This window comes from Podarcis raffonei, chromosome 6 (genome assembly GCF_027172205.1).
Source record: "Podarcis raffonei isolate rPodRaf1 chromosome 6, rPodRaf1.pri, whole genome shotgun sequence".
NCBI lineage: Eukaryota > Metazoa > Chordata > Lepidosauria > Squamata > Lacertidae > Podarcis > Podarcis raffonei.
In genome coordinates, this window is record NC_070607.1 from 22,676,170 (window position 1) to 22,820,348 (window position 144,179).

At 42.4% G+C, this 144,179-nt stretch overlaps 2 long non-coding RNA genes across 4 annotated transcripts; both read left to right on the forward strand.

Moving 5' to 3' along the window:
• Positions 1–724: 724 nt before the first annotated feature.
• LOC128415418 (uncharacterized) lies at positions 725–6,575 on the forward strand. Its single transcript, XR_008330950.1, has 3 exons — positions 725–967; positions 3,375–3,558; positions 5,562–6,575. It is a non-coding gene; the product is annotated as an uncharacterized LOC128415418 (long non-coding RNA).
• Positions 6,576–25,268: 18,693 nt separating this feature from the next.
• On the forward strand, positions 25,269–69,940 carry LOC128415419 (uncharacterized). 3 transcript variants are annotated; one of them, XR_008330951.1, is made up of 4 exons: positions 25,269–25,345; positions 32,143–32,196; positions 55,275–55,393; positions 69,616–69,940. It is a non-coding gene; the product is annotated as an uncharacterized LOC128415419 (long non-coding RNA). The 3 variants fall into 3 exon arrangements; XR_008330952.1 differs by lacking the exon at positions 69,616–69,940 and adding an exon at positions 61,464–61,582; XR_008330953.1 differs by lacking the exon at positions 25,269–25,345 and adding an exon at positions 25,364–25,526.
• Positions 69,941–144,179: the final 74,239 nt, after the last annotated feature.

Sequence of the window (144,179 nt, forward strand, 5' to 3'; positions counted from 1 at the left end):
AATGCTCGGTTAGACAATGTGATTGGCTAGAGCTGGATTAGTGGGGCCAGAAGAAGTGGTGCTGATTGGGTGCTGGTCATCAGAGGAGTGTTGGAGTTGGCTAGTTGATTGGAATGAATTAGAGTTGTTGGTTCTTGGTATCTATGGAGTCAGCCAGAAGAAGATGACAGCAGAATACCAGAAGGAAGATTTCCAGGCCAGGACAGGAAGGCAAACTTGCACTGCAGTGGGCCAGCAAAGGGTTGGAACAAGGGGCTTCCAGCATAGTTCTCAGTTATAGTGTTGATGAACCTTAACTGAGACAGAGAGAATAAAAAGGGCAATTTGGTTAAAGGGTTTTAATTAACTGCTTCATTAAAGCTCCTTTACTATAATAGTATATGCAGATGTTGATGTGTTTTAGTCTTGTTTACTGTTAATATTAATTATGTTTTTTGCTGTTTTTATTGCCAATTTCAAAATATATTTTAAACCACCTAAACAGTTTACTACCATCAAGCAGTATATAAATTTTGTTAAATAATAAACAAACAAACACTTATATAGCTGACAGTGACAGTCACAAGTTGATGAGGTGCACACTCATTTAAGGATATATTGCTATTTTAAAGTAGCCAGATAAGCTTACACACTTAATTATCTTGTCATAAATAAATGTAAGCCATTGTTAGATATAATATATGTATCTGACTGACTTTGTACCACTTCTATACCCCACAGTTACCGGGATATTGGAAAGTTAGTGTTTTAAAAGGAAAAAGTGAGATTTAAAGATGGCCATGACATGGGTTTAGGAAAAGCATTGGCGTGGAAGTTGGATTTTCTTATTATAGATACTGTAAGTAAATACCTCCCTTACCTTCACATTAGCAGAATAAATATTTGATTGTATATTTCAGGCTACAGCGATACATTCACACAGCTGCAAAGCAAATACAACTCAGGATCTGGGAGGAATCAAGCTCTAGTGAGTAACTCTATAAAGAAGAGGTAGCCATTGAGAGGTATTGCTCTCTCAGTGTTGTTGAACTACAACTCCCACTGCCCCTGGCCATTAGCCATGCTGACTGGGGCTGATGGGAGTTGGAGTCCAACAACGTCTTGGGGACACCATGTTGACTATACCTGCTATAATATATTTACCAGAATATGTAACTGAAGTTATTATCTGTGCACCATGATGGAGCTAGGGGGCAATATGAAATTATTATCCACAATCATAAGTAGGCCTTGTGTATACAAAATGGCTGCTGTCACTGAGATTCTCAGCAGTGTGGTGCAAATATACTCCCAGTCAGAGCCTCTGAGTAGTACCAATCTGAAAGAGAGTGCTGCATTTATTCCTTACCTGCTGCCCCCTGCCTGTCAAACAGCTGATGTGCTCAGTAGGTGCTCCAGGCAAGGCTTAGCTATGTAGCTTTGAACCAAGGCCATTGGCTGTAGAAGGAGTAAGACGTCCTATCAAGCAGTAAACCAATCATTTGAGAATGCACTGCACTACCTTTTAATGTAATGAAGCACCATATAACTCTTTCAAAATCTGCTTTGTAGTTGATTCGAGTGCTTCACCCCCCCTCCTCATTAAGGCTATCAGTGCGATTTTCTGGGTTTTCCATCAAAACTGCCGAATATGCTTTTAGAAGTATTTGCCTTTCAGAGCCTCACAGGCAAAAACTTCAAGGCGAACTTTAAAAAACCTGATCATAGCAGCAGATGAAGCGATGCAGAAAAGCCCTGGAGCAATCTGCAGGGTTTTGCTGTCAGCAACCTGAGAGAGTGTCAGCAGTGTCCGAGGGGACTTCTAACAAAGCTTTAGTCAAGTTCATGCAGGCTCAAATGGAGGAGCTCCCACTGTAGGAGGAAAGGGTTACTTAGGATAGATGAATTCCCTCGTCAGATCCGGAGTTGAAATGTCAGGTCCAACTAGGTTCCATCTGCAGGCTTTTTTATTCTGCCTTAATCATTAGGAGCACACAAAGCACAACAAGCTGGCTTGCAGGGCTTCCAAGTGTCTAAAGGGCAAATATGAGCAATGCAAAAAAGAAAAAGAGAGAAATCCCCCAAGGGAAATAATTTAAAATGTATTTGCTTTGTAGTTGGCTTAGGCTGCTGTACCATGCATGCATTGGATTGAACAGACATTAAGGAGATTGTGAGGCCGCTGCTGAAAGTATCTCCCTCCTCCCCCAGTAATATCTACCGCATTTTTCGCTCTATAGGACGCACTTTTTCCCCTCCGAAAATGAAGGGGAAATGTGTGTGCGTCCTATGGAGCGAATGCAGGCTTCAGGCAGCTATCCACAAGCCTTCGGAGCGCGGCAGGAGGTCCCGCCGGGCTCCAAAGGCTTGCGAATAGCAGCCTGCAGCCTGAAGCCCGGGGAGCGCAGCGCCAACTCCCACTGCACACCCCGGGCTTCAGGCAGCTATCCGCAAGCCTCTGGAGCCCAGCGGGAGTTCCCGCCGGGCTCAGAAGGCTTGCGGATAGCAGCAAGCTCCGGGAGCAAAGGCGAGGTTGCGTGGAACCTCGCCGCCGCTCCCGGACCCATTCTGGGGGCTAGGGTCGGGGGAAGCTCGGGCTTCCCCCGCCCCAGCCCCGTGGCTAAAAACGAAGCCAAGACAGTGAGTAGGATCCATCCCGCTTGCTGTCTTGGCTTCTGCCAAAGCCGCACGCAGCCTCTCCCGGCTGGAGAGGTTGCGTGCGGCTAAAGAAGAAGCCAAGACAGCCAGCGGGATGGATCTTGCTCGCTGTCTTGGCTTCTTTGCTCTTTGGGGCTGGGGAGGGGAATAATTTTTTTTCTTTATCCCCCCCCCAATACTAGGTGCGCCCTATGGTCCGGTGCTCCCTATGGAGCGAAAAATATGATAATAGAGGGAAATATTGGATACTGTTGCACATGGTAGCCAATGGAGTGGAACTGAGTCAGATTACTTGATACTGGAGGGGCTGGGAGGGAAGAGGAGAAGATATGAAGCTGCTGCTTTTGGTGCAAACCAGTGTTTCCCAGACTTGGGTCTCCAGCTGTTTTTGGACTACAATTCCCATCATCCCTGACCACTGGTCTTGCTTAAGTAGGGATGATGGGAGTTGTAGTCAAAAAAAAGCTGGAGACCCAAGTTTGGGAAACACTGGTGTTTGACCAAAACACCTTGTTTCAGCCTTACTTGGAAGAGGGTTTTAATGAAACAAATGCTCTCTCCCCCCCCCCAATTGCAGATTTCACTATTGGCTAAGCCATGTTACGTTTGAGGTCTTGAATCCCCAATGAACCTGTGCTAATTCTCATGATGAAAAAATGTTTCCAGCAAGCACTGTTGCCTTGTCAACAGTAAACGTTCTAAGTAATTGGAACTTTTTGTTTATTGATTTTATTCAGTACACTCAAGGACATAAGATCAGACCTGCCAGAGCATACCCAAGGCCCATCAGATTTAGCATTTGAACCTTGCAATAGCCAAGCAGATGCCTATCAGCAGCTCAACAGCAGAAATGAATGCAACAGCACCCTTCGTGCTTGAAATCCCCAGGAATTGGTATTCAGAGGCATGTGGATGTTGGAAGTAATACAGTGGTACCTTGGGTTAAGTACTTAATTCGTTCCAGAGGTCCGTTCTTAACCTGAAACTGTTCTTAACCTGAGGTACCACTTTAGCTAATGGGGCCTCCTGCTGCTGCTGTACCACCAGAGCACGATTTCTGTTCTCATCCTGAAGCAAAGTTCTTAACCCGAGGTACTATTTCTGGGTTAGCGGAGTCTGTAACCTGAAGCGTATGTAGCCCAAAGCGTATGTAACCCGAGGTACCACTGTACAGCCATCATGACTGTAAGCCATTGCTGGCCCTTTCCTCCTAATTTGTCTAATTCCCTCCAAAAGCCATTCAGTTTGGTGGTCATCCTTACATCTTGTGGGAATGAATTTTATAGTTCAGCTATAAAATTGAAGAAGCACTTTCTTTTGCCTTTCCTGAATCTTCCAACATTCAGATTCATTGGATAAGCCTAGATTCTAGTATTTTGAGAAGGAGGAAAGCATTTATTTATCCGCTTTCAGAGTTACTTTATACAGCTCTACTTTCATCCTCTTCCTTGCCTTTTTAGAAACTGAAACACCCTATACATCTGAATTAGAAATCCTCAAATGTTTCTGGCCAGTCTTTGTAGGAAAGGTTCTCCAGACACATAATACTGTTGATTGCCCATTTCAGTCAATTCCATCCTCCCCATGTATATGGTGTGTCTTGAGCACGTGTGGCAAGCCCTACAATCAGTTTTAAGAAGGGCATTGCAATGCTGAGGTCGGGGCTAAGGATGGATAAATCTGTCCATTTTTGGCTTCCCTCCATTTCTCACTTTTCTAGTCTTCTGTTTGTTCCATTTTTAGATCGTGTAGTAGAATTGTTTAATAACTTTCAAAGTCTCCGTAAAAATTCACATACATGTTTGTTTGCATTTCTCCAAACATGCATTTTCACAAACAATTTCCCCTAATATAATGGATTTGTGTGCATTATTTTCACTATGCATATTTTGTGCACACTGTCTCCTAACATATGCTTTTCCTACACTTTTTTTTGCCGGAGAACTACATTGCAAAATTCATGCAAAGTGCAAATTTCAAATAATACCTGAATTTTCAGTTCACATACTCAGTAAAGAACTAAGTATGTCTGCATTAAAGTGAAGTAAGCAAATCTCTCCCGCATCCTTACTCTGAGCTTTGCCCAATCATCTGCTTTTTACTAATGCAAATGTTCGTTCTACTACAGGCTTATAAATACCACTTACACAGTTTTATTTTTTATTTTTGTTGTTGCAGGTAAGTGCTTCATTCTTGAAGAAGTCACAGCATCAAAAGAAACACCCACATTATTAGCATTATTAACTATGGCAATTAGCAGAATTTAGCCAATTAAGGTTCATGCACTTTCCTGGGGTAAATGAGCCTCGCCATGTGGTAGATAGCATGCTCACAAAACGTCTATAATTGTCTTTTGAGATTTCAGTGCATATTGTCCATTAGAAGGTGCTTTTAGTGTTTGTTTGTTTTTAGTATTGAAGGTCAGGCCAAGGGCTGCCAATGGGATCAATAGGTTGCTTACTTGTTTAACATCACTCCAAAATTTGCATTTGTTGCTGACAGACAGCCCTTCCTTACATGATCAGAAAACCAAGAAGAATCTCACTTCATAGTGAACTGAGCACAGCTGAGGTTTCTAGCGAAAATGCAGAATTGTTTTGGAAGAGAATTTCAACATAATAACACAAGAGATGGAAAATTGTTGCCATGCATGTAATTTAAACAAGTTGGCAAAAGGAGCAGGGGCTCACTTAATGCTTTCTTAGATTTAAATCTGCTGTCCTGAACAATTTTAAACAATGTAAATCAATGGCTTGTGATCCAAGTAAACTCTTTTAACAAAGGATTCCATTAACACTGTTCCCACTGAAAGAACATGGCACCACTAAATCAGTTCATAAGTATCAATGCCAATAAGTAATATTTTGTTTCAGCACATCCCATTTTTAATTAGTGTATTTTAATAAATGTATGCCATTTTCCAGAGCAGGTACTGAAGCTCTGGAAGAATGTCAAAAAGCGTTGAAGAAAGCCTCCTCAGGGCCTGTTCCTGCAAGAGTTTTCTGTCCTCCCACCCACAGGGGGAGCTGCCATCAACTGTCCTGTGGGATGGATTCCAGCAGAAAATGGGAGGCAAGAAGAGACCACCTCAAAGTCTGCACTACTGGGACTATCCCTTCCCCACCAGAGAGTTATTATTCCACCAACTGCCTTGTGTAAAGGATCCTGGTGGCTTTATTTATTTGGGAAGAGTTTAGAAAATGTGGTTTAGTGTTTCTTGTAAGGTACCATGGAGCTATTTGTATCCTGAAAGGCAGGTTAAAAAGAAGTTTAAGGAATAAATAATAAAATAAGCACGGTCCTGAAACTGCTCGCAGTTTTTCACAAATGCTTTTGGCAACACCGATACCTCAGTGCCTTCAAGTTATTAAAATACACTCATAAAAATATTGATACTCACGAACTGATCTACGGCAATTTAGTGGTGCTATGCTCCTTCTTTTTGACAATTTCCCAGCATTTCACATCTATTCGGGTGCAGAGGTCCCTTCCTGAATTAGGCAATTCATCTTACTGCTATATGTAGGTTATATATTTTGTCTGATTTTAGCAGCAGCCCTTATAAGCATGTATAGTGGAATGAAATGAATTATTTTAAATGATAAACATTATTTTAAAGGTATAAAAATGAAGTTCCATTTTTATAGGTTCTGAAGGAGGAGCAGAGGACTTTTTCCAGTTTGAAAGCTGTGTTCCCTCGTGGGGAATCAACCAGGGCCACAGGGCAGTGTTGGATCAGGCCACAGGCAAAAGTGGGTGGAATAACTGCAGACCCTCCAAGTGTCCCTGTTTTCCAAGGACATCCCCGGATTTACAGAAGGCACCCCTGTTTCTGATTTGATCCTGGAATGTTCCACTTTTCCTTAGGCCGTCCCTATTTTCATCGGATAAATGTTGGAGGGTATGGAGTTCTGCTACCCCTAATCCAAGAAGATAACTAACTATACAATCTTTAGAAGACATCTATAGTATAGTAAAGGTTTTTTTTTATGTTTAACATTTTTTAAAATGTTTTTATATAGGTTGGAAGCTGCCCAGAGTCAGATGGGTAGGGTATAAATTATAAAATGGTGATGATGGAATAGGATGTCTCTATTTTCATTAGAGAAATGTTGGAGGGTATGCAATTGCTATGATTCTTACCTTTGCACATTCCAGTCACAGACAAATCTTTGTGTGAGAGAGAGATGGTACAGAACCATCACCTCTCTTTTTTTCTGACGGCCATTTTGTGCTGGCACCCATGGCAGTTTTAGCACATTATGAATCCTGGCACCTCATCTTCTTACCATTTGTTTATCTCATACACCCCATACATGCAAACATCTCTCTATCTTTCAGGTCACTTTTCATCAAGCAACTGCACTCAAGGAGAGCATGGACAAATGTACAGCCTGGGAAGGGAGTGAGGTTTAGTGAGGGACCCGAGGGACAAACTGGGAGGTCTGAAGATCCACATTTCACCATGGGAGCTGAGGATCACTGCCCATGTCAGTACATTGTACAACGAAATTACTTCTAGGAAAAATGTCTTGTAATAATATTGGTAGATAGTTCCACACAGAAGGCATTTGAAAACTCATAATATGCACGTTCCATTTCTAATTTTGCTAGCCTTTTATTGTGTGTTCTATAGAATAGTTTTGAAATGTTCTAATTATGTGTTGAATATGTATATAATGGAAATGGGCTAATCAGAAGGCATGTTGGTTCCCACAATTTTATAAGGAAGGAATTCAAAATGGAGCCACAGATGTGCTAAAGGCTTAGCAGCGCTGATAATAATAAAAACCCATATTTATTCTTTGCAGAGACTTTGTGCTTAATTGCACTGACATGAGTTCATTAGAAATGATGTTTTAAATATTTCAACAGTTATGTAAATCTGAATGTTTATGATTTAACCTTGTCTCCTCAGAATTGTTCTTGACTTACTTTATCATTTATTAATTTTTTTGAAGTTAATCAAAAGCCAAAAAAGAATAAAGTGGATATTATGGGCATGAATGACCTGAACATGAATATTAGATTAGGGCATAACCCACCCGCTCTGATTTATGAGGCTATGATCCTAAGCATGTGAAGCTACTGAAAAATAAGCATGTATTCATCACTCCCTTTAGCAGTGAACTCAGGTGGAGAGAGGAAGGGTGGAAATGGTGCCAGCAAAAAGCAAGGGAAAGGAATCAGCTTGCCTGGGGGATCACCAAGGTTTGCAAAAGTACTGTCATAGGATTGAGGCGTTGATTTGTATGATGCCTATAGCTTCCAGCCAAGCCTGTGATTTAGTATCTGTAAAATTGTAGTGTGCAGTAAAAGGAGCTGCTGAAATGGTCAGATCACTTTCTTTGTTAAATTAATGGACCCAGCTGGGCCTGTTAAGCACCCTATTTACATGTCTAAAAGGTTGGCCGATGTCAGGGGGTGGGCAGAGGAGGAATGGTGGAGACTACCTCCCCATCCTGACCCTTCCAAGGAGGAGGAAGAGGAAGGCAGTATAGATTTACAACAGGGCTTTGAGGGAGGTCGCAGCTCAGAGGCAAATGAGGGGGAAAGCTGGGAAATCATGGAAGAGCCAGAGCGACACCTGACTGATACATTGTCATTAGAAAGCATTCCGGACCCTCCATCTCCCAGAACCTGGGGAGCATTAAAAGTAGGAGAGCAAAGAGCTTGAAGACAGAGGGCACGTAGCAGCACCCGTAGAGGAGACAAATGAGGAAGTGGGAGAGGCGGGGGGTGGGATTCACTTGGGACAACACCATTACCCAAGAGGCTGAGTTCTGTAGCCTCCCTCTGTAAATATTGAAATAAAAAAAGGACTGTAAGAAACTTTTGTCTTTTTAATTTCCTGGGCAACCAGATGGAAGCCTCTGACAGGATCCTGACAACCAACTGGTTGGTGGCTGCTGAGAACAACTGGCTGGTGACCACATCATCTTGTAGGTAGGTAGAGCTAGTCTTGGTTTTTAGTATGGGATGAAGCTGGAAGGGGACACCGAGGCTTGAATCCAAAGCAATTGAAGGACCACCCCATTAGAAACCTAATGGGAAGCAAAAGCTGTTGGAGTGTTAATGCTGTGAGCCCTTCCATCCTGTGCCGTGGTTGAACATATGTGTGCATAAAGCCCTATATCCAAATGACACCACAGTCTCCAATGACCTTCATTCCAAGAAAAGTGAACCCTGGGTAAGCGCTGGTACCCCTGGAGTCTCTTATGGCTTGGAGGTTGGGGTGCATACGACACTACATTAAAAAACAACACACACCTTAAAAATAAAAATAAAGAACAGCCCAATGAGGATAAAAAAAAGGAAAACTCTTGGCTATATCCAACGCTGCAGCTCCACTCACTCAGCAGACTTCTATGTGTACAACTTCCTTTCCCCTTCCTTCTCTCCTTTCCCCTCTAGCCCCCTACTGCACCCTCAAAACTAAGCCCTGGGGGACCCTCTAGAGAAGATTTTTGGGGTGTGAGGGGAGAAGAAGTCCCATTACACAAATAGAATTCTGCTTTTGCAGTGTTGGATACAACCCTTTGTGTTTGTGCTGAGCCTGGCTTCGGCTGGGGAGGGCGGGATATAAATAAAATTATTATTATTATTATTATTATTATTATTATTATTATTATTATGCTGGATAAGAGATCCCTCAGGCATTCCCTGTACCACTCCCGGTAACATTTGTAAACTTCCATTCATAGGATTAAGTTAGATTGTTTGTTTAGGTACCATGATAACTGACTACCCCATTTGGAAATGTGTCACTGACATGAGTGCAAAGTGGGGAGTGAGAGAAGGATGGAATGTTGTGTTACGAAAAAGGAGCAATGCTGCAGCGAGCTCCAGATGGCTGGAAAGCCAAACAGGATGTTGACGTTATGGGACTGTACCGTGGGAACAAAGGGACAGTCTATTCAGTGCACTGAGCACCGGATGTTAGCTCAGAGTGTCACATGACCCTGTACTGGAAGTACATGGGAGGAGTGTTTTCTCTCTCTGCTGTTGGTGATGAGAGAGTGCAGTCACGTTTTCTCTGTACTGCTGAAAGGACAGAAATAAAGGCATGTAAATACATTTCTGTCTGTCTCTCTCCCCTCCCTGGGAATGGGAGGGGTGAAGAGGTGTGTTCTTCTCATGTTGAGAAGGATCGCCGATTGAGATCTCGCCTGATCTTGCCGGGAGTCGCAGACAGGGAGGTCAACAAGGAATCAAGCCGAGGCACCTGGAGGGTGGCCAATTCCTCTGACTTATGGCTTGATTCAACATGTTGCTGTGTGTCTTATGTGTTGTATGCTGATTGGCTGAGGGTGGAATGTGACAGGTAGAACACCTGTTTCGTGTGTGTGTGTGCAATGTGACAGCTGGGTTCTGGAGGGTGATGCTATTTTCCCATGGTAAACCCTGCTCTATTTGACTCACAATAAAAGTTTATATATAATTCACTAACATAACAAAAAGTCATATAAACCATAGGTGAATAACAACATCTCTTAATAAATGTACAATAGAATGAAGCCATCCACTGATGATGAGGAAGATGACGATAATGATAAAAATAACAATATTGCCATCTTCGTTGGTGGATTGCATATTTATTAACAAGTGATGTTTTCTTTATACTATTATTTTCATTCTTATAAGTTAGATTCCCTGCCACCCTTCACAACACCACTCCAGGGTGGTTTACAACAATTTAAAAATGCAGTATCAAAAATAAGTAAAACAGGTCTAACCATACAAGAACATATTCGAGGTATCAGAGAAAAAAATACTGCATCTCTGAAACTAAATCTTGATATCAGGATTTCTTGAATGAAGCCAAGCTTCTGTCAATTGACCATACTGCAAAAGGGAGAATGTGTTTCAAAGCATGACCCAGCCATCATTCAATGGATGAAAAGACAGTACAGTTAAGGTTTAAAGAAAAAACACTTCTTAGGCCATGAATCTTCCCAGAACTACATTCCATCATCCTGACAAAAAGAAGGATCTGGCTTCCAATTTCAAAACATTCTGCTCTTTGTTATTTAACTTTAAAAAGGTAACGCAGCCCTGACAGTTAAGTCCAGTTGCAAACGACTCTGGGGTTGCGGCACTCATTTCACTTTACTGGCCGAGGGAGCGGGCGTTTGTCCGCAGACAGTTTTTCTGGGTCATGTGGCCAGCATGACTAAGCCGCTTCTTTCAAAACCAGAGCAGCGCACAGAAACGCCGTTTACCTTCCCGCCGGAGCGGTACCTATTTATCTACTTGCACTTTGCCGTGCTTTCGAACTGCTAGGTTGGCAGTAGCTGGGACTGAACAATGGGAGCTCACTCTATTGTGGGGATTCAAATCACTGACCTTCTGATCAGCAAGCCCTAGGTTCAGTGGTTTAGACCACAGCACCACTCACGCTTTACGTGAACCAAATTGTCATACTTTTTTCTTCCTATCACCTTGCCCACAGGGTATTTTACTGTAGCCACCATTACATCTGACTGCTGCTTTTATTCACTACAGTCAATGAGATGTTCTCCCCTGGCTTTAATGTCCTGGTGCAGACATAACATTGCTCAGTTGCTTAACCATCCATGGTTAAGGGATAGGGAGTATCCCATGGGGACAGAGCCTCCCTGGGAACACAAAATGGCCACTGAAGATGTGGCACGGAAATCGTGCAAGGAATAAATTGAGTGGGTATTTCTCGCTCTTTTTCAGTTTTGGAGCTAACTATGGTTACTATAGATAGCATCTTTAAAAGCAGAGACATCACCTTTTAAGATACTAGACAGCATCTTAAAAAGCAGAGATCACCTTGCCAACAAAGGTCCGTATAGTTAAAGCTATGGTTTTCCCAGTAGTGATGTATGGAAGTGAGAGCTGGACCATAAAGAAGGCTGATCGCCGAAGAATTGATGCTTTTGAATTATGGTGCTGGAAGAGACTCTTGAGAGTCCCATGGACTGCAAGAAGATCAAACCTCTCCATTCTTAAGGAAATCAGCTCTGGGTGCTCACTGGAAGGTCAGATCCTGAAGCTGAGGCTCCAATAATTTGGCCACCTCATGAGAAGAGAAGACTCCCTGGAAAAGACCCTGATGTTGGGAAAGATGGAGGGCACAAGGAGAAGGGGACGACAGAGGACCAGATGGTTGGACAGTGTTCGAAGCTACCAGCATGAGTTTAACCAAACTGTGGGAGGCAGTGGAAGACAAGAGTGCCTGGCGTGCTCTGGTCCATGGGGTCACGAAGTTGGACACGACTAAACGACTAAACAACAACAATGGTTACTATAACACGTGGGCCATTTAACCCCCAAGCAAGGCACAATAGGCAAACCCATTTCAAACCATGGTAGCAGCCTTTCATCTGATCCCAAGTACGCTTGGTGAAAACACAGTGGCACATGTAGTACTAACCCTAGTTTGTTTTGAAACTATTTTGAAATACCTGTGTGACATGATGGGGTGGGGAAACACGTAAGCTCACTGATACCCACAGTCTTATGCATGGTTATCTAAGAAGGAGACAAAAGTTTATGTGCCCACTATTAGGTCAAACGTATCGGCTGCCTCTGGCAGCTGATTTTATGTGTTGCTGTAGAACAGGATGTTGCTAGTTATTTAATTTATTGATTAAAAAGGGATGAGACATTTGTAAGATTTTCTGCCTCAGGTGCCAAAATAATATGCTCAGTCTTTAGTTCCATGCATTCTGATGGGGGAGGGGGTGTCATTTGCTCTTCTGCCTTAGGTGGCAAAATGTCTAGAGCCAGCCTTGCATGTCTGTAATAGTGCCATTTAAAAATCTCATCCCAGAGATGAACAACTGCAAACATAGTCCTTTCTTCATATTTAAATATACATATTTTATTTTTTTAAAAAAAATAAATTGATTTATTTGGATTAAAATTTTACAGTCACATGCTCAACATACAACATAAAAACAACATTCCAAGGAATCTCTTGGACTTCCTTCCTCCCGTTTGTGGGTCCTATTGTTAATCATTTCCTCCTGAATCTTTTATAATAATCCAAATCTTTAATCTCTCCATTGTATCCAAAATTCACCTTTAAACTACAAGTGATATTCCAATCCTACTAACCATTTTAACTGTTTACAATGGTCTTTAAGATAATTTATAAATTTTCCCCATTCCTTATTAAAATAAGGAATTCCTGATTTCTGATATTTTAAATGCCCCAGCTTCTCTCAAGATCCTTTTTAAACATTTAGTTTGACAGGTTTGAACCACAAAGAGCAGTTTCACAATATCTGAATAAGGTTGAAAAGATGTTGGGTTCCGAGTGACACATTAGTCAGAGAGGTGTGGACGTTTCATTCAGGAATTTGTAAAGGCTGAATCCCTGAAACATTCCTGGGGCATGCTCAGCTAGACTTGAAGAAGAAGAAGAAGAAGAAGAAGAAGAAGAAGAAGAAGAAGAAGAAGAAGAGGAGGAGGAGGAGTTTGGATTTGATATCCCGCTTTATCACTACCCTAAGGAGTCTCAAAGTGGCTAGCAATCTCCTTTTCCCTTCCTCCCCCACAACAAACACTCTGTGAGGTGAGTGGGGCTGAGAGACTTCAAAGAAGTGTGACTAGCCCAAGGTCACCCAGCAGCTGCATGTGGAGGAGCGGGGAAGCGAACCCGGTTCACCAGATTATGAGTCTACCGCTCTTAACCACTGCACCACACTGGCCCTCTGAAGTGAACGAGAGGCAGGTGGAAGGGATGGTGAGATAATGGCAGAGAGGAAAGGTCGCCACAGGACAGCCACCCTTCCCTACTAAAACAAACAAACATGGAGCAAAGTCAAGAAAGGTGATCTCCGATTAGCACAGAATATACCTTCTTTCTCTCTCTCTCTCTCTCTCTCTCTCTCTCTCTCTCTCTCTCTCTCTCTGACCCAACAAAGGGCACAGCTTTCTCAGACACCTCCATTCTAACTTTCCCTAGCTAAACCTTACCTTTTGGATTGCAACCAAGATTTAGTCGCTCACTTGCCTTGTTCATGTGCCAGTTTAAACCCTAGTTACACAAAACTATGGTTTAAATATGAACGTACAGTGTGCCAGGGTGTGGTACTGAAAGAGCAGGTGCTTCACTCCTCCCCTGTTTCTTCTGTCACTGCACTGCTAGGGACCAAACCATGGTCTGACACAGCATTAAGTCCAAACCAAGACTCGTTGTTCATTTCCCCACCCCCAAACAAACCATGAGCGATGAGCCAGTGCTCTAAGCTTGGTTACAGCTTGTAGTTTGTTGGTGACAGAAATAAGCCAGGGGCCAGAGTTAGGACATAATGCAGCAGCAGGAGCAGGGGAGGGGTGAAACATTCACAAATTAACAGTTAAACCATGGTTAACCATGGTATTTATGGTCAACCATGGTATTTATGGTCTAAAAAGACACATGACTGTATGAATCACCACAGAAAAATCCACAGGTGTTAGGAGCCCAGTTGGTAGGCTGGGTTGCCTGTAGATGTGGTGGCACAGATGACCCGTTTGCTCTCTTTGACATTAAGTTCTGCACCCCTTGCCCATTCTGGTACCTTAACGTGGCACTGAATTTAAATTAAGGTGCATATCTGACTGAGCATAGGCCACCTTACTTAAGAGGTCATTAGATGATTAGATGCATAATGCATGAAATGCATAATACATACAATCTAGTTGGGGCTGTATATATTAGACTTTAACTTATCACAAACCGCATTGAAAACTCTTTCAGAATTGAACAATTAATTTAATAACACATGAAGCTCCCTTATACTGAATCAAGAAAGGGATATAAAGGAGGTAGCACCAAAAGACCAGAGGGAACAGAAGAATAGGCAAAACCTCAGAAAGGTGCTGAAAGATATCTCTGTCCGTAACTATAGTCTAAGTGGGAGAAAAGTGCTCAGTGCATTTTGGTTGATCAAAACCTGCACCAGAGACACAAGATTCAGGTTTCTCCTAAGGTTGCAGGACTGTGCTTCCTGCTGTTCTCCAAGCCTCCATCAGGTCTTGGCTGAAGGTGAGGCCCGAATTGCACTATACACTTAAAGCAGCATCAAACAGTTATGGCTTCCCCCAAAGAATCCTGGGAACTATAGCTTGTTCAGGGTGCTGAAAGTTGTTGAGCAGACATAGGCAAACTCAGCCCTCCAGATGTTTTGGGACTACAACTCCCATCATCCCTAGCTAACAGGATCAGTGGTCAGGGATAATGGGAGCTGTAGTCCCTAAACATCCGGAGGGCCGAGTTTGCCTATGCCTGTTGTTGAGAAACCTCTATCCCCCCCCCCACTGAGCTAAAATTATTACAGTAGTTTAACAATCAATCCCTCTTTCCAGGGAACTCTCATCAGGGGTGTAGCATGGGGGATGCCAGCGAGCAACCCAGCCAGATGGGCAGGATATTATTATTATTATTATTATTATTATTATTATTATTATTATACACTTCAGTCTCTAATCCTCCTGACCCACAGAATCATGCAGCTCGTATGTGATCACAGGTTCTCATTAGGTAATATTGTATTGCATTATTAAGTTTTTCAAGTTTTTAACACTTGATTGTGAGCCACCCAGAGTGGCTGGGGAAACTCAGCCCGATGGGTGGGGGTATAAATAATAAATTATTATTATTATTATTATTATTATTATTATTATTATTATTATTATTAAAGTTTTATACTGGGCCAATATGTTCTAAGTTAAATCTTCCCTAAATATAATTTATTTAGGAGTGGAGAATGTATTTCAGCCAGAGGTCCAAATTCCCTTGTGGCCAGTATCCTAGAGAGAGGGGGCACATGTCAGTGGTCGGCAGGGCCAGAGGCAAAAAAGTAGGTGGAACCAATAGGTGTTGCTCTTACCTTTTTATAGTGGTCTACCTTCCACGGGTGGCACTGTGGGTTAAACCACAGAGCCTAGGACTTGCCGATCAGAAGGTCGGCAGTTCGAATCCCCGTGACGGGGTGAGCTCCCGTTGCTAGGTCCCTGCTCCTGCCAACCTAGCAGTTCAAAAGCACATCAAAGTGCAAGCAGATAAATAGGTACCACTCCGGCATGAAGGTAAACGGCGTTTCCGTGCGCTGCTCTGGTTTGCCAGAAGCGGCTTAGTCATGCTGGCCACATGACCTGGAAGCTGTACTCCGGCTCCCTTGGCCAATAAAGCGAGATGATCGCCGCAATCCCAAAGTCATCCGCGACTGGACCTAATGGTCAGGGGTCCCTTTACTTTTTATTACCTTCTGCCCACATGAAATTCAGAGGTTTCTGTGTGTGTGCACAGCTCTGTATATTCCATCCAGGAAAGCATTATCCCAAAGACATGTTCCAGCCAGATGAAAGCAGCTAAGAAGGGTGCAGAGCAGGATGAATAAGGGGTGTAGTCTGGAGAGGGGGCTTCACCTAGTCAGAGTCTCAAGCACCAAATACAGAGGTGTGTGGTTGTGTGGCTCATTGGTCCCCCATTCTGGAGTGTCCTGGATTCATTCCTTTATAGATGCTTTGTGTTGCCTTTGGATGTTTCAGCGAAGAACTGCCTCCATCGATTAATGCTTCTTTAATGTTCTGAGGGGATCTTAGCTTTTATTGGGAAACCACAACACAGAAGAAAACCTAATGGCTTCTTTTAGTGATGCCCATTTCTACTGGTTCTGAAGGACGAACTTAAGCGATGGGAGGAAGACATTTTGGCGGGGGTATATGCTAAAGAATATGATTACTTAATTAGCAGCATCTATTAACTCCGTGCTATATGTAAGCTGAAGTGGAGCTTAACAGCGGTGTTATTAATCATGTCTTAATGTAAAAGCGTAACGCACACGCTGCTTTGTAATGTTCTTTCCAAATAGTCCCTGTGGGAATCACAACTTTATTTCATTAAAATGCCTCCCTGCTGTTAATTGATCTTAGGAAAATGCGAACAAATTAACTATGCTTTGAGAGGCTCGGGTGTAAATTTTCTAAGCTCGCGCACTTCGGTGCTGCGGATTAAGAATGCTATGGATCACTCTTCCCCACTGCGATGAACAGCGGGCAATGCTCTGGCGTTGCTGACCTGGTTTAATTAATAACACTTGGGTAATACGTTTTGCGTGCCAAAGGTTAAAGAAAGGGAAAAGATTGTTTGCAAACCGTAGTGTTTTTCATGCCAGCTGGGACACAGTAGGAATTTGGGTCACGGGCAATTAATTGCAAGTTTTAATGACTCCTCTTGTGTGAAACAAATGCTATTCTTTAGCAGGGATGATTGATGAATATTAAGCTCAGTTGATTTTGGAAAGATTAAAGTGCTCAGTATTTTGTTTAAAAGTGCACAAAAGACCCAGGGTAGTAATATATATAATTTTCTCTCTATATTAACAAATATTATGGGGGGGACCATATATTTTCTCCCCTGCATGTGGTTTTCTGTGAATAAGTACATTAAAGAAAGCATCATCAATAAAAGGAGGAAAAAAGATTTGGTCGCATTAAGTAGTTATCGCTATCCTCAGGGAAGTGCATTTGCATAGTCTGAGAGTACACTTTTTAAACACCTTTTAAGACACCTCTAACTAGTATAATTATTGGTCAGTTGACACAAAGCTATAAAGTTCACCAATGTAACAAAGTAGTATCTAAATTTAAACCCATGCCCCTGATTCAACTATGCTGAGCCTGTTCCTCAGATACCGTAAATGAAAAACCACATGTGTGGGTCATCCTCAGCCCTGTCTGGCTGTTGGGGCTATGCATATAGAAACCCAGTTATAAAATTAATCATAGCTTCAACCAGCTTTTAGAGGAGAGAATGGGGAAGCAGCACTAATCGTTCCTCCCAATTCTTTCTGCCTCCAAGAAGTGGACTGATGCTATTTGCGTGGGGGGCCATGGCCTCGGGCACAAAATTCTGAGGTTGTGCAACTACGCACCCCCATGCAGGTGCCAGCTTCCATGGGGATGCCTGCCCCACCCCGGCAAAGGTGGCAGAACAGCCCAGACCCACGGTGAACAAGCACATACAGAGGTATGTGAGCAAAGAGCGGCCCCGGCACAGCATGGAACGGGTCTCCTCTTTGTGGGCATGGTGGGGGATTATGTCCACCAAGGGCTGTGCCAGCTGGCCAGGCTCCCCCCTGTGCAGGCAGGTGGTGTAACATGGCCCCACTTGGCTCTTGTGGTGGTGGAGCACTCCAGTCGTGTCAGCAGCTTGCCTGCCCTGGGCACCAGCAACCCATGCTACACTGCTGAACATACCCTCCAAAATTCCTCAGGTGAAAATAGGGACATTTCTCACCCCCTCCAACTAACCCTCCTTGACTCCCCATTTTTTGCTTCCCCCCTCCACAGAGCATCTCCTATCGAAAGAAGGGTAAGTGCCACGACCACTTCACCAATGGGACACGGCCTGAGAAAACCTCTTAATCCCAAACTTTTTCTATTTTATTCTTTGGTAGAAATACAAAAAAGAAAAACACACACCAAGAAATAAATTGTAGAAAAGGGCAAGATTAGACACAGATGAACAAAGTATTATTATTTTTCCCATAACCAAGTCCCCTTGCACTCTGCTACCCCTTTCTTCCTGCCCCTCAGAGCCAGCGTATCACATAGGGCTGGGTCTTGGTGGCAGGAACCTCTCTTCCTCCTTGCCCACTCTCCAGCAGCTGCTATGAACTGCCCAAGGGAGGAGGCCAGCAGCGGCAGCCATGGAGAGGCAATGGGATGCTTCCTCGCAGTCACAGCTGCCGCTCAGAACAAGCTCCTCCCCCTCCCCGAGGTTAGTAGTGGCAGCACTGGCAGGGGACATAGGGACATTTCGGGATCAAATCAGAAGCTGGGATAGCTTTCATAATTCCAGGACTGTTCCTGGAAAGTCGGGACACTTGGAGAGTATGCAAGTATCTTACTGAGGTTATAAGCATGCAGCTCTTTCTGTTTTTTGCCCTGGAATGGGCATTCTAGCTCTTACCATATGGATGCTAATATAAATCCCAAAAGTGAACAGAGACCATTTCATATAGATTAGATAATGTATCTTTCATTTTTCTCTAAATCTAATTAAATTTGTCAATTTCTTTTGTACATAACTGAATCATTTTTATTATTTTTAATTTTTTTGGAATCAAATATGACTCCTGTCCATACTTTCCCATTTACTAGTCATTTCAATCCTGGCAATCTTATGGCAATAAAAACTGCTACAAGTCTGTGTTTTTCTCCTATAAGCAATCCCTCATTCTAGTTAAGCAATGCTCAGTTGGGAGAGCATGAGACTCTTAATTTCAAAGTCCTGAGTTCAAGCCCCATGTTGGGCAAAAAGATTCTTGCATGGCAGGGGGTTGGACCAGATGACCTTCACAGTCCCTTCAACTCTCCAGTTCTATGATTCTATGAATGATAGCTCTGGATTTAACGGCATGTCATAACCCAAGGTTAGGTTAAACTACGGTGCTTCCTTCCAGAAGATCACAACCTTTACATGTAAGAAATACTTACATATGGGTGTATTAATCACAGAGCTGAAAGAAAAACCTGGGAAAGAAATGCACACACATTCAAATTCACAAACATTCAGCCACAGCATCTCTTTCTCTGAAATAGTCAATTGGAACTGAGTCTTGGCCTTGGTCCAGTGAAACCCAAATCCAACTGTGTGGCTCTAGGCATGTCAGATCAGAAAATGATACCTCCTTCCAATTGTGGCCTCCACCTTTCTAAATTAATTACTTATTACACATCTGTATCTAATCCATCACAAGACACCCCTAAAGACCACAGGGTTGAGTATATCAGCTTATTTAGATTTTTCTTTTTCTTTTTGAGAAGCTGACTGTGCTGTGCAGGTGGCAGGCAAACATTTGCATGGGATGTGCAGGTTGGAAGTGGTACCCTGCTTTCAGTTTAACAGCTAGACCGCTAGATGAAGCAGAGCTGGACAGCCTGTGGCTCTAGGGCCTTCAGCAACCATCAGCCTAATTTTCTGTAGCCTGCAGCTTAATTTCAAAAGCCTTCTACACGTGATCAGTTCAGACTTGAGGCAAGAGCAGCCTGTGCCTCCTATGGCAGGCTACTGGAAAGGGAAAGAGAGAAAAAGAGAAAGGTGGAGCTGATGGGAACCGTAATCTAACGTCATCTGAAAGGCCCTCTATGATTGCTTTACCTGGAATGAAAGCATACTCAAAAGGGTCTTCCATTTTTTGAGAGGCCTCTCAGGTCTGTTCTCACTTCCTGTGTGCTCTCAAAACTGCAGTCTGAAGCTCCACACCAGACTCACAGTTCTGGCTTTATCTTTCAATGCTTTGCAGAATTTTAAAGTCTGCTTTCCTTTCTGTCCATTGCTGACAAGCCTACTGCTGCAGGAGTTTCAGTGAAAAAAACAACAATCAATTATTAAGGCCATGGATAAAAGGGTTTTGCATGGTGACAGAACAAACAGATTGGAATAGTTTGCTTTAGACGGAGGGAGGAGAGGAGGAGGAGATGTGATCAAAGTGCACACAAAGCAGCAAATGACATTAAGAAGGTGGATCGGGAACTTTTGATATCGGGGAAAAGCCAACATTAAATAATGTCAAAAGTGTCAGATTCAAAACAGATGAAAGGACATTTTGATTTGAGCCTGTTGTGGCAGTCATCGCCATTGGCCATCCTTTCTGTTTCCCTGACTTCACAGAGCAGAGGGTAAGTCGCGTATTGTTATATGTGTTGTACCTTTTTCAAAAGGTGTTTCAATGGGAACATCACGAAGGCTGATCGTGTTTTGCTGTGGATCTGTCCGTGTCAGTTATGACTACCAATGAACTCATGGGATTTCTTCAGTAAACATGCCACGTGTTTTCACCCTGGTGATATTAACCGACCAATCAAAATTGGGGTAATAAAACCAACCAATACTTCCTCACCTTTACTCTTCTGAAGCCCGGCCCGGTCAGCTGTGTTGTGAGCTTTGCAGAGGGATGAAGAAATCATGCTCAGAGACTTGTTGAATCTGTAACCACTTTGGACTGGGATATGTGTGCTAGAGAATGGAGAACAGAGAATTATGTGGAGCGGTTCATGGGTCTGTTAAAAGAGAAGTATCAAATGCAGCATGAAATAACTCATTCCATCAGCTTGTGCAATGGAGCCGGCCCCTCCTGTCCCTGTGTATTCCCCTCTTCAAATCTGCTCTAGAGGACTGGAGCAGGGTGGGGGGAATGGACCCAGAACAGATTATGTGGGTGTGCATAGGGAGGAGAAGGGTAAAAATTGGGTGGATGATGCCCTAACAATCCAGTCTTCACAGACAGTGGCCTTATGAGGATGGTCACTGCAGTCATTCAAGTGGCTAAATTGGCATAGGGTTAGAGCTGCACACCTTCTGACTATTCATGTACGCGACGACAGCAACGAGGATACTACTGGCCCAGAGATGGAAAGAAGACAAGGTTCCAACCAGAGACGAATGGCTAATGAAGATGATGGACTATGCCGAAATGGTGAAATTGACTGCAAAAATCGGAGACCAGGAAGAGAAGAATTTTAAGCAGGAATGGGGAAAATTTATAATGTATTTAAGAGAACACTGTAAACAACTAAAAACTTTGGCAGGATTTGAGTCATGCTTGTAATGTATGAAAAACCATGGGAAAATGGATTACTTTTTCTTTCTTTTTTTACAAATTAGAGAAAATAAGATAAGCAGTTGGGGGGAAAAGATTGATAATGGTAACTATGGAAGGGCAGAGGGAGGTCAAAGGATTCGGAGAATCCTAAATGAAGAAGTGAATGGTGTGTTTGAATTTAAATTTGTTATGTAAAATTTACACACACACACACACACACACACACACACATATATATATATATATATATATATATATATATATATATATATATACATATGAGCTGCACACCTTCCCCCAAAACCCTTCGAAAACCCTTATTCTTAACTATTCTGGTTCCTGGCACTCAAAGCCCATTCCTGCAAACTGTTCATGCCCTTCAACATATGCAAGGCTGGGAGAGAGAAATGGTGGCTGCAACAGAACCCCCAGTTTGGCATTGGTTGAATCTCTATGCAAGTGCATGGCTTTCAGTCTTTGTGGTCCTCAACCATAAGATCTGCTGTTTCAAAATGGAGGAAGATAAGAACACGACCATATCTGGGGAGCAGGACAAGGACAAGTAGAGAGGTGGACACTGGGCTGCTTCAGCATCCAATGAATATCCAGAGTGACTCTCAAGATAGTGAGAAGAGGCCAAGAGAAGAAAAACCAACAACAAAAGTAAGTGTGCATAGATTTGCAGATGAATAAAGCCATTGAAATTTTTGGCTGGCTCATGCCTACAAGCAGTAGAAGACTCATGGCAAAGCTGGGAGCAGTGTCTGCATAGAACACCCACCACAGCTATTTCAGAGAAAACACAATAATTAATGTATAATGTCAATGTTACAAGTTTCTTGGGGGGAAATGATGGAAAGCAAAATTAATCTGCTTTCCATGGGCGGGGGGGGGGGGGAATAAACAGAAAGGGGGCAAGTTAGCTCTGTTAGTTTATATTTTCTTCTTTTTTTATAAAACTGCACAAAGTTTAAGGGATTTCTCTCTCTCTTAAAATTAAGTTTGCCATTCTGGGCATCTTCCTATCTGTGGCACATGCTGTTCCTTCTACGGAGAAGCTGGCTCTATAACTAAAAGAAGGAAGAAGGAAGCCAGGCGGGCAAGCCAAGAGCTTGCAAAGAGCTCTGGCACCTCCAGGCTTTCCACAGCACCGTTAATGTCTTGCTTTCCGCCCAAAAGTGCACTGTAGAGGAAATAAATGTGTAATTATATTTCCAAGACAATCCACTTGTAGGTGAATTTATTGGGTGCAATATAAATCAAAGTGAGCGTCTTTAACAAGCGTTTTCGTTACCGACTTGTGGCTAAAAGAGATAAACAAATATGCTAATGGCCCTTCTGAGGTGCATTTTGATCAAATGTTTCTGGAAGCAAAGCATGCGCTCCTCGGATATTGAGCGATCGGTCCCGTCCTCCCATGAGATGTGTGGCTGCTGCATTGAAAGGGGTTCAGGAGAAGGTCATCTTTTGCTATCCCCTGCAGCAAAGCTACTCTGGAAGGTTGTGGGACCATCCAGAAGGGAGGGGCTATAGGGAAAAGGAGGAACTGATTAAAATCACCCCTCCTTCCCTATGACAGGGGCCTCTGCAGGATTTCAGTTCCTTCTCTGAATGAAAGGAACACTGGATCCATCCCATTATCTGTAATAATAATAATAATAATAATAATAATAATAATAATAATTTTTTATTTATACCCCGCCCTCCCCAGCCAAGGCCGGGCTCAGAGCGGCTTACAAGCAATAATAAAAACAAGATGAATGATTACAACTTAAAAACAAAAATAAAATACAACATTAAAATAATCGAACATTAAAATATTAAAATGTAGCCTCATCGCAGGAGGAGAAGGAAAAGAAAAAAGAAAGAGAGGGAGGGAGGGAAAGAAAAAAGAAAGAGAGGGAGGGAGGGAATCAAATTGGCTCCAAGCCAAAGGCCAGGCGGAACAACTCTGTCTTACAGGCCCTGCGGAAAGAAATCAGATCCTGCAGGGCCCTGGTCTCATGAGGCAGAGCGTTCCACCAGGCTGGAGCCAGAGTTGAAAAGTCCCTGGCTCTGGTTGAAGCCAATCTAACTTCCTTATCTGTAGGAAGGTATTGTTAGCTATTTGTGAGGAACCTTGTCAGGGACACGTCCAGCAGAGAGGAATCTCCAGAGGAAGAGGAATTGGCTGCACCTGAGTCTCCACCTCCAGAGGAGGAGAAATTGGCTGCTGTCAGGTGTGCGTGCAGGAGCCAGGCCCTGTGACCAATAGGACTTTGCAGGACTGGGGCCTTCCTAAGTTTGTTCTGAAGAGGCAAGGCGTAGCCTCACAGGTGAGGCCGATTGGTAACTCACAGCACCTGGTGGCAAGAGCTGGGAAGGGATATAAGGTCAGCATTTCCCTTCAGTTCTTTGCCACAGCAACTTGTTTCCTGCCTTGCTGCGTTTGGCTTCTTGCTTCCTGATCCTTGAACCTCGGCTTCGTAACTCCTTGCTTCTTGATCCTCAGACCCTTGACTTCCTGACTCCTGGCTTCTGGACCCCCGTTCCTGCTCCCACCCCGCCATCTTGCCCCCGGTCCTGACGTCCCCTGTTGAGACTTTGATCGCCCGTGAACCGGACCGTGACATCTGCACCTGAGTCTCCAAGAAGTAGGAGGTGATCACACAATAGACGTTTGACGGTCTATTGACCCTGTGCCACCACTGTAATTGCGTTCTTCGCTGCTACCAACCCGTTTCTCACGGGTACACACGGAGTCCAGTCAGTTGGTAACATTAACAAATAATCAAGTTTTTTATAGGCATGAACAAGCTTATGGTTTCAGTTAATTTTTCTTGGCAGTTTCTTAATCTTAGTTCCTTAACTGTCTTATTTGTTCCTAACAACTTCAAACTGCTTATCCCAACTATCTATCTATCTGACTCCACCTAACCATTCCTCTCACTCTCTCATCACACAACTCGACCAACCCACAGACTATTCCTCCCTCCTCCTTCTTCAACTCCCAACTCTCAACTGACTCTCACACAACTCCCCCTCTAACCCTAACTCTTCCTATCAGTTTCCACTGGCCAATCACATCACACTCATTTTAACCCTTTCCTTATGACCCACCTAGGAGGCAAACGCCACATGGAGCAAGTGATTAGAGCAGAGGTGGGGGAAGATGTGGCGTATATCTGGCCTCGGGAGGGGTCAGAAGCCAGTCGAGTCAACTGACTGGCGGCAAAGGATGGGTTGTGGAAGCTTGCTGTAAGCCTGTTATTGAGAAATAAACCTCAGCTACTTAAACTGCCAGTGTTCCGTGTCTTGTTTTGGAGAAGTGCTAAACCTGACAAACATATATGCCTTACAGAAATAGTTTTCTGTTTACTTGTCAGGCTGGCAACAGGTGTTATTTGCAAACTCTTCCAGACAGCATCTGCAGGAAGTCCCCACACCTCTCAAGTTAACAGTCAAGGCAGAATGCACAGAATATAGCCAGCCAACCACAGGAGCCAACTCTTGGGGGCTGAGAGGACTTCAGCCCCCCAATAAAATATCTGAGGGGGCTGGGCTCCCCAAAGTTGGTGGGCATTGCTATTTAAATGGTGTGTGTGTGCACTGTGTCATGTGATCAATTATGTAGGGTGGGTCTTACCTGGCCCTACAGAGGGGATGTGGATGGCGCTGAGCTTATTGGGATTGCCAATCGGAAGGTCGGTGATTTGAATCCAAGTGATGGGGTGAGCTCCTGTTGCTCTGTCCCAACTCCTGCCAACCTAGCAGATCGAAAGCACGCCAGTGCAAGTAGATAATTAGGCACCGCTGCGGCGGGAAGGTCGTTCTGGTTTCCGTTATGGTGCTCCGTTGTGCCAGAAGCAGTTTAGTCATGCTGGCCACACGAGTCATGCTGGTCACATGACCCGGAAAGCTGTCTGTGGACAAATGCTGGCTCCCTTGGCCTGAAAGCAAGATGAGCACCGCAACCGCATAGTCACCTTTGACTGGACTTAACCGTCCAGAGGTCCTTTACCTTTTTTTTTTTTACCTGGGCCTCCCCAATATTTTATTCCTGTTGGCACCCCTGCAACCAACTCCTAACTGCCAACTGCCAACTGCCAACTGCCACCTCTTTTCCCTAATGTCATCTATTCTACAGATACTAACAGGTACGTGTAGTACTGTTGCTTACGTTTGCCCTCCCAGCATTCTACCTGGTTTCTTAGAGTATTTTTTATTCAGAAAATTTCTCAAAGTTCCTTCCTGCTCCCTCGAGATGTTTGTGCATATTGTATATGTAAGACAACCTACACTTGGGCTCCAATTCATCATTCGTGGCATTCATGTGATGTAGGTATAATTGGTTTAATTAAGGCTAATGATCATCTACCATTGCTGAATAGGAACCCCAGATGGTATATGCCATATGGCATGCCCACAGTGAGAGGTGTCTTCAGAAAAACACCAGAGCAGGGACAGAGTGGGTTGCCAGGGTGGGGGTGGGGGGAGGTGGTCAAACAAGCCAGAAAACAATTGTGGATTAAACTGGAAAATCCTCAATTCAGAGCAATTGTTGATTATCATAAAACTGGGATGCATGTTGGAAAATAAGACAGAAGCAACATTTGCTTTGTTTATTGCATTGCCATTAGTCTCCTATTTCTCGGCTTTCCCTGAATAGGTTGACAGGGCATTTGGAGCCCCATTCAGCAAGCAAAGCACTTTGCACAACATTAATTAGGATAATTTGACAGTAACCTATTTTTTTTTATATAATATTTTTATTAAGGAATTTTTTTTATAATCACAAAAACATAACATAACAATACAATAAACACAACAAATGCATAAACAAACAAAAACACAAACAAAAAACACAAGTACAATTTCGTTTCTTAATTTCTTTTACCTTACTTCCCCGACTTCCTCATGCCTCCCTTTTCTGTATTCCAAATTCTAATTATTCAGCAAATCTTCCCTTATTTTAGTTTAAATTTAATTTAATCTTCCTTATTCTCCTTGTCTTAACCATTACTAATAGTAACCATTTACTTTCTGGTCCAACATCATTCTAACTTTCATTAATTTTGTAGTATTTCTTTAAATAGTCCTTAAATTTTTTCCATTCTTCTTCCGCTGCTTCTCTTCCCTGGTTTCGGATTCTGCTCGTCATTTCTGCCAAGCCCATGTAGTCAATCACCTTCATCTGCCATTCTTCCAGAGTGGGTAGATCTTGTGTCTTCCAGTACTTCGCAATAAGTATTCTAGCTGCTGTTGTAGCATACATAAAAAAGGTTATATCCGTCTTTAACACCCCTTGGCCGACAATACCCAAGAGAAAGGCCTCTGGTTTCTTAGAGAAGGTATATTTAAATACCTTTTTCAGTTCATTATAGATCATTTCCCAGAATGCCTTAATCTTCGGGCACGTCCACCAAAGGTGAAAGAATGTACCTTCCTTTTCTTTACATTTCCAACATTTATTATCAGGCAAATGGTAAATCTTTGCAAGCTTGACTGGGGTTATGTACCACCTATAGATCATTTTCATAATATTTTCTCTTAAGGCATTACATGCCGTGAATTTCATCCCGGTGGTCCACAACTTTTCCCAATCAGCAAACAAGATGTTATGCCCAATGTCCTGAGCCCATTTAATCATACTTGATTTGACCGTTTCATCTTGTGTGTTCCATTTCAGCAGCAAGTTATACATTTTTGACAAGTTTCTAGTACTTGGTTCTAACAGTTCAGTCTCCAATTTTGATTTTTCCACCTGGAAGCCAATTTTACTGTCCATTTTAAACACTTCATTTATTTGATGATAATGCAACCAATCCCTCACCTTCCCTTTTAATTTCTCAAAACTCTGCAATCTCAGTCTGTCCCCTTCCTTTTCCAAAATTTCCCAGTATCTTGGCCATTTAGACTCCATATTTAACTTTTTGACTGCCTTAGCTTCCATTGGCGACAACCACCTTGGAGTTTTACTTTCCAGCAAATCTTTATATCTAATCCAGACATTTAATAGTGCTTTTCTGACAATATGGTTTTTGAAACCTTTATGTGCTTTAACCTTGTCATACCACAGATATGCATGCCACCCAAAAATATTATTAAAACCTTCCAAATCCAAAACATCTGTATTTTCAAGAAGTAGCCATTCTCTTAGCCAGCAGAAAGCTGCCGCTTCATAGTACAGTTTAAAGTCTGGCAGGGCAAACCCCCCTCTTTCCTTTGAATCCGTTAGTATCTTAAATTTAATTCTGGGCTTCTTGCCCTGCCAGACAAACTTGGATATGTCTTTTTGCCACTTCTTGAAACAATCCGTCTTATCCATTATTTGTAATGCTTGGTACAGAAACAACATTCTCGGCAATACATTCATTTTTATAACTGCAATACGACCTAACAAGGAAAGCTTCAAGTTTGACCAAATCTCCAAATCTTTTTTCACTTCTATCCAAGTTTTTTCATAATTATCTTTAAATAGATTCACATTCTTAGCTGTCATGTTTATTCCCAAATATTTCACTTTTTTAACCACAGTCAACCCTGTCTCATTCTGAAACCTTTCTTTTTCAAACTGTGTTAAATTTTTCTCCAAAACCTTAGTCTTTAACTTATTCAATTTAAATCCTGCCACTTGACCAAACTCTTGAATTATTTCCAAAACTCTTTTCGTGCTAGCTTCTGGCTCTTGTAATGTAAGTACTAGGTCATCTGCAAATGCTCTCAATTTATATTGTTTAGCTCCGACCTGAACCCCTTTAACCAACTGGTCCCTCCTAATCATATTAAGCAAAACCTCCAGGACCGATATAAAAAGTAGTGGGGAGATAGGGCACCCCTGACGTGTCCCTTTTTCAATCTTGAACTCTTCTGTAACCACATTATTTACAATTAATTTTGCTTTCTGTTCAGAGTATATTGCACCTATACCATTTTCAAACCCTTGGCCTACCCCCATCCCCCGGAGGTTCTTCAACATAAAACTCCAAGATATATTGTCAAAGGCTTTCTCGGCGTCCACAAATATCAAAACAGCCTTAGTGTTTATATTCACCTCCAACTTCTCCAAAATGTCAATTATATTCCTTACGTTATCCGACAAATGCCTTTTCGGGAGAAAGCCCGCTTGGTCCCCATGAATCTCCTCCATCAAAACTCTTTTCAATCTCTTTGCTAAAATATCAGCAAAGATTTTGTAATCCACATTTAATAACGAGATGGGTCGGTAGTTCTTAAGTTGGGTCTTTTCAGTCTCTGTCTTTGGTATAAGTGTGATGTAGGCCTCCCTCCACGTATCGGGTGCCCTTCTCCCCTCCATAATCTCGTTGCAGACTTCCTTCAAGGGTTGTATCAACCCTTCCTTCAAAACTTTGTAATATTTGGAAGTCAGTCCATCCGGTCCAGGAGATTTGCCCAACGTAATGTTTTGGATGGCACCTTCTATTTCTTGTGCTGATATCTCCTGATTCAAAATTATCTTACTTTCCTGCGAAATCTTTTTCAGCCCATTTTTCTCGAGGAATTGTTGTATATCCATTTCCTTCTGCGGCCCTTGTGTGTACAATTGTCTAAAGTAGCTCTGAAAACAGTTCCTAATCTCCGCAGGGTTAAATATGTTCTTTCCTTCCACTTCTAAGTTTGTTACCGTGTTGAGTTTTTGTCTCTTCTTTATTTGCCAAGCCAATAACTTGCCACATTTATCTTCAGATTCAAAAGTCTTTTGTCTCATTTGTTTAATTTTCCATTCTATTTCTTGGTTCATCAGTTCCATAAATTGTGTTTGGTATAATTTAATTTCTCTTAAAATCTCTTGCGATTTTGGCTTCAATCTTAGTTTCCTTTCCCCTTCTTTTATCTTTTCCAAGATTTTCTCTTTCCTCTCATTTTGCTTTCTTTTCTTTAATGTATTTTGTTGTATCAAAAACCCTCTCATCACGGCTTTGCTTGCGTCCCATACTATTCTTTTTTCTACTTTAGTCCTCAAATTAATTTCAAAATAATCTTTCAAGGTTTTTTGGGCCCTCTTACAGATCTCCTCATCTCTAAGTAAGGTGTCATTCATTCTCCATCTGAAGGAACCAGTTGTTGTTTGCTTCATTACCATCTTTACTGCGTTATGGTCGGAGAAAGTTTTTGGGCAGATTTCCACTTTCTTTATATTCGACGCCATACTGCTAGTCACCCAAATTTGGTCAATCCGTGTCCATGTCATTTTGGCTTCAGAAAAGAAGGTTCCCTCTCTTTCTAATGGGTGTTTTGTTCTCCAAATATCAATCAAGTCCATATTGTCAGTCATTTCAAAAAAAGTTTTTGGTAGTCTTCCGTCTTTTGTAACTACCTGTCTTTGTGCTTTGTCCATATTTGTTGAAACTACTCCATTCATGTCTCCCATCACAATTAAATTGTAATCCATGTAGTCCATCAAAGTCTCATGCAGCTTCTTAAAAAATTCAGCTTTCCCTTCATTTGGTGCATAGATTCCCACTATCAAAAACTTTTCTCCTTGAGATTGAATTTCAATTGCCAAACATCTTCCTTGATCATCTTTAAAAATTTGTTTCGGTTGCAAACTTTCCTTTGCGTAGATCACCACTCCTCTCTTTTTTACTCTATCTGAAGATATAAATTCTTGTCCCAATCTTTTATTTGTCAATAATTTTCTATGAGCTCTTGTCACATGGGTCTCTTGTAAGCAAATCAAGTCCAATTGGTCTTTCTTTAAAGCATGAAATATATTTTTTCTTTTTCTGGGAATATTTAATCCGTTACAATTCCAGGTTAGAAGTTGCAGAGCCATGATGGGACTATTTACTCTTTCCTCCTACAGCTCCCAATTGTTGTTCCTCCTTTGTCGGTGATTCCGTATCCGTATCTAATGGTACCTTACTTGAGGGATGCCCTTGTCCTGGAAACGCCTCTTTCTGTAGGTCTTCTTCGTGTTCTCCTAAAAACTTGTCTTTATCACTCACTGTCTTTATTCTTCTTTTCTTCCCCTTGTATTTAAAAGACAAGCCTTGCGGAAACTCCCACCTGAATGGTATGTAGTTCCTTTTCAGCAGTGTCACCAAGTCCTTGTAAAAACCTCTTGCATCCAAAATGCTTTTGGGAATATCTTTAAAAATCTCAATATGAAAATCTTCAATTTGAAGGGTTGTTTGGTAGTGCAGGTTCAGTATTTTATCTCTTTCCTCCTTTGATCTCAAAGTTATTAAGCAGTCTCTGGGTCTATTCTTCCTCTGCCTTGTTCCCAGTCTAAATGCACTCTCTATCTTGAATTCTTCCTTGTCCAGCTCCTGCTTCCAAAAGTCAGAGAATTCTTTTGTCAAGTAATCCACCAAGTTGTCTCCTTCCTTTTCCGGCACAAGTCTGATCCTTAGGTTCCTCTCCTTGCGTTGCATATCCTGCATAGAAAGTGCCAGTTCATACTCATCTAATTTCCTGTACACCGGTGGAAACTTTTCCTCAGCAGCCGTTGCAATTTCTTTAGCTTCCTCAGCTATCTTTCGTGTTGTAGATGAATCCTCCAGTAGTTTCCCAATTGCTTCTGCATTAGAGTTCACTTTATTCCCAAGGTCAGTTATACTTTTTGTATTTAAATCGATTTTCCCAGAGATTTCTTCAATTTTCTTATTTGTTTCAGCAAGTTGTACTTTAGTTTCTGCACCTTGCTTTTTTAGTTCCTCCAATGAGTCATTTATTTTCCCAAGTACTTTAGCAAATGCTTCTTCAGAAGACATAGTTTTCGCTTTAATCTTTGAGACAGCTGCAGTTCCAGAGGCTCCTGATACAGAGGCCCTTCTTTGCATAAAGGAATCTATTTTGTATTGTCTGCCAGATCTCAGAGTTGTTTCTTGTGAGTCCTCTTTCTCTTTACCATCTGCCATAACAAAATCTTTCACTCAAGGTCATTCCCACACTCTTAAGCTGTCAAACAAAAGTTCTCAAGTTTTAAATTCCACTTGTTGCTGGAACCATTCACAAGTCCTCTAGAGGGCGTAAAGCGAATTTTTTACCTTCAAGTCGGTCCCACACTTTCCAAAAAACAAACAAAAGCCCTCCAAGTCCCTTTCAAATATATGTATTTTCTTTTAAACGATCCAGATCAATAGTGTCCTGCATATAACTTTACAGTGCAACAAAGTAAAGTATTTCTGAGTTGAGAGTAGCCAAAGTCAATATTTCAGTTACTTTTTTACCTTCTTGTAGCGACAGTCCTTAGCCGGTTCCTTTACTCCGGCAGTCCGATCCCCAGGTTTAAGAGCAGCGGTAAACAGTTCAATTTCTTTTTAAGCAGGCAGAAAAAGTACTGTAAAATCTTCTTCCCCCCCCCTCCTGCCTTCGGGGAGGGAGCTCTTTGCTTTGGTGGTGGATTTCTTAAATCCCGCAACTTTCCTTTCAAAAGTTACAGCTTGAATGCCTTTTGCTTTGATCTTGCTACAGAGCGGAAAGCAGACTTCCTTTTTAGTGCTTGTCCGTCTCGGTGCCCAATTTCCTTAAATTTAGCGTCCGATTAAATTTTAAATTTCAATCCTACTCACGGAAAGTTGTTCTTATTAGTCCAAATTCACCGGAAGAAATCAGCGCTCTCCGCTAATGGCGACGCGGCTTCACTTCGCAGGCTGGGTGAAAGCGACTCTCAGCACCGCTCCACACACCCTCCGCTGTTCCGTAGCCTTTAAAAAGGCTATTTCACAACGTCGGGGGGGCGCAAAGGTGCCCGCCGAGTCTCCAGTTCACAGGCTACGCGCCTGTGATTTTTGAGGGTCCCCGCTCTGCCGTGGCTGCTGGACCCGAACCCACGAAGCAGATCTCTCCCGGGAGCTCCGGGAGAAATCCGCCATTAAGCGCTGGCGCTGACCGGAAGTCCAATTTGACAGTAACCTAGGACCAAAATCTCCTGTGACTGGGTAGCAAAAAAAAATTGACCAAAATATTTATATTTTAATCTACCCAGGTATAACAGAGGATCACATCAGCCTTTGCAGAATTGGAAGGATTTGAAGGGACTGTAAGTTAGCTGAAATGTTAGGTCTTCCACGTTGCAACCATGTAGAGTTTGCTATTGATGAGAGACTCTGAGTTTTACAACAGTGTTGGGAGGTAGGCAGGGTTGGAAGAGAATGGGCTAAGTATTCAGGGATAGGAGACAAATGAGTGCTGAAACTCCCACCCCCCATGTATTTAAGGCACCAGAGGATCCTGGGTTCAAACCTACAGACCTTACACCAATAGCAGTGTAGCAGAACTAAGCTGAAATAAGTTGCCATTTTTTTGAGAATCTATTTCCCGACACTGCAAAGTAAGAGAGGGAGAGGGGGGAGGGTCGATTAGGGCTAAAATTCAAGATGGAAAAGGATGCAGTCACTGGAGATACAGCAGCCAGGACAAACACTGTTATTAAATAGGGTTAAAAAGAAATAAAAATAAGATGACTATATGTGCAATTTAAGTGCTACAGTGAAGTATTTCTGTCTCGTTAAATAGCTATTTTTGATTTGAAAAACAAATTGAGACATAGAGTACTAGTTTTCTTGGACAAGATGTTTATATATTTGTTAAATTTATAACCTGACCTTCCCCATATTTAAAACATTTATAAACATTAAGAAGCTCTAACAACAGTTACATACTCTCAGAGTTGACAGTTTCAAGGCTCCCAGGAGCAATCTTTTTCAGCCATTGAAAGCATTGGCGAAAAGAGATGTTTTTAACTTCCTCCTGGCAAGGCATTCTGCAAATGAGAAACCACAACTGAGAAGGCCCTGTCACAGCTCAGCACCAACCAAAGTACACAGTGGTGGCAATGTAAACTACTATCTCAGGTCAAATTCATACTGTGCATGTTTTATTTGAGCCAAAATTTAGTAACGCTGTGCAGCATTAACTATATATTATCTGTTTCATCCCCAGATTTCAATGCATGTGAATGCTTTATTAGTTTTCTCTCACTTTTCTTTGTGGGAATACACAAATTATTCAATGTTGCTTGAATTGCAGCTGCCTGATAATTTATGAGCGCTTGGTTCAGAAACATCAATTTCTTCATTTTAGGAATTCTTAGGAAGAATTCTCTTGTCCAGGAGAGTGACTTGATCAATATTAATTGGCTCTGTGAACTGGTTTCTAGAAAGGAAATTCAACGTCCCAGTGGGATTGTGGCATTAATTTTCCCTGTGAAAACACACATTGGGTAATATTACTCTTATAAATTCCACACACACACTGTCAGACGTAGCATGGCCCAAAGAAAAGCTCTAGCACTGTCTTTTATGTCACTAATATTGTAGCGGACCAGGTTCCAATGAGCGGAGGTCAATACAGCATCTGTCTTTTTTTATCTTTCATACCTACTCATGCATACTGTGGAGCTATTTCAGGAATCTCTGGGGTATAGCATGAGCTGGGATTTAATGGCTTGGAACCTACCGTTTCAAGAGATATTTTGACAAGCTGCTAGCCTGTAGCACCTTATTCATCTCCCTCCCCCTCCGTCCTTCACAGAGGGGAACTAAATTGGCAGCAGATTTTACATGCCAACTTAACATCTCTCCTTTGTAGAGATCCTCCAATTGAAAACTGGTGATGTGCATAATTGAGCAACTGTAGACTTTGCAAAAGCCATTCTCCCCTTTTATTGTATTACAGACACCTGCAGTGCTTCCTAATATGAGCTTACAGAACTACAAACACACATGGAGAGACAGTGGAGAGGCAAGGAGGGACTTTGCTTCCTATAGGTAGCTAGATCTTCACTGTAGTGGTTAGAGCAACCTTTCTCAACCTGTGGGTCCCCAGATGTTGTTGAACTACAACTCCCATCACCCCTAGCTAGCAAGGCCAGAGCTCAGGGATGATGGGAGCTGTAGTCCAACAACATCTGGGGACCCACAGGTTGAGAACCACTGGGTTAGAGTTTCAGACTAGATCCTGGGAGACCAGGGTTCAAATCCCCACTCAGCCATGAAGCTCACCTGAGGCCAGTCACAGTCTCTCAGGATTGATGTGGGGTTAAGTTATGAGGGGGGAAACTATTTATGCCACCTCGAGCTCCTTAGAGAAAGAGGTGAGATATAAATGCAGCAAAGAAATAAAAGGGAAAAAAATCAAACTCCTATTTCCAACTAGATCCAACATTGCAGAAACAAAGCAGGAAAAACAGATTTCCTAAGAAAATCGAACTTTGCATATCCAGATTTAATGGTAACAATTCAGCTACATGCAAAGATTGGAAGCACATATTTTCACAAGAATTCCTACTGTATATAATTCTTTTTTTTCCTTTTTCTTTTTTGTCTCCTTGTTTACATCCAGAACAAAGTGGAGTTTGAAGATGGTGCATGGGAGGTGTTTTTGCTCTCGGAAAAATAGTTTATTTAAAACAAGACTAGTGGTTGCATACTGTACACAAACTATGTGTGATTTCAAAACATATTCTCGTGTTCTACTTCCTTGCCCCACCCTTCATCCCTGAGAGCCTTCACAAGGGAGCTACTTCCAGGAGAACTCTCTAAGGGGTGTCCTGGCCTTTGGGGTTAAGGTTTTAACAATTGGGGAAGGAGTTACTAGGTACTAATGTCATCAGCCCTGGGGCTATTTAGGGATGCTAACTTACTGGATATTTTTCCTGACCGATTGGTGAACCTTATGCTTAAATTTTGAGGTATGCTAAATATACTGTTAATTGTTGTTAGTGTCCTGTTGTATTGTGTGTCGTCATTGGTAGATAATTTATTTGCAATCAATGGAGACTTATAACATTTTATAACAATTAATATTAATAAAAATGCACATTAATACAAGTGAAACACAGAAATGTATTAATGCTATTTTCTTTAAACTCGGTTCTTCTTTCTCTGGAGGTTAAAGGAACACCAAAAGGCTATTCATAGAATTATAGAATTACAGAGCTGGAAGGGACTACAAGGGTCAGCTAGTCAAAGCTTATGCAATGTGCAGGGATGATCGCTGGGTGCAGAGTACACTCCCCACCCGCAGGCAGCCTCAGCTGCCTGCACGCGTGACCTTGGGGTGTGGGGCACATTCCCCCTCACAGATAAAGCCACAGCTGTCTGAACATCTTGCCCTCTGTCTAACCTTTTGCAGTCTCAGTAGTCTGCGGTGTCCTATCTGTAACCTTTGTCTCTGAGACCTTTGTCTCCTTCGTCATACACTGTGCAAGGGGAAAATGACGTGGTGGAAACAGGTGCCAAAATAGCTTTGTACCACCTCACGATCTCGGGACTGGAAGATGTGTAAAGGCCACAGCCCAAAATGTATCTGCCTGGGTTTGCATATTGTGTCAATAAAAGGAGCCTCCACAGAGCTGGCCGGCAGCTTGCTTGCAGCTCACCTGTGCGCAGCTCACCTGCATTATCAACTCCTGCCTCATGTCTTTCACTTCAGCAATGCAGGAATATTTTGCCCAACGTGGGGCTTGAACCCATGACCCTCAAATTAAGAGTCTCATGCTCTACCAACTGAGCTATTGCCAAATGATCATATGCAGTCTTATTAAACAAGCAGCATCAGGATATGATTTAGTAGCACTATGTGAGAGGGTTTACAACAGAGAACTATGCCATTGTTAATGCCCGCCCACTACCCCACATTCGTAGAAAGAAAGAGAGGTGGGGAAAGCCTCTCCTCCTCACAGAGGGGAGGTATTGTAAGAAGGAACTGTTCCCAAGGCAGCAGGGGGGCGTGTTCGGCCCCCTGTGTCTTCTCCTAGCTGCCACACTGCCCCCTTGGCTGGCCAGCCAATAGGGCTGGTCTGGGGGAGGGGCTTAGCCAGCTTTATTTTGTCCCATGGTAGTGGAGGAAAGATGCCATTGCTGCATTTGTTTGCAATTGATAACATGATGGGCACTATATTTTATGGATGTCTGTCTGTGTTCACCATCTCTCACACATTGCTCCTAAATGACTCAACCTCTGAGGCATAAAGGGTGATTCCAAGCTGGGAGCTGTCCAGCACCTTGGTGCTGAATTTTTTTAAAGGTGCTCTTTTAGTTTAAAGGTGGTCCAGATATGGACATCAAAAGCTGATCCTCCAAGGGCATGTAGGTCCTAGCATCTATGTGAGCATGCCTCACAATCATGCCAGCCCTGTAGGTAAGTCTGTCTTTAAAAAATCTAACATAGATGGTTGCGTTTCAGGTTTTCCCTAATAACCAGCAGGTCAGTCATAAAGTCTGCATGTAGTTTTTTCTCTAATAACAACAGATATGCACAAACCCCAAAAATGTATTATTTTTGCCTCACCTAGCTGTCTAGTCACTGAAATTTTATTTCCCCTTTAAAGTAGCGACATGTCAGAAGAACATACACTCATTCAAACAAGCGTATCAGAAAAGCCTGGGGAAAGAGTGGAGGGAAACCATTTGTAGGAGCAGGGGACATAATGTTCAATATCAAACATAAAAAATAGTCAGGAGCAACCTTGCTTAAGAATTCATCAATGTTTGTCAGCAGGAAAAAGAGGTGATTAATTTTTTTGTTCATTTTGGTAAGAGATGTATATAATTATTTTTTCCCCTTTAGCTTTGCAAGCTCATAAATATCTCCAGGCTGGTTCTCTCCCCTTTTTTGTTTCTAACCCTTTCTGATAGAAGAATTGTTTGTCGAAGCAATGCAAACTTGTGCAAATATGCATGAACTTCAATCATGCTCGTGGGTTTTAGTAAGATTTAACCAACCAAGGAAGAAATGGGTTCACTAGTCTAGAACTCATGTATTTGAAGCTTTGGGGCTTGTGATCTCAAGCCTTTCTTTTCTCAGCCGCACCACACAACTGCACAACCCCACCGTGCCTGAAGCGGGAGAAAAAGGGAAGCGGGAGGGTTACAAAGCGAGGCACAGAAGCGGCCATGGGATGTTCTGGCCAGACATAATTCTCTCCACCTGGAAAGGTGCAGTATGGTTGTAAAGGTAAAGGGACCCCTGACCATTGGGTCCAGTTGTGGCTGACTCTGGGGTTGCAGCGCTCATCTTGCTCTATAGGCTGAGGGAGCCAGCGTTTGTCCGCAGACAGCTTCCGGGTCATGTGGCCAGCATGACTAAGCCGCTTCTGGTGAACCAGAGCAATGCATGGAAACACCATTTACCTTCCCGCCGGAGTGGTACCTATTTATCTACTTGCACTTTGACGTGCTTTTGAACTGCTAGGTTGGCAGGAGCTGGGACCAAGCAACGGGAGCTCACCCCATCGAGGGGATTTGAACTGCCGACCTTCTGATTGGCAAGCCCTAGGCTCAGTGGTTTAGACCACAGCGCCACCTGCGTCCCTCTAGTATGGTCGTAGGTCTACCTGAAAATAATTGGGGTGGCATCCAACCCAACCTCAAGCCCTGCATCTTCACTCAATGGAAAGGTGTGTTGTAGGATGACATTTGTTGCTCTTAGGGGAAGCTATCCCAATGGCAGCACCACTGCCACTTAACTGGACAGTGCAGGGAGGAAGCAGGGTGATGGTTAGTTCAGGGCTGTGTCTGTGTGCTTGTGGCAGTGCCAGACTGGCTCTGCCAGTGAACCTGGGCAAGCTCAAATTTGCCACTTTCCCACCACATCTTTGCAGTGTCAAGGTAAGCAGCAGCAATGCCACTCTTGGGAGGGCATCTCCCACTACGCTGCCCGCTCTTGAATTAGCTCCACTCCTTCTAAGTAAACAGCTTGTTTTCTTTTCTAGATGTGTTCCTCTTTCTGCATCCCAAGCCCTTATTCTCCATCCTCACGTAGATGGAAGTTGCTTATTTGAGTAGTGCACTTTTATTTGTTTTAATCCGCTTTTGGTGGTGGCTGGTGCCCTTCGGGACTAGAGGGGCAGAAGGTGGGATCAGAGCCAATGACAGGCAGAAACTATTTCTAGTTTTGTTCCCATCCTCCTCCCTACTAAGTCGTATCAGGGCAAGACCTGAGACTAAGGAGAAGGAAGCTGACAGCCATTGTCCCTGCCTGGACTAGTTGTCATTAAGAAGGCAGGAACATGGGGGCTGGCCAAGGCCAGACTGAAGTTGGTGGGGCAGTGCCTCATTTGCCTGAATCAAGAAGTCTCCACTGCTCGTTTCCTTACAAAACCTCAAGGAGACTCACCACAAGAACCATAAAATACAACAAAACCACAAAACAGGAGAGCAGACCAAGAAATGAAAACAATTAAGAAACCAGCAATCAATATTTCCTAAATCATTGTTGTCGTCATTCCCCAAGGGAGTAACAAAAGCCAGGTGGTAAAGTCCAGTCTTTAAGGCCTTTCAAAACAAAAAGTTTTTGACAATACAATGGAAGATCAATAAGGTTGAGTCCAAAGTTGAGCAGGTCAACAGAAAAGACCCTCTTCCTCAGACTAACCAGAAATTGGTTCCAATCTGAGAGGACAACCTCCATAGATCATCTTAATATGCTGACAGCTCATATGGGGTAAGGGTGTCCTTCAAGCCATTAAACTCTTTAAAGGTCAAAACCAGCACTTTGAATTGTGTCCAGAAACAAATAGGTTGTGTTGTTCCAGCCACAAAGTGACATGTTCCTGGTTGAATGGACCATGCCAGGATTAGATTGAAAAACTGTCTTCTGCTCTGCCATTTGGAGCTTGTCATCATTAATTAAATAGCCCAGAAAGCATTTACAAATAACTCATTCTTATTTTGAGGGCAGAAGGAGGAAGTTCTAAATTCAAATAATAGTCAGCACAAAACAAGGATCTTCCGGCCTTTGTTCCTCATCCGCAGGAAGCAATTGTTACCTCAGTTCTTCCAGGGTTTAACTGGGCCCTCCTTTCACTGCTCTCCTTCCAGCAGGCATCTCTCTGCTGGGTCATCCTTTTCTTGAGTCTTGCCAAAACTCATGTGGTTCTTCCTATTATTGCCATCAGTTGAAGCAGCATGGGGATGTCCTTTAAAAGTTAATTTTAGATTTAAATAAACATGTGGTTTAGCACAAAGATAGGCTTCAGTTCAGCTTCCCAGTGCTATAATTGATTGTTTGCCCACTTGGGGACCAAAGGTATCATATTTTCCCTTATTGAAGTGCTTTTGTGGGCATTTGTCTTCGATTAAAGCTTGACGCTATCACTTTGCTTCTACATACTTATTAGTTTCAGTACAAACTCCTTGCTTGACAGGTCAGACTAGCAGCCTTCAGGTTTGCTTGTGGCTTCAGACCTGCACCTTGCAGCTTCTATCTAAGGCTCAGGACCAGCCCACCTGTAAGGCAAGGTGAAGTGACTGCCTCAGGTGGCAAGATCCACACAGGCAGAAGATTTGGCTTCCAAGGAATGCATTACTGTTGTGGTGGTAGTGACAACTGCAATGCCTCCTCGGCAGCTCTCATAATGTCGCCTCTACAGTGGCCTCTCGGTGAATTGGGGGTGCTGTTGCTCACCTCTCACCCCTAGGGAGGAAATAATGGGGGCTGCCCTCAGGGGTCTCCTGGGCTCTGAACCTGCCCAGTGTGTTTCAGAGCAGGCCCTTTCCCCTCCTATGAGAGCGTTTGATTCCCACTGGGAAATCAAGTGTGGTGACGTCCTGTGTGTCACACACTGTGTAGCATTAACTATTATGGGATGTCAAGGGGAGAGGAAGAAGAGACACTGGATTTGGCTGCTGCTTCATGCTAGCAGTCATGTGGATCCCAGAATGTCTACCTCCAGTCTTTGAGGGAGAGAATAAATAACTTTTATTTGTTCTCAATTTATCTTCTTTCTTAAATTTTGCATTTGTGCTTTTAAATAAAATAAAAAATACTCTAAACAGGTTGTGGGGTGTGCATGTGGGTGTGTCCATGTCTCTCTATGTGTGTTCCAGTTCAAATAATAAAATCCTCAGCCCCAGTTTCCTGTTGGGTTCTTCTTCTTTTTCTTTTTTAGCATCCATCAGTGCCGGCAGCCTGGTGTTACTTACGAGCTGCTTGTGTTTTCTATTGATTTGGAGGTCATTTTTAATTGAACAGAAGAAGAGGAGTCTTTAAAAATTGGCACCACTTAACCAAACTTAAGCACTTTTTAAGTCTAAGCATTTTAGTGGGGGATATTGAAGAAATTCGAAATCAATGGAAAAAGGTTTACTCAGAAATAAGTCCCATTAAGTTCAATGGGGTTTATTCCCAATTATGCTGGTGTAGTATTTGTGGCATGAAATATTTACATCACAACATAATAAGAGCCCTGCTGCATCACTCATCTAATCCATCATCCTTTTCTCATAGTGACCAACCAGATGTGTATGGGAAACTCACAAGGAGCAGGTGAGTGGTCCCAGATTCTAATATTATGGAAGAGGGAGAAAAATTCTGGCCACTTTCTTCACAATATGTATAATCTTATACCCTTCTAACATGTCCCCTTTTACTCCACTTTTTTCCCCAAACCACAAAGCCTCAAATGTTGTAAGCTTTCCTCATTAGGGATGGTGACAAAGTTCATTAAAAGTGAGCAAAAGAGCAAACTCCATCAAAGCTTGCAGGCTCATGCAGAAACCAGTCCCCTGTCTTACATGCAAGGGATCACAGTCTTTGATACCAACCTTTTGATAAACTTTACATCCTGAACTTATTGCTGTTCTCAGTCTCCAAGCTGAAGCTCGCAGCTTGGCTCACCGTCATTGTCTTTGTAGTTTTGCTCCATTCTGATGTGATTAAACGGGTATTTGAACTATATGCACACTCGGTCTGTTATATTTAGATGATGGTTTTTTATTGCCCTATGCCTGGTCTTGGCATTACACAGCAAACTTAATGAAGATATCTATCTATCTATCTATCTATCTATCTATCTATCTATCATCTATCTATCTATCTATCATCTATCTATATCTATCTATCTATCATCTATCTATCTATCTATCTATCTATCTATCTATCTATCTATCTATCTATCATCTATCTATAATCTCTCTACACATATACATATACATATATATTCTCTCTCTCTCTCTCTCTCTCTCTCTCTCTCTCTCTCTCTCTCTCTCTGTCTCTCTCCACTCTTGATATGACTGCTCGCAATCAGCAGTATGAATTTCCAAACACAGCAAAGAGAAGAAATAAACAATCTTTAATTTCTTATATGAAGATGTCATGATGCCATACATTTATTTCTTCCATTATTCCCATTAACCCACTCAGTGATTTAATCTTGGAAATTAAACAAGCACAATCAAGTTAAAGTGTGTATTGTTGACATTGCCCAGGAGACAAAAAATTGTGAAACCAGTTCTATGAGTCCAATAAGGCCTTGGATGTGTTTTCTCAAGCAGCAGCCACACACCCTTACAAAATGTGGTGCGGTACACTCCATGAAAGTGGAGAATGCTTCAAAAGCTGTTTGGGAGGTGACAAAGGGCTCCTCTGTTAAACAAAACAAATAAGTCCAAGATGCAATACTCTAATATGAGCCTAGGTAGCTCCTTTCATCTCAGTCATTACGTTATGTCAGTTTGTAAATCACCTAAGCATAACATGCATAAGTCCATGTTTCTGGTGGTGTTATTGCAACTGAAAACCTCTAATGCCCTCTGTTGTGACTGTAAGCATAACTCACTAGTTTTCCGTTTCCTCACGCATATGACAACTAAGAAGGTATGGAAGCATTCCGACAAATTCCACTAGTAAATCACCTTAGCACTTTTGCTGAAGTAGCAACCTCTAACATTCAAATTAAGTTTTTCTTTCAGGACAATTCAGTGGCAGCCTAAGTTTGAAAACCCACTTTGTTTTCAAATCCTGCCCCCCATATTTAGCTTCCTTCATAATTCCTTTGGAATGTTGTCCAGCCAGGACCCTGCAAATTTGCCTCAAATTTCATGTTAGGTGGAAATTGATTGCAATCCTAATGGAAGATGATGGATTAATACCCTTTTCCCATATACTCCTTCAGTTCAAGGGCATCTATTACGCTTCATTCTATAACTGGGAAGCCTTACATGATAGGAAGAGGAAGATAAGTAAGTAAAATATAGGCTTCCTCCTTGTATCAATATTTTATACAGTCTCCCTTCCCACCTAGGCCTTTGTTCTTCTCAGTTGGCCATAAGTTAAAAGTTCCCTCCCCCACCCCCAAATCTGCACTGCTCAGCAACAACCGTCCTTCACCTTTCATCTTCCAACCAATCATGTCAAAGCACTGTTGCACACAAAAGTCATCCATTTATGTCACCAACAGATGCTTAACTATTGCCATGGAGAACAAAAAGGAAGAGAAGGCGTAGTGGATTGTATGTTATAGTTTTCTATTGTTTCCAAAAGCCCATCTCTTTTCTATTTTTGCTAAAGTAAAATAAATGTGGGTCAGTGCAAGCAGGAGCTGCTATAGATATTTCAATACATTCCAAAAGAAAACTCAACCTAAAACGGCCCAGTGATCAAAATCCTGCGAGCCAACTTGGTTACATTGATAACCATGTGTGTGTTTCAGGTGATTCATTACTCACAGACTCAGCATCAGTACCTAAAAAAAGATAGGATGGCAAGTGCCAAATGCCATGGGTCCTGCAGCATCCATAGTTGCCAGTGCCAGCCTTCTTTTAATGGTCCAGCATTCCAAAGAAAAGAACCAGGCAAGATGGCAGTGATGCCACCTTGATTTTCCCACAATTTCTCTGGGCCTCTCTTCAGAGTGCCATACTGTGCACCTCCACCTGTTCTGACTGCTGCTCACTGTAGTGGCACTGCCCATGCCTGGGAGACTCACAAGGGTGGCATTGCCCAGGTTCCCCTCAAAACAGGCACCTGTTGATAGGTGTGGTTGTTTGTCAGTTTAGCAAGTCAACAATTTGTGTTGATGGGCAAGTCACTTGAAGCCCCCTAATTTCAATTAGGTTACTTCTTACATTTTCAAAATAATATTCCTTTCTGTGTACTTTTAGGTATACATATAATTACTAAAATAAGGCCAGTTTGGGACAGTTGACCAGGGTAAATGGTTCAGCAGGGGCAAATGAGGCATCATATGACAGCATGGAACAAGGAGTCTTTCCAGGGGCAAAAACTGGTTGTAAATCAGGAACAATAACAACCAAGAACATTTGGTGGTTCCTTATACATCCCAACTGCAGTGTACTGTACCTGCCATGTTTTAGATATTTCAAGCATTTTACACAAAAGAGTTGAATTGTGTAGTCCCACCTTCTGTTTTGTATCTCAAAGTGGCAGGACTTTTGGAGGGCAACCTGAGAGCAAATTCTTCTGACATCAGTTGGCTCTGAAAAATCTAAATGTATCCATTCTCCTCGTGTGATTTTAACAAATGCTATTGGACTACTTTTTTTGTTTCCGACTCATTTAACATAGCAGCTCCACAGAAATCAGCAAACACATTTGATTATGGAAGGATGTCACATTCTGTGTTTATTCATCAAATGACAAGCATTTATTGTTACAAAAGTAACATTTTCAGATTTCATTCCCAATCTGTGATGCCCCCCTTCTTTGAGAACTGCAGTGGACTGAACCGGTTTGTGTGAAAGCGTAAGGCAGACAGTATATTAGCTTCACTTTTAAATCTATGACCTTGGGCATTTGAGCTAGTGATTAAGTCCCCGCAAATCCAATCAGCGGCACATTAACTCTTATTTATTCATTTTTAATGTATTACGATGATCTTCATCTTCTTATTCAGAAGAAAATAAACTTGCATTGTTAATTCTTTTAAATCACCTGGAAAATGAAAAGAGCCATATTTTAATCATCTGGGTATACAGACCTCATATATAGCCAGAGCAATTTAATAAGCTCATAAAATGAATGCCCCTCTGTAGGTGTAGAAAACTAATAAATGTTTGATGTTTAGTATAAACACATTTTCCTATATTCCATCCATATCAGACATCTCTTACGCTTCCTTTTTCTTTCTTTCTCTGAGCGTCACTTTTTGTGCTCCCCAAACTATCTTGAAAGCTCATTTTTGAGTCCCTCAGCTCCACACCTGCATTGACCAACCTGAGTCCTCTTTGCAGGGTTTATTACAGTGTGTAGTGTTTTCAAGAGTACTTAGGTCATGATGCTGTGCCACTAATACAGCTATCATTATTATTACTACCAGTAGTCATTGTAAATAGTATTCAGATCACTATTATTATCATCAGTATTATCATCACTATTGACACTACTAGTAGCATCCTTTTTGGTTTTTGATAATAATGTTTATTTGTTTTCAATTACAGTCCAATAATAGTCTCATTATAGCAATGCCAAATTATAACACAATTACAAATACCAATCATTCAGATACCAAATTATATAATTTAGGTGACACCCCCCCCTGTGTGCTAGAATTTATGGTTTGATGCTTTTCTTTATTTCTGCGTTCCAACATCTTATTCATTTCAATTACACTCCAGTCAAGATAACAATTCCTTATACAACAACTGCAATATTAACAACATCCATTCGTATTAACACATTAAATGATTCACAAAACTACAGGTGAGGCACTCAAACTATATCCTTATTCTTCCTATGTGTGGCAATTATTCTTTGCGTGATCTTTTTTCCTGTCCCTGTAAAATGTTATGTCTATCTTTGTTGCTGTTCTCCATCATACATTAGGCGGAGCTAATATCCCATTGTTGTTCCAGAAATTCTCCTTTGCTCTGTCCCATGCTTCTTTGTTTTGCAGCTGCAAAAATCACACTGTTCCAATAAATAACCTGTTTTCGCCATTTTCCCTCTCAGCCTGGAAAGGAGGGTGATCTGTCAAACTGCAAATGACTCGGTAATGAAGTCATTAAGCACCCTTAAACCACATGTAATATTTCCATCTTTCTTTTCTTTTCTTTATTTTATTACTTAAAATATTTGTAGACTCCTTCCCCACCTGTTTGAAATGGTGTATGCTATTCAAAGTCAACATATTAAGATAATATAATAGAACAAAACATCCAGCATTAGTTATGAAAATGCTCCCCATGCTATTAATGCAATCAAATCCCTGCTGAAATATAGAAATAAATAGCCCTAATGGAAAATAGGCAGACACGGGCTCCATCTCATGTTGGAAGGCAAGCTATTCCCAAGCCTGGGGGCCACCGGCCTAAACTCTTGCCATTGTTGTTGTTGTTGTTTAATCGTTTAGTCGTGTCCGACTCTTCGTGACCCCATGGACCAGAGCACGCCAGGCACTCCTGTCTTCCACTGCCCCCCGCAGTTTGGTCAAACTCATGCTGGTAGCTTCGAGAACACTATCCAACCATCTCGTCCTCTGTCGTCCCCTTCTCCTTGTGCCCTCCATCTTTCCCAACATCAGGGTCTTTTCCAGGCAGTCTTCTCTTCTCATGAGGTGGCCAAAGTATTGGAGTCTCAGCTTCAGGATCTGTCCTTCCTGTGAGCACTCAGGGCTGATTTCCTTAAGAGTGGATAGGTTTGATCTTCTTGCAGTCCATGGGACTCTCAAGAGTCTCCTCCAGCACCTTCATGGATCCCTTCTTGGATCACTGCCTTGCCATGGTGAAGGAGCTTGAATAACTCAGAGAAGCTATGAACTATGCCGAGCAGGGCACCCAAGATGGACAGGTCATAGTGGAGAGTTTTGACCAAATGTGATCCACCTGGAGCAGGAACCGTCAAGCCACTCCAGTATCCCTGCCAAGAAAACTCCATGGACAAAGACAACAAACTCCTGCCATTAGGTCATACCAAACGAGGCTCAGTCCCTTGACTGCAATTACTTTAAGAGCAGGGCATGGAGAGCAAAGTACAGTCCCTGTTTTAATTTCCATGTATGCTGTGGGAGACAGCACTGCAGAACCAGTATAGCCATTTCATACCTGATTGCTATGCAAAGTGGCTCTCAGTAGATAACACCCAGGAGACTGCATTCTCCCAGAGGTATGCCTATATGGAGTCATTTGCATCTTCTAGTGCAGTTTTCATCTGTCAGTTAAAAGATCCAAAGAAAGAGCAAATAACAACAACAATAACTAACCCACTTCCTCCCCGCCCGCCCCCAATCAGCATTCAAAACTCCCAGAAACCCTTCTTTACGGAACGAATTGCAGTTTGTGGTGAAATTGGTGCATTCGTTTACAATTAAATTTAGAAATTTAATAAAAAGATATCTCTTGTTAGGGAGAGAGGAACATTCAGCCCCTGATTGAAGTGTCTGGAAAGCTCAGTTATGAAAAAGGCTGATATTCAGATCCAAATGTACGATCAAAGCGCGGCAATAAATAAGTGCGACAGAAATCATAAGCAGTTCTAATGTACCAACCCTTAAACAAAACAAAACCAAAAATCATTTTAGTATAAAGTTAAAGAGCAGGAAATAGATGGCAATGCTGAATTATAAGGCTGCTGGGTGTGATTATGGCATTTATAATTAAATGGATGAAAGATCGTAAAGGGGGAAGAAAATCTGGGTGAAAGGAAATACAAGGAAGAAAGACTTTTTTTTAAGGGTTTGGAGTCAAATTCAGACCAAGGAGAGAATACTTTGGATAAAACCGCACCATACTGTACTAGCTGTATATAGCCAGAAGGCAAAATTAAATGTAGTATAATGTTAGGCACTTGATTAATTATACTGATTATCATATCTTGACCATTTTGCAGACCAAAAATCGAGCTCTTTGCCTTCAGGTAGCACCTTTCCAAGACACAGGCGCTTTGTTATCTAGTAGGGAGAGGGAGGAGCTGCTGGTGTTACAGGCTTCCTTTACCAGTTGAACCACTGAGGTCCAGCACCAAGGGCGTTTCCCTCACTGCAAGAAGTGAGGTTACAGGGAACCAGGCAGAGGGCCTTCTCGGTAGTGGCACCCGCCCTTTGGAACACCCTTCCTTCAGATGTCAAGGAAATAAACAACTATCTTACTTTTAGAAGACATCTGAAGGCTGCCCTGTTTAGGGAAGTTTTTAATGTTTGATGTTTTATGATGTTTTAAATATTCTGTTGGGAGCTACCCAGAGTGGCTGGGGAAACCCAGCTAGATGGGTGGGTATGAATAATAAATAATAATAATGATAATAATAATAATTATTATTATTATTATTATTATTATTATTATTATTATTATTACCATTACCACACATGTATTTATGGATGTGGCACTGGCAGTCCCATAGATTTTCAGACATTTTCTCTATATTTTGTCTAAGGAATGCACCATGTATTGTCTCACATTGTTTTATTAACAGACTACCTTAGGTAATCTAATTTGGTACGGCAATAAAAATTTTCATTTTATGTCATGTACTTAAAAGAAAAATACATACAAAAAGGTGGCTTTACTGAACTCATTACTTACTAAATCAAATGAGCACTCTTGCCTTATGTTTAATGTTCTCAGAATGTTTTGAAACAGTTCAGTCAACAGGTACTGCCATTTTAGAAAAACCTTTTAAGTCCACGGAAGAAGTTATGAAGCACATCACTCAAACTGAAACCTTGACCTTCTCTTTGTATTATAACGTTATACAATTGAGCCAGAAATGGAATGTTTTCTCCCCAGCTCAGATGATGAGCTTTAAAAGAAGTAGAGAATATATGGGCATAGGGCAGGAATAGCCAACATATTGTCCTTCAGATGTTGGTGAACTGCAATCAGTGGTGGCTGGTACCTACTGAGACTGGTAGAGCCAAAAGCAGGAAGACCAACAGTAGGTGGCACCAGAGCCAATGACTGGCAAAGCCAACTAATTCAAGTTTTGCCTCCAACCTTCTCCCTGCTGAATTCTAATATGGGCAATTCTGAGATGAAAGAAGAGGAAGTTGACAGTGTTGTAAGTAAGCAGGCAGGCATGGTGGGTCTATCTAAGGGCAGACTGAGGTTGGTGGGGCAATGCTCTGTTTGCCCTAATGAACTAGCCTTCACTGGCTACAATTTCCATCGGCTTCAGCCATTGTGGCCAAAAGGACAGGGATAATGGAAGCAGGGCCGTCTTATCCATAGGCGCTAGAGATGCGGGGCATCCGGGTGCCAGGCTCTCAGGAGCACCAAGCCGAGAGTCTGGGGCCTGAGAGTTGAGTCTGGGGAAGAGCCCGCCCATTGGTCAGAGCACCGCGATGGGCTCTTCTGCTGCAGGTGGCTCTGCACCGTGAGTTCAGGGGCGACCGAGCCAGTGAGATGCTGATGCAGCCGGCCAACTCTGCTCTCCTGCACACCTGGGACTGGGCAACCTGGGGGGGGGGCGGATCTTTGCACTCTGGTGCCACATATGCTTAAGACAGACCCTTCATTGGCCACCCTGGGGAAAAGGATTCTGGACTAAATGGACCTTTGGGCTGATCCATCACTGCTCTCTGTATGTTCTGAGGTCATGTAGGAGGAATCCATGCCACAGCGTTTTCCCAGCCCAGCCCTTATGTCAGGAATGAATGGAGAACCTGTGACCCTCCAGTTGTTGCTGGACTATATATCTCATAATCCGTGACCACTGACCATGCTGAGTGGGGCTGATGGGAGTTGACATCCATCAGCATCTGAAGTCCCACACATTTCCCATCCCTGCCCTATGCTGTGGTAGAAAAGAGCCACAGCTTGGACTCCTACAGGCTGCTGCATTAACTAGCAGACATGAAGCCACTCTGCAGTAGCTCTTCTGTCACTAAAGGAACTCTTGCAAATGAGGGCACACAAATCTGCAGTTATAAGAAGGTAATTTTGCATTCCTTTCCACGGTGCGGTCTCCATGCAAAAAAAAAGAAAAGAGCTTTTCTTGATATCCATTGCATCAGCAGAACAGGATAATGCAAATAAGCTTCAAGCTATTTCTCATCATAAACAATAACAAGTTGAATTGCTTGTCAATATGCTATTTAGTATTTGGCCTATATGTTCTGCCATTCCTTCATATTTTATACTGAATTTTGGATGATAACATTGGCATTCAGCTTAGTATGATACTCAAAGCCTTCAACACTGCAAAAGCAGCATGCCTAAATGCATATTGTAGCATCCATCAATTAGCTTTGCCACTGAGCAGATGAAAACTGGCTTGGCTTAGAGCATTTGATGGATTTAGGAGCTCCAATATAAAGTGGATCCATACTTTTGTTAGATCTAATTTCCACAAAGGACATTTAGTAGGAGCTAAGGATCAAGAAGCCATTTGGATTTGTGGCTGTGCACATATGTTAAGCAGTCATTTTCGCTCCTTTTTAATTAGTTCCCATGGAAGAGATGCTTAAGCAGCTCTGAATCTTCAAACTGCAGCTAATTCAAGGCAAAAAACAAACAAACCCATCTTTGATTATTCTGTTATTTATTTCATGAAAGCCACGGTCCATCAAGGTAAGCTGGGGCATGTAGAACTTCAAAGATGGCAATGACTAAAGCCCAGAAAATTTTGTTAAAATACCCAGCTTTACATGTTCTAGGGAAGTAGAGAGGGAACACAAAGTTGAGCAGAGGTGCTCAGCAACATTAAAATCATTGCAAGCAGAATGGAGGCAAGCACACATGCCACCTCAAGCATGCCACCTCACCTTGATCATGGGCACACCCAGACTTCTGCTTGTTCTGGACTTTCTAGGCATGGGTCCAAGCAGTTTCCCCCTTGCACCACCACCCCTTTCAGCACAAAATTTCAATATCCAGTACTACCTCAATAAGGGATGCGGGTGGCGCTGTGGGTTAAACCACAGAGCCTAGGACTTGCCGATTAGAAGGTCGGCAGTTCCCCACGATGGGGTGAGCTCCCGTTGCTCGGTCCCTGCTCCTGCCAACCTAGCAGTTCCAAAGCACGTCAAAGTGCAAGTAGATAAATAGGTACCGCTCCGGCGGGAAGGTAAACGGCATTTCCGTGCACTGCTCTGGTTCGCCAGAAGCGGCTTAGTCATGCTGGCCACATGACCCGGAAGCTGTACGCCAGCTCCCTTGACCAATAAAGCGAGATGAGCGCCGCAACCCCAGAGTTGGTCACGACTGGACCGAATGGTCAGGGGTCCCTTTACCTTTACCTTTATTACCTCAATACAGCTGCACGCTGCCATCACTGGGCTCCATTGAAAATGGCTTTTCCATGCAAACCAGGAAGTGACCTCTCCAGACAATGGAACAACTTCTTTTCTTACATCTGCAGCTGTGATCTCCTGGGTGGCACAGATGCCATTGGCAGTCAAATGCACATGTGTACTCTGTCTGTTTCCCTCCCTCTCACCCACCACTCTGCACAGTCCCGGGCTTGGCAACCCATGCTATGCCACCATCCAGAATTCTGTGGTTTCTGCAGCCTTGGGGAGTGTTCCAGGGCTGTAGAAGAGCAATTCTTACCAACCATAAGGGAGCCAAATCCATTTCCATGTGTATCTTTGGGTACTTTCTTCCTTCTGTGCTACAGCAGCCTTCCCAACCTGGTGCCCTTCACCTGCTGTGAGACCACAGCTCCCATCAACCCCGACCATTGTCTATGCTGGTTGGGGCGGATGGGAGTTGAAGTCCAAGACATCTGGGGGACATCAAGTAGAGGAAGGCTGTGCTAGAGGCAAGATGAATGGCTGTCAGCACAACCCTACATGTCTCATTAGGTTTAAGGGGACTTGCTTCCAGGAAAGCAAGTCTGGAATTTGAATCTGAGTATTGAGCATACCTGGATCCTGTGATGTCTAGTCTTTGTTGCCTCACTCAGCTTCACTGAGCTTTCCTTCCTTCCTTCAGCATCTATTGTGACTGCAGGCATAGATCATCATCACTGAGTGTCAGGTTATGGAAGCTGTTCTGTCTTAATGCTGCTGCAGTTGCCGTTGAAACCCTTGGCTCAGAGCCTGACCTTACCAGAAGCAGCAGCTGCTGCATCTTAAGCTTCAGTGCATTAACCTAAGAGATGTTAACATCTACACAACAAACTCAGAAACAGCCAAGGCTGGAAGCACTGAAGTCAGATTTTTGCTGGCAGCGGGTGGCTCCAAGAACCGATGAGGTAAGGGAAGTCAATATCTTGCAAGGCTTCTGGCAGCAGTCAGCCATATGTGCCACAAGCCCCCTATTGGTTAGATTATTGGACACAGGATTGGGAAAGATGGGCTCAATTTCCAATTTATTCATCATATTGTTAAGTATCCATGTGAAAATCATTGCTAGCTACTGTCAGTTCTCCATCTGGAAAATGGTGATTATGACCTACCTCATAGGACTCTTTTCTGAGAACAAATGGCACTGCAGAAAACGGGGCGGGGGGGGGGACTTTGTAAACTAAAAGAAGAAGCAACATTGAAGTTGTTCATAAATCCTAGGAATATGTCCTCTTCGGTTATGAAAGCACTCAACATTTCATGTAATTAGAAGCTTTGCTCTATTATTTTCCATAATAAATCAGAGGATTCTCTTTTATCTTTTTGATGGCTGTGGCACACTAAGTTGGCATTTGTAAGGTGTGATTGTGCATTGAAACTATTTTGGAACTGGTAATTGCTAATTGAACACCATCCAGCCCTAGGAATAGATAACTCTCCAACATATCAGTTTGTACCAGTTCCCATACCCCTGGCAGACATGCAACGATCATTCTGTTTCGGTCACTAAAACCGGAATGTTGTAAATGTGAACATGGTGCTGATAGTGAGTTCTTCTGTATTTAAAAAACTAGAATAGTACATCTGCGTAAATAAGTATGTATCAAAAATGCAAAAGACATTATACCATCATCAACAAAATAATCTACAGCTCATTTTATTACATTAAACTATTTTAAAAAATAATAATCCAGATTTCAGTTGCTATTGAATTGCAAAATGCAAGATTTCTGCTACATTTAAGTAGCTTGACAAAAAGGATCTACCAATCAAAGTTTTCTGCTTATGAAATTTAGCAGGAACACACCAATCCACAGCATCTTCCATGGCAGTAAAGCCTCACTCCAAAACAGTGCATGTGACAGCCTAGGAAGAGGGAGATGGAGGCCTTTATGAGAGAAACTTGGCTATTCAGTGAGGCTTACTCCCATGTGATACAGAGTGACTTGCACCTGCCTTGCTAGCTTTCCAGAAGAGAAATGAACAAGAAGGCACCACTGATCTCTTCCACCATTGATTCATCTGGTCATCAGCTGCTGCAGCACTCTTTGCAAATAAACCATTTGTCATCTGTTCCAGCAGCTGCTGCTCCCTAATTGGTTGCTGCCCAAGCAAAGTACCTGTATCCACTTTGCAAAGATAGCTGCACTGGTGGAGCAGGAGGACCAAACAGAGAATCTCCTTCTTTGAGACCGCACAATGCAGTGAAGGTAAATAAGTAAAGCTGGGATCCTATACATGGTTTGATGGGAACAAGTCTCATTGACTAGGGAATGGGTGGGTCCAGTGGCATAGCATGGGTTGCTCACACCCGAGGCCATGTGTAGAGGGTGGGAAAGAAATGGATGGATTATGTGCACATGTTGTCTGGAGATGTCACTTATTGGTTCACATGAAGAAGTAGTTTTCAACAGAGCCCAGCAACAGAAGTACAGTGGTACCTCCAGTTGCGAACAGGATCCGTTCCGGAGCTCCGGTTGCATCCCGAGGAATTCGCAACCAGAGGTGCCATTTATGTGCATGCGCACAGCGCATAGAGTGCTTCTGCGCATGCACGTGCGACGAAATCCGGAGAAATACTTTCAGGTTTGCCACGTACATATCCAGAAAGATACGTAACCGGAGGTGAACGCAAGTAGAGGTACCACTGTATGCATCTGTATTAAGGCAGCAGCAGGTGTTGAAATTTTGTGCCCCCTAACAATTTTGAGCCCGGGGTAATCGCCCCTGTGAGCCCCCCCCCCAATGCTACACCACTGGGTGGATCACTGTATATGCACTATGAATTTTAAGCAATATCATATCACCTTGAGAGTCATGGCCTCCTCCAAAAAAATTCTGAGGACTATAGTTTGTTAAGGGTGCTGAGAATTGTTAGAAGTCTCAGAAGTAAGACCCATTGAGTTTAGAGCGGCTTGCTTCCCATAAGTTGGCCTAGGATTTGAGTCTCAAACATCTTTCTCCCATTTTCATGCTTTCTTAAATGTACAGTGGTACCTCAGGTTAAGAACTTAATTTTTTCCAGAGGTCCATTCTTAACCTGAAACTGTTCTTAACCTGAGGTACCACTTTAGCTAATGGGGCCTCCCACTGCCGCCGCGCCGCCGCTGCGTGATTTCTGTTCTCATCCTGAAGCAAAGTTCTTAATCCGAGGTAATATTTCTGGGTTAGTGGAGTCTGTAACCTGAAGCATATGTAACCCGAGGTACCACTGTAGATTTTGTTTTTCCTAAGTATGTTTTATTTTGATTCAACCATTTCTTAGTTGTGTTATTTGATTATTCTCAAGCCTTGACATGTCCCCAAATTTTGTTCTGCTCTGGTCTACACAAAGCAACCTAAAGGAAAATAAGCTCTCATGCAGCTTTATAAAAACTCCTAAATAGATAGTGTTGTGACGTGGGGTTTGTGATTTCAGCTCTCTTGACATAATATGCTGGAGACAGTTCTGTAGTAACACTTCTTTATTAAAGCAAACAAGACTGAGAACTGAGGAGGGGAGAGCTACATTTATAGGGACAGGGAACTAGCTAGAAAGGATACATTTTGGAGGGAACGATATCAGGCAATCACAGTCCTGCCTTTTGGAGGAAACCAATAAGACAGAGGATCCAAATACAGCAGCTTAAATGAACCAATAGTAGCTGTACCCTCTGGAACCAAAAGGCAGTTACTTTACCCTAATGCAAATACAGGCAATAATAATACAGATATAAAATCCTTTGACTCAATACACAACAGATAGCACATCATGCTGAAATTGTCTTTTAAATGAGTTATAGAGTGTAAACGTGCCTGTGGGACTGGCCAATACATGTTGGGAAGCACATAACATATATTTACACTGACTCTTATCGAAAGAATACACTACTGGAAAAATTCAAAGACAGCCCCTGAAATGCACTGCTTCAAAAATGCATCATGAAAAATATCATGCTTACCTAGGAGGAGACCTTCAAGTCCCTTTAGGATATTTAAGCTACAATATTTGAAGAACTTGGTGGCTGAAACTGAGAACCATAAATCAGAAAACAATTATATTTGACCCTAGCGACAGCCTTTTTGTGAGTTGTTATGGAGCAACTGAGAAATTTCATTGCCCTTTGGGAGGATCAATATCTATAAAACAGACACGGTTAAGAGAGACAACAAAAATAGTATACAATTTGTTTCTTTTTATAAAGAATGTGCTTTCCCCTTCCCCCTCCACCCCCACTGAAAGCTTTGGCACTGCACACAAACAGTTTGGGTTTGGTAGTTTTCATAGTTCTCTTTCTCTATATATGCAGCTTTTGGCTTAACTGCATGTGGCTGTCAAGATGCGGCAGAGAGTGAGTGGCAGAAAGAGAGGGAGACCAGGTGTATTGCGAAAGAACAATGTCAATCAACATTTAATGATCTTCTATCGGTCAACAATAGAAAGTGTCCTTTCATACTGCATCACGGTGTGGTATTCTGGTTTGGCATCATCTGATAGGAAGTGCCTACAGAGGGTGGTGAATATAGCACAAGATATTATGGGCTGTCCTGTGAATCCGCTGGATGAAATAGCAGAAGAATGTTGCCTCAGAAGAGTGAGTAAAAATTCTCAGGGATGATTCACACCCTGGCCGGCACTTTCTTGATCTCCTGCCCTCAGGCAGAAGATATAGAAGCATGATTAGCTGCACCAACAGGGTAAAGAACAGCTTCTATCCATGGGCTGTTAGGCTGCTGAATGAAAAGATAACAACAGGGCAACTGACTTTCGGGTTTGGTGGGTGTGCGTCAGTGAACAAGGGGAATTAAGACTAAGAGAGCTGAGTGGGGGGTGCTCATGCAATCTCACTGTATACAAGTTGTACAAGTGACAGTATTTCAATTGCAATTTCAATTATTATTATTATTATTAGTTAAGTGACCTCTTTCCAAGTCTGTAAAAAGAAGGTTCCCCCCTCCCCCATCTCTGAGGTAGAAGTGATATCTTAATACTTGGTTTAAGTCCCCATTCATTCTTGGGTGTGAACAGCATTGGATATTTTGGTACAAAATGAAAAGATTATTAAAAAGAAAAGAAAGCTTTAGTCGAGTGACCTCTTCCCAAGTCTGTCACTAACCTCATTAAGCTACTTGAAAATACAACAGTGACTCTCAACCTTATTCGTTCCCTGCAGGCTTTGAAACATATTGAAGGGGAAATAGTGAAGCACAGCAAGTCTGCAGCTCTCAGACAGCAAGCTAATAACAGGTTACTCTTCTGAGGTCAGAGATACCCAAGCCATCAAAATGCAAGGTGAGTCGAGCAAAACAGCCCTTTGGAGAAAATTCTATGTGATCTGAGGAGGTGGGACGGATGCCCAGTAAAATGTCAGCTTATGGCCTTTTGCCTCATGTTCCAGAGGCTCGCTGCCTCCCCCACCATTGAGTGCCATGACAGCTCACCCCTACAGAAGGGGAAATATGGTGGAAGTCAGCTTTGAGTCAGTAACACGTGCAAGGAAATGGCCTGGCAGCCGCCTTTGTGTTAGAGCAGGCGCAGGTAGGTAATATAAAGAAAAGCCCGAAAGGAAAAGCTCTGAAAAGATGGTATGAAATGCAGTACATTATAATGGTGCCCTTTCGACCTGTTCTCCATAAGTGCTCATCTATAATGCACACTACGAAATGCCCTCATGCTTGACATGCCATCTTCTGCTTCTCTCTCCAAGGAGATGTCTTCGATGGTAATTCAACTGTGTCAAAAGCCAGCTTTTAGCCACAGGAATACAAACAGTTTCATATACACTTCTTTTTTTAAAAAAAAAAAGAACTGGCATAATTGGCAGAATATGGGCTGTAAAAAACACATTCATACTGTAAACTTAAGCCAGGCTTCTGGTGTCCTGTGAATGTCTTGGACTGCAATTCCTCTCAGGCCTAGCCAGCATGGGAGCTGAGGTCCAACACATCTAGAGGGAACCAGGTTAGCGAAGGCTGAATAGAGTCCCTATTAAGTGCAGTGAGATTGACTTCTGAGGAAGCCTGCAGAGGACCTGTAGCCTTATTGGAGTTCACCGTTTGGGTCTGCGTTGCTCCGGGACAGGAGTAAGGAAGTCAAATGACACCGAGATTGGTTCAAAGAAAGAGTTTATTTTGCTCTCCGGATAGCAGAAGGCACTTGCGTGATCAAGTCCACAGCAAGTCCAAAGAAATGACAAGTTTCATGCAGTATATATATCCTCCAGGCACCCTCTCCCTCCTTCCCATTTAAATCCAACCATGTCAGCCTATGTACGCAGGTTGACATCACATATGTTCTTGCTCTGGTATTCTTAACCATAAAAGGGAATTCCTTCCTGTACTTCTGACCATAAAAGGATCTTCCTCTTCCTACTCTTATCTTGGAGGAAGATGTCGTCATCTCCGAGAACACGCTCTGGTGCTGTTCCCAGATTGGGTCTGTGCGTCTTTTGTGGTCAGCACATAAGATAAGGCACAAATGTGTCTTTTCTGTTCTACTGGTGCAGTCAGGGTCATCCCTGCCGTCTGAGCACGGCCGGGTTTTTGTTTATACATTGACTCAGAGCTCAAGTTAATGGATTTTAGCTAAGGAAAAATAGGGATTTTGGTGCAGTTTCAAACTGCCTGCATACTCAGTTTTGGGTTTTGGGAAACCCATTCCTTCAGACCCAACGGCTTATCAGTTTACACTGTCTCTTTGCAGCAATAAGTATTTTATTCATCATTTATACAATTGAGTCAAAAGTGGGTGGAGCACAGAGATGCTGAGTTGCACCCAACGGGGGGGCATGTGTGTGACGTCACATGTGTATGACATCACATACACACAGCACTGGCACGCTGGGTTCCTCAAAGGGTTGTGCCAGAGTGCTACACCTCTGGCACAACCCTGTTTATGAGCCCAGAGGACCTTCTTGTCTTGCACTGGCAGTCTGGGTTCATCAGAAGGTTGCATGAGAGTGCTGGACCTTCAGTGCTCTGGTGTGACCTCTGAGCGTCATGATTTTCTATGTTTGGCTGGCTTAGTCTGGATTTTGCTGGCACAGTCAGTCAACTCAGGCAACTTTTCCTCCTTCCAGGGAAAAAAACACGAATGAATAACATTAAACCCCATTGATTGATGATCTTCTAAAATTAAATGTAGTATGTTCCCCTACTTTAACATAATTCATTGCGTATGGAAAAATCATCTCTGCCCTGATGACCGGTACAATTATATGCTTCATTAAAGTGCCATGTATGTCCTTAAGCACCCACACTGATTGATCGTGGCAGCAGTAAAGAGCTCATAAACCTTTGTGAGTGTATAGATGCTCTTGGATAAAACCTGGGCACAGTGCATTGCGGGGGTGGGGGCTTCTTGTCTTCCCACCCGCGTTGGAAATAAGCAGTTTTACCATGTCCATATACATACTTTCAGAACATTTTGCTTTCCAGTCTTCACACAGGCAGGAAAGGAAAGGACTTTGCCAATGTCTATAAACATACCACGCTGTTTCTAAGCAAAGCTTGCTTTCTTGTGCTTGCACTAGTAAGTATTGCAACAATTTTCTGCAAGAGAAAAGAGAAGGCATGAGCTACGGACCTATACAATGGGATCTGTGCAATTCTTTTGAAGCTTATGAAATGCTGGGGATTATGCCAAACTTTTCCAGTTGGGAGAACAGATTGGCGGTGGTCTTCTGTGGCTTCCATTTTTGCTGGGCAGCCAGAAAACTACTGTCTGGCCTGGTTCCAGCTTCTTAATGACTCCACACATGCAGTCATTCCTGGCCAATGAACCTTTGATCTACCTCTATGGTAGATCAGTGTTATTATTCCCAATATTGCAGATGGGGGCTGAAGCTGAGAGGGATTTGCTTACTGGCTAGTTACTAGGTACTAGTGAGCTCCTGGAAGTGTTTGAGCTTTGAATCAAAGGCTTCCTGAGTCACAGCTCAGTCTCTTAGTTCCTCCTAGATACGAGCACTCAGATGGTTTTGATATGGTCAAATGCTGCTCATTTTGCTCTTTTGACTAACACAGAAAGAGCTGGATACATCCACATTTGCAGAGCATCTGGGCACTACATGCCTCTTTACAAAAAGCCAGTGCAAAAGCTGGCTACTTTTTAAAAAAGTGAAGTGGTGTCTATGAATGAAATAGCTAGTTCACTGTAATGAGACGCGATCACACAGTTCCCTTTCATCGCGCTTCCTGTTTGCTTAACTTGTGCGAGTTTGCTTGCCTGTAAGACCTCGTGCTTAGGCACACACTGGGGGTATTTCATAAGATAGCTGATGTCAGAGAGGAAATAATCTGCCATCTCTCCCACCACCACCAGGAAAAATAAATAAAGAAGGAGCCAAAGTGGCAGGTGGTATAGAGAAACAAATCCGAGCCAGTGCAATTACTGCAGGACTGAGCTTGCCTTAGGAATGTCGGCTCCGAAGCAGCTATCTGCAAAACAGATTCTAATTTAAATCCTAGTGGGAAACTGAGAAATAGAAATGCTTATCACTGACGCTCTGTCGGAGGATGTCATTTCCACAGGAATTGGGCAGTTGCGGCATTAAGGAGATCACTTGCTTTGAGAATATAAAGTATTTGTATATGCCTGATGCCGAAGGACCGGAGCTCCAAACCCCTCTATAGCCCCATTCCACAAAATGGGAATTTCCTTGGCACAAAATATCAAAATGTTGGCACTGTATGCTTCCTGGCACATTGCTCCTCCATTGTAAACAGAGGAGCAAAGCTTCTGAGTACTGGTTGCTGGAAATGGCAGCAGGTAAGAGTGCTCCTGTGCTCAAATCCTTCTTACAGGTTTCCCAATGGCATCTGGTGGGTCACTGTGAGAACAGGATTTGGGACTAGATGGGCCATTGGCCTGATCCAGCAGGCTCTTCTCATGGTGGCCTCTAAGTCTCATCCGTCCCAGCAAGCATGGCCAATGGGATAATAGGAGCCTGTACTCCAAAACACTAGGAGGCAGAGGACAACAAAGTAGAAAAGGCTGCAATAAAGCTATGATTGCCCATGGAATACCCACTCTTTGAAGGGGCATTCAAAGGGAGTGCAGTTGTTTTATTACTTCATTTGTTTCATTGTCAATATTATTATTATTATTATCATCATCATCATCATCATCATCATCATCATCATTATTATTATTTTATTTGTACCCCGCCCATCTGACTGGGTTCCCTAGTCCAATTTGTTGGAATTGAATTTTTTTCATAACCAATCCTGTTAATTATCCTTATACACATTGTTTTTTGTTTATGTTTACCATGGATTTCATCAGAGACCCAGCTGCTCTTCTGCTGCCTCTACCTTTTGTGTTTTCCATCCAATCTGGCATGACATATTCAGGCTCTGCCAAATTTCAGACAGATAGGGGGGAAAGCATTCTTGCTTTGTGGGCAATTAAAAGGCCTACGAACACAGCCTGACTCCTATCTAATCTAACAGGGAGAAGGTGGGTTTGGTAGAAACAGTGTAGAATGGATATAAAATACTTAAAGGAACTGTCAGATGGCTGGGAAGATGGTGTGTGTTTTTGCTGCTGTTCTGCAGAATGGCAAAACACAGAGAAACCTGCATGTGTTCTGTTTCCGAACAGAAAAGAGCAAGCACAGGCAAATGGCGACTCCCTGTCCCTCTCTTTCATGTTTCCACAAGCCCCGCCCCCAGGCCACTGTGATTGGAAGACTCTGCCTGGAAAGAAGACCTGTCAAAATTTTGGACACCTTTGCTAGAATATGTTTAAGTTAAAGACTGGACCACTGACATTATCACTCACCCCCCACGCATACCCCATCACTATATAACTTCAAGATGATCATAAAGAGAATTGAACTCACATGCTTTTGAAACCCTTGCAAACATCTTCCCTGTGCTCCTGTGGCATGATCAGAAATATGCATAGGTGGGACAGAAGTCATATGGTGATATCTGTTCCACTGTGTCCCAGCACTGATAGATTCCCCCCTCACACACAAAATCTCCCCCCAAATAAGGAGACTTGTGAGAGGCTATAGCGTGCATCTCTAGAGGAGAAAGGGACATTGTTCAGAATGGATGCTGAAGAAGACCAGGAGGCAAGCAGGTTGTGAAGAGGTGAAATAATTCTTCCTCAAACATGTTTTGCAGGATTGCCACAGGTGAAGGAAGACCAGGGCTGAGTCTTATGGGAACAGAAGTTTAGGGCTACATACTGGGTGGCAACGCCCCTATGAAGTTTAGGGCTACATACTGGGTGGCAACGCCCCTATGAATCATCAGATGAAAAGATACATTGTAGGCCAGCAGTGTGGAACCTATGGTCCTTCAGTCATTGCTGGGCTGGAACTCCCATCAACCCTTGCAAGCATGACCAATGGCCAGGGATCGTGATGCCTGAAGTTCAGCATCATCTGGAAAGCCAAGGGTTCCCCACCTCTGCTATTGTGCTTCTATCATAACACTTATTTGGGTGGGATAACTGGAACTATTGATTGTTTCCGGTCTCTGATTGCACTCTGTAAGTTTTTGGAAGGCCTCCCATTAAATCAAAACTCAATACGAGTTTCTCTATATGAAATAAAGAGCTCCATTCTGCTTCAGAGAAAATGAAATTCTTGTCCCCCGCCCCCATTGTTTCCCAGATCCTCAGAGGTCCATAAACATATTGGCACACTGCTCTGCCATTTCTAAAGCAAAAGCAATAGGACAGGAGGTTGAAATTTGCTTCTCCTTTGTTTTAGCTGTAAGAGAATACAGAGCCACACCTGGGAACTGTGCATAATTTCAAGGAAAAAAACAAAGCCTTACCATTCTCCTGTTGAAAGAATGTGTGTAATACCCAGTAGATTGGGCCATACCAAATAGAGAATAGATTCTGAGCTGTAATAGTGTTTCTAGAAATGATCAATAATAAGAACCTTAAAAAAAAAAACAGCTCCACTTATTGCAATTGTCTCCCAAAAACGCTTACATTTCTAAAATGGGAGAAAGTCTTGAGGCCCATAAATCTTTCATCTTCTTCTATGTTTCTTTGGCTAAACTGCATAAGTGTAATAACAGCCTTGCTGTGACAGATGAAGGCCCATCTCATATGACATTAGACTGTCTCCAGTAATGGCCAGCCAGATACTTCTGAAAAACCAGGAGGAGAATGTATCAGTGAGAGCCATCCTCTCTTGTGCGGATGGGAAAACTGTGGCCCTCTAGATATTGCATTACTAGAACTCCAAACATCCCTGAACCACTGGACACTGCCCCACCACCCTCAATCTGCCTCACTGGGCCTGCCTGTCAGTTTCCTCCTCCTTAGGGAGACGGATGGGGGCAGGTCTAGAATTACTTGATTCAGTCTCCACCTATCATTGGCCCAGGCTCAGGTACCACTGGTTATTGGTCTCCTTGCCTTCAGTCCTACCAACCCCAATGGGCACCAGCCACCATCGAGTCCAAGAACATATGGAGAACCATCACTGCCCTATTGCCCATTGCCTACATCTGAAACACAAAGGTATACTATCGCCAAACACAGAAGTTTAGAAGTATCTGTTGACCAATCCTTCACAAAGCCATCTAAACAAATTGACATCAGTTATAAACTTTGTGTTGTAGATGTAAAAAACAAAACAAAAAACCCCCTCCACTTTCTTTTAACCAACAGATGGTGTTTACTGGAAGACATTTTCCTACCCAAAGGCAAATTCAGTGTCTTCAAACAACCTGTGTCTGAGGAAAGGCACTTAAGTTTATTACTGTGGGTCAATTGTGTCTGAAAAAACCACTGGAACTTTTTTTAATAATAATAAAAAAAAACCCTCCTCAGTACTTTCTATTGAGAGAAAAAGTGTCCCAGCCACAGAAATCAGTTCAAAAATTTTGGGATATGTTTTATCCCAGCCTCTTTTTGGTGAAATGTGCTTCCCTATGGAATATTTGTTACATATTTTTGGTGGGGAGTTAACCCAAGTAGCTACATTGATCAGGACAAAAATACTTCAAAACCAGATTCAGTTGGGATTTGAGGTATGTGCCTATGGGTATTTTTTTTTGCCCGAGCCTTTTTCTTGTATATAGAAGGGGGCAACTATGGAAAAAGTAAGTAGTTAGATTTTGGGGACATTGTTTACTAGTAACAATATCAAAGAACAGAGTTTATCAGTGCGGTGTCCATGCATGCTCATGTTACCACAGAGACCTTCTTTGGTGCTCATAAGCTTCGTCTCCTCTTGTTGAGATTAAGCTTGAGAGAAGCAATCAACAGAAGTGGTTGTTGTGTGTGCCTGGCTGTGGCATCTGCATGTGTGTGTCACTCGTGACAGTTCCTCCAGTTTTCAAATGTGCCCATGGGGCCAAAAGGTTATAGACCCCGTGTCCTAGAAGGATTATGTTGTAAGTTTCCTTGCAGTTAAATTCTGCAATGAAATGTCTGCCTGCGGTAGGATTTCATCTCAAGTCACTGTTAACTCTGTATGCAACTTTGAATTCTCTTCAGTGTGGATAAAAATCCCTTCACATACAAAAAGCCAGCATGTTAGGGGGGAAGGCTAAAACAGAGCTCTTCTGCCCAACATCTTCTTGTCTTTGTAAAAGGGATTTCTTCTTTTTTTTTCAAGAGTATGCAGCTCAGACAAAGGTTTGCCCCTCAGCAGGAAGAGCTAAGCCTCTGACTTAACTGTGCCTTAAAATTAGAAAATTAAATTTGAAATCACAGGTGACCTTATCCTCCTCCGTCCCCTTTTACATTCACATTGTTCTCCTTAAGGGGATTGTGGGCTTGAGACTCCCCCCCCCTTCAGCTCCAGGCGTTGCACTGCATGCTCGAGAGGCAGAATAAAGTGCAAACTCAGAGGCAGCTCAGACCTTAAGGCCAAGGTCAATAACAATTCACTAGTAAGTTACATTAAATTCCTAATACACATTCGCTGTTGTCATTTCAGCACATTTTTGATGAGGATGTGGAACTGCCTGCTATGAATGTCATTTCTGCTTGTTATCTAATGGCTTGCCTGTCTCTATTTATAGCCCATCAGATCTCAGGGCTTAACGCAGTCTGAAATGAAACCATCTTAATTTAAAAGAAGCATTGTTCTTGCCTTACCTAATAGCTTCAGGCGTTGAGGAGGGAATGCCTACATGATTAAAACGGATTAGAAACACTCTTGCTTAACACATAACTCGCCAGCGGTATCCTTTTGCCAAGGTAGGATGATGTCACAAGCCCAACGGGGATGTAAGGCTGCTTGATCACCTAATCAAAGTGGCCTTGTAGTACATATGCCTTGTCTCCTCCTCCACTCCTGTATGCAAATTCTATGCCCCTTTCCATTTCTCAGAGCTAACCATGACCGGTTGTGTATCTGCGCTAGCATTTTAGCTGGCCAGGGTTAATCACAAATGATGGTTCTCAGACACAGGAAGAAGAAGAAGAAGAAGAAGAAGAAGAAGAAGAAGAAGAAGAAGAAGAAGAAGGCTTGTCAAGTGTGGTTTTAGCTAAAGTACTGTGCAGAGAGCTGGACCATAAAGAAGGCTAATCGCCGAAGAATTGATGCTTTTGAATTATGGTGCTGGAGGAGACTCTTGAGAGTCTCATGGACTGCAAGAAGATCAAACCTATCCATTCTGAAAGAAATCAGCCCTGAGTGCTCACTGGAAGGACAGATCCTGAAGCTGAGGCTCCAATACTTTGGCCACCTCATGAGAAGAGAAGACTGCCTGGAAAAGACCCTGATGTTGGGAAAGATGGAGGGCACAAGGAGAAGGGGACGACAGATGACGAGATGGCTGGATAGTGTTCTCGAAGCTACCAACATGAGTTTGACCAAACTGCGGGAGGCAGTGGAAGACAGGAGTGCCTGGCGTCCATGGGGTCAAGAAGAGTCGGACACGACTAAACGACTAAACAACAACAACAACACTGAGCAGCTATAAAGGAGAGGAGGAACGAAAGGACAAAGGAAAGAAAAAGAGGACTTTGACAGAGAACTGGATGAATTCATGGATTACTAGCCACAATGGCTATGCGCTACCACCACTGCTGGAGGCCCTTTACTTCTGAATGCCAGTTGCTGTTCTACTCAAGTCCTTCTTGTGTGCTTCTCATAGTCATCCTGTAAGAAATTGTGAAAACAGCATGCTGGACTTGATGGACATGTCTGCCTTCATATGGACAAATCCTGGTTTCAAAGCCTATTAGACTTTGTAGTGTGGGGCAGAGAGACCTGTTTCCTTTACCTAGCCAATTTGGAATGCAGAGCAAGAGGTGTTGCCTACTGGGCTGCTGACCGGCAACAAGCTACAAAGACCACGACTTGCTTTGAGGTGAAAAGGGGGAAGCTGCCTGCCAGAGTGGTGGAGAGGCAGCTTGTCTGGTTTTCGCTGCTTTCCTGATGGTGGGAGATGTCTGGTGAGACACAATTCAGTTAGAAATTCACAAAACTGAGCCAGGAGTTTGAGCAGAAACTTTGACCGTGAAATGGCCAGACTTTACCACGAAGTGCCAGATGTGTCATAGCTGCTTCTCTTTTTCACCTGGCAAATGAGGCGTGCTTAGAAACATGGTCTCCAGCTTGGGAAAGAACGCGGAATAAGGCAAAAGCTAGCTGCTTTGTTTGTTTGCCTAGCAAACAACCACAGTCACTCTGAATTTCCATTCCTGTGCTCCTGTCTGCATAGAAGTGTTAAGAGCAAGATATTTTGGAATCACCTCCACTACAGGAAGCCCTATAAATACAAGTGTTTTCACTGAAGAATAGTTCCTGTGCATCTTGCCTCAGAATCCTGGTTCTACAAGGGCTAGAGACTTTTAGAAATGAAGGCAGGAATTTCGCGTCAGGCAATGCTGCAATTGGGCACTGGATGGGATGGCTTAAATTTGGGCAAAACCTGTCCAACCCCACAGGTGATGCATGTATCACATGAGTTCACCATCTGCTAGCCACTCCCCCAGCCTTCCAGATTGCAGTGGGGAGTATTTCGGTTGTTCCAACGAGATACACTGGAGTCTTATATTTTGCAAATTTTTGTAAACGCCAACAATCACTCCCATCTGTCAGGCTGGCAGTGCAAGTTGCTTGGATTTACTCTTTGAGTGCAACACAAAACAAGAAGAAACTTTGGGCTTTTTTTTTTTTAAGGAATGAAATGGCTGAAAAAATAATTCCATAAAAACTTGGGACAACAGGGGAGAAATCAACCTCAGATGAACAAATTCAGCAGATCCTGGCAGCTATCACACACTCCCTCCATTGCTTAACCGGGGAATAAATACGGAGAGTAGATAATATCCTTTCTTAGTATTCCTCAGCATCCCAATTAGGTGTGATGCAGAATCCCAGACAAGGGAGCCTTCACAGGCTTTCAAGATCCCAGGTTTTGTTTCTGCAGGAGTTCCCTAAAATGCAAGACTCCTGTAGAAATCAGCATCTGTTAAGCACAGATGGAAGCACTGTGATATCCCCCAAGTCCTGATTATTGTTTCAACAACAGCAACAGCCTGCTGAAGAATTATTTCCATTGACTTGTGTGGGTATGAGTCCTGTGAGTAAAATATGCAGCTCGGATGTAATATATGCGGATTGGATCTCAGTCTGACTCTCAAAACGCAGTTTTTAAAGTAGAAGAATCTAAGGGCTACCAAAGAGGCAGTAGAGTAGGCATCTTTAGCACAGTAATTACAGATGCTCTTTGGTAAAATAACTTCCTGATTTTTCCATAATGCTGAAACAACCAAGGATAGATATATATTCTGAAAATGAGTGTTGGTGTTAGAATTCAGTATAGAGCTGATTGGGGCATCTGTTTTTTTTACTGGTCTTTTTATTTATTGGTTCATTATAGTATTTTTAGGCTGTCATCCCAAGGCAGATGACAATACTTTTTTTAAAAAAAAAGTATCATAAAGGAGACAGAATAAAAACAACTGTTTCAAAAAACAACAAACTGAGATCTTTTCATTATACCTCAGCTACAAGATTTAAACTAACGTCAAAAGCAGCGTCATAAAACCATCAAGAAAAAGGAAATAAGAATAAATGAGATTTTAAAGCTCCCCTCTTAAAAAAAACAAACCCTCAAATTGAAGGGCCAATCATGTTTTTCTGGCTAAAGAATTCCACAGATGCAGAGCCACCACATTTTCATTGAATGTGGCTGGTGCCATAAGACCACACCAGGATCCACCAGGATCTTCCCAACTGTATGCAAACACTTTCCCACACGCATCTTTGAAACTACATTTGGCATTTGCTACCCATTTCAAAACTCTCTCTTCAAAACCCTGCCTGCTCAAAGGAATGCAACTAGACAGGCCCATCAGAAGGAGCCCGGAATGTCAGGCTTCTGACAAATAAACAAAAATTGATATATATATTTAAGGCGGGGATTCTCAAACAGGCCTTTTCATGTGATAAATCTACTTGAGCCATGATACATCAAAGCAGCCCTCAGCCTCACTTTTCTCTCTGTCTACAATGCAAGGTTTATGTTAGATGCCATCTGTTGTTCTGGCATATGTATAGAGTAACTGGGGAAGGATAATAAACTTTTGCAAAAGTATCAATATTCTGTAGCAGCATGGAATATCTTTTAATCAGAAACAAAGATTATCATGATAGGTCTTGTCTGGTCACTCCACCAGAGCATCTCTTTGCACACAGGGGAAGCCCCAAACTCACCAAGGCTTTGAGACCCACTGAGTACCCTCACCTGGTTTAGTCGGCCAAGGTGTGGCTGCTGTCTCATGCTGACAGCTTCTGGACCAAAGGTGGACAAACTACCCCAGAAGGAGCAGGGTTGTGTTCCCCACCTCTCCTCTAACACCCCCTACACCCCAATAACAACATAACAAAATTAATAAAAACGTGGAATTATATACATTGTATTTCTTGAAATGGGTTTGTTGTGTTGCACATTTAATCTACTTTAACTGTGCGAACTTAAATTTCTGATTGTGCTTGAATCTCTCCCATTAAATATCATACCCTCCAACATTTCTCCACTGAAAATAGGGATATCCTGCCATTCCCTCCAACACTTCTCCAAGGAAAGTAGGGGCATCCTAAGGAAAAATGGGACATTGTAGGATCAAATCAGAAACCTGGATGACTTCTATGAATCCATGACTGTCCCTGAAAAATAGGGACACTTGGAGGGTCTGAAATAATGACAATCTAGAGGTGGATCTCAACTCACTAATTTATAGGGTTAACTTCACCCTAGCAGCTGGAGCTTATGAAGAAGCTCTTTGAGTAGTGCTTATTATATGCAAAATACAAATGGAACGAAAGCTGCCTTTCTCAGGGTAATTATCAGCTAATTCTCACCATCTAGACACAAGGAGCTGCCTCAATTGCACATTGTTTTCCCATTCCATGGGTGCGTGTGGGTTAGAAACCATTTTCCACATCTACAATTCTCACTGCGGCAGCAGGAAGTTATGGACTCTATAAAAATGTAATAAGAATTGAATACTTTTTAAAAGCACCTGTTAAGACTAGTACAATGAAATCTTGGCTCTTGTGGTATTTTAAGCCAATACAGACTCTCCATCTGAACAGCTTTCCCTATTGTGTCCTAATAATTGTTTCCAAACAATGAAGGAAAATGAAGGCCTGTATAATAAACTGCTAAGGGTGTATGAACTGTGAGCTTTCTCTTTGTAAAGTCAAAGTTCTCCTGTGATAACCCGATTTCTCTCAGAACTCAGTTCTGCAATCTATGTGGTAAAAGGTAAAGGTCAAGGACCCCTGGATGTTAAGTCCAGTCAAAGGTGACTATGGGGTGCAGTGCTCATCTCGCTTTCAGGCCAAGGGTGCCGGCGTTTGTCCACAGACAGCTTTCCGCTTCTGGTACAATGGGACACCGTGACAAAAACCAGAGCACACAGAAACACCATTTACCTTCCTGCTGCAGTGGTACCTATTTATCTACTTGCACTGGTACACTGGTACACTGCAGCTTAGTAGATAAATACATGTGCTCACTGGACTAAGAAATATGTTTACCAATGGCTGCCTGACTGAGACTGCAGTCCTCTACACACCTGGAAGATAGTCCCATTGAACTCAGTGGGGTGCACTTCTAATAGACAAGTGATTGGTTTTTTAGTGCGCTACTGCTAATCACAGGGAAGATTAAGAAGCAATGCAAGGCATAATGGACTATGCAGAACTAGCAAAATTAACAGCAAAATGAAGAGAATCCAACGATGGGTGTTTTATGGCAGAATGGATGCCTTTTTTGGACTATTTAAAGAAATATTGTAGTATGATGAACTTGTGAGCAGGTTTTGAGCTATGAGCAACAAACAGAGATGATTAGATTATAATAATGTGGTTACGATTTAATAGGTAGAAGATAGAGTGCAGCAGAAAAGGAGGAACAACAACTCTGTGGAAAATAGGGTGGGAAGCTGACAAAAATAAGAGAAAAGATGAAATTGTCTTTTGATGGTACATGTTTAAAAAGTTGAAACTTAATAAAATATACTTGAAAGAAAAGAAGCACTGAAACAGGGGCACCAGCTCCTGGGGACTGGGCCCTTTTGGGACCCCTGAATATTTTGGGGGTGGGAGCTGCCCCTCATGTCCAAAAAGCGTGAAGTTGAAGCATGGAGCCAAGCATGGCACAGCTCTAGTGGCTGGACCTTTCTTCTCCTCCTCCTCCTTCTGCCGGTGGTGGCACCAGGAGGAGAAGGAGGAGCTGTCACTCATTGAAGCCGTGTGGCCACCACTTTCAGCTCTGCCCCTGGTTTCTCCCACTGTCCTGATGTCACATGTGACATCACACACACAACGTTGTCCCCTATCGCCCTGGCAAGCTGGTGCCTCTGCACTGAAACATCTGACACCCAGAAAGATACTGACAACACAATCTTATGTATTTTTACTAGGTCCCATCAGGCTTACTGCCAAGAAAGTGTTCACACAATTGCACCTTTACTACTGTTAACTCTTTCCCAATAGTATCTTTGCAGGCATAAGAATTAGAAGCCCATTTTCACAGTGGCTGCTTTTGCTATTTTGTCATTTTTTTAAAAAGTGTCTTCTTTTTATATCATTTACATTTTCTTCTGCTGTTTTACAAGTTTTATGTAGTCTGCCTTGGATTTTGGAAAGGTGGGATGAAATGTTTTGAACGAACTAACGAATGAATAATTCAGCTCGCCCTACTCAGATTCAATATGAATTAAACACTAGCTCTTAAAAGGTTCTGCACATGCTCAGACCTTGCTTTTTAACATTAGTAAAAAGCCACCCTTTGTTAGTCCAAGTCCCAGGCGCTAATTTTGGCTCAAACAGGGCTAGGCATTCATACCTAAGGGGGATTTTTAAGGCTCCAGGGACAGATGGGCAAGCATCAAAACATTTTGGAGACTTGAGAAAAATGAAACTGCATAGCCTCTGAATTTGTCTTACCAAGTTCTAAGAAGCTCCTCAATCAGAGCAGACAGCTGCATCTGTAAAAGGTTTCTGTCGGCTCTGCTACAAATGTACCCCCACCCCACTGAAGCTGTATTATGCATCTTCCTTCCAGGTCTGTAACTATCATCTCTGGGAATGCCGACATCAGGAAGTGATCTACAGTTTTGTTTTCCAGATATGCCACCAATGAAGGAACAGCTAATTTATCAATTGTAGCTTGCTCCTGGTAGCTTCAAATTCATCGCAATGCTGCCGGAGCATTTTATTTTCAAAGGCTTACTATCTGGTTGGAGTGAAGGTATCACCTTGCATAGACAAGGGTGAATGGGAGTCAGAAGGACTGTTTGGGTCATGTTCTGTTCCAATGCCAGATCCCAAAGTGGATGGCCTGGCAAGATAAGAAAGAAGGGAAAGTTGGGGTGATGCTGTGTTTAGTAAATGAGCAATTAAATGCTGAAGCAAACAGCATATAAGGATCAGGACAAATATCTGCCACCCAGAAATATAACGCCCCATCAACAGCAGATCAAGAAATATTTTAGCACGGACAGGGATAGATAGATGATAGATAGATAGATGATAGAGATAGATAGATGGTAGATGATAGATAGATAGATAGATAGATAGATAGATAGATGATAGATAGATGATAGATAGATCTATCTATGATAGATAGATAGAGATGATAGATGATAGATAGATAGATAGATGATAGATAGATAGATATAGATAGATAGATAGATGATAGATAGATAGATAGATGATAGATAGATAGATAGATAGATAGATAGATAGATAGATGATAGATAGATAGATAGATAGATGATAGATAGATAGATAGATAGATAGATAGATAGATAGATAGATACTGTAGATAGATAGATGATAGATAGATAGATAGATAGATAGATAGATAGATAGATAGATATAGAGTTAGTTTCTGCTAGCACACGTTTCTGGAATCTTTGACTATCTTGGTTTACAAAAGCAACCGATCAAAGTTTTAACACCGAAGCAAATCCAAGACAGACTCGATTTAGCTACAGGAAAGAGAAAGCCTGCTTATGCAAGGCTTTGAATAAGATTGCACTCCAGTGAGATGTCTTGGATGAGAATCAGCCAGTTGCATATCTTTGCCTCATTCCCAGCCGACAAGCAATACAGTAGAAGTTCATGCAGTCAGACATGTTGTCTTTCAAAGGCTTTATCCAGAGGGGTAGCACATAAACTATCCGTGTGTATTGCTGCACACCAACCTGATCTCTGAATGGTGCAAGATTCCGGGGGTTCCACTTACCTAGGGTTCGTGTTTCCTTTTGGAAATGCACATCAGAGACTGTGATGTCCTTGGGACATATGGTATATATATATACACACACACACACACACACACACACACACACACATACATACACAACCTGAGCCTACAATGGAGGGGTTCACAAAGGGTCCTGTTTTCCCCATAGCTACAGCCTTGGATTCAAACAAAAATCAAACATTGTGCGCAGTCTCTCTCTCCAGTTTGCTGCTTCACCTCAACTCAGGAAGCTAGCTGGGCTTAAATTTTAACACCTGCTGGATCCAGGAGTTAGGAGAATCTCACATAGAGCCTACTTCCCCCCTCCTCAAACTCCTAACAGTATTTCATGTCAAGCAGTTTCAAAAGCACGCACTAACAGAGCTGACTATGGATCTTATGCCTAGAAATAATTACAGAAATCATTCTCTCTGTCATCTGATGGGCCCTGAATTAACGGAGCTGTCAGAAAACATTCAGTCACGCCTGCCACATGCCCACTTCATGCACAAAATATGGGGCAATTTGATTTGGCTTCCCCTGGGCCGCAGTCTGAGGTGGCAGTTTTCCTGAGGGGCGTGATGCTGTCACCAGGATCGCTGTGCTATTTTGAAAACAGGGAGCCCTCTCTCTTCTCCCACCCCTGTTAGCAGAAAGGGGATTTGACTACATGATAGATACAGCATTAAGGAATTTCTCGTGCACAGTGACTTCTAATGTGAGATGTGCAGGTTGGGATTTGCTGTAACCTAAGCTTGCCACAATCTTGCATAGCACGGCTTGCTGTTTCTGAAGACGCTCAGCATTTAGCCTGTACTGGTTGCTGCTGCTTAAGCTGTTTGTGCCTCAGTAGGCTAAAGATAGCCCAACAGCCATGTCTTAAGGTGTTGGGCATTGCTCCTTGTTTTTTCAGTCCTACGCAGGCAGCAAAAACAGGTGGCAAAAACATACACCATCTGCAGGTGTGTCTTCAGTTAACTGGGTCACAAAAAGGCGAAGACCTGTGCTGCTCTCATTTCAGTGGTGACCAATTTGTGCACCAAAATACACATACACCACAAAAGAGCATGTCTTGAAGAAACGAAGAGTCCAAGATGCATGTGTCCACTACTTTATGCTACTTGGAGTTGGGGATGGGGAAGAAATTCAGTTCAGGTTACATTTAAAGGGGAACTTGCCTAATTTGAACTTTCCAAAAGAATGCAAGACCTGAAACACAGCAATCCTTCAAAATTCGCACGTTGTGAATTTTGTTATGTAGTTCTTCAGCCGAGTGATCTCCACGATAGTGCATGTACTAGGACAAAGCATGCATAAAAATGTATATATTAGTGAAAAGAGCATACAAAAAATACGTGGGGGAAACTGGTGGAAATTTCATATAAAATTTTGTACATTAGGAGAAATTCACATGTAAAAGCTGGTGAATTTTCATAAGCATTTTAAAAACAAAACTAAATTCACTAATGTGAAGAATAAAACTTATGATTGGAGTCAGCACATTGGAGTCACCCCCAAGGGATGCTTGGGGAATCTGATCAGTGATTGTTAGAGTGTCAGACTAGGACCATGGAGACCAGGGTTCAAATGTGCATTTGGCATTTGAAGTTTACTGGGGCCAGTCACTGCCTCCCAGTCCAACCTATCTCACAAGGTTGTTGTTGGGATTAAATGAGGAGGGGGGAATTATAAATGTAATTGTCAGGGAACTGCCATCGGAGCCAGAGGGAGAGGGAGGGCTCCAGAGGGATTCCGGAGAGCGTCCTGGAAGGGAGAGAAGCAGCCCATCTTCTGGGGAAGGAATTCAGCATAGCACCAGTGGAGAAGGGGGGCAGATGGGGGAATCGGCGAGGTGGCTCCATGACTCCTCGCCGGAGACCAGCGGGGAGAGGACAGGTCCTCCGCTGCCCACACCCTCCCTGTGCAGAAGGCTTCCGCGCAGGGAGAGTAGGCGGCGACTAGGCGTCAAAGAGCTTCTTTGCTGGAAGAAGTTCAAGAAACGCCCACTGACGGATTCTGCCAGCGATTGAGACAGCCACGAGTGAGTGGCTGTCCAGACAGAAAGGGTTCACCCAGGTAACCTAGCCAAGTGTGGCGTCGATTTACGCACGAGCAACCCCTAGAACCATTACAGTAATAAAATAAAATAAATAAAATAAATTATTGTATGGGACAATAGTTGTTTTTCTGTACTTCAGTAAACCATTTGGGATTTCCATGAAAGCAGAGTAGTTTATAAATTCTGAAATAAAGAAAAAGGTTGAGTGATATCCAACTGAGTTACACTCAGAGTAGATTCATTGAAATCAACAAGTTTAAGTAAGTCATCAAAAGTTTGTCCAAAGGCACTGTTCACAGAGTCCTATTTAGTCTAATCCAACCCATTGTTTTGTTGAAATTTAAATTTTGACCATAGTTACAATCAAATCTTTGCACCTGCCAATGATCTTCACATGTTAGAAAGTTCTTTCTATGTATCCCCCCACGCCTGTGCTACTGAAATCTGAAGAGCCAGCCCTGTTTGTGCCTGCTTATTTTTATACTTCAGAAAGAAAAGATTGTGTGTGAAATGGGTTGTGTGGCTGGCCACTTGCAGGATGTTTTGAAAATGTAGAATGCCCATCATTTTACTTTCACTTTCCCTCCATTTTGTAAATAGATATAAATAGCCAAACACATCTTTCTGTCTGTTTTATTGTCAGAGTGTGAACCATATCATTTCCAAAGCAGGTTGTGATTTATATTGAGATTAAGTCCTTTCAGATTTAAGCTTTCATTGTTTAGCAAATTTGTTTGAGGTGCTAATTTTTTTGCTACTTGATGTGAGCAACTGACATTTGGACAGTTCAGTAGCAGATACAGCCTGACATTTGTCAGCATTTGTGTTCGTGGCGATAAATTTGTTATAGCAATTCATGACCAACATTTTGCCTCGGAGGCTAACTATAAATCCCTCACGCTTTGCTAAACATTGTTCTCCGTTCAGCGAGCCCTCTAACAGGGAGGCCATTTTCCCCCCTTGCTTCAATTTTATTGAGTCCTAATGTTGCTCACAGTCACAGACACAGTCCCATAGATGGCTTGATTCCCTTTCCTACATTTGTAAACCGATGACTTTATACTTTATCCTCTGTGTATACCATAGACCTTCTTCTGGTAGAAATGTTTTTTAGCATTTGGAAAATGTCTAGCACATCCCACCATCCTACCAATATCACATAAAGGATAAAGGTAAAGGTAAAGGACCCCTGGGCGGTTAAGTCCAGTCAAAGGCGACTATGGGGTTGCAGCGTTCATCTCATTTTCAGGCCAAGGGAGCCGGTGTTTGTCCACAGGCAGTTTTCCGGGTCATGTGGCCAGCATGACTAAACTGCTACTGGTGCACAGAGGACCGTGATGAGTGCCACAGCACATGGAAATGCCATTTAGCTTCCTGCCACAGCAGTACCATATATATATATATATATATATATATATATATATATATATATATATATATATGTATATGTGTGTGTGTGTGTGTGTGTGTGTCTATATATATATATATATATATATATATATATATATATATATATATATAAATAATTGCTCAATTTCCACATAACAAATTATCAAACCATATAATCACCTACATAATTCCCCCCTTTTTATTTCCCCCCACCCTCCTTCCTCCCTCACCAAGGACTTCCCTCAGCTCCTCTCCCTGATTTTTCTGCACATATTTTCTCTGCATATTATAAAATTGTATGTATCCTTACATATCTGTCCATCATGTCATCAACAATAAATTTGTGTATGTTTATTCAAAACCTGCCAAGGAGTCCAGTTCATTTTGTTGTGTTTTTAAATAATTTGTGTAAAGTTCCCATTCCTCCCTGAAGTCACAGTTGTCCTTGTCTCGCAATTTGTATGTCAATTTAGCCAGTTCTGCAGTTAAGTCCACTTCAAAGGCAAGTATGGGGTGCGGAGCTCATCTTGCTCTTCAGGCCGAGGGAGCCGGTGTTTGTCCACAGACAGCTTTCCAGGTCATGTGGTCAGCATGACTAAGCCACTTCTGGTGCAACAGAACACCATGACAGAAACCAGAGTGCACGGAAACATCGTTTACCTTCCCGCTGGAGCAGTACCTATTAATCTACTTTCACTGGCATGCTTTTGAACTGCTAGGTTGGCAGGAGCTAGGACTGAGCAATGGGAGCTCACCCCATTGCAGGGATTCGAACCGCCGACCTTCCGATCAGCAAGCCCAAGAGGCTCAGTGGTTTAGACCACAGCGCCACCTGCATCCCTTTACCTTTACCAATATCACATAGCATTATAGAACTGGAAAGATACTGCAGAAATCTATTTGCCTGATGCAGGAACATTTTGATTAGCTTTCTACTACAGGTCCGGGAAGAGGAGGGGTGGCCTCTCAATCTTCAGGGTCAAGGAAGTTGATGTGTCTTAGGCTGCTAAGACATCTTCCTTTGCATTTCAAAAAACCTGCCCATTTTACAGGCTATCTCATGCTGGCTCTAGCTCCATGAATTCAGGACAATATAAGGATGGTGGAGAATTTCATTTGTCTGCATTTTGAAGTGAACCAGCCTAATTGGCACCTCCCGTACTAATACATGTACTTGAAACCAATTATTCCTGGACATTGCACTTCTCTGAATTTTGTAAATTTTGAGCTGATATATTCATCAGCTCAAAAACACCCTCCCCCCCAAAAAAACCCAACCCCAAGAACTACAAAATGTGTATTTTGGGATAAAATAGGCTTAGAAAGGCATACATTGTGCTAAAAGAATTGCATTTTGTGTTAAAATTCACTTTCAAATGCATTATTAAGTATGAATTTTCACACTGCTTAATGCAGGGAATGGATTTATGAAAGAAATGCAAGAGAAATTGATACAGACCGGAAATAGACTAATCTACCCATCCCCAACCTCACCGACATGAAATGTACTTTGATTAATCCGCACTGCACTATAGGAAGGTAAGTGCTAGTCACCCCCTTAAGACTGTGATACGTTTGTGGTGGAGAAACTTATCACTTTCGAGTGTGCTGACTTTTCCAACAGAGAGAGTAGCAAATCCATTAAGCAAAGTTCTCTTCGTTTTCTCTAAAGCTTGATAAATCAGCATGAATAGCAGGAAGATAACATTAGCAGGTTATTACTTCCATACTTCACTGTTGCAAATTGGTCACTTACTCTTTTCTTTCAATAGCTTTACTCTTTCCATTCGATAGCTTGGCTGTAATAGCCCACATGAAGGAAACACAAGAAACACCAGCAAAATGGCAGTTGCTATTAAACAAGAGAAGTACTGATATATACCAAAGTAGAATAATTGAGAATTTCAAGTGTCTTCCTCCTTTGCCAGTTAACTGTTCCAGGGCTGGTGTTCCTTTTGGATAGAAACTATTCAAACTCATTCAAGACATAGATTGAACATTTCCTCAGCCACCAATGTCAACTGGGATGTCCTGGGGTTTTTTATATACTGCTTGGTTGTAGAATATTGCCTAGGACCGCAATACCTCAAGGACTGCCTTTCTCCATATAAACCAGGCTCTGTGTTCATCATCACAGGCCCACATGAGGTTTGGGGGGTGACAACACAAGAACTGGCCTTTTCTATAGTGGCTCCCCATTTGTGAGATGCTCTCCTCAAGGAAGTTCACCTGGCGCCTTCATTATATATTTTTATGTGCTGGGTGAAATCAGCCTTTGGCTGATTAATATCCTGCAGCCTTTTTAGATTTATCTGTGGAAAGGGGGGTGGGTATTGTTTTGCTGTTTTGGTTTAATTACTTACTGTGTTTTATCTTTTATTTTATTATGTGAACCACCCTGAGATCTTTTGATGAAGGGCGGTCTATAAATTTAATAAATAATAAAATAATAATAACTGTCTACTCAACGACATTCAGTTCAACCACTCAGGGTTTCCCAGTTTTCAATCTATGTCTTTTGCAACTTGCTCCAGTTGGTGGATCTCAAGGTTATAATAAAACACAAACCAGATCCTGCAAGACTGAAGTTTGTCCACCAGCATCATAGCTCGCCGCTTGGGTGCCAGGGGTGGTGCAAGCGTCCTGCCGCCGCGGGTGGGGTGTGCCACCTATGGTGGCGGGGCAGGGCGCGCTGCATGGGACCTCTCTGCCACCTCCCCCTCAGCTGTAGGGTGGCTGAAGGAGAGGCAGAGGGCAGATGCAAGTTCCACGCTGCTGTTTTAGGCAGCGCGGAGCCTGCAGGCGCCCAACCCACCACATCACTCCCAGGAGAGATGTGAGAAGTGCCAGGCCCCGCGATGTGGTGCCCAGTGCCAGCCGCGTTTCGTTACATTTGATGACTGAACTAAACAGTTTCGTGAGCCCAATATTATTATTTTCAACTCATATTTTTGTCATTTTGTCATCCCCCTCATTGATGACACCTGGGGTGGCCAGTACCCCCTTCACCCCCCTTCCTCCGCCACTGTGTCCATCCTTTATTTGAGGGGGTTGGAATAGTAGTGATAGCAGCAGAGTAGTGTCCAGTGCTTTTCCTCCACTGATGGAAGATATCTGTCAGTGAAACAAGAGAGAATTTATTGATTGTGGTTCGAGGACCCGACCCCCGCTATGTGGAATGAATACACAAGGACACGTGGTATAAGGTTAATGGGCAAGAAAAGGCCACCACTTTATTGATTACAGCAGTGAAAAGGTATTGGCTTAGGCATTGGATGTCTAAAACAAGGAGGGTTTATTCACCAGTAGGTGGAGCCTGTTGATGCTAATCCAACTATAGGCTCTCCCCTGATGTCACCGAGGGTCGTGCCATGGCCTCCCGCCAAGCAGGCATCGGACAGAATACACAACCGCCAGATTCCTTTAACGGAATACCCAAAATTGAAGGCATAGGCGATGGCCACACCTAGCCCTTCGACACACCACAACACATTATTCCAATGCCTAACCTACCCACCAATACGACGGAAGTTGTGACGATTGCTACGAAGTAGGCGAAAAAACCAAAAAGCCTAATGCCAATTGGAAAAATTCCTACCAGGCCCCCCGGACAACCAGGGCGACCAACCTAAGGTCCATAGCAAGGCCAAGAAAAGACTAAGACCCTGAGCTCAAAGGGAGTGGAGGGTGGGAGACTCACGACGGGACGATGGAGAATGAGGCGGAGGAGAGGCTGGCACCGCAGCATTGAGCTGCTGCACACGCCCCCTCGGAGGCACCTGGTTGGGTGCCTGCCGGTGGGTGTGGGCGCCAGCCAGGTGAGTGGGGGAGGCAGGGGGCTAACGCCCCCTGGGCGGAGCTCGGGCTCCCGCCCACAACCACTCTCCTCTCTTCCAGGGAGGAGAGTCTCTATCCTCCCTCTCCTTTACCCTCCTTGCTGCTAAGTCCATATCTGCTCCAAAGGACCCTCCAATGCATCAGAGCAGATTTTGAGGAGCCATTGGGAGCTTCTGTTGCAAGGAGGAATTGTGGGAAATGGCCTCCTTCCCTTGTTCCGCTGACATCACAGAACCATTGAATGCCACTCATTTAAAAATTCTATCGAGTTCAATGGCATTTACTGCCAAGTAAGTCTGCATAGAGTTGCATTCTCAATTAGCTAGTTCTTTACTACTAATGAAGGTTAATAATCAACCGATTGAGAATTTAATCTTTTTGGAGTCTGCGGGTCATTATTCCTCCCAATCTCTAAATGGCTAACGAATTTATGCAGTTAATGAATGCTGGGGACTGTTTTAAAATGCCTTAAAAATGGGAGAAACTGTGTCACACTCCCAGGCATCTCCTGCTTGGATTTCATCTACTGAATGCAGGGCGGGAGGGGGGGACCCGTGGAAATAAGGAGAATGACTGTCTGGCATTGTCATGAAGAATTGATAGGCTTCAGAAAGATGCAATCAACTGTAACCGCTACTATAGTCTTCCTTTAATTAGATTATGAATACAGGCAAACATCATTTTTAGAAATAAAATATGAGTATTATGGATAATTTATGTAAATTGACATGAAGGCTGTAGCAATCAGCTTGACATTTGAGCTGTATGTGACAGCGGAGGACTTTCTCAGCTGATCTGCTAAGCTGGAAAGCAATCACATTGAGCAGGCCTCTATGTTCAGCTTGACTGGCTCATTCTTTGATAAGAACCTTTCTGTATCATTTTCCCCTATGATGACTCTTATGATCATTTCTTAATAATATATTGAAACCCAATTTTATTCAAGGCATCTTAAAAGCTTTTTATGACTTAAGTGGGCTCCCTGTTCTACATTTTCTAACTGGATAAGGATTTCCAGATTCCGTGGAAATCCTCATCTTGGAGTGTTTTGGGAAATGTGTGAGTGTTTCTGATGCTTCCGCTAAGGATGGAGGGAAAAAATGGTTCAGCACATGTTTTAACACAAGCTACCTAATTTGTTCTTCCCTAAATAATGCATGCATAGAACTACAGCTATCCTTTGGAATTCTGAGTTTTGTGAGGCAGTTCTCTAACAAAAATCTATATATTAAGGGAATGTGCAGATAAAAAATGCATATACGAGTGAAAATAACATACAGAAATGTGTTATAATGGCAGGGAACTGCTTGCAGGAATATGTGAAATAAAATGTACAATGAGTAAAATTGTTCAATATGTACAACAAGCAAAACTACATGCATACAAAAATAGGTATAGGAGAAAGGCATGCTAAAGTGCTGACATATTTGTGTTATTATGTAAATATTCCTTTTTATTTACTACTTACTTAGGGACGCGGGTGGCGCTGTGGTCTAAACCACAGAGCCTAGGGCTGGCCAATCAGAAGGTTGGTGGTTCAAATCCGTTGCGACGGGCTGAGCTCCCATTGCTTGGTCCCTGCTCCTGCCCACCTAGCAGTTTGAAAGCACATCAAAGTGCAAGTAGATAAATAGGTACCACTTCAACGGGAAGGTAAACAGTGTTTCCATGCTTTGCTCTGGTTCGCCAGAAGTGGCTTAGTCATGCTGGCCACATGACCCGGAAGCTGTCTGGGGACAAACACCAGCTCCAGCTGCCAGTAAAGTGAGATGAGCACCGCAACTCCAGAGTCGTCCGCGACTAGACTTAACTGTCAGGGGTCCCTTTACCTTTACCTTTACTACTTACTTACTTCGCCCAACCTTTATTATGAATTACAAGTATAGGCCGTCATTAAACATCATAAAATATCAATTAGATAGATAGATAGATGATAGATAGAATCTGGTATTTTCATTGTGCTGTGATGTTAGTCTACCCCAAAATGGGGGTGGCACATGTTTGCGTAGCTGGTTGTACAATGGACAGTAGAAAAGGATATGTTCTACAGTGTCTGGCACATTCAAAGAACATCCACAATGTCTATCATTTCTGGATATGTTAAAATATCTTCCTCTAACAAAAGCTGGGGGGGTGGAGTTCAGTCACACACATATAATTCAATAAAATAAGGAATAAGGAATTAAAAGACTACTGAATGGAAATTAAAATTAAGGATATGCGTAAGATACAAACTTGGGTTGTTGCATTCACAATCCCTGGGGGACAGAATTACCAATATTGGAGGGTCATAACCCTTTTTCTCAACACTTGTTTTATTTGCCCTTGGGATTGTATGATATTTCTCACTTGAAGAGTTACGAAGAATTCCAAATAGTGGAAGCATTGAAACATTGTTATGATTTTTATATAAAATCATTTTTGCTGTGTAGTCAAAATCCTATCTTTATTTTTAAAAATGTCCTCTACTGTACCTTAGTTTTGATAGTTTCAAAGGGTGGGTGGTTGCTCGAGAGTAACCAGGCAGGACTCCGACCTGTCTTTTACAGGCTTTATTCTTGGTGCAAACTATTTACAGTGAAGAGCGTCGTAAGTTCATGACTGGCTCAATCGCTAGCAGAATCCGGGAGTGGTCTGTTTTTGCACCTCCCTCAACATAAAAGTTTCATCTCCACCGAGCCTTTTCCGGCCCTCCCTGTGCCTCAAACTACTGCGCATGACCAGGGATGGCAGGGGTGTGCTGTCCTCCTCTCCGGCTTGCTCAGGCGCGGTATTAAGGCTCTCTCTAGCATCCTCTCCCCCTTACACCTCTTCTCCACTGGAGGTGGGGGTTTCCTCCTCGCCAGAAGAGGAACTGCTTCGCAAGATTTTTGGAGGCTCCCTGTAACACAATTCCCCCTCTATCTCTTGCCTTTGTGCCGATGGCAGTTCCCTGACAGATAGTTACTTTTTTAAGAACAGCTATGGACCATAAATCCTTATGGAACCCCAGGAAGGTGGGTATGGGATGGTGACCTCAATACACTATTCATCCCCACATGTAAACAATCTGCAATGCAAGGCCTAACAGGGTCTGGTTCCCAATAGTTTGCCTTGTGGGGCAAAGACACAGAGATAGCCTCCTGGCAGCACAGTTGCTCCACTTAGCAAAGGGGCAAAGAGATGGAGGTGAGGTCAGTACTGCACTGGTACACTGGCAAAGTCAATCCAGCAGTCTGGCTTGGGTAGACATACAGCTCCAACCTTACCACCATCTCACTGTCCATAAATGACAGCAATTCTGTGCTGCTGGGAGCCTACTGCCATGGCTCCACCTTGCGAAGCTGTTTTCAGAAGTCCTCCCAGGTGAATGTTACTCAAGTCTGAGAAGTCAACTCCATGAAACAAGGGGTCATATGCAAAGGCAAAATAGTGACTCAAATGCATATTCCCAATATAGTTTCTACACCAAGGAACTAGAAAGTGAATAAAATAACTTTGGAGATTTGGAGTGCATGGCAACTTATCACTGGGCAAATTGCACAGGAATTATGGCAGGGTGGGGGGCGGGAGTCAGTGACAGAAAAATTACAGACAACTAAAAAAGGTCAGTGTTAGGATCCATTAACATAATTGCTAATGACTTGGAAGAAGGAAGATGAATTTCAGCGCACAGCCTATGTGCAAATATTGAGCTAGGCACTGTGGGAAGATGGGTATGTAATTTAGCCATGACAGGGTCTGCTTCCTCTATTGAAATAATGTCTTATGCTAGTGGTAGCACAGAATTTTTGTGAGTGTTTCACAAGTTAAGTGCAAAGCCGAGACCATATAACACTGGTCCTGAAAGACCTACATTGGCTCCCAGTACGTTTCCGAGCACAATTCAAAATCTTGGTGCTGACCTTTAAAGCCCTAAATGGCCTCGGCCCAGTATACCTGAAGGAGCATCGCTACCCACATGGTTCATCCTGGACACTGAGGTCCAGCTCCAAAGGCCTTATGACGGTTCCCTCCCTGCGAGAAGTGAGGTGACATGGAACCAGGCAGAGGGCCTTCTCAGTGGTGGCGCCCGCCCTGTGTAATGCCCTCCCATCAGATGTCAAGGAAATAAACAACTATCTGACTTTTAGAAGACATCTGAAAGCAGCTCTGTTTAGGGAAGTTTTTAATGTTTGATCTTTTACTGTGTTTTTAATGTTCTGTTGGGAAATATATTATTATTTCCCAGAGTGGCTGGGAAATATAGTATTATTATTATTATTATTATTATTATTATTATTATTATTAGTTCTACTCAAGGATCTTGATGTGATTTTACCACTAGTGTAGTGAGCAGCAGTTAAGGAGGTGGTGGCAGGTGTTTAAAATTGGCTCTGTGTTTTAAACAGAATCACATATCCCTCTGGCTCCTATCAGGAGCAGTACCTTAACAGTGCAGTACATTTGACAATGGTTTCACCGGTTGGCCAACCATGTATTTTAAATAACCCATCAGCTAGAGAGAACCAGTACAGTGTAATACCTAAAGTGTTGTACCTGAGCCAGTTGAGCTGAAATCCTTTCTTAGTCATGAAACTTAACTGTGGGTAGGAATGTCAAAGAATTCTGCTGGAAATAGGGTTGAGAATTGCTGATGTTGCTTATTTGTCCCATATCTGGAATGGAAATAAATTCAGAAAATATAACCAGTATTCCCTGTGGGTGGTGCGGGTGACTTTGGTTCACAAACTATGGACCAAACTGATCACTCCCTCTCCATTTGAATTGTGTTTCCTTTGAATTGAAATGAATGGAGTGGAATGGCATAATACAGTAGTACCTCGGGTTGAGTACTTAATTCGTTCCGGAGGTCTGTTCTTAACCTGAAACTGTTCTTAACCTGAAGCACCACTTTAGCTAATGGGGCCTCCTGCTGCTGCTGCGCTGCCGGAGCCCGATTTCTGTTCTCATCCTGAAGCAAAGTTCTTAACCTGAAGCACTATTTCTGGGTTAGCGGAGTCTGTAACTTGAAGCGTATGTAACCTGAAGCGTATGTAACCCGAGGTACCACTGTAATAAAAGGAATAATTACGTATGCAAAATCCTGCCACAGCAGGCAGCGAGACAAATATTTTTTTTTTAATATTTTTTATTAAACAGTTTTTATAATCACACAAACATAACATAAAAACATCAAATACATAACCAAACAAAAACAAAAACAAAACAAAAAACAAGTACCATTTCATACCTTAATTTCATATACCTTTCTTCCCCGACTTCCTCATGCCTCCCTTTTCTGTATTCCAGATTCTAATCAATTGTTCAGCAAATCTTCCCTTATTTTACTTTAAGTTTAAGTTAATCTTCCTTATTCTCCTTGTCTTAACCATTACTAATAGTAACCATTTACTTTCCAGTCCAACATCATTCTAACTTTAATTAATTTTGTAATATTTCTTTAGATAGTCCTTGAACTTTTTCCATTCTTCTTCCGCTGCTTCTCTTCCCTGGTTTCGGATTCTGCTCGTCATTTCTGCTAAACCCATATAGTCCATCACCTTCATCTGCCATTCTTCCAGTGTGGGTAGATCCTGTGTCTTCCAGTACTTTGCAATGAGTATTCTAGCTGCTGTTGTAGCATACATAAAGAAAGTTATATCCGTCTTTAACACCCCTTGGCCAACAATGCCCAAGAGAAAGGCCTCTGGTTTCTTAGGGAAGGTATATTTAAATACCTTTTTGAGTTCATTATAGATCATTTCCCAGAATGCCTTAATCTTCGGGCACGTCCACCAAAGGTGAAAAAATGTACCTTCCTTTTCTTTACATTTCCAACATTTATTATCAGGCAAATGGTAAATCTTTGCAAGCTTGACTGGGGTTATGTACCACCTATAAATCATTTTCATAATATTTTCTCTTAAGGCATTACATGCCGTGAATTTCATCCCGGTGGTCCACAACTTTTCCCAGTCAGCAAACAAAATATTATGACCAATGTCCTGAGCCCATTTAATCATAGCTGATTTAACCGTTTCATCTTGTGTATTCCATTTCAGCAGCAAATTGTACATTTTTGACAAATTCTTAGTACTGGATTCTAACAATTCAGTCTCCAATTTTGATTTTTCCACCTGGAAACCAATTTTACTGTCCAATTTAAACACTTCATTTATTTGGTGATAGTGCAACCAATCTCTCACCTTCCCTTTTAGTTCTCAAAACTCTGCAATCTCAGTTTGTCCCCTTCCTTCTCCAAAATTTCCCAATATCTTGGCCACTTCGACTCCATATTTAACTTTTTAACTGCCTTAGCTTCCATTGGCGACAGCCACCTTGGGGTTTTGTTTTCCAGCAAATCTTTATATCTGACCCAGACATTTAATAGTGCTTTTCTGACAATATGGTTTTTAAAACTTTTATGTGCTTTAACCTTGTCATACCACAAATATGCATGCCACCCAAAAATATTGTCAAAACCTTCCAAGTCCAAAATGTCTGTATTTTCAAGAAGCAGCCAATCTTTTAGCCAGCAGAAAGCTGCCGCTTCATAGTACAGTTTAAAGTCTGGCAGGGCAAACCCCCCTCTTTCCTTTGAATCCGTTAATATCTTAAATTTAATTCTGGGCTTCTTGCCCTGCCAGACAAATTTAGATATGTCTTTCTGCCACTTCTTGAAACAGTCCATTTTATCCATTATTTGTAATGCTTGGAACAAGAACAACATTCTTGGCAATACATTCATTTTTATAACTGCAATTCGACCTAACAAGGAAAGCTTCAAGTTTGACCAAATCTCCAAATCTTTTTTCACTTCTGTCCAAGTTTTTTGATAATTATCTTTAAATAGGTTCACATTCTTAGCTGTCATATTTATACCCAGGTATTTCACTTTTTTAACCACAGTCAACCCCGTCTCATTCTGAAACCTTTCTTTTTCAACCTGTGTTAAATTTTTCTCCAATACCTTAGTCTTTAACTTATTCAATTTAAATCCTGCCATTTGACCAAACTCATGAATTATTTCCAAAACTCTTTTCATGCTAGCTTCTGGCTCTTGTAATGTAAGTACTAGGTCATCTGCAAATGCTCTCAGTTTGTATTGTTTAGCTCCGACCTGGATCCCTTTAACCAGCCGGTCCCTCCTAATCATATTAAGCAAAACCTCCAGGACCGATATGAAAAGTAATGGGGAGATAGGACACCCCTGACGTGTCCCTTTTTCAATCTTGAACTCTTCTGTAACCACATTATTTACAATTAATTTTGCTTTCTGTTCAGAGTATATTGCGCCTATACCGTTTTCAAACCCTTGACCTACCCCCATCCCTCGGAGGTTCCTCAACATAAAACTCCAAGATATATTATCAAAGGCTTTCTCGGCGTCCACAAATATCAAAACAGCCTTAGTATTTATATTCACTTCCAACTTCTCCAAAATGTCAATTATATTCCTTACGTTGTCCGACAAATGCCTTTTCGGGAGAAAGCCCGCTTGGTCCCCATGAATCTCCTCCATCAAAACTCTTTTCAATCTCTTTGCTAAAACATCAGCAAAGATTTTGTAATCCACATTTAGTAACGAGATGGGTCGGTAGTTCTTAAGTTGGGTCTTTTCAGTCTCTGTCTTTGGTATAAGTGTGATGTAGGCCTCCCTCCACGTATCGGGTGCCTTCCTCCCCTCCATGATCTCGTTGCAGACTTCCTTCAAAGGTTGTATCAACCCTTCCTTCAAAACTTTGTAATATTTGGAAGTCAGTCCATCCGGTCCAGGTGATTTGCCCAACGTCATGCTTTGAATGGCATCTTCTATTTCCTGTGCTGATATCTCCTGGTTCAAAATTGTCTTACTTTCCTGCGAAATCTTTTTCAGCCCATTTTTCTCGAGGAATTGTTGTATATCCATTTCTTTCTGCGGCCCTTGTGTATACAATTGTCTAAAGTAGCTCTGAAAACAGTTCCTAATTTCCACTGGGTTACATATGTTCTTTCCCTCCACTTCTATGTTTGTTACCGTGTTGAGTTTTTGTCTCTTCTTTATTTGCCAAGCCAATAACTTGCCACATTTATCTGCAGATTCAAAAGTCTTTTGTCTCATTTGTTTAATTTTCCATTCTATTTCTTGATTCATCAGTTCCATATATTGTGTTTGATACAATTTAATTTCTCTTAAAATCTCTTGCGATTTTGGCTTCAATCTTAGTTTCCTTTCCCCTTCTTTTATCTTTTCCAAGATTTTCTCTTTCCTCTCATTTTGCTTTCTTTTCTTTAATGTATTTTGTTGTATCAAAAACCCTCCCATCACGGCTTTACTTGCGTCCCATACTATTCTTTTTTCTACTTTAGTCCTTAAGTTGATTTCAAAATAATCTTTCAAAGTTTTTTGGGCCTTCTTGCAAATCTCGTCTCTAAATAAGGTGTCATTCATTCTCCATCTGAAGGAGCCAGTTGTTGTTTGCTTCATCACCATCTTTACTGCGTTATGGTCGGAGAAGGTTTTTGGGCAGATTTCCACTTTCTTTATGTTCGACGCCATACTGCTAGTCACCCAAATTTGGTCAATCCGTGTCCATGTCATTTTGGCTTCAGAAAAGAAGGTTCCCTCTCTTTCTAATGGGTGTTTTGTTCTCCAAATGTCAATCAAGTCCATATTGTCAGTCATTTCAAAAAAAGTTTTTGGCAGTCTTCCGTCTTTTGTGACTACCTGTCTTTGTGCTTTATCCATATTTGTTGAAACTACTCCATTCATGTCACCCATCATAATTAAATTGTAATCCATATAATCCATCAAAATCTCATGCAACTTCTTAAAGAATTCAGCTTTCCCTTCATTTGGGGACTTCCGGTTAGCGCCAGCGCTTAATGGCGGATTTCTCCCGGAGCTCCGGGACAGATCTGCTTCGTGGGTTCGGGTCCTGCAGCCACGGCGGAGCGGGGACCCTCAAAAGTCACAGGCGCGTAGCCTGTGAACTGGAGACTCGGCGGGCACCTTTGCGCCCCCCCGACGTTGTGAAATAGCCTTTCTAAAGGCTACGGAACAGAGGAGGGTGTGTGGAGCGGTGCTGAGAGTCGCTTCTACCCAGCCTGCGAAGTGAAGCCGCGTCGCCATTAGCGGAGAGCGCTGACTTCTTCCGGTGAATTTGGATTAAAAGACCAACTTTCCGTGAGTAGGATTGAACCTTAAAATATAATTGGACGTTAAAATTAAAGAATTTGGGCACCGAGACGGACAAGCACTAAAAAGGAAGTCTGCTTTCCGTTCTGTAGCAAGATCAAAGCGAAAGGCATTCAAGCTGTAACTTTTTGACAGGAGAGTTTTGCGAACTAAGAAATCCACCACCAAGCAAAGAACTCCCTCCCCCGAAGGCAGGAGGGGGGGGGAGAAAACGTTAAAGTGCTTTTCTGCCTGCTCAAAAGAAATTGAACTGTTTATCGCTGCTCCTTCACCTGGGGGTCGGACTGCCGGAGAAAAGGAACCGGCTAAGGACTGTTGTTACAAGAAGGTTAAAAAGTAACTGTAATATTGACTCTAGCTACTCTCAACTTGAAATACGTTACTTTGTTGCACAGTAAAGTTATCTGCAGGACACTATTGATTTGGATCTTTTAAAAAGAAAAAAGAACAATTGTAAGAGACTAGGAGGGCTTTTGTTGGTTTTTTGGAAGGAGTGGGACTAATTTGAAGGCAAGGACTTGACTTTACGCCCTCTAGAGGACTTGTGAATAGTTTCAGCAACAAGTGGAGTTTAAAACTTGAGACTTTCTTTTTCTGACAGCTTAAGAGTGTGGGAATGACCTTGAGTGAAAGACTTTGTTATGGCAGATGGTAAAGAGAAAGAGGACTCACAAGAAACAACCTTGAGATCTGGTAGACAATACAAAGTCGATCTTTCTATGCAAAGAAGGGCTTCTGTATCAGGAGCCTCTGGAACTGCAGCTGTCTCAAAGGCAAAAGTGAAAATAATGTCTTCAGAAGAAGCATTTGCCAAGGCATTGGGGAAAATAAATGACTCTTTGGAGGAATTAAAAAAGCAAGGCGCTGAAACAAATAAGAAAATTGAAGAAATCTCTGGGAAAATTGATTTAAATACAAAAAGTATAACTGACCTTGGGAACAAAGTGAACTCTAATGCAGAAGCAATTGGGAAACTACTTGAAGATTCATCTACAACACGAAAGATAGCTGAGGAAGCTAAAGAAATTGCAACTGCTGCCGAGGAAAAATTTCCACCGGTGTACAGGAAACTAGATGAGTACGAGCTGGCACTCTCTATGCAGGATATGCAACGCAAGGAGAGGAACCTAAGGATTAGACTTGTGCCAGAAAAGGAAGGAGACAACTTGGTGGACTACTTGACAAAAGAATTTTCTGACTTTTGGAAGCAGGAGCTGGATAAAGAAAAGTTTAAGATTGAGAGTGCATTTAGACTGGGAACAAGGCAGAGGAAGAACAGACCCAGAGACTGCTTAATAACTTTAAGATCAAAGGAGGAGAGAGACAAAATACTGAACCTGCATTATCAAACAACCCTTCAAATTGAAGATTTTCACATTGAGATTTTTAAAGACATTCCCAAAAGTATTCTGGATGCAAGAGGTCCTTACAAGGACTTGGTGACACTGCTGAAAAGGAACTACATACCATTCAGGTGGGAGTTTCCCCAAGGCTTGTCTTTTAAATACAAGGGGAAGAAAAGAAGAATAAAGACAGTGAGTGATAAAGACAAGTTCTTAGGAGAACACGAAGAAGATCTACAGAAAGAGACGTTTCCAGGACAAGGACACCCTTCAAGTAAGGGACCACTAGATACGGATACGGAACCACCGACAAAAGACGAACAACAACTGGGAGCTGTAGGAGGAAGTAAATAACCCCATCATGGCTCTGCAACTTCTAACCTGGAATTGTAACGGTTTAAATATTCCCAGAAAAAGAAAAAATATATTTCATGCTTTAAAGAAAGACCAATTGGACTTGATTTGCTTACAAGAGACTCATGTGACAAGAGCACATAGAAAATTATTAATAAACAAAAGATTGGGACAAGAATTTATATCCTCAGACAGAGTAAAAAAGAGAGGAGTGGTGATTTATGCAAAGGAAAATTTGCAACCGAAACAAATTTTTAAAGATGATCAAGGAAGATATTTGGCAATTGAAATTCAATTTCAAGGAGAAAAGTTTTTGATAGTGGGAATCTATGCACCAAAAGGCAGCGAGACAAATAGCCCAGTTTTTGTCAGAAGCTGAACTGCAGTGGAACAGAAACAGCACTGCATACAGTGAACACAAGTTAGAATGGAAACTGATGCCCTCTGACAGCCCTAACCACGGGGGCAGCCATCGTTTCTAGCCCAAAGGAACACGCTATATGCTGCTCAAAGCTCCTTTGAAGCAGAGGCAAAATAAAAAGTGATAAAGAAACCCAGCACTTCAATAATGAACCATTAATCTCTAATAGTTACAGGTAGGTAGCTGTGTTGGTCTGATATAGTCGAGAGAGAAAAATTGGTCTCTAAGGTGCTACTGGAAGGAATTTCTTAATTTTGTTACATTAATGCTTTTGTTTCATTAATGCTTTTAAAAAATGCTTTTAAACTGTATGCATTTCCCCGCTAAAATATGCACTGTTTTGAGCCAAAGCAGTGCATCATACAATTCAGAGAACTATGCCATCTGAAGGGTGATAGCATATAAGTTGCAGAAGTGCAAATGAGGTTGCTTTGCTTAAAAAATGCTGACTGAACAAAATCCCCCTGCATCCCTGCAAAGGACCCAAAGGAATCTGTGAGCCAGTGCCCTTCTTTCTCATCAATAGCTCCATTGGTCTGGGGAAGATGAACAGGGGTGCCATTTCAGGTTTCGTTGAAGCAAGGATCACAGCGTGGTTCAGAAGGGATATTCTCTCGAGTGCATTCAAAACGAAATTGAAGCCGTATATTTGAAAAGAAGCCGTATATTTGGGGAAAAAGATATTTATTGTCGCCATATTTTAATATCTCATCAGGAGGTTCTGAAGTAACTATCAGGCATTAATCTAATAACAGAATTATTCTGAGTGGCTTCCCCCATCATAGTATTGTAGTCACAGACGCTGAAGCTTGCCATTATATGTTCTGAACGTTCCCAGAAAGCACCACACTCTTTTCTGCCATGCAGGAATCTTGAAGTTATAAATCAAATATAAAGCTTGTTAAAAAATAATTAGCTGAAGGAACAGTCACACTGTTGCTAAGCACAGTAGTTTATGGCATGAGTGTGTGTGTGTTTGGGCGCATGCGCATGTTCGTACTCATATACAGTAGTACCTCGAGTTAAGAATTTAATTCGTTCCGGAGCTCCGTTCTTAACCTGAAACTATTCTTAACCTGAGGTACCACTTTGGCTAATGGGGCCTCCCGCTGCCACCGCACAATTTCTGTTCTCATCCTGAAGCAAAGTTCTTAACCCGAGGTACTATTTCTGGGTTAGCGGAGTCTGTAACCTGAAGTGTCTGTAACCTGAAGCGTCTGTAACCCGAGGTACCACTGTATACACATAGCCTGTTTCCTTTGTAACACTCCCATAATGGAAATGATCCTAGCTACTAGATCATGGGTTTGTATCCAAAGTAGTGATGAGTAATGTGTTCTGCCACTGCAAGGATTTTTGCTTCTGCACTGAGACACCCCCTCTCTCCTTCCACTGTGCACCCCTAAATTTGTTCTGGGGGTTCCCTAACACTCTGAAGCAGAATTGAAGTAGGTATGGGGCACATGCAGGGGAAGGAGAGGGGGAAGTCCTGTTGCATAAGCAGAAATCATTGCACTGAGACGTGATGCTTTAGATGGGGGTGGTGGTGAGGGTTCTTGCACCTGATTTTGGGGGCTGTTGGAGTTCAGTAAAAATATTGCAGCAATGTGCAGAGAAAAATAGTCTGGCAAGACTGCCGGGTGAAGGGATGAAGAAAACATAAAGTTTATTACTCATGGAACACAAAGGCCATTCTGAGTATAGGTTCCACCTGTGGCCAAGATGGAGTCAAAAAGTAAACACTGGCAAATGCTAGCTCATACTGATAGTGACTGAACTGGGAAAAGAAGCAGGAAGGAAGGAAAGCCTGGAAGGAAGTGGTCTACTTAACAAGGAGGAACAAATGAGGAGATTCCAAACCAGCACTGCGAAAGACAAATGCTTCATAAAGTGACATAATCCAGAGTAGGCAACGGTTTTCAGCCAAGCTACACTGGATTCTTACAATTTGAGAAAAGGCTGTGCCCCATATGTTAATTTTCCTGAGGGCAAGCAGCTGTTGCAGCAGGTCACACAGGAGCTTCTGCAGCTGAAAATAGCAGGAAAATGTCACGGAAAAGTCATTGTTGATGGATGAACAGTCTTCATTTGCCAAGCAAAAATAAATGGGATATTCCCCCCTCTCTCTAGAATCAGAGCCGTATGATGTACACAGGCACAGCTCATCAACTACAATGCCTATAAAGCAGGCTCGTTATGGTTTAAGCACTTCCTAGAGCACAGTCTGAAATATCAGAACCCAACAATAAACTAACCATGCTTTTCTTTGTATGATTACTTTGTGTGATTACTAAGAACCACAGTGAAGTGTCACTCAAAGCTTCACATTGTGATGTATTGAAAGTGAGATCACATGGTGCCCTGCCTATCTAGGGGTGATTTTCCCATGCCACCAGCAGCTGCCACAATAATCCACCGGAAAGTATCAATGTTAGCAGGGTGACTTCCAGATGTTTAGCCTTCCACACATTATCAACATGGGGTGCAATTGGGGTAGTGCATTTTTTCTAGCTGTGACAACACTGCCACATAACCTATGAACTGCATCTCACAGTGATCCTACCAAGATGGCAGAGTATAAGATATGAGCCTTCCTGTGTCCCAGATTTTGACAGATATCCCCTCTTTCTTCTTCATTGTGCCTGTTCTGCTGCTCCTATCAAATTTCCATTTTTATCTAGCACATTCACACCCAGCCTTTCTTCCATTATTGTATTCAAGATGGCATACATGGCGCTCCTAGATCCATCTAGGCTCTCAACAGCCCCAAATCTGTTAAGTTTCAGTATGATGGCTACCTCATGTGCTCTTAAATCATGTCTTGGATCAGGTTTAAGAGAACCTTTGGCTCTCCAGAGGATGCTGAACTCCCATGAGCCCCAGCAAATGTGGCCAATGGCCATGGATGATCAGAGTCTTAGTTCCATACTCTCCAACATGTCACAGAAGAAAATTGAGACTCGTGGCTTTGGGGGGCATGCATCCTTTGGCGCCATGCTGTCATGGGAGCCAGGTGACTCACACAAGAGCACCCCCAAAAAATACAAAAAGGCATCTTTTGGAGCCATGCTCTTCTGGGAGCCAAAATAGGACATCCTGAGACAGTTTATGGATATGTAGTTCAGCAACATCTGGTCAAAGGTTTCTCTTGACTGTCTGAGATTGCAGGTTTGTGCAGGAAAGCACATAATAATAATAATAATAATAATAATAATAATAATAATAATAATAGACTTGTAGAATTTCGCACAGCTTTTGCAATGTATTTAATATTCAGTCTCACCAGAGAGGTTCTACTTAAAAACAAAGCATCCAGTCTGAAAATCTGTTTGCAAAACCTGTGAGTTAATGGATCAATGTCAGCTTTAGCATACCAGCCAAATAATCTTGTCCTGTTTCATCAACTGAATACATGTAATGAATAAACCTCTGCTACCAAGCCATCTATGGAAATCCAGCTGATATGTGTTCTTACAACATAAATTTCCTCCATAAAAAAAAATTAAACCATAGAGAGATGTGATTTCTTCCTTCTCCTTTTAAAGTCTGACGGCTGACCTTTCACTTGCAATATTTTAGCTTAAACTCCAGCTTCCTAAATAATAAAGATATGTTTTTATAATAGTGACATATCGGTCAAACAGTCTCTTTAGGCCTCTAGAAGTCTAGATGGCAATCTGGAAAAATTATTTGACTCCTGGAACAAATGCATAAATTCATGTTAGAAGCACTTAAGCAGCCACCAGGAAATGAATGCGTACTGAATAAGTCAGAACAAAAGTTGGAAATATAAATGCGTGTGTATGTGTGTTATTTTGACCTTCCCCTTTTCTCCAATAAATGCACACACTCTCTGTATCTGGAATGTGTGTACACGCAAACCCAGACATGTATCCATGCAAAGATAAATGTAGTAATAGATATTGTTCAGCATCGTCTTCAGATTATACAGTGAGAGTATGTGTCCATACTAATTTGCGAAACTGCAAAATCTCACTATAGTGTATATGGAGATTTTTGAAAATCATAATATAAATAATGTTTAAAACATTAAAAATGTTGTCATAAGGGCCCTGGGTCCAAATATAATTATGAACAATGATGAGTGCTCAGCCCAATGCAATAAATGTGGACATACATTCTTATTTGCATTCAAATGGGGATGAAAATATGTTTCCCTCTCAATACAGTGGTACCTTGGTTCTCAAACGCCTTGGTTCCCAAATGCTGAAAACCCGGAAGTAAGTGTTCCGGTTTTCAAACATTTTTCGGAAGGCAAACGTCCAATGCAGCTGTTGACTATTGTTTTTGGGGTGCCTGCACCAATCAGAAGGTGTGCCTTGGTTTTCAAACATTTCAGAAGTCAAACGGACTTCCAGAATGGATTAAGTTTGGCACTTTTGTTTTTGCTTTTTATTTTGTGTTTTTTGTTTTTGAGGCTTTTTTGGTTAATTTGTTTTTGTGGCTGTGTGGACCCTAGTTCAGCTACTGATTGATTGATTGATTGATTGATTGTGTGACTGTGGAAATGGATAAAAGCCCCCCATCCAAACAATGACTATCATCAGTGCAGGTAAGAAAAAAATTAATTTTGATTTTTATCCTCTACAATACTGTCGTATTTATTTTATAGTACAGTATATTGATTATTGCTTTCATTTTATGCATCAATGGTCTCGTTAGATAGTAAAATCCATGTTAAATTGCTGGTTTAGGGGTTGTTTTTAAAAATCTGGAACAGCTTAATCCATTTTGAATTACTTTCTATGGGAAAGCAGACCTTGATTTTCGAACAAACTTCCAGAATGGATTATGTTTGAAAACCAAGGTACCACTGCATAGCAAGTGAGAGACATTGGATGCCTTACCTATAGCCATTTGTCACAAAGCAGGTACATACCTGGATCCACACCATGTAATCCCAATCCAGAATGAAAATCCATGTAAGGCCACATATCAGCCTTACCACTTCTACGTGAATGTTTATTAATAAGTCAAGGTTAACATTCTAGAGAACCTAGCACTCCATCAATCAAATAATAGTTAAATACAGCATGCAGCAGCAATGCTAACATTGTGAGGACAAGACACCTAACATTATTAGGACAAGACACCTAGAAGTATTGTTTTCATGAAATTTATCACATTGTTGTAAGTTTTTGGCATGACGCAAGTGATGCAATATTCATTTTTTTCATATTCTCTCTTTTTATGGTCAGAATTTTATTAAAAACCACATGTAATTCAAAAAGAGAAAAAGTAATCCTGTGAGGAAAATGGCTCCCCTCATCTCCACGTGCCCCCCATAGGCCCCTTAACTTGTTCCAGGTTTTCCCCCAACGCTTCAGAGCAGATTTTGGGGGCACAGAAGGCACGGGGGGCGGAGTACAAGAGGAGGAGGTCCTGTTGTGCAAGTACAAGAGGAGGAGGTCCTGTTGAGTTCCAGTGCGATGAGACCCAGCTTCAGATCCTCATTCATCCATGAAGTTGATTGGGTGGCCTTTGGCTGGTCACTTCATCTCCTAGTCTAGTTTGCAGAGGGTGAAAGTGGGGAAACTCCCACATGTTTGGTCTTGAGCTCCTTGGAGGAATGCTGGATGAGAAATTTAACAAGCAAATTTCTACCTGTTGACTACTGAGAGGAAAAACTGAACTGCACTAACTTTACTTAAAATGTGCCTACTTTGTTCATCTTTCACTTGGCGGGTAATAATTATATCAACCAGCATGTCGAGATCTGTGGACAATGGCAACATTGCTCTGTTATGTTTGTTATATTTGGTATGTGAAGAGACTAGGACTACACGTTCCCAAACCAGCATTTGCTAAGGTAACACAAGTGCAAGAGAATGTGTGGGAGGCAATTGGTAGGCAAGTGGGACAGAGGGGTGTTTAACATCTCCCTTGTCAACCCAACCTTCTCTACAAATGCACCATAGGCCAATTTTCCCCACCCACAGATTCTCCTGCACAAATACTGCCCCCCTCCCATCCTGCATTATGTAATAGGATGGAAACATGAGGTTGAATGCTCTGTGGTTACCTATTACTATGCATGTCCTACCTCAGAGACAGATAAAGCAGCACAAAACTTTGGGTTGAGCACTTGGAGTACAGAAAGATATCACAGTCCTCTCTCCACCCTCCTCGCCCCCCCCCCACTTGTGTAAACTTAGTGATTTGCAACACTTTCCTACAAAGACTAATGGGATGTGATCATCACAATTCTCCTTTGGTAAATTCTCAAGAGTTGAAAGCAATTGGAGTTAGAGATCCATCAGGAATTTGAAGTGATTTTTCGGCCTTCATTACAATCAGTAATAGACTCACCTAGTCTGTGCTCACAAACCACTTCATCAAACACCTCTAGATTTCCTTCTTTGGATTGATTCATCCCAGGGCATTTTGTTTTCCAAAAGGAACACAGAAGAAGAAAAAATGAAATAAGATTCTCATTTCAAATCATACTAAAGTAAAAAAAAAAAAATTGGCTCATTTCCCCAAGGTATTTTTTGTGATCAAGAATATCCCAAGAACATAAACCCATGTTCAACATTCACTCATGCTGCAAATGGCATCAAGGCAATCTAAAAGATTTCTGAGGCTGTTGCCTTGTTTTATCTTTAAAAAAATATTTTCGTACAAATACCTACTGATTCTCCATATGTTTTCAAGAAGTATTGACATTACAATGATGTGTTAATCATTACTGCAAATGCATTTGCCATCAGGTTGCTGATACCTTTGGCAAATGTAACATCTGGAGCAGCTCCCCAGATGAATATATCTGACTCCCCGGGATATGTATATTGGTGGAGGTGCCAGGTCAAAATAATGTTGTGTCTGCAGTTTGATCTGTAGTGGCCCTTTTCACTAATGCAAGTCATGCCTTGATTTTGCAGTTAGCAAGCAATTAAAAAAGTAAGAGAGTGGCAGCTAGGAGGCAGAGCTAAGAATCGGGAAGCCACCTGTTCAGATCTTGCCTTTGGTGGACTTAGGCAAGGTATTTTTCTCACCCCCACCCTCATCTGCAATAGGGTGTCATGGCTGGGCAGAGGAGGAAGAGTGATGGAGACTGCCTCTCCATCCTGACCCTTCCAAGGAGGAGGAAGAGGAAGACAGTATAAATGGACAACAGTGGTTTGCGGGAGGTCACAGCTCAGAGGCAGATGAGGGGGAAAGTTGGGAAATAATGGGAGAGGAGGAGCAGGCAAAGCTGGAGCAGCAGTGGCTGACATGGTGTCACTAGAAAGCATTCCAGACCCATCATCTCCCAGAACCCGGCGAGCCTTAAATGTAGGAGAGCAAAGAGCTCAAAGACAGAGGGCATGTAGCAGCACCTGTAGAGGAGGTGATGAGGATGATGAATGAGGAAGGGGGAAAGATGTGGGGTGGAGATTCACTCGGGACAACGCCATTATCCAAGAGGCTGGGTTCTATAGCCTCTCTCTGTAAAGTTTGGAATAAAAAAAGGACTGTAAAAAACTTTTCTTGTCTTTATACTTTCCTGGGCAACCAGCCGGGGGCCACTGACAGCATCTTGACACAGGGGTATATTATGATCCTGATTGACTTCACGGTGTTGTTGAAAAAAATTGTAGGAAGGCAATGTAGGTGAGGAGGTTCCAACACTCAGGAATGCCATGCTACATATTGTTAACATTTGTGGTAAGGTGTGGACTGCACTGGAGGGATTCTCTGCTAGCCGCCTTAGCATAGATTTCCCCCTGTCTTACTGAAAGGGCTAACAGGGTTCATTTCCATCTGAGGGGTGAAAGGACGGACAGCAACTTTCATAAAATGACAGAGGGACAGTGAACACAGAGAGTTAGTTCCTTTCAGTAGTGGGGAAAGTTCTGATTATGGAGTGTTGATTATAATGGTTTAATTCACACAGAAATGAAAGATGTAAATGTATCAATGAAGGTTTTAAAATGCAAACTGGCTAAATGTGCCTTGCTAACACTGGGGTTTTCCCACAAGAGTTTTTCTGAAGGACTCTGAACTCTTTGAACAGTTAATGAGTAATTAACTGATTGTTGTTCTCTGGTGGCTAACACATGAGGGTTATAAACCTGGACAGCACAAAATATTGTATGGATATTTTTGATGTTTAAATTCTGTTTTGAAGAAAGTTCTGCCAGTAAAAGTTTAAATAATATTTCATGGGTCTGGACAATGCTTCATTTGCATAGGAGTCAGTTCTTATGCTTCCAGTCGCTTCAAACTGCGCAATATTTAATATCTGCTGCATGGAGTGTGCAGTAGGATACATAAAATCCCAGTTAATTCATAATATCCCCACTCATTCCACGTTGATCATTATAACTGAGGGTTGCATCCAGTGACATTGTTCCATTCATACAAAGACTTCCAGTTGTGCAACCAATTTCTCCTCCCTCTCTCCCACCCCAAGCCCCCCTGATCTGTTCTAGGTTTCCTCAAAAAAACAACTGGATCAGATTGGGGTAAAGGGCTCAGGGGGCATGTAGAGAGATGAGAAGGAAGAACGGAGCTACTTTGTTGGATACAAATAGAGTCTACTTGTTAGTAGTCCAAGGTCAGCATGTGGTACAGTGAGGCAAGCACTGTTGCTGTCAGGCCCACTTTCATGGTATTTACCCAACGGTCTGGCTTGCCGGAATTGTAACTGGCAAGGATGAAGAACAGATGTTGACTGCAGCTCTGAGCCAGCTGCTGAAACTTGCTAGGCCTGCCTTCTTAATGGTGCTGGCTAAGACCCAGCCTGCATACATAAAGGATGGGGTAATTAAGATTGCAGAGTCTGAGCCCGTGTGCTTGGTCTGGATCTGAAATCAGCACCAAGGGTGAGACACCATTGCTGCTGCCTCTATGGGGCTGGTAGATATACTGCCCACTCATCAGAGCTGGGGGCTGCATGCCCAAACGCTTTAGCCCCATCATTTTAATTCTGCGACTGTCAGTAGCAGAATATGTCAGGGGTGGTGCTACCATCATTAAGACAGCAGGGCTATTGTTGTGCAATTGCAATCAGCAGGCACCTTGGAAGTTAACCAGCCTGGGGGCAGCAAAGCAAGCTTCAAGAGGGTCCACTGAAAGTAGCATGTCCAACTTCCACCACCCCCCATACGAAAAATACCCCCAAACCCTTGGGGACTGGGTCTGCTTGTTCAGTCTTTTGAAACTAGATGGGAGAACTTTTGCAGTGCTGGAAAATTTTATGCAAATATGATCTGCATGCTGAACACTCACTTCCTTGTATTTATTTATTATTTTTACTTGAGTTCAGATCCCTCTTTTAAAAAATCCACATAGCAGCCTCAACTCTTTAGACAAAGAGGTGTTGTTGCAGATTTTTATTGTTTGCCAAGTCATTGCTTTTGGACGTCAGCTTCAGAATTTAGGCACTGCTGAATCTTATTCCTGGTATTATTCTATTCAGTTCACTGGTTCGCATGCTTACTTTTTAGGGCAGCTGCATTGGCTTGGGTTTTCAGAGTGTAGTGGATGCCTTGATGAATTACAAACAAGGATCGCGGTGGGTTTTCAGCAATTTCCCATGATCCTTGGGCCCTGGAAGTAAGATGCAGAATTAATCAATATTTTTAATCAAAGGCTGTCATAGTACATTGACACACTTGTTTCTGACAAGCGCTAGGTCTCTGGGCTGTTGAAACCTGCTTTGTTGCCATTTCATCATACTACTGCCACACAGATTAACAGGGGGCTGCTTTTTAGACAATATTCTATATATAATGCGTGTCACTTCAGATATCAGGTAATATTTATCTTACTTCAGTGAAAGTACAATGAGGGTTGGGGGTTTTTTTTGGGGGGGGGGAGAATGTGTAGCAAATGCAGAAAAAAGCTAGCAAAGGTCTCCAGTGACAGAGAATTGCTTTTAAAAGAAAAAAGACCATAGGTTCAAAAAGATCTGGAGAAGAGTTTCCCAAACTTATTTGGCCTACCACCCCCTTTTCAGAAAAAAACAAATACTCAGTGCCCACTTGGAAATCTACCTTCTTTAAACAAACAAACAAAAAGATGCAGTGACAAATTTGCATTATTTTATGTAAAGTCGTACCGCGGAAGTCGAACGGAATCCGTTCCCAAAGTCTGTTCAACTTCCAAAACATTTGGAAACCAAGGCACGGCTCCTGCAGCCAATCAGAAGCCATGGAACCCACATTGGACGTTCGGGTTCCAAAGAATGTTCACAAACCGGAACACTCACTACAGTGGTACCTCGGGTTAAGAACTGAATTTGTTCTAGAGGTCCGTTCTTAACCTGAAACTGTTCTTAACCTGAGGCGCATTTTAGCTAATGAGGCCTCCCGCTGCCACTATGTGATTTCTGTTCCCATCCTGAAGTAAAGTTCTTAACCCAAGGTACTATTTCTGGGTTAGCGAAGTCTGTAACCTGAAGTGTCTGTAACCCGAAGTACCACTGTACCGGGTTTGCAGCATTCGGGAGCCAAAACGTTCGACTTCCGAGGTACGACTGAATCTATATTTCTACCTACGTCCTACAACATAGTAAAGAAAAATGGCATTCTTGTTAAGATACGAGAGGTACCCACTATCTGGAATATATTTTTGTTTCAACAGGCTTTCTCACCTGGATAAGTGGGTTTTGCCATGAGCATCTACATCATATGGTTTCCATTTTGTTTTTAATGTATTTGCTGGTTTGTGTGTGTGTGTGTTTTCATTGTTTTTAATTATCTTCAGTGAAGGTCAACCTGAGTTGGTTGTTTAGAATGTGATGATTTATTAAATCATCATCAACAACAATTGTGATGATAGAAAACCTGGTAATTAAAATACTCCTAGCCAGGCGAATGAGAAAGAAAGATAAATTTGACATGGGGTGGATAGACTTCATCTTAGCATGTTACCAAATCTGATAATGATGCAACGCCACTGTCATGATACATGAACATTTGGATTTCCTGAATTTGTTTTGACATTTGTGACTGTTTTGAAATCATGTAATATACACATATGAAGGCAAAGATCCTGTTAAATAATGTACAGCCTTTGTAATAGTAGTGTTTCTTTTCTTTCGTTCTTATATATTTATATGTAAAATCAGGGGTCCTTTTTCAGCCTCTCAGGTGGGCACCATTGCCAGAAAAGGGGAGGTTTTCCTGGTGCGTTCTAGCATTGTGTAGTATATAAAAGTCAAGGCTTTTCAATGTATTTTTCTATTGTTGATTTTGGTAAGTCTGCTTACCTTTTCTGGTGGGAATTAGGCACTGGGTAGGCCTTTGTTCAGATGGAGGGGAGGTTGTAGACTCCGCCTGCCCCTCCTCATTGAGGATATCCTGTTAAAGGGATCTGGAGGTGTGAATTCTGTCTGATGCCTGGACGCGGGCCAGGGCCAAGCCATGACCCCAACAGGGACCCCTTGGGGTGCCCCTATTTGATTTAAGTCATAGGGTTACCCCTATTGGTGGTTTACCCTTAGCTGGACTCCCTGCAGTTGGCGGGGAGTTGAGATATAGTCTGGCTTCACCCAATGCCTAAGCCAGGGGTCAGCAAGGTTTATCTCACCTGGGCCGGTTCACTCCAGTGGAGATCACTCTGTGGGCTGGATCGCGTGTGAGCATGAACGCTCGCACCTGCCATTTCCTGCATCTGTGTCTGTGCAGACGCGATTTCCTGGATCTGTGTCTGTGCAGACACGATTTCTGGAACTGCAGAAGCGAGTCCCCACACCATGCTGCACCGGTTAAGCACAGCACATGGGGACTCGCTGAGCAGGCTGCTCGGTTCGGGAGCAGCTTGTGGGTCAGTTAAACGACCCCCATGGGCCGCTTGTAGCCTATGAGCCTTAGGTTGCCAACCCCTGGTCTAAGCCAAACCGCTCACATCTGTAACCAATAAAGTTGTGGCCTATTCAAACCCATAAAATAAAATCCATTCATCCTTGTGTTTATTTATCTACTAGGGAACTGTGGGTCATGGGGTCTTGACACACAACTCTGCAATCATTGGAAGGGCACAAGACCAAAGGGACTTAATGCCAAGTGATTAGGTATAGGATTGCAGGCTAAGCTTATTTCCCTAGTCCCCCCATTAGAACATTGATTTAGTCCAGAACAGGTCTGTCGGTAGGAAAATAGTACATTTGTGCCAATTGCCAGATTAAATAAGAATATAGGAGGACTTCCTGAATATTGGGTATCATTAATGCCCATTGCAGTAAGAGGGGATATCTGAATGCTCACTAGACATAGCACAATATCAAGGCTGCATAACTATGCTAAGTGTGTCAGTTCTAATTTGGATGCTTTTTAGGTTCCTGTTTTCCTTTCCTGACTTGTAAGAACTTGTGGATGCACAAAAGCAAATAGTGGCTGCAAAACTGAAGGGCTACAAATTCTTTTAGAGTACGGGATGCATTTGGACATGTTGAAATGGAATCATTCCAGAAGGTGCCACTCATTTACTCTAAACTAATTGATGCTTCCTGAATTTTTTACAAATTGAAGGGCCAGGGGGAAGGATGCATGAAATCTGCAATTGATCCTGCTACAGGAAATAACATAAATAACAAAATGTACTTTACATGGATTTTTCTACAAGGTCCTGTGACTGAGATACCCTGAATTTAGGTACAGAATACCAATGGGGGAGAAGGGGTGATTCAGGGCCACTATACATGACTGCATCTAACTTGGTGCTTCATACATTGTGCAGAACTAATTTAAACAGATGCTAACATGGGTGCCCAATCAAGCTAGAAAAACCAAAAGACTTCCCTATGAAGAGTCAGTATAGTGGTTGGAATGTTGGACTAGAAGCTGGGAGACCTGAGTTCAAATCCCCACTCACTCATAAAGCTCACGAACTGACTTTGAAACAGTCACTGTTTCTGAGTCTAACCTACCTTGCAGGGATGCTTTGAGGATAAGGATGGGAGGGGGGAAGCATGCATGCCATCTTGGACTCCTTCGGGAGAAGGTGGGATATTAATGTAATCAAATAAAATAGATAGACATAGAACACAAGAAGGAATAGCTGGCAGGCAACAGTTACATTTGTGCACTAGAATCTGTGAAGGGCTAATGTGATGGGTAGCAGCCCATTTTGAGACAGGAAATTACCATGCCATACCCACGTCAAGGATCCTAACATTTCAAGAAACGCATAAATATTTTAATATGTTTTAAACCTTTTAATATGTTTACAATAAATATTCCTTTTTGTGCTTATGCAACAACCGAGAAGTAAAAATATAAATTAAATAAAGTGCAAGATTGGAAAGTCTAATTTCATTACCAATACAATGCTATCATTTGGCCACAAAGAATTGCACAACAAAAACCTGCATTTTCAAAGCAATGCAAATCATTTATTGAGTAATAACAGCTGGGCATAATAGCCTTTTCAGTTTTCCATAATATAGTTTAAAGCACCGTGCATATTAAAGAAAGGCATGCATAAATAGCATTGATTTAAAATATCAAAAGCATGGACTGTAGAGGAATGGACATGGCCAAATAATTGACTCCAGGGGAAAGAAAAAGGCAGGTTTGTAATCTCTAACAGAACAGAAGAAGAAACAAGAAATGGTTGGTTAATGCAGGACAGAAATTAACACGATGAGAATAAACTCCATCACTATTGTCTTTTTGTATTGGTTCTTTGTTTCCTTTTTATGATATCTGCACATGGTAAAAAGATGACAAAATGCTTTAAATCAATTGTTCAAAAGGTACATGAGGACTCCTCAGGTTGTCACATATTGACAACCAAAACCTGGAGCAGATAAAGATGATTATGATTTATTTTTTGTACCCCACCCATCTGACTGGGTTTCCCCAGTCACTCTGGGCAACTTGCAGCAGAATATACAAAAACACAACAAAACACCACACATTAAAAGCTTTCCAATATAGGGCTGTTTTCAGATGTGTACAGAAGGCCGTATAATTATTTATCTCTTTGATATATGATGGGAGGGCATTCCACAGGGTGGGCACCACTACCAAGAAAACTCTCTGCCTGGTTCCCTGTACTGTAACCTCACAATGAGGGAACCACTAGAAGGCCCTCAGTGCTGGATCTCAGTGTCAGGGCTGGCCGATGGGGGCAGAGACGCTCCTTCAGGTTTACAGAGCTGAGGCCATTCCTCCTCAGAAGAAGCTTCTAAGCAAATTCAAGGGAAACCAAGTCAGTTTCATTGGAACACAGGAAGGGCTTTAAAATCAGTCAGACCATTCTTCAGCTGGTCCTGCGCAGTACAGTGGTACCTCGGGTTACATATGCTTCAGGTTACAGACTCTGCTAACCCAGAAATAGTGCTTCAGGTTAAGAACTTTGCTTCAGGATAAGAACAGAAATCGTGCTCCGGTGGCGTGGTGGCAGCAGGAGGCCCCATTAGCTAAAGTGGTGCTTCATGTTAAGAACAATTTCAGGTTAAGAACGGACCTCTGGAATGAATTAAGTACTTAACCTGAGGTACCACTGTACTGCCAAAACTGACCAGCCATAGCTCTTCAGGGTCTCAGACAGAAATCTTTCCCAGGGACAGAATCTGTGACTTTCTCCATACAAAACATTGCTCTAAAAGGTAGCTACAGTGGTACCTCAGGTTAAGAACTTAATTCATTCTGGAGGTCTGTTCTTAACCTGAAACTGTTCTTAATCTGAGGTACCACTTTAAATAATGGGGCCTCCTGCTGGCGCCGCGCCGCGATTTCTATTCTCATCCTGAAACAAAATTCTTAACTCTTAACCCGAGTTCTTAACCCGAGGTACTATTTATGGATTAGCGGAGTCTGTAACCTGAAGCGTCTGTAACCCGAGGTACCACTGTATAGCCTCCTCCTTAATTGTACATTGGACTTCGCTCACTGAGAGTCCTTCAGTCCAATCCAAGGATGGACTCTTACAAAATACCATCCAATAACAGGGTTGGGACAGAGGAATATACACTGTGTTCTACTTCCTGTGTCTGTCTTCATGAGCAGTTTGTCTGATGTGTCTGCCAATAAGTCTTCTGGGATAAATGTATCATATCAAAAACTTTGGGCAGCCAGCCAGCCCCAGGCAGGCAGGAAAACAGTGGCAGAGAGAGGCAGGCAGGCGGACAAGCAGGAAAAATACCCTTGCCAGGCTGGCACAAGCAGACCATATGTGGTGGTGGTGAAACAACAAGGAGAATTGAGCTATGGAAGTCCCATCTGCACTATGTATTTAAAGCAGAATGATACCACTTTAAATAGTCATGGCTTGCCTCAAAGAATCATGGGGTGTGTAGTTTGTTAATGGCTTTAGCCTTTGTTAAGAGATTCCTATCCCCCCCCCCCGAGGGGTTGAACAATCAACCCCTCTTCCCAGGGAAATCTGGGAATTGTAGCTCTTTCTGGGAAGTCATTATTTAAAGTGGTATGATACAGCTTTAAATATATAATGCAGATGGGACCTGAAACAGAACAGGCCAAATAGGAGCATGGGAACTGACAAGACCGGGCACTCAACTGACTTTGTAAAAATAATTCACTTTTTTTGGGTGGGCGGAGACATTTTAAAGAGAACTAACACAAACCTCCCAGGATCTATGTGTCTAAAATTTGGCATAGTTATTCTTCTCTTCGCGGCTATCATACCTCCATATTTCATGCGCCTATATGAAAAAGTAAAAGTGCTGTGGTGATTTTGTTTCCCGATGCAAATGAAATGGCATACCAAAGTTGTGTGTTTCTGAATGCTTTGTGTCAGATGGTGGCCGGATCCAGATTACTGAACTGGGCCCCAAATCAGATTGAGGGATCTTGCACAGCCCTGTTGCAGATCTTTGAACACAGGTGGAAGATGCTGACATAATCTCACTCTTGTCAATCATTGTGATGCAGCATCCTTCACTAACTGCATTAGTTGAACTTACAGGAAAACATATTATGCAGAGCAGAAAAACAAAACAAAAAAAGACATGCAGATCATTATTTGACAATATCTCTTTTTCTATATATTGGCTGTGATGCTATATTGAAGTGAAACCTTTTTGACTTGTAAACAGATGTGATTACAACTGGTTTTATAGCCTCCCCCATGGGAATTATTAGTGCCATTTTTTAAAAAGGTGCCATCTAACCTTCTGCTAATTTACACATGTAAAATATTCTCACTTAATTTGTACAATGATTATAGAACAAAGCTGACACTTTCATTAGATAGCTCGCGAGAACTGCCCTGAAGAGTGCTCTTGGCACAGTAATGAATGGCATTTAAAACAAAGATTCCTAAGGTCAGCCTCGGTTTAACAGAGAAATAAATTAAGTTACATTGACAGATCTCTGAGCAGTCAGTAAAGGTAACCCCAGTGGTAATTAGAAAGAGGTCAAAATCACTGAGGTTCCCTCATTGATTTTGCATTTTGCAGAGGCTCAGCAAACCTTTGAAACAAATAATCACTATAACTGTCTTAATAAATATGTGGTTAGAATGCTTTATGTAGGAAGCTCCCTCTTGGCTCCATCCCTTAGATCTGAAGATTAAATCCTGTAATAAAACTTATAGGCAGCAAAATCCAACGCTCACCGCAGTAGAAAGTTTTCACTGACTTCCGCTGCACAGGTGAGAATCACAAGCAGTTTCGTGGGGTATCAGCAGGCAGCACGGAGTTTAAATTGGAAAAGAGGAGGTTGGGTTTTTTTATTTGCCTCCTTGTCTGTTATTCTGATGAAATATTCACCACCTATAAGAAAACCCTTTCTTTGGATGTGCATACTCCAAAAAATGGCTTCTGATGATGTCAACACTGGGTGTTGTATCAGACATTCAGAGACCAAAGCTTTTCAGGACCCTGGACAGAGATCCAGACTTAAGTTCTAAAGCCCTCTTGCCTATGGCAATTGAGTTACCGTTCATGTATCTTCCAAGGTGTGAAGAAGGTGTTTCTCCTTCTCACCCATCTGCTTCATCCTCAGACCTGTTTTTTGTTGTTGTTGTTGTGGCCATGGTGAGAATGCAGCTGTTGGTACATAGCGTGCTGCCCAGACAACACCAATGAAATATGGGCCCAGGAGCCCAATGCTAGGGAAACATTCTGCTTGTTTAAAGGGCTAGGTTACTATGAAACAGATCTGATGAAAGGGCTCCCCCTGTCACCCAATCTCTATTTCCAGCAACAAGAGAGGAGGATATCATTTTGGCTTTCCACAGAATGATAACAAAGGTACGCCAAAATAAAATAAAAGGAAAAGAACTCAACAATAAAACCATTACACATAACATGATTTATACTGCAAAACACAAAAGTCATATCGAAAGTCAAGGTCCTTGCACAGAAGTAATGAGGTATAAAATTTATAAATCTGTTTTAACAGAAGAGCACAGTCGCCTGGCACATGCTGTCAAGGAAATAGATGGGAAGAAAGGGAAACATTGCAAATGTCGCAAATGTCAAATCTTGATAATACTACTCCACCTAATCCTAAAACAGCAAATATACACATGCAGATCCAGAGCTGATGCAGAGTGTATTATTGCTGTCCTCTCCCAAGCATGTGGACGGACACACACACACACACAGAGAGAGAGAGAGAGAGAGAGAGAGAGAGAGAGAGAGAGAGAGAGAGAGAGTGTTTCAGGTACATAAATACCTACTCTATTTCACCACTCTTCTTTGACAAGGATACCATTATTTCATTCAATACACCTTCAATACATTTTTTGTTTATTTTTGCAGAGCTTAATTAGTTAAGTTAGCACTTTCATATTATAATCGTTGACACTAATGTCCTGCAAGTTACAAGTGTCTGTCTGTATTGTCCATCTTCTCTTCCTGATCACTGGTTTGGGTGGAACATGTGCCACTACAAAGCTAGGAGAGCAGGAATCTGCTTCTTATGGTTTTAAGCTTTCCTGTCTGTTTTACTATGGTTGTTTTATTCTTTATGTATTCTTCTTGATTTTGTGATTTTGAATTGTTTTAATATTCTTGTATGTAACTCAGAGAATGACAGTTTTGGGGTGACTAATAAGAAGATTAAATAAGTAAAGCAAACACGACATTGCCTTTGGAGAATCTACAACCTTTCATTTAGGAGCAAGTGTCCACATTAAAACAACAACAGCAGCAACAAAAACTTCTATCCTGTAAGAATGTCTTGATGAGAGCATCACCTACGGAACATCAGTGGATGTGACATTGACAGCCATTGCAACAACCCCATCCTTCAACTGCAACCTATTTGCAGGCCCACCAATCAAAGTTCAGCTGTGAGTTGAGTGCAGAAAGCAGAAACCTGCACTCATGTACAATACATCTTTGTGGGCATATTTTATGCACATTCCCACCATTTGCAACACATTTGTCTTGAGGTACAATTGCCAAAAGAGGTTGATCACATGAAATCAGGTCATACATTTCAACTGTTTTCTATCCCAGGGTCATAACTTGCTCTTTCCTTTAAGTGGGGTTATGTATCTGATACTTTGTTTACATTCAGAGCATGCTTTCCTCTTCCTAGTTGCAAAATATTTTTGGTTTTCTCTTTGAAGAGCATCCCTTTGAATCAAAGGCAAAACTGCATTGATTTTAAAGGAGCTAGGATGCTGCTCAATTTTTAAGGAAGAGCTGAGGATTTCAGATGTCAATTTACCAAAATTAAATATTCCTAAATGGATGCACCTCTGATGAAGTGAACTGTATTCTATGAAAGATTATTTCATAATAAATGTGTTAGTCTTTATGCGCTACAAAGCTCTGTCATTTTTGTTGCAAAAGTCTAACACAGCTACTGTTAAAGGTGCAACAGCAGGGATAATTCATTGTGCACCTTAATGGTTAGTTCTGTTAATGTTAAAGTCAACTATTTTGAAATGGCAGAAATTTTAGGGATTACAACTTTATCTATTGCCACCTGCATCCATTTGGTCCTCCAAATGTTGCTGGACTTTAACTCTACCACCCCTGCCTATTGGGCATCCTGGCTGGGGTTGATGGGAGGGAGTCATCCCAACATCTGGGGGCAGGTCACTGATTCCCCACTCTTGACCTACAGTTTTGTTTCAAGAAACAGATGGAGAGTTGTCATTTTTTATGCTCATGACAGCCCCCAGGTGTCACCATTGACTCCTAGCATCAAGTAGGTAGGTGTGGGCAGCCTGCTTGCCACAAGTATTGAGATTGGCTTACACAACAAACTGGAATTGGGGAGTGGGAGTCAGAAACCAAACTGAAAACAAGAAAGCAATACAACTCCATCAGTGGGTTATCTGTAAACCATTGATAACTCCAATAATTTGATCATCAGCTCAGAACTCTCAAATGATCTAGTGTGCTTTCAGGATAAAACATAGGACTTCCATTTTATACATACATTTATGCACCTGAATCTTTACTCCGAATCACTGAGTTTATTCTCAAGACAGATGTTTTGGATGCATACAAATTGTCTTTGTCTCACCATACAGGAACCACGGGGGGGGGGGTGTCCCTAGAAGTGGTAGTGTTAAAGCTCAATTCCCTCTCCAATCACTGGACCTCTTTGACTTGTCTCCTGCAGAAAATCTTCAGAAGAAAGGGTACATTCTGAGGATTTTTCCCCTGTCTGCATCATTCATGCTCATTTAAGAAGACTCAATCTAGGATTAAAGATTTGCAAGTAACTTGAGCATCTGATTCATGGGCTGGTTACTGGGCAACGTATGGGAAACAGGTCATTATCATCATCAACAACTCAATTAAGTAAATAATTACTCACCAGACATTGTACAAAGTAAAGCATGGAAATATGAAGCTGCAGAAGGATTCTCCGAGATAGTCACATTCTGTAACTAATTGCCTAGGCTCTGTATTGTGTTAGTTTTTTATCACCCTGCATGCAATTTTTCATTATTTTAACTGCACCAGAAGAAATACTCTATGGATGCCTCCAGACAGTCACTACTTTCTGGGAGAAGGCTAAACACCTCCTGGAACTTTAGGCATCTGCATTCAAAGTGGATTAACGTATAACACAAGAAACCCACTTCTTCTTTTTGAAAAAAACAAAACTTTTTGCAGTTTGGAAAGTGATGGGGAAATGCATTTTTTTAGGGAGCTTAAGTAATATGGAGATTGGATGCACTTTCTGGATTGAGGCCTACCTAATATTAGCTGTTCTTCCATTTTCTTTCCTCAGTATCTATAAACTTGTCTCTTCAACACTCTTTCTAATCATTGTACTTAACAACTGCTAAAAGACTTTGATCCCATCAAATTATTTGATCCCCCCCCCATAACTTCTGGAAATAATTAACCAGGTCACCAATTTGCTTTATGATATTAGGTGTAAAGTCTCTCTGACTTAATTTTTAATCTGCAACTATTACATCTCCACTTCATAGCATGCTCCAATGCTATTCAAATAATTTTATCCTCCTGGGGATCAAAATTTTGCATCAAGATGAGGAACTGATTCAATTACTCCTACCAGGCCATACATTCTGCTTTCTCTGTGTGATGAATGAACTGTAAATAATCATCAGCAATCTGTTCCTTGTGAAAATGATTGCCCAAATAAGGAAAAATACTCCCTGGGAAAGATGTAAGGTTGTGTCTCCAAAATGTAAAGTAAAATAAAATAAAATAGAGAGAGTTTGTCCATAGAATCATAAATATGCAGTGTCAATCTCATGCCTGCATATCAGAGAACAAATTTAATGATCAGCAGTTTCTGCATTTTACTAGCTAATCTGACCTGGAAATAAACCAGGAAAACTTGAAAGCCTTCAGATGCTGTTGGATTATTACTCGCACCAGCCCAATCCAATGCAACCAATAGTCAAGGATGATAGAAGTTATATATAGTCCCGTAACATCTGGAAGGACTCACGTTCCCCCTCCCAGAAATAGAGCATTATTAAAGTGCACTGAGTCAACCTTGGGGGGGAAGTGGAGTGTACCCATGTAGAACATTTCCTCACATGCAGTGCTATTTTTCTAAACAAACAAACAAACAAAAAACAAATAACAGGTGCCAGAATTCACCATGAATGCCTCCCTTTGGCTCTTACAATGGCAATGGTGCCCACCTGAAGGTGCCAATGAGTTCCAGCGAGTTCCAGCTGAAAAAAAGCCCTGCTCACATGTATTCTTAAGTGAATAGGGATCAATCCATCAGCCAGAGCTACTCATACAAAGGCTTGGTTAGAAACTCTGACATTAATAGCATAGGAGGGCCAGCGTGGTGTATTGGCTACTGTTAGCCTAGAACCAGGAAACCCCAGATTCAAATCCTTGCTCAACCATGAAGCTTATTGGGCAACCTTGGGTCAAATTTACCTCACAGGGTTGTTGTGAGGATCAAAGAAGGGGAGAATCATGGCATGCTGCCCCGATTTCCTTGGAAGAAAGATGGAATACAAAAGCAGGGGTGGGGGACCTGTGGTCTTCCAGATGTTGTTGGACTATAGTTCTTATCTTCCCTGACTATTGGTCATGCTGGCTAAAGCTGATGTGAACTGGAGTCCAACATTATGTGAAGGTCACTAGCTTCCTGTCCTTGGTGTAGTTGTTAAGAGTTTTCAACTGGAACCAGGAAGACTTGGGCTCATATCCCCATTCAGTCATGAAGTTCACTGGCTTAACTTGGGCCACTCACCATCTCTCAAGCTACGTATCTCACAGGGCTGTTGTGAAGAAAAATGGAGGAGAGGAACCATGTCTTAGGCTGTCTATGCAATATACCTTTAAAGCACATTCGAAGCACATTTTCTCCCTCAAAGCATTCTGGGCACCATAGTTTGTTAAAAGTGCTGGGAATGGTGAGGGGGAAACTGAAGTTTCTTTCAAGGGATGGGTGGGAAATTTTCACTGAATGTGCTTTTAAAATATTGTGTGTAAACAGCCGAAACCCCTTGAAGCAAGGCTAGGATTTAAATGTAATATATAATACTGAATAATACTGGATAATACTAATACAAATAATAATTTACTCAATAGCCTTGTGAACCAGTCTAATGTGATGGCCCAACCCAATCTGATCCTCATTTCCACTTAATAAGAGAAATTTTAAGCTTCATAGCAACTTCCAAGTTTACCTTTTCAGCTTTTTTTTTTTTTAAGGACCACAAAGATGACATGAGTTACAATACAATTCCAGGCTTTTCCCAAGTAGATTAGAGCTGGAAACAATCGCAAGACTGAGCCTGTCAGTTTTCAGAATAGATTGTGTCTTTCAAATTCACCTCCAAATCGTCAAGTGGATTATTGGCAACACCAGCCAGAGTATCTATTTTCACAAAGGAGAATATTTGTACAGAGTAATGGCTACTGAGAAGATAGAGGTCACAAGACCTTTAGTGGAATATATGAATTATCGCTTTTTACAAACAGTTATCTGTGTGACATTTTATAGTATGCTACTTCAGGAAGAAATGCTTGGCTGTTTTGTTTGATTCGACCCCCACCGCTCTATCCCGTCAAGCATAGATTAGATAAAGTGGCAAGGTACTACGACTCTCAGGGGAATGCTGATAACATTACAAATTTGTTTAAAAGCTTGTGAGGGTAGATGAGATAAGAACTATAAAGTGCTTTGCACACCAAAAAGAACTATGGAAATGATGTATTAAAAATGCCATTCATGGTCATAAGAAGCTGAGGCTATCCTTATACCCCAGTTTTAAAACCAATGCTAATGATGAAATCTCTCTATATCTCTCTGTTTCTCTGTGCTAGCCATAATCTATGGTGATGCTCTATAATTTCAGGAGAATGAAAGATTTAACAGATTAAACCATAGTGCCCCTCAATATCAAGTGGGTTGTTTTTTAATTGGATGAATATACTATAACAAGAAACATTAGTCGTATGTCAAAATAAGAAGCGAATGTAACCCTCGTAATTTTGTCTTGATTGCCATCCAAAATGAAGTATTTTGATTTCTCTAGGGTTTCCATAGAAACCCTATAATGAAATCGGGGAAAAACATGTATTTCCCCCCCAAGAAAACTTTACAAAAAATAAAATAAAAATCTCATCAGACTGCAGGCATGAACTTGCAACGTAATGTCACTGGTGAATTTGCAGCAGCGCAGAGGCTAACATGTTAGGATAGATGGTGAGGCTCTCCGTAGATGTTTTGACTTAATACCCTTTGCCACTGGGGATTCCTGGAGCTCAAAGTAATAGTGTCTTCTACATCAATGTGCAGTGAAGTGAATGTGGCATTAATCTTCATAGAAAGTTCAATTCTCTCAAGACTTTTGGAAAGATAATATAACCCACATTAATAGAAGGAACGAGGCAGGTAACTAGGCCTGCCTGCCTACCTATAACCACATGATTAAAGGAAGATTTAAAAGTTGGTGTCCTTGCAATTTGTCACAATGAGCTATAAGTACTTCAGTATTGTCATGATGAGCACATATAAACTGTAAAACAAAACTGTGTGTTGAAGCGCAGCTAATGAGAACCTATAGGTCAAATCCAATGAAGTAATTGAGTGAGCAGAATGACTTCTGCTCCTGCAATCAAATTCCCCGCCCTTCCCCATTTGTCCCAGTTCTGCTCCAAAGGGTTGGGGGGGGACCCCAGAGCAGAGCTGTGTGTGTTTGTGTGCGTGCACATGCATGCGTGTGCATGCACTGAAGTTATGTGTACAATAACTTCACGGCATACAGGTTTTTAAGAAAACACAAAATCAACAACAAAGTGTTACCATATGTCAAAGGCTCCTTTGCCTGATGTGCAGAGCGTTCAGTCCTGTTTCTGCAGGGATTCACTGCAGGAGCAGCTGATCAAACTGCATCTCTACCTGTTCCACACATCACCCCAGGGGTGATGCTCCATATGGGTCCATACCTGACTAAGGGATCAGAGGAGGAACGGACTCAAGTCTGCTGTGCTACGAGGATGGTGCAGGGATCGGAGTTGGCCAGGGCCGAGGTGAGGGAGTCAAATACCATCTGAAAATTAACATGCATCTTTTGGTGCTGAGGGACGCGGGTGGTGCTGTGGTCTAAACCACTGAGCCTAGGGCTTGCTGATTGGAAGGTCAGAGGTTCGAATCCCCCCAACGGGGTGAGCTCCTGTTGCTTGGTTCCTGCTCTTGCCAACCTAGCAGTTCAAAAGCACGTCAAAGTGCAAGTAGATAAATAGGTACCACTCCGGCGGGAAGGTAAACGGTGTTTCCGTGTGCTGCTCTGGTTTTGCCAGAAGCGGCTTAGTCATGCTGGCCACATGACCCGGAAAAACTGTCTGTGGACAAACGTTGGCTCCCTCTGCCAGTAAAGTGAGATGAGCTCCACAATCCCAGAGTCATCCGTGACTGGACTTAACGGGCAGGGGCCCTTTACCTTTGGTGCCAGGAGCCAAAAGACGGGTATCCCAATTTTCATCAGCCAAATGTTGGAGGGTATGCACTTAAAATCATAGAATTGTAGAGCTGGAAGCAACCACAAGGTCACCTAGTTCAACCCCTTGCAATGCAGGAATCTTTTGCCCAACGTGGGACTTGAAACCACAACCCTGAGAGTCTCATGCTCTACCAACAGGTATTTAAGGGTTATATGCCTAGATATTCCTACCTGTTCTCTAAGCTCCCATTGCCTCTCTTCTCCCTTTTGGAGGGTCTTTGTAATCTCCAGGTTTCCCCAGCATTCATTCCCTGCAGCTGTACACCTTCCCTTGGGCAAGAGGGCCCTGCCCCACTCCTTCAAGCACAGGCAGAGTGTTCAGGCATTGCTCAAATATGTTCCTCTTAGGAGCCACTGCCTGGTTGGTGCTTGGAAGTGACGATCAGCCTCTACTGAAAGGTCAAGTGCTGCAAAGGACTAGCAAGCCCCTGCAGCACATCAAAGACAGGACAAATGAGGCAGCCAGCCAACCTAATTTGGCCTGCAGCCTGTACATTCCCCACCCAACCCCTGATCTAAGCAAATAGTCAATTATCACTCTAGGTTAAGATGAGACATGTGAAGTACATTAGGCTGAGAGCTGGTGACTGGCTCTAAGGATGATGGGAATTGTGGTTTAGCAACATCTGGAGAGTCATAGCATACCCTCCAATATTTCTCTGATGAAAATAGGGACATCCTATTTTCAACAACAACAACTTTATTATTTATACCCTGCCCATCTGACAGGGTTGCCCCAGCCACTTTGGGTGGCTCCCAACATATATAAAAACTTAATAAAACATTAAACCCCATACCCTCCAACATTTCTATGATGAAAATAGGGTTGTCCTAAGGAAAAGAGGGACATTATAGGATCAAATCAGCAACTGGGATGGATTCTGTAAATCTGGGACTGTTCCTGGAAAACAGGGGCACTTGGAAGGTCTGTCATAGGTTTCCCATCCCTGCCTTAGGTGAACAGGGCATTGATTTTTAAGCAAAAAGACCCTATTAAAATCCCCCAAAGTGTGGTGGTTATTGTAGGAAGCAGGTGAGGGTTTCACATTCCACTATGCTTGGTTTACTTAGAAGCTGAGGTTACCAGAGTGCAGGGTCAGGGCACTGGCTGGCCAGGCAATATGCTTTACTGGATGTGTCTTAATATAAATATCCCAGCACGTATCTGGCAGGGGCTATGAACTGTCAGAAGCATTTTCTGCACAAGCAGCTAGGCCTTATGATAGGTCCTCCACTCTCCTTCTATTAAGGTCAGCCCTTCTGCACACTTTGGCAAAGCAATACTTTGGGGTGGCTGAAGGAGTTTTCACAACAAACCCTGCCAGAAATATGTGTGGTCATTGGGCCGAACATAATGAGACTGACTGTGCCTCTGCAATAATCCAGCTTTGCCTTAAAATGAGGACTTTACTTCTCCCCAAATTGCCTTCCTTTCACTCCCAGGAGAGGAGTTTGCATTACTGATCACTGTGCAAAACCTTTGCGTTCCTCCTGGGAATGGTTCTATATCCAATATCATATTCCTATCAAGATTTCCTGTATTGCCTTCCTAACTGTCCTTTCCTATTTGCCCAAGGTTTTGCAGGACCAGATTTCGAGTTCATTATAAGAAGAGGACACATAAATTACATGGCTTCTTGTTTGTGTTATGTGGCTGAACATCAGTTGTGTGACCTGGGAAGACCAATTTCTTAAAAAAGCAGAAATAGGGTGAAAGTGGAGCCTGATCTCATTTGTGAAGAGGCTCAATCTAATTCACCATAATGCCAGGTCACTTCCAGGTCACTTGTTTAGTGAGCATTCGTCCTGATTTCTTTGCACAGTGTTTGCAGGGAGGTTAGATGATGCCTGCTATTTATTGAGCATTCATACATCTTCATTCTCATAATGCTAAACTATGGTTTAGCATTTCGTCCAAACCAGTCTCCTATCCGATAGAAGGGACACAGGTGGCACTGTGGTCTAAACCACTGAGCCTCTTGGGATTGCCAATTGCAAGTTTGGCGGTTCGTGCTCCTGCTGCTCTGTCCCAGCTCCTGCCAACCCAGCAGCTTGAAAGCATACCAGCACAAGTAGATAAAGAGGTACTGCTGCAGCAGGAAGGTAAACATCATTTTTTGTGCTCTGGCTTCTGTCACAATGTCCCATTGTGCCAGAAGTGGTTTAGTCATGCTATCCACATGTCCTGGAAAGCTGTTTGCAGACAAATGCCAGCTCCATTAGCTTGAAAGAGGAGAAGAGTGCTGCACCCCATAGTCGCCTTTGACTGGACTTAGCCATCAAGGAATCCTTTACCTTTACCTTTTACCCTATCCTATAGAGATGTTAGAAGTCCAAGTCCCAACAGTGCTTACATACGCATTTGCAAAGACACGTTGGGATATGTATACAGATGTTTCTAAAACCCTCATGCAAAATTCAAAGCTAACTTGATTTGATCATATATGTGATATGGTTTTATCAAGATTCGTTAAATGTGGTATTTATAAAGAGTGAAGGAATGCATGCATGCACCAGTAACACTCAGCACAAAAAGTATATTGATACAAAAATGCATGCAATTACATAGACAGAATGCTTTCTTGTCCTGTTTTATCAGTGCACACATGCTCATTCCTAAATGGTGCAAATGAACTGAAAGTTGTTGCAATGTGCACATGCTCCAGATCTGGAATTAATGCGAGGAATTTCTCACTAGCCTGGAATTCAGGGGGAATATAGGACAGAATATGCAAACGGAACAGAAAACGAATGGAATAGAAGTCTTCTCATGCTTAGGCCTAACCCGTGCCTGCCCATTTACATGCAGTAAAAAAAAGAAATGTAGTACGTACATGTGGTAAAAGAAATTTGTGATATTATGTCACGTTAGCTTTGAATTTTGCATGAGGGTTTTAGAAACATTAAACAATTAAACATTAAACAATTAAAAGACGCCTGCTTCTTGGGAGAAACCTAGACAGCATCTTAAAAAGCAGAGACATCACCTTGCCAACAAAAGTCCATATAGTTAAAGCTATGGTTTTCCCAGTAGTGATGTATGGAAGTGAGAGCTGAACCATAAAGAAGGCTGATCGCCGAAGAATTGATGCTTTTGAATTATGGTGCTGGAGGAGACTCTTGAGAGTCCCATGGACTGCAAGAAGATCAAATCTATCCGTTCTTAAGGAAATCAGCCCTGAGTGCTCTCTGGAAGGACAGATCCTGAAGCTGAGACTCCAATACTTTGGCCACCTCATGAGAAGAGAAGACTCCCTGGAAAAGCCCCTGATGTTGGGAAAGATAGAGGGCACAAGAAGAAGGGGATGACAGAGGACAAGATGGTTGGATAGTGTTCTCGAAGCTACCAGCATGAGTTTGACCGAACTGCGGGAGGCAGTAGAAGACAGGAGTGCCTGACGTGCTCTGGTCCATGAGGTCACAAAGAGTCGGACACAACTAAACAACAACAACAACAAATGTCACGTCCAATGCTCCTTATCGAAACTCCAGCTTTTTTGCAAGTGTTAGGGAAATACCAAATGTCCTAGTGATGTTTGCCATGTATATCGTCTATCAGTTGTAAATATAGAGTTGTCTTCCCCAACCCGGGGCCCTGTCAGATGTTTTGGACTACAGCACCTATCCATGCCAGCATGCACAGAGTTTGCTGTGACTGATGGGAATTGTAGCCCTGAACATCTGGAGGGTACCAGATTGGAGAAGGCTGATCTAGGGAGGCACTGCTTGTGGGTGATGGAGATGGCCACACTACCTCCATAATGTCTGGCTTGCTCCTCAGTGTTCCTCTTGCTTAACTGGAATTCTTCCACTCTCTTTTGCCCAATGGCGTGTTCTGTGTTTTTTTATAGGTTATTATTTTTCAAAAATATTAATTTTATGTGCCAGTTTTCCTCCAATGACATCACCTACTTCTCCCCGTCACCATTTTATCTTCCCAACAACCATGTGATGTAGACAGGGCTTTTCCCCCCAGTGGAACTCAGTTCCAGCACCTCTCAGGTGGGCGCCATTGCCAACGTAAGAGAATAAGGGAAGCATTCACAATGAGATCTGGCTCCTCTTTTTCTAGAGAAATAGCACTGGTAAGCTGAAAGAGAGTGACTAGACAATGGCTACCCAGTGAGCTTCACTTATTGAATGGAGATTTGAGTTTCCTGGGTCCTAGTCTGGCTTCTAACTCCTATGCCACACTTCTGAGATGGGTCTATTGAAGCCTAAGGTACAACTTAAAGTGCATGAGAGTGATATGGTCAGCCTAAGTGACTCCTGGGTGTATGAAAAAAAGAAAAGTGACACATGGAACCCCAACTTCTGCCTATGAAGTTCCTAAACAATAAAAAACCAAAAGGAAAACACACACACACACACACACAACACAAAGGATCCTTTTTATATAAAAGAGATTAAGCCACAATAGCCTTAGGCAGTGGTAATTTATATTCAGGAGTTTATGAGTGCTTTACTGACTTCATTATTCAGAAAGGAAAATCCATACTTATTATTATTTCAGCTGCTGCGTTGACACACACTCTAGGTATTTTCAAAGCTCAGAGCATCAGTGCAGTGAATTTGTATGCACTTTTTATGCGAATTACCAGAGAGAGCCTAATGGGGTTAGGCCTCGTGTATATGCAAAATACGGCTTCCCGCGACTCTCTCTTTAATGCAATTTAGAAGCAGAAAACCTTAAAGGCAGACAGAAAGAGAAAGCAGCATAATATGAAAGACAGGCCACCCTTTCAAAGAGATGCAACTTTCGTCTACCTCACACATCCCCACAAGAACAAAACCAAATGGTCCTACTGTGAGACTATAATTCCCATCATCCCTGTTCCCTGGCCATGCTGGCTGGACCTGATGAGAGTTGAAGTCCAGCAACATCTGTAAGTGGTATTGATTTTTTATTTTGATTTTTGATTTTTTTAGGGAATGGTTCTTGGTGCATCCATTGCAATTGGTTGGTTTATTTATAGCAGCATTTCTATACCACTGCATCATAAAATAGCAAGATGGTGGGCACTGCTAAAACATAAAACTTCGTCATCATCAAATTTTTTTTAAAAAGAAATACATGACATTTAAAAAGTACATGTAACCGTTAGGTCATTAGCTAATCAAAATGATTTTCTCTTTTGTAGACACTAGACATTTTTGTAGGCATTTCTTTGTTTTGTTTTACTTATTTACATGTTTTCATCCTCTATCTTTTTCTGTGAACTGCCCTGAAATCTCATGATGAAGGGCGATATATCAATCAAACAAACAAACAAACAAACAAACAAACAAACAAAATGTCACAAGCCACTTTGAATAGCTGAATTGACAAATTGCATATAACCCTAACTAATAATTAAATATTTTCTACTTCTGAAGGTCCTCCCAGCACATGCAGTCCAGGGGCTCCTTTTAGGGTGTGCGGGGCACACTGAGGTCCAGGATTGTATGGACCACTTCTGCTTGCACAACTGGACTTCCTCCCCACCCTTCATACAACACCCCGCAGACCCACCCAAGTTGGCTCTGAGATCTTCATCTGGAACTGTTTTCCAGACTACAGTTCCCTTCATCCCTGACCACTGGTCTTTCTAGCTAGGGATGATGGGAGTTGCAGTCCAAAAACAGCTGGAGACTCTGCAGTTTGAGAAACAGTGCTCTGGAGAGATGAGTGGGGCTTGCCAGGGCACCTCAGGGAAGGAGATAGAGGGAGGGTCCATTGTGTGAGCAGAAGAATATAAGAATGCACCCTGTTCTCACAGTGGCCAACATTGGAAGCCCGCAAACAGAATCTGAGCACAGCAGCAGGCTCCCCAATGTTTGGCTGCATGCTATCTTTGAAGGAAATATTGAAATTATGGAATACCAGTGGTGCAACCTTAGCAACAAGAGAAGAAAATATATAGCATACCTAATGTTCTGAGAACCCAAGAAGAGTGTGCTGGATCAGACCCAAGACCCCTGTAGTCCAGTATCTTTTTCTTGCAATGCCAACCAGCTACATATGAGAAGCCTGCAACAGGACTCTCCCTGGTTGTGATTCCCAGCATTCAAAGGCATTCTGCCCCCAACAGTAGCCACTGATCATGAGTGATGAGCACGTATGTGTGTACCAGATTCGCTGCACATTTCCTCTCCATTCATTTCCATTTGCAATGCAGGCTTTTTGCAGAATAGGAATAGGGGAAGAACTATAATGGCAATTCACAGCAGTACATTGAAAACATCTCAAGCCACAACTATCACCAAAGCCATTTACAATGTCACAGGCAATTCAGAGCCTTACAAAAGAATATGCAGACAAATAGATTTTTAAAACATATATATATATAAACAGCCTGGTTTTCAGCCAAAGTGCTCACAGGCAGGAAAATGATACTTGATCTTTCTCTGTCTCTCCTCTATTCTCTCTCTCTCTTTCCCCTGTCAGTTTCAATTACAGTCACAAGGTGGAAAAACCTGGAATTTATAGGAAGAGTATGCAATTTTAGGAATCAGTAGTCACAAGAAATTTACATCAATGGCTGCAAGGCTAGAATAAGTTTGTTTACATGTGCTGTTGAAAACACAAAGGAGACAATACAGAAAAACAGTAGAACAGAAAAGCAGGAAAGCTTGACAAGAGAATAGCTCTGATGCGTATGATATGTAAAAGGGATCTAATCGAACCTACATGAAGTTAACATTTAACAAGAAATATTTCATGAGCAACACAGAGGAAGCAAGGCAGTAATTTGCAATGGACAAATAAGACTTTGAAAAACCAGAAGGTGAGCTTTTGAGGAATACAGTCTTGAGACTCAGGTATCTGACAGCACAATCCTGTACAAATCTACTACAAAATAAGTCCCATTTTGTTCAGCAGAGATCATGCCCAGGTAAACTAAGAAATTAAAAGAATACCTTGCCTGTTCATAATGTGGTAGATTATGTCCAATCTGGTCCAACCCTTTTCAATATGATATTTATTGGAGATAATGAAAGGAATATAAAACCAGTCCTTTTATTTTCCTGGAAGACCTTGGTGAATAGGAAGATGAATAAACTGAATTAACTGAAAGAAAGAGGGGAGCCTAGGCCAAAGCATGTGAAAGAGGCCTTAGTGGGCATTTGGAAAGGTACAGATCTACTGCCAGTCCATGTCTCTTTTCTGCTCTTCATCATAACATTGACTTATATAAATACAATGTTTGGTATGACATCATCACCCCCTGCCTTCCCTCAGCATTAGCTATCTGTTATGAGAGCAATGCACAGCAAGATAACATCATGTCATGCACTGTGAGGCCTATTAGGCTGAGGGCAAAAGGGGGAAGGAGGGGTGGTAGCTCTGTTGAGATACTGCCAGGCAGACAGAGCCATCAGGCAGGCCCCAATCATCTCCGGACGATCCCTGGTCTCCCATGGAACAGCATCAGTCAATTAGCGACACGAGCCTCAGAGACATTCCAAGACTTGTGCGCACCCTTTCTGCAGAGTCTCCACAACGAAAGATTCAGACAGGAGAGCATATTCACAGCTTTATTCAACGTAGATCAGAACAAAGGAAAAACATGACTGCTTGCCTACGTGTCCAGGAAAACAGCCAGAACAAAAGCTATATACAACGGAAGTTCTCAGTGAGAAGCTGGAAGTCAACAGGCATGTGATACACAACAGCCTGTTCCCTTTTTTTGAAGGTGGAATGGAACTATATCCTAACAAGCTCAACATCTCATACATTTAGGTCTAGTCCTCACTGCGTATAGCAGTGTCTTTGCAAGGGATAGGGAAACTGTGGACCTCCAGATGTTGAACTACAACTCCCATCACCCCTAACTTCTGGTGTTGATGGTTGAGGCGGTTGGAGGATGGATGGCAGCTAACAGATTGAGGTTGAATCCTGACAAGACTGAAGTACTGTTTTGGGGGGACAGGGAACGGGCAGGTGTGGGGGACTCCCTGGTGCTGACCAGGGGTAACTGTGCCCCTGAAGGACCAGGTGCGCAGCCTGGGAGTCATTTTGGACTCACAGCTGTCCATGGAGGCGCAGGTTAATTCTGTGTCCAGGGCGGCTGTCTACCAGCTTCATCTGGTATGCAGGCTGAGACCCTACCTGCCTGCGGACTGTCTTGCCAGAGTGGTGCATGCTCTAGTTATCTCCCGCTTGGACTACTGCAATGCACTCTACATGGGGCTACCTTTGAAGGTGACCCGGAAACTGCAATTAATCCAGAATGCGGCAGCTAGACTGGTGACTGGGAGTGGCCACCGGGACCACATAACACCAGTCCTGAGAGATCTGCATTGGCTTCCAGTACGTTTCCGAGCACAATTCAAAGTGTTGGTGCTGACCTTTAAAGCCCTAAACAGCCTCGGTCCTGTATATCTGAAGGAGCGTCTCCACCCCCATCGTTCAGCTCAGACACTGAGATCCAGCACCGAGGGCCTTCTGGTGGTTCCATCATTGCGAGAAGGGAGGTTACAGGGAACCAGACAGAGGGCCTTCTCGGTAGTGGCGCCCGCCCTGCGGAACACCCTCCCCTCAGATGTGAAGGAAATAAGCAGCTATCTTCTTTTTAAAAGACATCTGAAGGCAGCCCTGTTTAGGGAAGTTTTTAATATTTAATGCTGTATTGTTTTTAACACTTGATTGGAAGCCGCCCAGAGTGGCTGGGGAAACTCAGCCAGATGGGCAGGGTATAAATAATAAATTATATTATTATTATTATTATTATTACTACTACTACTACTACTACTATTGGATTTGGAATCTAACATCTGAAGGCTCAGAGGTTCCCCATCCCTGGTATTGATAATATGACCTCAGAGTGTAGGTGGGGTCTGACATGGTTCGAATTTCCCTCTGAGTACATGTAGGAGATGACTGGAGGAGGGTTCTAGCCTAGTCTAGACACTTTTTTTTCCATGTTCAAGTATTTTCCCCTCCCCACACGACCTTTGTATGGAGGCGCACGTAGCCATGGAAGTCCCCACCTGCAATGAAGTGCAGTGTTCACTCTTCAGTGGAAACTATGCCTAAGTTAAACCCTAAATGAAGCTACTGAGAGAATGGAAGTTGCCTTTGGGTTATATACCACCTGTGAGCTAGCTTCAGCATATTTTCTCTAACCTGTACTGGACATATTTTGATACTGGATATATTTTGACAATATATACATTTCTCACACACACCCACACACCGGGGGGGGGGGATTAATGGAAAGCACTTTCCAACAGTCACGTGTCATTCTGAGTGTCAAATGGATTACTTCCATGGTTGTCTTCCTGAACTGTGTTGCATTTAGGTCATTGTCCCTGTTCAATTGTCTATTCCTTCCCCAAACCTCCTCACGTTCTTAAATGGTTGAAATAACACACAGGGCTGGTACGCAGCAGGAAACATTCCTTATTACTATTTTCAATGGCAGAAGCAAGCGGTAAATAACACTGTCATTGCAAAAGCTGGTGATGAAGCTAAAATCTCTGTGTTCAATACAAGTGTCTGTTTATTGAATGTCTCCTCTGTAGGGATCACCACTAATGGTCCATAAGTGAGAGGGAAAAGTCAATAGTCTTCAATGATAACCCAAGAAGACAAATGCTTCTTTCGTTTCGCCTACTCCATTGCATCCAATTTAGGAGACCCAGAATGAAAAACCTTAGAAAGTACTAAAGGATTGCAAAAGGCAGGGCTCTATATTTCCTAATGGCTTTGCATTTTCATATTCTTTCAGCATTTTTTGGGAGGAAGGTATTTGACATCAGTCTGTAGAAGTTCCACATGGCAGAAATCTCCATTTCTTAAGTAGTGAAAAACTAAATAAGGAGAAAGCCACCGTCCGTCCACTTCTGACAGATTTACAGAGCTTATTAAGTCTATTTTTTGCCTTCTCTTTGCATAGTAAACCACTTTCATATTTGGATAATGCAGTGGTGTAACGTGGGTTGCCAGTACCTAGGGCCATGCGGAGGGGGGGTGGGAGGGAAGAAAATGGATAGAATACGCACATGCATTCAACTGCCTAATGCTGTCCCATATCACATATTGCAGCTGCAGAGATAAGAAAAGATGAGTTGTTTTGTTTCCTGAAGAGCTCACTTCCTGGTGCGCATGGAGAAGCAGTTTTCAATAGAGCTCAGCAACAAAAGCAAGCAGCTGCATTGAGGAAGCACTGGGTGCTAACAATTTTGTGCTGGGGCAACTGCCCCTGTACACCCACACCCACCCACATATGCTATGCCACTGGGATAGGGTAGAAATAAAAATGAAAGCTGTTAGGGACTGACACCTTGAGAAAACATTTGTGCTGGTATGACCACAAAAAAGGAGCAACCAGATTCTGCTTCTTTCTCAGGGTAGCTGTAAATCGCCGGGGGGGGGGGGATTAGAAGTGGAAGAAAAATAAACGATTGTGTTCAAAAATGGAGAGAAGACAGCATATTATTTCATTTTTTTATTTTTTATTTATGTCTTGGGCAAATTCTAAGAGAAATGCTCTCAAAATGGTGGGCCGCCAGGTGGTGGGGATGGAAAGGTCATTTCATTTCAATCGTAAAAGCCTTTAAAAGACAAAGCATGATTATATTAATCCATTCAGGTTGGTAATCTGGTGATTATACCATGTTCTGTATTTAATGCAGCTTTGATTAATGCTTTCTGCCTCTTCGCCACAATGCAGATGCTACAGGGAAAGAATATTTTCTTTCACTTTATTTTCCCCAGCCTTAGACTGAGATGACCCTCAGTATGATCATAGATCTCCCATCTCACATGATGGTTTGGCAAGCAAAGAACCAGCAGGGCCATTTTCCTAACGTTGATACTTCTGGCAACAGCCTAGTCAAGTTGCCAGTAGTTATTTGGGCCTTTTTTATAGTAGTCAGACAATTTACCCTATTCTCTGAGTCTCACGGAGACCATTTTGGGTTACTGGGAGCACAGAGTCCAAGGCAAACAAAAGAGGATTGCATTTCTGAGAGTTATTTTTGCAAAGATTATTCAGCTTCCTGAAAGAAATGGGCATTGTGCCGATGGCTGCTAATCCATTATAAAGCCAAATCATTTTGTATGTTCATTTAAGTGAGTTTATTCTTGTAGTTTTCTCCCTGGATATCCATGCCCATGTAGGAAGATTAGTGCATAGAACATCTGTCTCCTGTTAACTGAGTCTGTATTTTTTTTAAAAAAAGCTTTCATTTTTAAGAAGCCCATGATCCTTGTGAACTTGAATCTTTCCATGCTAGTGATCTGCTTTATTTTTGTTTCTACTTGGGAAGAGATTTTTGGAAATTTGTACCTTGCCCATCTGACTGGTTGCCCCAGCCACTCTGGATGGCTTCCAGCATATACTAATACATAAAAAAAAACAAAAAAAACCCTTCCCTATACGGGTCTGTCTTCAGATGTCTTCTAAAGGTTGCATAGTTACTTTCAGCTGTCTTTTGTGTTGTCATCAAAGAGAGAAAATGGAAAGCAGGACCGTTACATCATTTCCTTTGGGCTCGTCCTCCGCACCTTAAGTCTGCTCCATCCAGCTATTATACAAAGACTCTCCTCCTGGAAGAGAGGGGAGTGGTTGTGGGTGGGAGCCGAGCTCCGCCTCTAGCAGGGGGCGTTACCCCCCTGCCTCCCACTCACCTGGCTGGCGCCCACGCCCATCGCCAGGCACCCAACCAGGTGCCTCCGAGGGGGCGTGTACAGCAGCCTAAATGCTGCGGTGCCAGCCCCTCCTCGGCCTCACTCTTCGTCGTCCCGTCGCGAGTCACCCACCCTCCACTCCCTTTGAGCTCAGGGTCTTAGTTTTCTTTGGCCTTGCTATGGACCTTAGGTTGGTCGCCCTGGTTGTTCGGGGGGCCTGGTAGGAATTTTTCCATTTGGCATTAGGCTTTTTGGTTTTTTTGCCTACCTCGTAGCAATCATCACAACTTTTGTGGTATTGGTGGGTAGGTTAGGCATTGGAATAATGTGTTGTGGTGTGTCGAAGGGCTAGGTGTGGCCATCACCTATTCCTTCAATTTTTGGGTATTCCGTTAAAGGAATCTGGCGGTCGTGTATTCTCTCCAATGCCTGCTTGGCGGGAGGCCATGGCACGACCCTCGGTGACATCAGGGGAGAGCCTATAGTTGGATTAGCATCAACAGGCTCCACCTACTGGTGAATAAACCCACCTTGCTTTAGACTCACCCCTCTCTGAGGGGGTGGAGTCAGCTGACGTAATCCAATGCCTAAGCCAATACCTTTTCACTTGCTGTAATCAATAAAGTTGTGGCCTTTTCTTGCCCATTAACCTTATATCACATGTCCTTGTGTATTCATTCCACTTTGCGGGGATCGGGTCCTCGAACCACAACTTTTGGTAATAATTTGTCTACACATTTCCTTTCAATTAGTGGCACATCCAGGACTTGGGACACAGAATATGCAAAGCATATTTCAATGTGAGTGAGTTGTACTGCGCTTGCTAAGATCACTGAACGGAAAATAAACATACCGTATTTTTCTGTGTATAAGACAACCCCTATTTTTTTAACCCAAATTTAAGAAATGAAGTTGTTTAGCTTTTTGGCGGGGTGGGGGCGGTCACTTCCGCCAATTGCTCACCCGCCTGCCCGCCACTGCTGATCGCTTGCCACAGCCACTGCCGATCGCACACCTCGCCGCAGCCGCCAATCGCCTGCCCAATTGCTGCAGCCACAGCCAATCACCAGCAGGCCTTGCCGCAGCCACCAATCACCCATCCAGTCACCGCTGCCAATTTCCTGCTTGCTGCTGCCATTAATCACATGTCTTCCCCCACCCTGCATTCACTATCTGTCTTTAGATGACACCCGATTTTTGCCTTATTTTTTTAGCAGAAAGCATTGTCTTACACACGGGGAAATATGGTACATGACAGGAGCCCAGCAGTGGGGGAGTGAGTACAGGGGGCGCTCCTTGCTTGGAGGGCACTTGCCCCCCTGCTGCTGCCACCACCATTGCTGCTCTGTCTCCCTTTCCCTTGTACTCCCTTTTCTTTTAGATAGCAAGCAGGGACTGTCTTGTTACTGGTCTTCGGCACAAAACTAGAGGTCAGGCAAAAGAGTTCTAGTTTAGCTTTCACCCTGGTCTTGTAAGCTAAACAGTTCTCGCGAACTTTTCTACTGTCCTCCGAATCACTCTACTCTTCAGTATTTTCAAGTGAATTTTTATCTAGTGTGTCAGAGAATCATTCTGCAAAGAAACAAGTAGAAGTTTCTGAGAAGGTTCCAGAGTTTTTTCCCTTAAATTTGGGAGTGGCACTCTGAGCTTAATTAGGGTCAGCTTGAAGTGCTAATAAAAAGAAGACCACTTGGCTCTCGTTTGCTGATGTTTGGTGGCAGATGTCTGACCAAAGGGTGCTGCCTGTGAAGGACTGCTGCTGTCATTTACAACGTGCTGGAAATATGACTTTTGTCTGATAGTGTACTCTTTATGTTAACAGTCAAAAAATTTCTTTTGCAACCTTAATGCTTGTACCCGGTCTGGGAATAAAATGTCTTGGCCGAGACTTCACAGTTTGGTGAGTCATCTTTAAAACAACTTCATCATCGCTCACCACTTCCGTGAGAGAGAAAGAGAAAGAAACAGTTTAGAAAGAGGTTTACCTAACCACCGGTACATGCGAAGCAAAAGTGTGTGGACCTCTAATATAATGTTCGTACATCCGCTAAAATATACAGGACAATCAGTTGCTGTATTCCAGCCTGAGATTGTGAAAATCAAATATAATGGAATAAATAGCAAGGCTGTTGTCTTGATCTTTTTAGTAGATTGAAGACTAGAGCTTCTGTTTTTCATGCATGACAGACATTATTCACACTTCTCAAGTCTGTGACATTTTTATTCACCATTTTCAAATCTGAGAAGTATGTTTTTGAAGGAGTTACTTGGTTTTTAATTTACCAGTTTTAGACATTCCAGGTTTGACATATATTCCACTACACAGCTTTGTTAACTCTCTAACATTGCCAATTAAGCCAAAATGCAGCATATAAAATCTGGGTAGTATACATTTCTATGTTGTTACATAAGTGAATGCCTTGAATTTCAAGATAAATGGTGAAAGTAAGGGCAATAGTGCTATACATATAAATTTTATATTAAAAAAATAAAAATAAGTTTTGCAGTAATTTAAAGATTTTATTTATTAAGACACATTCTGCTGTGTAGAAATCTCAAGCCAAAGGAGAGCTTTGACAAAATACTACTTAAGGCAGTTTTTGTTCCCTCTCTCTCCCTCTCTCTCTCTCTCTCTCTCTCTCTCTCTCACACACACACACACACACACACAGAGCACTTTCAAAAAATAGAAAAAGAGACAGCTGTTCTCTATGGATCTCTCGGGAACAACAAAGTAAGCAAAAAGAAATATGACCCATAATAGTTCACTCTGTGACGCATTTTCTCTTCAGAATGTAAAACATACACAAATTCCCCATGTCTCTCATGTAGCCATTCTTCATCAGAGATATTCCCAGGGCATGGCTTCAAGGCATAGAATGCTGGGTCCTTGCAAAGGATAAGCCACAAGTACTTGATAAAGCTGAGGATGCCAGCTAGATTAAGGCAATGGAAGGATGCAAGAGAAATTTGATTCATTCATGTTCAAAGACAAATAAAACTATTCTGCACTTTCTGAAACAGAGGTTGGATGGCCATCTTTTCGTGGATGCTTCAGTTAAGATTCTTGCATTGTAACGGGTTGGGGTCGCTCCAACTCTACAGTTCTATGATTCTATGATAAAGGTCTTGTCGGTTTATAGATACTGCCAAATGAAATCATATTTAGGGAAGCTTTTAATGTTTAATAGGTTATTGTATTTTAATATTCTGTTGGAAGCCGCCCAGAGTGGCTGGAGAAACCCAGCCAGGTGGGCAGGGTATAATCTATTATTATTATTATTATTATTATTATTATTATTATTATTATTATTATATTTCGAGGGGATTTGCCACCCGGGTGATTGTGTTGTCATATAGCCCCCAAACAGAGCCAAAGTGAGAAGAATCAGCATCACCCCTAGCCTTACGAAGAGTATGGGTCAGTTTCTCTGAGATAGCAATGGACATAACTTTCTTGAACCAGTTATCTAGGGTATAACATGAGACATCTTTCCATCCTTGAAGGATTACTAATTGAGGGGCTACCAGGAGATATACAATTAGCTGTTTACCCATAAGAGCCACATTACCTTGATTAAAAAGAGATGAAATACATGGTCTAGGATCCAAGATCACATTTTTACCTATAAGTATACGAGCTTTTGTAATCACTTATTTCCAGAATTTATGAACTTTGTCACAACTCCAACACATATGCCAATAGGATCTCCACTCCCTCTAGATCTGCCAGTGCAAAGGCAGATCCTGATCTTGTAATATAAGCCAGACCTATTTGGGTAAAATATCACCAATGGATGACTTTTAAAGAATTATCCCTTGTGCTGGCAGAAACTGGTCTTGAAAGGGTGAGTGGACCAGAGCTTTGTCCACTGAGACACATCAGGTTGGCCCTCAAGATCTGACCCCCATACCTACCTAAGTCAATCGTCGGCTGAAAATTGCAAATGTAATAGTAGGGAGTATATTATCAATATTATTCCCCTCTGGGCACCCTGCTTAGCAAAGGTGAGCAGTTTTATAACTATCTTTATAACTCTGCTTCCTTTTATTATCTGTCGAGCCCTTAACCAGTTCAATATGCCGTGCAAATGAGGCAGAGGAGCCAGAAGTCTCTCTCACAGCAGAAGAAAACTTTTGAGAAAGTTTTGTCACGTTGGAAATTGTTTCGGAATCAGAGGAGCCCAATGCAAATCTTTTTAGGATTTGCAGACACAGAAACAAATAGCTACCTAATAAGAAAGTAAGTCCCAGTTACAGGCAGGGAATAAAGCAGCTCCATACTTAGAAATACACTTTGTGTTGAAATACCATCCATCTCTTAAGAGTTGTCATTTGCCCAGGTAGAATTTATTAGCGGTGTAAGAACATATTGTTTAGCTATTTTGCTCTGGGTCTGAAGCAGGCACAGTCTACAGAGATCTATTTTAAACCATTGAGCCTCCTGTACCCCACTCATTCAGTCATGGATGTGACTAAGGGAGTTGTCATGCTGATTATCTGTACCAGATGCAGAAGCTCAAATTGAACCATTGAGCTCATTAGAACACACACAAAGCAAGGGATATTATCCAACAGTCATGGCAACAAATTACTGGGAGCCTGGCAGAGGAGTTAGCTGGCTGGAAATTCTAAGCAAAACAGCAACAGTCAGCCGCAAAGCAATCATTTCTAGCGAGCCCAGAAGCAAAGCAAGACACTGAGATGGGTGAAAGATGCAGAGTTGTCAGGAGGGCCAGAGAAGAGTGCCAGCTTTGCTTCTTGACAAATTGAAGATAAAAATAACTATTAATGAGAAACTGGAGGGGGGGAATGCATGGGATAGGCAGGGGTCTGACAGTAATGCAAACTGAGGCAAATCCCTCTGCAATTGCAGAGTACAGTCCCATAAGCTCCAATGTCACGTCACTCCATATATATCGAGCCCTGCAGTATATCTTCTACCTTCCTTATAAAAACTCTAATTATGCTGTCTGAAGAGGATCGGACAGCAATCTTCTCCTATCTCATCATACCCACACTTTGTCTTCCTGGAAGGGAAAAGGGGTCAAATCCCAATTCCCTGAAACGCAGAATAACTGAGTGAGAAACACACAATTTGATTCAAATCTGTGTTCTTTTGGGTTTACACCGACTCTCACACATTTGATTGGAAGCAATCCAGTCTAGAATGAGAAGAGTAAGTCCGCCCTATAGCCTGGGACACCAGACTTCATTTCAACATCAGATCTGTCCTCTCGCAAGACCTTTCCCTCTGAGTATCGCATCCACAAGCGTGACACACTATACTTAATTCTCCTGCTGTACTGTGCACTGTAGGAAACTGCCTTATTTGTTCACTTGGAAACCTTGCTCTGCCTTGCTTGTTTTGCAAACCGAAAGGTGATGAAGCAATATTGATTAGCCTTTGCTTTTCAACTGCAATGCTGAATGCGCCCTGAAATTTCTTACTTTCCTGTTCTATATACACACACCATGTTAAGAGTTGGGTTTCCTCTACTATCTGCGTTGCACGAATGCAGGAGGAGACCATGTTTGTTTAGGGGCAGCCTCCCATTGTGTATTTCAGATCGCAAGTGATTATTCTTCAGGTGCACCTGTATTTCTGACAGCTCCGAGCTTTAAATGCTTAACTGGTTGGCATGATTGGTGCTGAATCAGGGCCAGCCCTATCATGAGGCAAGGGGGCACTTTAGGCGGCCAATTCTGGATGTCATGAAAGTATGGCAAGATCATTGTAGGTTGTTGTTGTTTTCTCCCAGAGAAGAGGAGAGGCCTTTGTGGGGCTCTTGTTATAGGTGCAAAATATAAAGGCTAATACACCTTGACTTTGCTGCTCCACCTCAGGCAGAAGAATCATAGAATTGTAAATTTGGAAGATGATCCTAAGGATCATCTCGTCCAACCCCCTGCAATGCAGGAATACACAGCTGACCCATACAGGGATCAAACCTTTGACCTTGGCATTATCAGCACTATGCTCTAACGAACTGAACCAGCCCAGCCTCCTCAATGAATTCCATTCAAAGGCCAGGTCCCTACCTAGAAATGAACAAAAATATGTTGCTGAACCAGCATGTGTTGGACAAATACTGCCCGCCCCCCACCCCCGGTGGAAATACACAATGCTGATTTTGTTATTAAAAGGATACCCAAATCATTTATTTTATTGATCGCTTTCTTTCTTTGGGCCGTTTACCATTCAACCAAGTAGTCAGCAGATCAAAGGGTCCTATTTGGCTTCATTATTTTTGAGCAAGGAAATCAATGCCGACAAAAGAAAGCCTGCTGTTTCAGCAAAGAGCCAAAATATCAAGCGAGATTTCCACTAATAGAAACAAACCTATTCACCTCTGCCATCTTTAGACAATGACTGCCCCAGAATTAATCGAGAGGTCACTACAAAGAACATTGCGCAATAGTGCATGGCTTATGTGCCTTCGGAGGGTTGATTATTACAACCACCTCCAGTATAGTCATTTGAGGACCTCTGCACAAAGTGCATTGCAAGCCCTGCACAACTGATGCAGCAGGCTCTGGTTCTCCTGCTCACCAGGCCTGCCTTTTTCAGGCATTGATTGTGTGAGTGAGTTCCCTGTGAGGAGCTCACTTGCACAGCCAATCAATTAGACCTCAGTTTTGCCATCCATCAGCCAATGGGCAGGATGTTAAGGAATGCAGCTAATGGGTTACTTCTCCATGAGTCAGCAGAGATGACCAAAAATGCACCTGCCGGCATCTTGCGGCTCTCTTATCTGTGTTACTGGGCAGATTTGGCAAGTAACTTTGCGTATTAAAGAGTTTGGGTTCCAGCATGATGTGTGGGTCATTGTAGGAGATTGCATGAATCTTTAGAGGCCGTCTGTTGGAACTGTGGATTTGAGTGAAGACTTTTTGAAGAGATTGACTGGGGAAGGAGTTGGGAAATTGCCAGAAGTCAGAAAACTCTATCAGTTGCAAGACTTTGCAAGCTACTAAACTAAGGACCTGGTTGTGGACTTTAACACAGCAAGAACTTTGAAACAAAGCCCAGCTGATAGAACATGAGACTCTTAGTCTCAAGAGTTGCGGGTTCAAGTCCCATTATACTAGTGGTTCCTTCCAACTCTACGATTCTATGGTTCTAACCCTCTCTGGGCTCAGAGAGAGAAGACTACTTATAATAGCTGTAAAATAGTGTCTCGTATGTATAGTGTTATGTGTTTGTGTTGGCCTACTAAAGACAACTCTGCTAAATGGCTGGGTTCCTTTGTGGTGAGCTCAACTGCTGGACTAAGTTTCCATGGTGCATACACCCAACAACCCAACAGAGGTGAGCCAAAGTCTGCTTTTCCTTGGCAATACACTATTGAGGACACACTTCAAAGCTCCCCATTATGCATTGCCATCCACATTTCTACCCGTACTGCACCTGATGTTACATATGGCATCAGGTAAGTAGCAGATAAAAAGGGACGCGGGTGGTGCTGTGGGTTAAACCACAGAGCCTAGGACTTGCCGATCAGAAGGTTGGCGGTTCGAATCCCCACGACGGGGTGAGCTCCCATTGCTTGGTCCCTGCTCCTGCCAACCTAGCAGTTCGAAAGCACGTCAAAGTGCAAGTAGATAAATAGGTACCGCTCTGGCAGGAAGGTAAACTGCGTTTCCATGTGCTGCTCTGGTTCGCCAGAAGCGGCTTAGTCATGCTGGCCACATGACCTGGAAGCTGTACACCGGCTCCCTCGGCCAATAAAGCGAGATGAGCACCGCAGCCCCAGAGTCGGCCACGACTGAACCTAATGGTCAGGGGTCCCTTTACCTTTTTAAGTAGCAGATGGGAGTGGTTTGGGGAAGTCAAATTATGAATCAAATTAAAGCCTCTGGTGGGCCAAATCTGGTCCTCAGACAAGAGATTCTCACCCCTTGTGTAGATTATATTGAGTTGGATGGAGCATCTGTTTGATTCAGTATAGGGTAGCTTCCTATGCCTTGAAGGTTCCCCTCCTCTGGTATAAAACCTAGTTGTCTTAGGATGACTCCAGAGTGCTCAAAGTAAAGGTCCATTTGGTTTAGCATTCTGTTTCCAACAATGTGCTGATAGATGCCACCGAAAACTGTAACAGCAGGCTGTACCAGCAGTGGATTTTTCCTGCTGTTAATAATAATAATAATAATAATAATAATAATAATAATAATAATAATAATAATAATTTGTTTATACACCATCCATCTTGCAGGGTTTCCCCGGCCACTCTGGGTGGCTCCCAACATCATCGTAATCGTAATCATAATCATAATCAGCAACAAAACATCAAACATTAAAAACTTTCCTAAATAGGGCTGCCTTCAGATGTCTTCTAAAAGTCAGAGAGTTGTTTATTTCCTTGACATCTGATGGGAGGGCGTTCCACAGGATGGGCGCCACCACCAAGAAGGCCCTCTGCCTGGTTCCCTGTAGCTTCACTTTTCACAGTGAGGGAACCACCAGAAGGCCCTCGGCGCTGGACCTCAGTGTCTGGGCTGAACGATGGGGGTGGAGACGCTCCTTCAGATATACTAGGCCAAGGCCATTTAGGGTTTTAAAGGTCAGAATCAACACTTTGAATTGTGTTCAGAAACGTACTGGGAGCCAATGTTAACCCCTCAACATCTGGAATCTCCATGTTCAGAAAAGGAAGCCTATCTGTGGAATCCACAGATATTCTTCTTCTGAATATGGAGAATCAGAGTCTTGCTAGGAAGATTATTATTGTTCATTGGTCCACCCATAACAAAAAGATGGTGAAATAGCACTGTAAATGAGCAATCTTGCACAGGCTATTTTTCTTTAGACAAAACCCATCTTCTCTAAAAGGGTCAGCATCTAAGGATTAGTATGTATATATGTTGGGTTTCATGAAACTATGATATACAGATATAGATGTATACCCAGAAATGCCCAGTACAGGCTACTGTTCTTCAAAAGTGATGTGAGTTGTCATCACAGATTTCTGTAAGAGGATAAAGCAATACATTGAGGCACGTTGCTGTCAACCCATTAAGCTTAACACAAGCATCCCAGGTTAAGTACTTCCGTAAGTCACAACTGTACAGCAGAGCAGCCCATAATTGGAATTTTCAACATGCTGCGTAAGAGTCTTCTGGCATTTGTTGTGTCATTAGATGAGTGGGACATATAATTTAAAAGCAAAAGTTATAAAAATTAGGCATTTGCTAATTCATAACCCATTTACATTGTGACAGGCTATAATAGTTTTTAGATTGCTATGAAGACCTCCTTCTTGCTTCTTTGCCCTATAATGGCTCTGAAATTATTAGCGCTTGACAGCTCTAAATAAAGTTAAAATAATGGGGTTTGGCATCTCAGTGCAACTTACCCCTTTGTCATCAGTGTTGCTGCAATAATTGACAATGTCAGGTAAAAATAATTGCAAGTTGCAGAGATCTGTGACTTACAACTGAAGAAGTGTGAGTGCAAGGGTGAGGCGGAAGAGATGGAGATGCTGTACGCAATCCATTCATATCTGACTCCCATTGAAAGATTAATCACGTTCAAAATGGCAGGTTGCCAACAGTGTTCATTTTGTACCTGTGTCCCGCTGAGGCATGCGGCATGTTCTGATTCAGGAATCAGAAACATTTCTATATTCTTAACACAACGTTGCATAGGGGATCTGTCTGGTACATCGCCATCTCAGCAAAACGATCCTGCTGAACAGAGGTGCCATTTCAGAATTGGGGACACAAACATTTCATTGGGGTGAACAAACCACACAGAAAAATGCAAAGTTCTTGGATATATTAGTCAACTTAATATTATTATTTAAATAGGAAAAGGGGTTATGTTAAGAGTGCATGCTGTTAATGCATTTTTCTTTATACCTCCAGAAATATAAAAGTTCCCGCCAGATAACAACATGGTCTGAAACATGTAAAGGAAGGCACAAATGTTTCCATCAGCCATCCCTAAATGCTGCTGCTTTGCTGCTGAAACAAATCCATGATTGTAGATCAGTCACTCTCAGTCTATCTTAACCCCCAGGGTTGTTGTGAGATGCTTTGGAGGAAAAACAGGCGATCAGAGTTATAAATAAACAAATACCACACCAACCAGTGGTACTGTCTTTTAAGTTCCCCTTTTAACAATGATAGAGGGACGCGGGTGGCGCTGTGCGTTAAACCACAGAGCCTAGGATGGCAGTTCGAATCCCCGCAACGGGGTGAGCTCCCGTGGCTTGGTCCCTGCTCCTGCCAAACTAGCAGTTTGAAAGCACATCAGAGTGCAAGTAGATAAATAGGTACCACTGCTCTGGTTTGCCAGAAGTGGCTTAGTCATGCTGGCCACATGACCCAGAAGTTGTATGCCGGCTCCCTCGGCCAGTAAAGCGAGATGAGCGCCGCAACCCCAGAGTCAGCCACGACTGGACCTAATGGTCAGGGGTCCCTTTACCTTTAACAATGCAATCCTATAAAAACCCACTCAGAAGAGAAAAGTATCAGTGAGTTCAATGGAGCATATGTCTGTGGCTGGGGAGGTGGGATATAAGTAATAAAATAATAATAATAATAATAATAATAATAATAATAATAATAATAATAATAATTAATAGGTATGGGACTGCGAGACATGGGTGGCGCTGTGGTCTAAACCACAGAGCATAGAGCTTGCCAATCAAAAGGTCAGCACTTCAAATCCCCGCGACGGGGTGAGCTCCCGCTGCTCGGTCCCTGTTCCTGCCAACCTAGCAGTTCGAAAGCACGTCAAAGTGCAAGTAGGTAAATAGGTACTACTCCGGCGGGAAGGTAAACAGCATTTCCATGCGCTGCTCTGGTTCACCAGAAGTGGCTTAGTCATGCTGGCCACATGATCTGGAAGCTGTCTGCGGACAAACACCAGCTCCCTCGGCCAGTAAAGCGAGATGAGCACCGCAACCCCAGTCGTCTGCGACTGGACTTAATGGTCAGGGGTCCCTTTACCTTTAGGTATGGGACTGCAGTCTCAAGCAGAGCATGATTTTAAGCCAGAACAATATTTACCTTGCCTAAAGGTCACAAATAAGGGCAAAAGAGCCTTCCTCCTGAGGGAAGGGTTCACACCCAGGCAAATATGTTGTAATATGCAGTTACTGACTCACACGTGCGTGCATGAAAGGGTTAAGCTGAGGACAGGTTGCAAGTGGCTGTAACTTAGCAGTCTCTCAGCAGCCTCTGCTCCCTCTTCATCTCAGTCTTTTTCTCTTCCTGCTTCCTGGAGCAAGCAAAGAAGGAGCCATGCGGCCAATGGCTCCCAGCTGCAAGAAAAACTAAATGAACTGAATCTGTTCTAAAAGGAGGTTTTAAAGCCTGCATCTTTGCTAACCTAAAGATGGCATGGTTCCTTTTGCAAGGAAACCAAGCTCTTCTTCTCCTTGTCTGGAATCTTCTTACATCTTTGTTTTAATGCCAATGGAAGGAGACCTGTTTGATGTAACTTCTGGAAACTCTGTGAGTAAAATCTCTGCTTATTTGGAAAGCTAAGTGCCTGTGAGTTATTCTAGCCTTAGTACTTACATGGGGAACATTTGTTTAAGGGTGGGTGAGGCCAGATGTAAATTTAACCAAGTTTTAATGTGCTTGGAGCAATCACCATTGTGCCAACTCTGCTACAAGACAATAAGAATCTCTCTTCCACATTTTTTCCTACAACAGCCTGTCCATAAGAGGCAAACATTTTAAAGTCTCCTTCTTTGGAGGTCTTTAAGCAGAGGCTTGACAACCATATGTCAGGAGTGCTCTGATGGTGTTTCCTGCTTGGCAGGGGGTTAGACTCGATGGCCCTTGTGGTCTATTCCAACTCTATGATTTTATGATTCTATGAATCAGTCTTGGAGAAAATTCAAGTTTGAAAACAGAATGGCAATTTACGTTTCAGCAATTTTCCTAGATGAACTAGGAGACTTCTATTTAATTGTCATGCAGTTAAAGCCTCATTGCATTTCTTCTTAACAGTCATGCCCCTCCTATGTTGTTAGCACTGTTCTTTTCTAATTCTTAATAGAATATACCTGCTTATTATTATCGTCATGACGACTACTAATACAACATTTCAGGCAATATTAAGTAACCTAATTCTTCCCCTTTCTCAAGAAAAGAATCCTTTTTAATCACCATAAGTCTTAAAATGCTTTTTAAAATTATGCAACTTTTCAGCTTACTAACTTTCCAGGCCTCCATTTTTTTCTCTCATCTTCATTCCCTGAGGCTCCTTGGAATATGTATGAAATCCCATCAATTCAAGAGAATATGACAAATGCATCATCAGAGCAATAGAGATTTAATGAGCTATGTTATAATACTTCATCAAAACATCACTGATGGCCTTCAGCTGATGTATTGTATTCAGGTTGTATCAGCCAGTTGTCCTGTATGGAAGAAGTGGAGGTCGAACTGCTGGGTGGAAGCAAGGATAAAGTGAATGAGGAAAAGGAGCCTCTAAGCTTTCTGAACTTTACCTCAAAGGAATCTAGGGTATTTCTTCAATTTGGATTTTGCACCACTGATAAATGTCTTTTGCTGTCTCTCTGTTAACAAACATACTAGAGAATAAAACACTCTTGCCTTTTCTTTATGTGGCAAAATGTGAATTTCTGAACAAATAAGCCACCAGGCTCACTCCCACCCAGTGCTTTTTTTCCTAAAAAAATGTTTAGGGGTACTCTCATTTTCCTACTCATTTTGAAATACTGCCCTTCAGTGAGGCCAAACTTAGATTCACAAAATGCTTAGGGGTATGCGTAGCCCTGCATCCCCCCAGAATAGAAGCACTGCTCTCACCTTTTGTACAACCATGTGTTGTGTTGTGGTGTGTGTGTGTGTGTGTGTGTGTGTGTGTGTGTGTGAAAAGAGAACACTGGCATCAATCTCCTAAGGGAAAAAGTCCAGATACAGGTCTGTTTCAGACACTAACAGTTTGCCTGTTGCAATTGGAGGATTTAAGGAAAGACATGAATCCACAGAGACCTCTCTTTTTTGCTCTCTGTGTTCCAACATGTGGAGGGGGATCTGGGAATTGCTTCACATTTCATCCCACAGAGTGTCAGAGAAAGAAAGCATCACATGGGAAAAAGATGGAACGTACAGTGGTACCTCAGGTTACAAACACCTCGGGTTAAAAACACTTCGGGTTACAGACTCCACTAACCTGGAAGTAGTATCTCGGGTTCAGAACTTTACCTCAGAATGAGAACAGAAATCGTGTGCCGGCGGCACAGCAGCAGCGGGAGGCCCCATTAGCTAAAGTGGTACCTCAGGTTAAGAATGGTTTCAGGTTAAGAATGGACCTCCGGAACGAATTAAGTTCATAACCAGAGGTACCACTGTACTTTGAATTTAAGGCTGTGTGTTGGATTCAGGTGAATTCCAAACCCTTAGCTGAAGCTGGCTGCTCATGAAAGATTTGGGCTTGTCTGAACCAAAATGGTATCATCCTGAAAACCTCAGAGGGAAAATAATGGGCCACTGAAAGAATTTGGGATGCTTAGAGATGTGGATGCTAAAAAAAACCCACTGCAGCCAATGTTTTTGCCAAAAGCGAATCCTTTATTCTTAAGTTTGGAAAGGTGTGGAAAGGGGTTTTGTGGGTGGGTGTGGCTGGCAGGTCTCGCTTCTAATCTCAGGAAATGAATAGAATTGGGCTCTCCAGTCTCAGTGCTTTGAGGAAGGGATGCTGAAGTAGTGTATCATCTTGTCCCTATGCATTCTGTGCATGTGACCATTGCTAGGTCTGCTAATGGTGCTTGCTGGATATTCAAACCTTTCTGTCGCTGTAACCCATGTCCATACACCCACTCCTGTCAGTTCAGCTTTGCACTTTCTGTGGCATTTGGTGCCAACTGAGCAGAAAATGAGCCTGAATAATTTCTTCATCAATTGCTATTTGCTAGTCCCTACAGCCATCCTTCTGAAGTTTCTCAGGTTTCTTTCCTAGGGCCACCTCTACAATATATGTATATATTTTCCTACTGAAATCATTGCTCATAAAACAACAGGGAGAGAACTGAATCCCTCTACCCAAAATCAGCTTTACCTAGAGCAACAACCGTCCCTGCTGCACCTATCCTTCTGGAATTTGTTATATTTCTAACTTCAGCAGAAGAACTCAAAAAGGAATGCCAAAACTTGGCTGTGACACACCTGTGCTCTTCCGCAGCTCCAAGGTAATAGCACTAACACAGCATGGAAAAAAGAGTTCAAGGACTCACTCCAGAGTCTCTCTCTTTACAGTGTATCATGTCCTCACTCAAGGGTCAAAACACTTCAGCCTCACCACAGGCATCAACAGAAGCTTAAAATAAAGAGGAAGCCAAGAGCAGTTCCCCTGAAATACTGTATTTTTCCGTGTATAAGATGATGTTTTTTCTTTAAAAATTGGGGGTTGTCTTATACACACATGCTAAATGCACAGGGAAGAAGAAGAAGAAGAAGAAGAAGAAGAAGAAGAAGAAGAAGAAGAAGAAGAAGAAGAAGAACTTACCTTCCTGTGGCTGCTGTGGTTCCACCAACCATTGCTGGCTGACTGCCGGTTGTTGTTTTCCCCATTTTTTAGCAAATGTCCAGGTTGGGGGGGGGGTTGCAGTTTGCCCATTCAACCCGAAAAAGCTTGACAATTTTGAGAGAACAATTGCCCCCCAAAAGCTCAAAAATAAAATAAAATAGGGGGTTGTCTTATACATGGAGAAATACGGTATACTCTCCCTAGGAAGCAGTCCAGTTTCTCCCAAAAAGTTCACACCATGGGTGTTACCGTCTTGGATCACAGGGGTCTACACAAATCTCTACACCATGGATAGCTAACCTCATTCCTTTCCTGTGTTGCTGAATTACAATTGCCATCAACTCCAGCTGCCACACCCAGTGATCAGGGATGATGGGAGATGTAGTTCAACAACATTTGTAGGGCACCACATTACTTACTACTGAAGATCATGTAGATCAGGAGTGACTTCCTCAAATAAAATCATATGGATTTGCACACCCAGAGACTCAGGCATACAAGTGGCCGACTTGAAAGCTTCCCCTTGCTCTGTGGATACTGCTACTAACATAGCCACAAGCAAATTTAGACCAGTAGGTGGTGGGGAAACTGATAGCAGCAACAGTGAAACCTAGAGAAGTGACTCATTTAATAATAATAATAATAATAATAATAATAATAATAATAATAAATAATAAAAACCACCCTATACCTGGAGGTCTCAGGGCAGTTCACAGAATAAAATCAAGATATAAAACCACAAAATACATAATAAAAATAAAAACAGCAACCCAATAGCCCCCCCCGAAACTCATTTTAAAAGGGCATAGGATGTAAATCAGATCAACCAAAGGCCTGGTTAAAAAGGAATGTTTTTGCCTGGTGTCTAAAGGTGTATAATGAAAGTGCTAGGCGAACTTCCCTGGGGAGGGCATTCCACAGACGGGGAGCTGCTGCAGACAAGGCCTGTTCTTGTGTTGCCACCCTTGAGGAGGAGGCACATGAAGAAGGGCCTCAGAAGATGATCTCAGGGTCCGGGTAGGTTCATATGGAAAGAGGCGGTCCTTGAGGTATTGCAATCCTGAGCTGTTTAAGGCTTTATACGTCAAAACCAGCACTTTGAATTGGGCCCAGAAATTAATTGGTAGTCAGGCTGCTGAATTCTGCACCAGCTGAAATTTCCAAACTGTCTTCAGAGGCAGCCCTTATAAAGTCCATAATCATCACCTTGCATTCATCAGATCGGGATGTAGAGGCATATGCTTTTGTTTGAGGAAATCCACAGCCCTCACGCAGGATAATATAGAACAAGGGATAGATCTCCCAACCCCAAATCTCTATTGTGCTCAGTCTTTGGTTGCCTCATTTGGGGGCCTGGCAACCAGAAGTCACTCATATTTCATTGTTTCTACGACCCCATTGGAGGATGGCAGTAGGGAAAAAAGAATTCTTTTGTAAAATGAAACAGAACAGTTAAAAGATCAGCTTTCCAAATGGTTTGCGTTGGCGAAACAATGCTTCCGCTTCAGAATTTGATGCCCAAATCCAACATCTCGAAAATTGGCTATAACCCTAGCTTTGATTGCTCTGATCATTGAACTCATCCAAACAAAAGCTATCTCATGAACTGTAAGAGCACTGTTGCATCCAGCCAGCAGTAAGATCAGAAAGCGTTGTCCAAAAAAAACGAAAGGTGGTGGGGTGTACTTTTCCCCCCTTTATCTTTTTGCTCACACAACTGTTGATGCTCTTGAATAATTAAAGTCAAACATCATTAAGGTTGTAACCTCCATTAAGAACCCATTGTATTTGCAAAGGAACCCTGCCACTAATTGCTTCTCCAGCTATTCTCTCAATGTCGTTTGTGTACGAGGACCAAGGCTCTGGCACTCGCCCAGAGTTGAGTATGGGGAATTTCCTCTAAATGATGAGCTGAATCTATTTTTTACTCACTTTGCCTTTTGTATTGTACAACACCACCCCCATTTTTTATTGTTGTTCATGGGGGGCCGTTTATAACACTTAAGCAAGGAGCTTGTCACATTTCGCTGTAACTATCTATATGTTCAGTCATTAAAATGGCTCAGAGTGGCAACTGATTCTGAATATTTTAAGCTAAGAAAACCCCCTAAAGGCACCATTATAGTTGAGGTCCGCTCAAGCATTTACCCTACACACGTAGTTCAAAAATGTTCTCTGGCATGCCCGGTAATTGAATTAGGAATGGAATCATGATTTTGGAACGTTCTTCACAACACACACGGACTGTTGGAGTTCAACAACATCTGGAGGGCCACGCTACCCCATTGTGTTTAGGTTTAGTCATGTAGGTGTGTGTTCCATCTCAAGAAGAAAATGTGAACCTAATGGCTGAATTTGGTACACTGGACCCCAAATAAAGGCCTTAGAAACAGAATGAAATGCTGTAGATGCAACAGCAAGGTTCATTCAGTTTGTAATGTAAGAGTTAATTCTGTTAGTGTTACGGTCAACTAGCCAAGATGTGGGAAATGCAGACGTGTTGCCTAGCAACCAAGCAAATTACCACAATCTTCACTGAGGTGGCACATGCTTTAATTGGCTGTGTAGTTCTGAGGGAGTTTTTTCTCTGTATGTTTGGTCTCATGTCTCCTTGCTAAGCAGAAAGACAAAAGTGTTATTAGAACTTTTGTCTCTGAGCAGCATTATTTGAGTGACTTCGCTAACATGAAGGGCAACACATTCCTTCATGGAAGTCCTAGGAGACTGGCTCAATCTATTTTGCCATCCCAGGTAAAAATCAATGTTGTGTCTCTTAACCACTGTATTTTGTTTTATTTGGGAGTAGGCAGAAGAGTATTAGAAATGTTTTTCCTTCCTAAATAGTGTATTCCACAGAGGCAAATGCACTATGTTGGTCGGGAAGGAAGAGTCAGTTGCTCATTCCGTCCTCTCTTATGGTAAGGGAAGCTGAAGGATTTCAAAACAACAAATATATACTGTGTGTGTGTGTGTGTGCGTGTGCGTGTGTGTGTGTGTGTGCGCGCGCGCGCATATGAACATTAGACACATGGAATCAGTAATCTGTGATGGAGCAAAATGTCCTTCAGATGTTGTTGAACTTCAGACCCCACCATTCCTGACCATTGCCCATTCTGACTGGGTCTGATGGACCTTGCTTAGATACTCAAGGGCAGGATCCACCAAAATTAGTGGTAATTAATTAATTAAAGACTATTGATTTCAGTGGGTCTACTCTGAATATGGCTTAGACGGATGCCACTCATTGTATAGAATATGGCAAGCATGCAATGTAGGAAGTCCAAAAATGCCTCAAGTATCTACTGTGATCCTTCACAACGCGTATATATCCATAAGTCTCTATTGGTCTGTCACAAATTTGCTGTAATTAATAAACTAAACTCTAAAACCTTTCATGCGGTGACTGTCTATCCTTCATAATTATAATTGTAGAGGATTACATGATATATTTAATCACCGTCAGTTATATATAGAATATTTCTTAATTATATAAAGTGGTCAGCAAATTATTTTGGGGGGTTTCCATCCTTATGCTTCATTATTATTTGGAACACCCTGCTCTCCCCACTCTGCCATTTTTGACCAGTGTGGTGACAAGATCAAGGTCTGATTCCATGGTGAATTACCACATGGCTTCCTCGCCACAAACTGCATATAGGAACGCTCTAGTTTTGGTTGGGAGTGGGGATACAAAGCAGCTCATCACAGGCAAAGTGCTCGTGATCATTAGCCCTAATTTAGTCACATGGGTACTTTCCTCTCTCGGGCGCTTTTATTATCTCCTGAAGTTGATAGAACTTCAACTGACTGGGGATCATTCGCCTAATTATTAGTCTATAGATTATCATTGGCACTTAGACAGGGACAGAAGGTTCGATCTATGTAATGCATTCATTACCTCACCGCCATAGAATTACAGATCAGAAGTTCTCAGGGAAATGAACTTCTTAGCCAGAGAAATGGCAAGCTCCTTTGTGGCATTTCTGTTGCCAGTTCACACATGCATGTTCATAGCTAGGGCACCACATGTAGGGCACCATACTGTTTCTTACATCTCCTTTCATTGATCAGTCCTATCCTTTTCCTGCACTAAACACCAAAGCACCAATTAGTTTCAGTTGTGAGTACTGTAAGGGTGCTTGAATGAATGAATGAATGAATGAATGAATGAATGAAAACCTCCAATGTGATCCCTAAGAGTGTCCACAGAATTTTCACCAGTTTGCAAATGTGCCCCGGGCCTGAAAGGTTTGGCAACCCCTGTTTTAACACATTGCTGCATGCTAAGTCCTGAGGGGCATCTGTTTGGAAACAGAATGGGCCTTCGTTTTGATCCAGAAAGACTAGTCCCAATGTATGAAACTGC